The following is a 144179-nucleotide window of genomic DNA, read 5'->3' as shown; positions in this document are numbered from 1 at the left end:
CATTGCCAAAGCAAGTAAAGTGGGGAGGAAGATTTGGGGTTGGGGTGGGTGATTTGGGGTATAATAGTCTTTGGTGTCTCATCTTCTCCTTAGTTAGTGGCAAGTGGGCACATATTAAATATCTGATGCTGTTACTATGATATTACTAAATCGGTGTTGGTGTTAAAGATGTAGAAAGCCTTCAGAGTGCCAAATATAACATTTTAAGATTTGCAATTTCTGTTCAGGCCAAATAGAACTTTTGGTCATAACTGGCGAATTCCAATATAAAACAAATTTTGAAAGGCTAGCTCATCTCTAATTATTACTGGGACTTTTGGGCCTCCTTTGTTTCTTGGTATAGCCCGAATTAAAAAAAAAGTTAGGCTGTGTAAAATGTAAAGAAAAAAAGAATGCATTAGGAATTCTCATATAAACTTATTTTATTCACAGCAGAACAGAGAATACCTGTCAGAAGGTAGACATTTCAATTTCATTTGAAAAAGATTTAGGCTAAATTCACATAGCAGTGAATACTGGCTGTGTGATGTCAGTTTTTTTTAAGAGACGTCGTATTCTCATGATCGTTATTAGGTCATGTCTTATTTTTGGCTGTTTTCACGGATCGCTCCATACACTAAAATCTATAGGGGAATCGTGAAAACAGGTGCCCCTCGGTACCAGATGGTCTTGAAAAACTGATGCTTTTCACGGCTGTTTTGCACCTCAGTCATGTACATCTAGCCTTAGAATATACATCACTCAGGCTAGCAAAGGGTCTTTTCACTTCCCAGATGTTTATACACTATTGTAAAAAGAAGAGGTTATGTTGCACAATGGTACACGTGGTTATTTGAGACGTATCAGGGCTCGTTCACATCTGCGCCCGGGGTCTCTGTTATACAGGTTTCCGTTTCCATTTGAATGGGTTTGGAAAGTGCCTGGCTGTGAGCGCCCGTGAACGTTTTATGCTCTCTGCGGCGAAACAGTTTTTTGTTTTTTTTTAACCGGACACAAAGTAGGACATGCAGGACTTTTTGTAAAAAGTTTTTTGTTTAAAAAAAAAAAAAAAAACGGTTTTGCCGTGGAGATCATAAAACACTCACCAGCGCTCACGGCCGGACACAGTCTGCCAGGTTTCCATCTTCTGCCGGCAGAAGACAGAAACCTGAGAACGGAGAACGAGGCGCAGGTGTGAACCCAGCGTCACTGCCATCAATTTCTCAATTAGGTAATTTTTTCTAAAGAAATGGAGAAATGTTATACTTTAAACTTCTGACGTGTTTTATGTTCTACGGTAAAACAATATATGTTCATATGAGATCCCCAAATCAATAAACTTTTGTTTTCTTTACACGGTGTGCCAACGTATTTGGAATTGGGTTTGTATTTTCTGAAATCCATTGGGTCCTTTTCCAATAGTAATGAATGACTGCGGTAGATCTATGAGTATACAGTGATTACTGTGATACATGATGCTGTTGCCCTTGTATTTCCATCTCTCAGTACAATCACCACTATGTTCTTCCCAGTGTGACAGTAAAATTATCATTATGAATGGACTTAGAAACTCCATCGCTCTCCATACCCTTCATTGCCCTTTATGGGGACACATTTTCTGGCCCCTTGCCTCGTATCTCCTTTGGGGAAGTAGTGACTGCTGTTAAGTCTGTAGACAAGCTCAGGCTACTTAATGAAGTTGTTCTTAATGACATCTTTAAATATGTAAGGAGCTGGAGGGGTCTCCTGGGTTTGTTCTCAGCTCTATGGGAATTTAGCCTATTTATTTCCACAGACTCGATTGACAATTAAGGGTTAAAACTTGGCGCCTAGGATTGTACAGTGCTGGAAACATTCACTAAATTGGTTCCTTTGACAGTGATGGATGGGATGTCGCCTCTGCTCTGCTATATGTTTATTTGCTATGATTGTTTTTTTTCTAATGTGTAATATATTAGAATCCATTTCCATATTTGCTATTAGAAGTTTTAACTCAGTGTTGTATTCTTAGGCTGAATTTTTTAGCTGTAAATAAGTTATACTGCAATACACTATAGTTCAGCTGAGCAAAGGAGAATTTCCATTTGGTATCTGGCTGCCATTTTGCGATAAGCTCTTTGGTTCTGCTGACCATAGCAGTAATTTACTGACTTCTTAGTCTTTCCCATTTACAGTCATCTGTTCTCAGACAGCAGCTCTGGGTGTCCTGTAGCTGCGACTTTGATACAGGGTGTACAAATAAAAGCTGCATGTCAGTGATATTATGGGCAATTCCATGAGACAAGCCACCGAGAACACCAAATATAAATCAACTGTGTCATGTTTAGGTCCATCATTGTATATTGATTAACTTTGTAGGAGCTGAAGCTCTGATTTCTGACTTAAAGTAATACTGTATAATCCTACCTATATGTGGCTACCGCTAGGAGTTCACTGCAGGGAACATGGGCCATGATATGATAAGGAAAAAAAAAAAAAAAAAAAACGTTATCAAATTGATACTAATTAGAGATGAGCGAACAGTGTTCTATCGAACACATGTTCGATCGGATATCAGGGTGTTCGCCATGTTCGAATCGAATCGAACACCACGTGGTAAAGTGCGCCAAAATTCGATTCCCCTCCCACCTTCCCTGGCGCCTTTTTTGCACCAATAACAGCGCAGGGGAGGTGGGACAGGAACTACGACACCGGGGGCATTGAAAAAAATTGGAAAAAGTCATTGGCTGCCGAAATCAGGTGACCTCCATTTTAGACGAATAGTGGATTTCAAATCCGGGTCATATGAGAATGTGAACTTTGTGACTATGAGACAGGGATAGCTGTACAGGCAGGGATAGCTAGGGATAACCTTTATTTAGGGGGGAATGTTATTAAAAATAACTTTTTGGGGCTCTATCGGGTGTGTAATTGTGATTTTTGTGAGATAAACTTTTTCCCATAGGGATGCATTGGCCAGCGCTGATTGGCCGAATTCCGTACTCTGGCCAATCAGTGCTGGCCAATGCATTCTATTAGCTTGATGAAGCAGAGTGTGCACAAGGGTTCAAGCGCACCCTCGGCTCTGATGTAGCAGAGCCGAGGCTGCACAAGGGTTCAAGCGCACCCTCGGCTCTGATGTAGGAGAGCCGAGGGTGCACTTGAACCCTTGTGCACCCTCAGCTCTGCTACATCAGAGCCGAGGGTGCGCTTGAACCCTTGTGCACACTCTGCTTCATCAAGCTAATAGAATGCATTGGCCAGCACTGATTGGCCAATGTATTCTATTAGCCTGATGAAGTAGAGCTGAATGTGTGTGCTAAGCACACACATTCAGCTCTACTTCATCGGGCTAATAGAATGCATTGGCCAGCGCTGATTGGCCAGAGTACGGAACTCGACCAATCAGCGCTGGCTCTGCTGGAGGAGGCGGAGTCTAAGATCGCTCCACACCAGTCTCCATTCAGGTCCGACCTTAGACTCCGCCTCCTCCGGCAGAGCCAGCGCTGATTGGCCGAAGGCTGGCCAATGCATTCCTATGCGAATGCAGACTTAGCAGTGCTGAGTCAGTTTTGCTCAACTACACATCTGATGCACACTCGGCACTGCTACATCAGATGTAGCAATCTGATGTAGCAGAGCCGAGGGTGCACTAGAACCCCTGTGCAAACTCAGTTCACGCTAATAGAATGCATTGGCCAGCGCTGATTGGCCAATGCATTCTATTAGCCCGATGAAGTAGAGCTGAATGTGTGTGCTAAGCACACACATTCAGCACTGCTTCATCACGCCAATACAATGCATTAGCCAGTGCTGATTGGCCAGAGTACGGAATTCGGCCAATCAGCGCTGGCTCTGCTGGAGGAGGCGGAGTCTAAGGTCGGACCTGAATGGAGACTGGTGTGGAGCGATCTTAGACTCCGCCTCCTCCAGCAGAGCCAGCGCTGATTGGTCGAGTTCCGTACTCTGGCCAATCAGCGCTGGCCAATGCATTCTATTAGCCCGATGAAGTAGAGCTGAATGTGTGTGCTTAGCACACACATTCAGCTCTACTTCATCAGGCTAATAGAATACATTGGCCAATCAGCGCTGGCCAATGCATTCTATTAGCTTGATGAAGCAGAGTGTGCACAAGGGTTCAAGCGCACCCTCGGCTCTGATGTAGCAGAGCTGAGGGTGCACAAGGGTTCAAGTGCACCCTCGGCTCTCCTACATCAGAGCCGAGGGTGCGCTTGAACCCTTGTGCAGCCTCAGCTCTGCTACATCAGAGCCGAGGGTGCGCTTGAACCCTTGTGCACACTCTGCTTCATCAAGCTAATAGAATGCATTGGCCAGCGCTGATTGGCCAGAGTACGGAATTCGGCCAATCAGCGCTGGCTCTGCTGGAGGAGGCGGAGTCTAAGATCGCTCCACACCAGTCTCCATTCAGGTCCGACCTTAGACTCCGCCTCCTCCAGCAGAGCCAGCGCTGATTGGCCGAATTCCGTACTCTGGCCAATCAGCACTGGCTAATGCATTGTATTGGCGTGATGAAGCAGTGCTGAATGAGTGTGCTTAGCACACACATTCAGCTCTACTTCATCGGGCTAATAGAATGCATTGGCCAATCAGCGCTGGCCAATGCATTCTATTAGCGTGAACTGAGTTTGCACAGGGGTTCTAGTGCACCATCGGCTCTGCTACATCAGATTGCTACATCTGATGTAGCAGTGCCGAGTGTGCATCAGATGTGTAGTTGAGCAAAACTGACTCAGCACTGCTAAGTCTGCATTCGCATAGGAATGCATTGGCCAGCCTTCGGCCAATCAGCGCTGGCTCTGCCGGAGGAGGCGGAGTCTAAGGTCGGACCTGAATGGAGACTGGTGTGGAGCTATCTTAGACTCCGCCTCCTCCAGCAGAGCCAGCGCTGATTGGTCGAGTTCCGTACTCTGGCCAATCAGCACTGGCCAATGCATTTCTATGGGGAAAAGTTAGCTTGCGAAAATCGCAAACTGACAGGGATTTCCATGAAATAAAGTGACTTTTATGCCCCCAGACATGCTTCCCCTGCTGTCCCAGTGTCATTCCAGGGTGTTGGTATCATTTCCTGGGGTGTCATAGTGGACTTGGTGACCCTCCAGACACGAATTTGGGTTTCCCCCTTAACGAGTTTATGTTCCCCATAGACTATAATGGGGTTCGAAACCCATTCGAACACTCGAACAGTGAGCGGCTGTTCGAATCGAATTTCGAACCTCGAACATTTTAGTGTTCGCTCATCTCTAATACTAATACACAAATCAATCATTTATTATAATAAAATTATAGTGAAATTAAAATAAAGCCAAATCCTGAGATTAATCTTCTACTATCCGTTATGGCATACATATTGGATATATAGTGTGCGTTAGAGAGGAGGATATGGCAGGCATAGAGGGTTTTGTTTGAATCCCTTTTTCTACGTGTATACCTTTAATGTCTAGGAGTGATCTGATGAGTTCTGCCAGGGAATCCTTCAGGAGCGTATAAACAATAAGGAACAGCAAGGGGGTAACTGTCGAGCGCCACTGCTTATAATAAAGGAATGTGATGGAAACCTCCATACCAAAACTAACATTAAAGACCATTATACTGTAGGGGGGACCTAATAGTAAATCAGTGCCCCCATACAGTACAATGCCCATTATTGTACCTTCTCACAGTGTCCACCTAGGTCTCCCCCATTGTATAATCCCCATTAGTGTCACTGCACATAATTAACAGAGGTCGGGAGGGACATTCATTTCTTGCCCGCTGTCCCCAAACCCTGATACGTTACACTAAATGGCGGAAGGGATTGGCAGTCATCCATGCAGCCTGAACAAGAGACCTCAAGTATGAAGTCAGTAGGGAAGGTTACCGATCCCGGCTGCCGCTAAAGTTGTGTCTAGAATGGGGTTACTTCTGTTAGGTCCTCCCTACAGCAACTCCAATCTAGTCACCTCACTAGTGAACAGTTTAGAATGGAGTTGCTGGATGGAGGACCTGCTAAGACCTTGCCCGTATTCACATTGTAGACCTATTCTAGGTCCCTTATGAATAAGGTCTCCTTGTTGGGGCAGGTGGACTTCTAACTCTTTGCTCAAATGTGTATTATGAAGAATCTCTAATGTACCATATTTTCTGGCATATAAGATGACTTTTTAACCCCTAAATCTTTTCTGAAAAGTTGGGGGTCGTCTTATACGCCGGGTATACGGTGGGGCAGGGGGTGGAGGAGTGGGATCGCAACCTTCCTGCCGCCGCTGGCTTCCTGCAGCGGCAGGAGTGGAGCGACGCTGCGGCTCCGGCCTCCATGGCATCCGCTGGGTATAGGGCCCCTTCACACAGAGGATACGCTGGCTGATTCGGAACATGTAAATGTCCAGAATCAGCGGCATTTAAAACAGATCCCATTGCTTTCTACTGGAGCCGGCATACGTGCGCTCCCCATTGAAATGAATGGGCTGCTTTTTTCTATTCATTTCTATGGGGAGCGCACGTGTGTAGGAGCCGGGGACAGGTGAGAAACAGTAATTTTCTATGTTTTTATTCCCCCGGGTCTCCGATTATTATACTCTGGGGTCTAAAAAGACCCCAGAGTATAATAGTTGTTTATGGGTGTCCACTATGGGGTATAATACTGTGTGCAGGGGACACTATTGGAGATGATACTGTGTGCAGGGGCCAGTAAGGAACATTATATTGTGTACAGGGGCCACTATGGGGGATAATACTGTGTGCAGGGGCCAGTAAGGGACATAATCGTGTGTGCAGGGGCTACTATGGGGCATAATACTGTGTGCAGGGGCCACTAAGGGACTTAATAGGGTGCGGAGGAAGGGGGCGGTCGAGGTCTTCGACGTCGGTATCGGTTGGGGTGGGGGGCCATGTCAAAAGTTCGTCACGGGTCCCCACCATTCCTAGTTACGCCACTGGGTGAATCAACGACATGGAAGCCGCTTAGGTTAGATCCAGCTGGGGAACCCATGAGAAGCATGGATCCAAGAAGAGTACTTCTTTATCCAACAGGTTACTCCTCTGACTTAGGCCAATAGGACAAGATTAGACTTTAGGATGATCTCCCAGGCGTGGACTGGCAGGAATTCAGTAGTCAGGATGGACTGGTAGCTGGATATAGCCCATGTGAGGTTCTGACCAGCCTGGAGCAATGCTGGCATACATGTAGGCTGGTTGGAAGCCAAGCTTAGACTCCATTCTGCAGCCACCTCTTTCTGTGAACGCAGGGGCTGGACTGGGACAAGTCTCAGCTTGCCCTAGAAGCAGCTTGTGCTCCTATAGGCTGAAAGCAAAACATGTGACTGAAGTTGCAAGATGCTAAAACAAGGTGCAATGCTAGTTAACCTCTACACTGCTGCAGACAATACTCAGTGTATGCTAATAATGCAGTACAATACGATATACAGCACACAAAAAAGAATGGCTGACATCAGAAATTGCCACCTGACAATATAAGAGATAATATGGTGACAAAATGACTTTTTAAACAGAACATTAACAACTTGTTTTGGGACACTGCATAATAAATGCAGCCTAACTCCCTATAAGAAGGCACAGAGCCCTCCCCCCTGCGTGTTTTTATACAAGTAACAAGATATACAGTACAATTAGGGAGGGAATCCACCATTCCCTTACGTCCACAACAGCAGCACAACATACAGGGATTTGACAAGTAATACCCCTAGGGAGGGTCCACTCATCTAACAGCTTCTAGGCGGTGGATTCCGTACCACGAGCTGACAATCTATAATGTCGCACGAACGTCAGATGAGAAGACCAGGCAGCTTCTGCACAAATCTGTTCTTGTGGAAGGGTTCTACTCTCCGCCCAGGAGGTGGAAACGGCCCTAGTGGAATGAGTCTTTAAAAAGGAAGGAGGAGGTTCCCCTTGAATCTCGAACACTAGTTTGATGGTTTCTTTAATCCAGCGGGCAATAGATACTTTTGAGGCTTTAAGCCCCTTCTGTCTGCCTGCTGTATTTATTAGAAGATGCTCAGATCTTCTAAAAGATCTGGAACGGACCACATAAATTTGTAGACATCGTGCCACGTCCAACTTGTGCAACCTCTCCTCCTCAGGGGAGGAGGGATCCAGAAAAAAAGATGGTAAGGCCACCAATTGGGACATATTCTCCAATAGTACCTTTGGCCTGAAGGTTGGAAGATAGCGAAGCTGCACCCTATCTTCGAAAAAAGAAGTATAGGGGTATTCAGATGAAAAAGTTTGCAGCGAGCCAACCCTCTTAGCCAATGTAATGGCAAGGAGAAAAGCCGTTTTATATGTCATATGTTTTAGGTCCACTTCTTCCAATGGTTCAAATGGAGCTCCACAGAGAGATGATAGGATTGTCCCCAAGTCCCACTGTTGTGCCGGGGCAGCCACTGCAGGCCTAATTCTTGTAGCTCCTTTTAGAAATGCACTTATTACTGCGATAACCACCTCCCCAGATAGGTGGAAAGGGCGGCCACGTGCACCTTTAGGGAACCTTCACATGATGTAATGCTGCCCTCATTCTGATCGTAAAAACACGTTCAGAATGAGCGCATAAAAAGCAGCTCCCATTGGGAGCGTAATACATTGAAAGCATAGGGAAAAAAGCCTCCCATTGCTTTCAATGGGGAGCGCACGTATGTCGGCTCCCATTCAAGTCAATGGGAGCTGCTTTTTACGCGCTCATTCTGAACGTGTTTTTACGATCAGAATAAGCGTAGCGTTACATCATGTGAAATGCTCCCTTAGAGTAACATGAGATAGGCCTTTATCTAGGCCGTCCAGAAGGAAGTCCAAAATCACCGATACCAGGGGATCAATGGAACTCAAATTGTGGACTTGACACCAATCCTTGAAGATTTTGCCAATTCTCCTGTAACTTTTATTGGCATAGGCACAGGCGAGTGTCTTCAGGACAGCCTTTGACAGTCCTCTGTTCACTAATAGGTACTGTTCAACCTCCAGGCTGTCAAGGTGAATTTCCTGAGAACCTGACATTCTAGCTCTCCTAGTGTGATCAGGTTCTGGGAGGGAGGAAGCCTCCAATAATTGTCTCTGCTCATTGTCTCTGTCTCACCACATCACACACACATACACAATGACAGTTAAGGGTGGGCTCTGTTTGATTTTCCCCTTGCCTACGCCATCTATGGTTGTCATGGACAACATGATTTAAAGGGGTGCATGCTAATATTTCTTTAGCTTAAAATTTGTCTTTCTGTCCATACTAATGTAGAGGAAAGAAGGTTTCCAAGTATTTTTTCCAATTTCATAGAGGTTTTATTGAGTTTGGAAAGTGTCTAGTTGATAGGTTGTCATAGTGGGGTAATACTGGGACTTGGGCGTGTCAGATGCTCCCAGCAGCGCCGCACCTCTCATGAGGCGACCTGAAGCAACCGCTTCAGGCGGCGCTATGCCGGGGCTCCGGGGGGGACGGCATTTTTGCTGTCCTAAGCCAGTCCAGGACAAGCTGTCCTGGACTGGCTTAGTGTCACCATCACCAAGCGGTGGATTGGGGCAGCCCTGTGGACGCAGCGCTGCTCCAGCGGCCGCCCCTCACGCTTAGCAGAGAGCAGGTCCTCTCTCTGCCTGCTAACGCCGCCCGCTCCCCCCCTCCGCTCCGATCCGCCCCCTCTGCTCTGCCCCCTCCGCTCGGCTCCGCCCCTCCTCTCCGACCCCTCTCTCCGCTTTCTGATGTCTGCCTCAGGCGGTACAAAGACTAGGTTCACCCCTGGCTCCCAGGCATGCTTCTTCTGCTGTCCCAGTTCCATTCCAGAGGTGTTGGCATCATTTCCTGGGGTGTCATTGTGGACTTGGTGACTCTCCTTAGTCGAATTGTAGTTTCCGCTGAAATTAGCACTTTTTCCCCATAGACTATAATGGCATTCGATATTCGGTTGAATAGTCGAATATTGAGGGTCTACTCGAATCGAATATTTCACTACTTGCTCATCTCTAATGGCTTTCTTTTAGCTTTTCTGTATGTAAATCCCATCTTTGAAGAGTACTGTTTATCACTTGTGAAGTCAAAGCCTCAGAGACTGCAAGCAATTATAAAAGCCAGAGGTGGTGCAACAAAGTCCCAGTGATGTGTTGGAGTGTTATTTTGTTTATTTGTTTTTCATTATTCCATAATTTTTTCCTCAGAATTGAGTGATTCCATCATTTATTCCCTGTGCTTGTTCTAAAACTCTATCTGTTACTGGCTACCACAATTATTTTTCTTGATTTCTTTTAGTGTTTCTTAAAGCCAGAGAGTTGCCATTTGAAATGCCTTTAGTTTTTTTCCATGGCTGTGATCTGCTTTTTTTCTACAAAATTAACTCAAGGAACATCCTCAGGGACTGGTGATTCTGTAATTTTTGTCAGGGGTAGTACATCCATACAGCATAAGTTTGCATCAGGACCCTGTAGACTTTAGTGACATCACTGTACATTTCCCTTAGTAGTTCCCTTATAAAGGTTGGTTCACATGAAGAAATTTGACACTGAATTTGTCAGCAATTTTTGCTTCAGGAATGACAGCAAATTTTGGAAGCATATTTTGATGCTGATCCTGAAAATCTGAATTAAAAATAGCTCTAAAATCTGCTTCTTATTCATTCAAATGTGAGCGTTAGGCAGATTCTGGAACAGGATGCTACTTTTTCTGCTATCTGAACAGATCATTGAAGCAAATGGGGGGAAGATTTTAGTTGGAATTTGGAGCTGATTTTTAGGCAGAATCCTCGATGTGAACACATAACAACCCTCCGTCACATATGTTTGTGTTGCAGGTCTTCTTTTTCACAGTGCTTTTAGGCTGTTTTTATGCTGCTTTTCACAACAAAACTTTATAGTGAAATACATTTGTTTTTGTATTAAAAAAGAATGCATTTCCGTAAATTGCAAGATTTTTTTGTACACAAAAACATGTGTTTTTACATTTAAGCAAACACAGCTTAAATGGTTCTGTCTAGTCCTACCAAAAAAAGTAGACAGGGAAGCTATAACACAAATTTTATAAGTAAAGTAACATAAAAAATTATTGCAACGTTTCATTTACTTCTCAGTTCTGCAGTTCTATCAGCGAGTTGCTTCTGTCCCCTAGTGGGCATAACTGAGAACTACATGTTATTATTACTACATTTTCCACTAATAGGTGAGGCCAGTGAACTACTGTATCTGAGGCATGATAGACTAACACAATGCTACAAAACAGATTGTCCCACTACTAGTAATATACTGTCCACTGCACCAACTTCCGGCACCTGGGGGAAAGAGGCTGGGTATTGGACCCCCACCCAGTCACCTGAACATTCATTTTCACCTTGCTATATAACAATTTATATACAGGTATATGTTTATTTTTTCCAGATTACAGTTGGCATCACCATAAACACGCGCTGCTCCCCTGATTCCGGCAGAACTGACGTTTTTTCTGCACCCCCGGCTGTTCCTAAACAATAAGTCTTGTTAGTTTTGGTGCCTTATATGCTAGTTAGGCTTTCTATTGCCAGATGGACAGGAGCAGGTAAGTGAGTCTGAGTTCTGACACTGGCTGCCTCTGATTCGAGCTCTGAATCACACCGCTGTCCTGTTGCCTGACACTGCCCACCTGACAGTAGAGAGCCAAACTGAAATTGTGCTCGAATCAGAGACTGCTGAGAATGAACTTGATCAAACCAAACCTCCGCCCCCCAAGAAAACACCCCCAAAAAGGCCATGACAAGTAAATGTGGTTTAAGTGGGTTGGCCACAACTTTATTAACTGAATATTAACAAAAAAACAATACTGTCTTCCTCCGAAGCAGTCCACTGGTAGACAGCAGCACTGCTAAACTGTCCTTCGTCCCACGGAATGTGGGACACTCCCGCCTGCTGTGACAACAAATAGAGAAAAAACTACGAGAAACAAACCATACATCGCGAGGGCAAGGGTGGGCGGGCGTTTCCTCACAACCGACTGCTGGAGGGTAAGTGCCTGACCCACGTGCCCCCTAGAAATTATATAGACTCAATTTTGTTTACGATATGACATAAACACAACATGGGGCAGAAGCAGCAGGTTCAAAACATAACATGGCAACCCCCCATCACAGCAGTCAAAGCCCTTTTCCCTATGTGGTGCAAGGGCTACTAGGAGTGGAACCTATGAACAAATGCTAAGAAATGGAACTGATGAAGTTTGTGAAGGGTTCCCTTTAATGTTAGCACCTTTAAATGATGAAATTTTGCTAACCTGGAGGTTATACTGCATGCACCCCATCGGCCACCCTGCGGAGTGTTTAGGGGTGCCAATAGCTATTATTGCCAGGCCATGGTCTGATCAGTGAACCCAAGTCTGCCCGTGCCACATACCCGGTTGAACTTGCTCATATAAGAGGAAGTCCTCATAGGCTGAGTTCCTTTATATACTGCAATACACATGTATTACCTCCAGAAGTATATATTTTTTGACATCTTAATATGGTATAAAATCTGATCAAAAGTCATATGTATCCCAATACAGTACCAATAGAAAGCAAAGTTTGTCTCACAAAAAAAGCCCTCAACCAATATTGTCAACAGAAAAACAAAAATGCAAGGCCTTTTAGAAGATAGCAATGCAAAAACTATTGTAAAATTAATAACACATACATAACCAATGTAAATTAGGTATCGCTGTAATCGTACTGATCCATAGAATAAAGGTAACACATTACTTATGATGTATTCTGATTAGCAATTTTTTTTTATTTTTTTTTTTAAAGTGCAATAAGTTATAAGCACCCTAAAATGGTGTCATTAAAAAATGCATCTCATCCTGTAAAAAGAATAAGCCCTCATCAGCAGAAAAATAAAAAAATATATAGCTTGTACAATATGATGACAAAAACCCCACATCTTTAGGGAAAAACTGGATGCAGCAGGAAGGGAATGTATATACTGTGCAACCATATAGCAGAGTAAATCCCAGATTTAGAGCTTATGAGGAAAAATACTCCAAACGTGACCCTCAGTGTGACCCCTCGCCCCCCGTCCCCCAATAGACAGCTCCCTTAGTAAGAATAACTGTAGGGCAATGGTATTCACTCAATAAGGAGTGCTATGGGGGGAGCTGCCTTAACCCCTTCCCGACATCTGCCGTACTGAATTTTCTGCAGTTTCGAGTTCTTCAGTATCCGTAAAGGTCTGTGATCTGCCTGTCCCTCCTGCCTCACAGACCTCTTCCCTGCAGAGATCATATGGTTGTGGCTTGGGTAGTTCTCTGTATGTTTGGAACTGACTGGCTGTTGGCAGGTGTAGGTTTCTCCAACCTCTCAGATGCCCAAGAAGATAAGTTTTCTGTTGCTGGAACCTAGTGGAGGTACTGGCAGGTGCTCTGATCACGCTGGAGAATGACATAAGGGCATCCAGTTTCTGTACCTCTACTCTTGATGTCTGTAGTAGGTTATAACTCGACCTAAACATCTCCTTTCTGGGAGATCGTCGTGGTTGTTTGCAGTCTCTACTGGCTTTCTGATCCTCTCAGATCTTAGTCATCCAGCAGGGGCACTGGTGGTACGTCCAATGAACCAGGCGACTCCTGCAGGATCAAAAAGAGTGTCAGCAAAAGCTTCCACTTAAAATGGCTCAAAGGGCCCAAGAGAGGTGGAGGCAAAAGCCCCCAACTAGGAAATATACCAAATCTACTAAATCAATCTTTAGTGATAGCTCCAATTTCTTTTGAGCAGGGCCCTCATTCTCATTGTGTGAGTTGCTTACTACTGTGTAGTGCTTCATATTGTCTGTACTTGAATCCAACAATTTATAAAGTGCTGAGAAATATATTGGCGATATATAAATAAAATGTTTTATTATTATTATTAGCCTCCCTCCACCTGAAGTAGCGAAGGAAGCAAAACATGCTTCATTAATAGCCTCCACTTCAAATGGGAACCAAAAATGGCACTTAATGAGGACCTTTTACCAACTCCAACAATGCCAGATCTTTACATAAGTTAGCTGCTGCTCTGCTGATTCTGCGACAGTTGGAATTTTTTCTCTAGCCCTCACCATTCCCAAGCAATCAATGCTGTTAGTTCTGGTGCCTGATATGTTATTTAGGCTCTCTACTTTCAGGTGGGTGGTGTCAGACAGGAGCAGGCAAGGGGTGCGATTCTGAGCTCTGATTGGAGTTTTGAATCGCTTTCCCCCCTGCCTGACATTGCCCTTCTGACATTACTGAGCTTACATAGCACATCAGGCAACATAACTAACTGAGCTTCTTGCTCATGAACAGTGGAGGCCAGTGAGAGAATTCCAACTGTCCTGGAATCTGTGGAGTGTTACCTATTAACAGATGCTAATAACTTGAATTGGTGGAGTTGGTAAAAGATCCTCTTTAAGTGAGCATGGTTTTGGTGTTTATAGGGGTAGATCATAATTAAAGACATCATGTTTTGCTCGAGTGGCCATGTCATAATGGGTATCCTCTTTTCTCAGAACATGCTACTTACAATAATTACCTGCCCTGCATTATGACATTGCAATGGGTGATGTCATTGGTGTTCTATCCACCATGATTACAATTCTATTATAATTTTAACACTGCTGATGCCCCCACCCTGCACTATGACATCACTATTTGCAGGCGTGATGATGTCCATCTAATATTCCACTTAAAGCATAACTAAGCTCTTGGACAACTATAAATTTTCTTGTAGAAAATGTTGTACAGAGCAGCACTCTAGTCTGAAAGACTCAAAATTAATTCGGGTGCACAATCACTTGAAAACTGACCAACTCCCAAGTGGAAACCATGTATAAAAAATATGATGGCACTCCGTTTCTTTTTTCTGCAAAAAGTGTATATTCACAATGCGTTGTAAGATGCAACAGTAACGTTTCGGAATCTTATCCCTTCATCAGGCATTGGTCCAGAGACGGGTAGGCTAGTCAAGTGATGTCATACTGTAGTATGGGAAGAACTGATGGTGGGTGGTGAAATCTATGCACATCAATTGATTTTCTGAATAAAACCATGTGAACAAAATGAGACCCGGGGGGGGGATACCAACAAAAAAACACTGTTACTTACCTATACCCAACTCCGCTGCACTCCTCAGTGGGGTCGACCATCTTCAATGACGTCTGGGACGTCACATGACCCGGGAGGCAGGTTTCGGTCATGTGACATCAGGGATGCCACAGAAGTGAGTCTGGAGTCTGGAGAGGTAAGTAATAGTGTTTTTTTTATATTTCTTTACCTCTCCTGGGCTCCAATCATTATACTCGGGGGTTTGAAAAGAGCCCTGAGTATAATAATAGTGTTTGTGGGGACTGTGGCGTCACCTACCGATCCCAGCCCCTGCCAGGATAGGTAAGTAAATAGGGCCTGTTACCAGCTGGAGTAACAGCCTATTAAGATTTAAAAAATGCAGCGGTAGCGGCTGTCGCCAGGCCCCTAATGCTACCCTGGGAGTTACGCCCCTGTGTTAACACCTCTCAGTGTTTTGAACTTGCTACATTTTTCCTGAGTTCATGAATGATTTCCTTAGGTGTTTGCATATGATACGTAACCATATAGTTGTCCATGCAGTAGATAGTACGATATGCATGCATGTGTTTTTATTAATTATTTCGTTCACATGGTGTTATTCTCGGTAATAGAATTAAAAGTTTAGTTATGTTTTAAATCTCTACTATACAGGTATAGACACAAGTAAGTGGTGGTTTTGCCATTCATCACTGAAAAGCAAATTCAAAATTAACCACCAGTATGAGTGCCCTCCTGTTTTCACTGTTGCATAAATATCTGTGGCATATCTGTGACATCATATCAACAAAATTGGGTTTACCTGAAATGTTACTTTTCTTGAGTCCAAAGGTAGCACAGAAGGGTCTTTATCCCCACCTTTAATTCCTCTTAGGACCAGTCCACTTTTGTTTTACCTATTCTTCCAGCTGCAGCATAGAAGGAACCAAGCTAACTACCTAAGGGGGGAAGGGGGGAATGGGAATCATCACTTGGAAAACCATATTAAGTACCTCTATGCCAAAGGATGGACCACCAGAGTGGATGTTCAGAAAATAATGCTTGATGAAGGTAGAGGAAGAGCTCCAGGAAACAGCATTACAAATATCCAGGATAGATACTTCTACGTATTCAGCCCATGAAGTTGTTGTGAAACATGTAGAATGTGCCCTTGGTGCGATTGGTAAAGAGAGTTCTGCTAATCTGTATGCCTCCAAAATAGTAGAGTTGATCCAACTGACCAATGTGTATTTAGAGGATTTTATCCCCTTCCTAGCACCTGAAAAGAGTACAAAAACACAGTCCAATCACATTAACGTGACCATGACCACCTATCAAAATCCAGAATAACCACCCTTCGCAGAGCGGACCGCTGCGAGACATGTAGGAAGATAGGGTATGTTGTGATGATGTTCTCTGGGATCAGTGGCGTAACTAGGAATGGCGGGGCCCCGTGGCGAACTTTTCACATCCCCCCCCCCGACCGACACCGAAGACCTAGACCAACCCCCTCCTACACATTCCTGCGCGCTCTATTATGCCCCATAGTGGCCCCTTCACACAGTATTATCCCGCATAGTGGCCCCTACACACAGTATTATCCCGCATAGTGGCCCCTGCACACAGTATTATCCCCAATAGTGACCCCTGCACACAGTATTATCCCCCATAGTGGCTCCTGCACACAGTATTATGTCCCACTGTGGACACCCATAGACAATTATTATACTCTGGGGTCTTTTCAGACCCCACAGTATAATAATCAGAGACCCGGGGGAATAAAATATAAAAAACTACTGTTTCTTACCTGTCCCCCAGCTCCTACGCTGTCGGCCTCTTGCTGCCGTCCTTCTTCAATGACGTCGGACGTCACATGACCCGGGACACAGGCCGGGTTCATGTGACGTCAGAGACATTAGACAACTAGGAAGGAGGCCTGGCAGGATCGTGCAGAGGTAAGTGTTTTTTATGTTTCTTACCTCTCCCGGTCCGCCAATCATTATACTCGGGGGTCACAAAAAAATGGCTGCACAGGTGCAGTCAGCTCTGCCCGAAGCCCACTGGCAGAGCCGATTGCGTGTGCGTAGAGGATTGAAAACCAGGCCAGAAGATGACACGTAGAGGCCGGTTCCTGAAGAAGATGGAGGCGGAGCTGGAGAGTTCTCTCGCAGCACTGGGGACGCCCCCAGTGCTGTTTGAGCTCTGGGGCCCGCCCCCAGTGCTACAAGAGAACTAATTTGCATAAAGACGCAGCGCGGAGAAGACATCTAAAGGTAGGAGAAGAATAGCTTTCTTAAGGCTATTCCTACGTGTTAGTTAGAAAAAAAGGGGATTCTAATGATAGGATCCCTTTAACGTTGACGTCAAAAGTAGGCAGTGGTCACATTAATATGACTGGACTGTGTAAATTTTCCTGTTTTCTCAAATCTTTGGTTCTATCCAGATAGGTCAGAATAGCTCTTTTAACATCTCCACACAAGGTGCAGAAACATAGCTGTTATTCTGTCGTAGGGTGCATTCACACGGAGTAAAGTGCAGCATGATTTTGCGACCGCAAAATAGCGCCACGTTTACGATCCCGGCTCCCATTGAAATCAATGGGAGCGTATACGGCCCCCAAAAGCTCACGCGTCGTAGACGTGCCACATCACGCGGCACTTTACTCCGTGTGAATGCACCCTTAGGTTGAGGATAGAAAACTGGTTAGAAGGATTCTTTATTTATATTTTGAAAAGAAGGAACTTTAGGTATGAAATTTGGCAAAGTTCTCAGGAGGACTCTATTGGACAAGAATCTCAAATACGGCTTCTCAAGAATAAGGCCTGTAATCCTAGCCTTTTAGCAGATGATGACTACCAGGAAAACAACTATACAGTATAGCCATTTTAGGTCTTCCTCCTGGATTAGTTTGAACGGATGGTATGTCAGAGCCAGTGGTGCAACTAGTAACAACGGGGCCCCGTGGTGAACTTTTGACATGGGCCCCCCCAGACCGACACCGAAGACCTCGACCAACCCCCTCCTACGCATTCCTGTGCATTCTATTATGTTCCATAGTGGCCCCTGCACGCATTATTATCCCCCATAGTGGCCTCTGCACATAGTATTATCCCCCATAGTGGCCTCTGCACACAGTATTATGCCCCAATAGTGTCCCCTGCACACAGTATTGTACCCCAATATTGGCCCCTGCACACAGTATTTTACCCCAATAGTGGCCCCTGCACACAGTATTATCCCCAATAGTGGCCCCTGCACACAGTATTATCCCCAATAGTGGCCCGTGCACACAGTATTATCCCCCATAGTGGCCCCTGCACACAGTATTATCCCCCATAGTGACCCCTGCACACAGTATTATCCCTCATAGTGGACACCCATAAACAATTATTATACTCTGGGGTATAACAATCGGAGACCCGGGGGAATAAAAACATAAAAAAACACTGTTTCTTACCTGTCCCCCGGCTCCCACCCTGTCTTCTCTGCTGCCGTCCTTCTGCTATGACGTCGGACGTCATGTGACCCGGGACACAGGCCGGGTTCATGTGACGTCAGAAACGTCAGAAAGGACGACAGGAAGGAGGCCTGGCAGGATCGTGGAGAGGTAAGTAACAGTGTTTTTTATGTTCCCTTACCTCTCCCGGTCCGCCAATCATTATACTCGGGGGTCCGAAAAGACCCCCCGAGTATAATGATAGCAGTGGTAGCGGCTGTCGCCGGGCCCCTAATGTCCCGGGCCCTGTGGCAGCTGCCTCCGCTGCTATGGCGGTAGTTACGCCACTGGTCAGAGCATTGAGAACAATAGATAAGTCCCAAACAGGCACAGGAGGTTTTACTTCTGTTCTCAGATTCCTAATTACTTTGAAACATCTTGACACTACAGAATGACCAGAGAATTTACCATCAGTCATGGCATTAATGGCTGTCATATGTACTTGAAGAGTATTCATTTTTAGGCCTTTTTGAAAGCCATATTATAAGAATTGTAGAACTCTAGAGATTTCTTTAGAATGAAATTCTAAATTGATGAGCCAGGATGAGAATTTAGTCCAAATTTTTTGATAAGTAGAGTCCACTAATAAAGTATTCATTACTGATGTAGATAACCCTGTATTATTTAGTCTTCACCCTTCACAAACCAAGCTGAAAGAAGGAGTTTGCTCAACTCAGGATGGAACAGACAATTTTGGATTAACAGTGAGAGGGGGCATTCCTTACTGCCCAGTGATGGCACTGAGAGGTGAGAAACGCCTCACCTACTCCTAACAGTACTTGTCTATAGACGGGGCTTTCTTCAGCGCTCAGCGTCATTCTGCAGTTTATGTCAGCCTTTCTAGGCAGGAGCAGGGCTTAAAGGGCTTCTCCAGGAATACCTTTCCTTGATGGGTTTTTTGCTGCTGTGTGGCTGGAAGGGAGAGGTGGAGTCGGGTCATGGGTTGGGGGCAGATTTAATTTTGTAGTTTCTGTTTAGTCTGTCTATCAATTTGGCAAGATGTCTGAGGCAATCACCAAGATTGCATTAATACCAGAAGATGGTGGAGCAGCAAAACCTCTCCACTGCGCAATATTCTGGTATTAGTGCAGTCATAGTCCCTGTGTCACAAATCCTGTCAGACTAATACACAGCCTGAATAGACACCATGTCTTCAACTCCACTCAACCCTGCCACTTGATTCCACCCCCTTACCTCCAGCAACACAGAAGCAGGGGACCATCCAAGACAGGGATTCCCACAGAACACCTTTAATCCATTCCCCTGCCTACAAACACCCAAATAATCTCTGTGGGACATATTTAAAGCAACCATGTCTCCTGTGATGTTTCCTCTGGACAGTGTTGCAGAACACTAGACAGCTGCAATGAACATGGTGCACTCAATTTTGATGCCCTTCAGTAGCAAAGAACCAGCAGTGGTGGACATTTTTTTTCCACAATCATTACTCCTCCTGAGGTGAGTTGATATTTCACCCCGAATCAATGTAGTTTTCATGTTTATCTCTATGATGAAACTCCCATGTGAGGTCGTAATCATACTCATGACTCAAAGGAAAGACTTAAGGTTAAGATTCATCTAAGATCCCCTTCCATTGTGGTTTTTGGAGAGAGTTGAACCTTTAGGGCACAGATTTTACTCACATACTCATGATACATTGACTTATAATGATTAGATTCTATCTTCAGGGTTGCTCAGTCTGAGGTTCAGGTGACCATTGAGGACTTGGTGTTCTTGAATCATTCTCCAATGACCTTAACATTGTCAGATACTCAACCATATGTTTAGGTGACTTCTGGTGATTCTCTGCCTATGTGACTCAAGATGAGCTGGTAGCTGTAATACACTATGTCTAACATGGTACATGAGGACAATACCCAATTGTTGTGGCATATGGTGACGGCCATGTAATGGAGCCAAATTATGGCACACAGGCCACTCTGGCACAATAATGATCTTTTGCCTGGTCTCTTAAACACAAGTCTTCAGAATCTGCCCTGATCTGTTATGAGGACCTTTCACCATCTTCAACTCTGCATTTTTTATTAGGTTCCACTCCTCTTTAAGGTCTAGTCTAATGATCCATGACAATCTCACAACATGTAAACACAGTAGTAACAAGTACATCTTATGTAAAAATGTAGAAGGTACGGTACCTCACCCTGTGCAAAGTGTGTTCAACTGATTTACGCATGAGATATGGTCCTGTATATACACTCAGGAATACCAGAAGACACAAATGGACTCCATCCTCCAAAAGGGACACCTAACTCTTGGCTCATTTGCTTATTTCTTAGGCCCACACAGAAACAACAAAGCACCTCCAATGTTAAACAATCAGATTTACTCTGGCTTTGAGGTCTCTATTAGTGTATTGGCTTAGCCCTTTGCCCCAGAAATTATTACTCAAACATAGCACCCTATACTGAGATAGTCTGAAGAAAGAGAGGACAAAAAAGTTACACACTAAAACTTTCTTTGAAAAATGGTCCTCAATTATTTTAGGTTTATTATTAGGTTAGGAATGAATGACTCCTTTTAACCCTTTCGCTGCCAGGCACGTACACTGTACGTGCTCCCAAGGTGGCACTTCAGTAGCGGAGGACGTAGTTACTACGTCCTCCCTACTAATGCCGATATCTCTGGACTGCATCAACATATCTTGATGCTTTAAAATGCATTTTAAAGAAGAGACTCTCATCTTTAAAATGATACCAGGGACTTGATGATTTTACTTACAGTTTTGTAGTGATTCACTGTTGAAAACACTATTTGACATTGAGATCCAACTGCCGATCTCAATTCCCGACAGCGTTTCAACAGTGAATTTCTCCAAAACTGTACATCCAATCATCAATTTCTTGATATTATTTTAAAGATGAGATTCTCCTCTTTAAAATGCAATTGAAAGCATCAAGATATGTTGATGCAGTCCAAAGATATAGAGCTCCAAATTGTCCCCCCCACTCCTGTCTAAGCAAGCAATTTGCGATCTAACAAGAAAGGAAGAGGGACACGGAGCTGTGCAGCAGAGAGAGAGAGAGAGACAGAGAAACGATCTGACTCTCTGCATAACTTGTATGTGACAGCAGGAGGGTGGTGGCAGGGACTCTATTGTCCCTATTAACCCTTCTCCTGCCAATCAGAGCGTATACTATACATTTGTCTTTGATTGTCACATACAGTTATAATGTAATTCCCCCCTGAGCTTTTCTAGTGGGGTATTCTTATGTTATACCTCCTGAACATAACCAGGAAGTTTGTTGGCACTGTGACCCAGACTTTTACCATTGTCCAGGTCGCAGAGCCAAAAAAAAAAGTCGCACCAAACACTTACACAACATATACATAAAGTCGCAAATAAAGTTTACATTTCACCCAATCCCAAAGTCTTGTCTATACCTGAGCTTTCTACAGTAAAATACGCCTCTAGCGATATCCGTTACACACTAAAATAATAGTAATAACGATTATCACTAGAGATGAACGTATAGATTGCTAAAATTATTATAGGGGGATGGAAAATAACATTTTTATGTAAAGTCCTATTTAATTTGCATGCACAAAATGGGATGGTGCATTTTTGCGATTTTGGCGATTCTTTAACACCTGCCCCTGTAAATATATACATATGTGGTATTTATGAACTCCTCACATATTGCAGTTTTATGGACAGTACATTATGTTTGCAGAAAGGGATTTCTTGAGCCGCACTTTAGTGGCAAATTTGAATTTTTGCGCAATTTTTGCTAGCAATCTCTGTTTGCGGCAAAGTTGAATGAAGGTGGTTGTATATATAAACTATTAAATTGTGTTTTTATATACGGTATGCTGTGTACTCTGAAAAAAGTTAGATTTTGGTATCACAGTCACAGTTTGGTAGGTGCAGTATAGCTTTTTAACATATTAGTGAACAACAGCAAAATCCTGCTTGTCTTCTGTATTCGTGTTTTTGAGAGTCCGAGCTCTTGTTGTAGTTGATGTTTGCGGTACATATAGTATATATACACATTGTATACACCATAAGCTATTATTTTAAAAGTATTTTGTATATGAATGTGAGATTGAACATGAGTTTTAGGTGCAAATATGTGTTTTAGCGTATTTTTTCAAAAAATTATTTGTGTTGGTCGCAAAGTTGCATGAAGGTGGATGTGGCTATCGATGACCCATTAAGACATTTGTAATCTTCAGGTTGTCTACTTTCAAAAAATATATAGGGTTTAGGGGTTCACTTACTTTTCATGGTGTGTAATCCCTACATTTTATAGGATGATACTTTTTTAACATTTCCAGCTTCAAAGCAGAATTTTGTTCCTTCCAGTTCTAGCGATTTTCTGAAGACACGTGCATGCGGGTTCAGGCCATAGTGATATGTATGAACTCTGCACATGTTGAACTCTTATTTTTAGGAGGTTTGGTGCATTTAATTTTTTGTTTGGTTTCCGCTTTTAACAACTAATATACATTTATTTGCATTTTTTCATAAAACATTCACTTTAAATCAAAATTGCATGAAGGTGCCTGTTCGTATACAGTACCAAGTGGCATTCTGACAATGCTGCAGGTGTCTACTTTAAAAAAATATATAGGTATGGGGGGGTTGGATGCTTTTTTAATGTTGCAATTTAGGTTTGATTTGTCCATCTCAAAACTGTGAAAATTGCTCTGGCTACTGGAGGTGCAAAATTTCCAGAGACCCTTGGCAGCGAAAAGGTTAAACTCGCCTCCTGGTACCTTACACAAGACTTAATGGGTGACTAGGAAGACTAACCTCCCCCCAATAAAACGTGCTTTGATGATGTTTACTACACATGGGAAAGGTTGAGCGTTAAGGATACACATAGCTCGATGGTATAGGCCTTGCACTCCTGGAGTTCTTGGGGGTCCTCAGGGAGGGTACAAGGGATGTTTTTTCTTATTTTACTATGTACTATTCTCTGTTGTGAATTATGTTTATTCTATGTTTGAGTCTCCATTACACTTCTCTATACCTTAACTCCGGAAATGATGCAGTGGACCAAATTACTGCTCTACATCCACTGACTGCTTGGACTATCTGATGCTCTTTGAAATGCTTCAAATCTCCTTCTCCCACAAAATGTCACTGATAAAAAAAAGTCCTACACTAAATCCCCAAGTACTTATTTCAGAGATATATATGGTATACTTCAATGGAGAGACAGAAGAACCTACAGAGCATCCTCCAACCTGAAGTCAGGGTCCTCAAGATTAAGTGAGTTTACAAGATATTACATGACCTGAGGTTAAAATCTTGGTTCATGAGCTGGCTGCCGAAACACATCATTTTGTTTTTGTTTTTTTTTCATTAAATAGTTGCAGTGAATAAAGACAAGACATAAATCAGTTCTACAAATATGTTTAATGACTTCCTGTCAATGTATCTCCACAGTAGCCTCTCTTTGCAAGAAAAGGCACTCAACAAGACTGAAAAACCTTCTTAGTGTTTTGGGGAACCCAAAGACCGAGGCCCTCGTGGCACTAATGGGAGGTCCGGTGAATTTCTACCGAAGAACGAGAGTGGCCTGGTCTCTGGCAGGGAAGGGGTTAGCATTCCAACCTTTGGCATCTACTTATCACTGACTGTGTTGATATTATTAACATTCAATGGACTAAACATTGTAGATAGGACCTACAGTATAATATTTTATCATTTAGCCAATACAACGTATTCTTGGATCCTGAGGTTTGAGGAAAATTTGTAAAAGATATCTGAGTGATCTAATAATACTTGTCCCATTTGTGATATTCTTATTTCCCATGTTTAATCCATCTACAGGTACTGACAGGTCTACCAATTTCAGAAGGGCAAAAAAATTACCTATTTTAATGTCTGTACTACAGACACAACACCTGAACCTCACATGGGTCTAGTTAGTCACCATATGACCTCACGTTCAACTAAGTTTGGGTCAGTAGAACTGTAGAGGGGTCCAGATCCTGTAGCCATACTGCAGAACAAAAATGGGGCTGTTGTGGCCACTTGTAACTAGTTCTGTCTCCAGAATCCAGCATATCAAGCCAGCCCTGCAGATAGATAGTCTAAAGTCACCTGAACCAAAGGGGTGTTGGTGCCTCCATTGTCTAGATGACACTTTTTTGTTAATATATGCAAGAGTTGTTTGGAGCAAAGCGCATAGTGCTATTGTTCCAAAGATGTGAGCAGTTCCAAAGAGCTCATTTGCATGTTGATAAGAATGGTAATATCTTGAATTGTTGAGAATGAAGCTCCCATTTACAAAGTGAAAAACATAATGAAGATTCAGGTGAACCTAACCTATGTATCTGCAGGGATGGTGCTGGTATGTTGCGTTTTCATGACAGACTTGCTTTAAAGGAAGTTTCTAAATCAAACAAATGTTTTAATGTCACTCCCAAAATTATGAAGATCAATCCATTAAGAATAGCAAATAGCTCAAGGAAAGCATCTCTAAAAGTAGAACTTCTATATAGATATTTATGGGAAGTGTATTCCGTCTCCTAATCATAGACAATCATGCTGAAATCTTCAAGAAGTCATATAATTCAACCAAAGGCAGCCATGTAGATCCAAAAGTACGGAGTTAGAAATATTCTTCAAGAGCATTCGACCCTTTTGCGCAAAAGGAAGCTTACAACAAATCGCACAGCAATGAGCAGCTGCACCCCCTGTCTGCAAAAAGGGTCCGTTTTTTTGTTTTCTCTCACCTTTACCACTTCCCTGCCATTGAAGCTTGCAAAGAGCACTGTAGATGTTGCATGCATTTCTGGCAGCAGTAGTTTAAGGCCGTTAATTCACGATGCATAACTTAAAGGGGAGCATAGCATTGAGCCATTTCTTGTAGGCTGCAGAACATCGCAACAGGACAGCCATGCACAAGATGCAGAAAATCCAAGATGCAGGCAGTGTGGTGAAGCGGCCATGGCCCCCCAACTCCCTCTAAACCTAAAGTGGACCATATACACAGGTCTCGTGATTGGCCCAGTACACAACTGGGATTAGAAATGAAGAACAAAAAAAAGGCAATTATGTAAAAAGTATCTTTGGAGAGAACAAGTGCAACAGAAAGCCAAGGCAAAAATGCAAAGAAATCCAGGCAAAGCCAATGTGCCAATAGTTGGTTGGGGCAGCTGCAGCTGTGGTGGCTAAAGAATGCTGGGACTCCTGATACTAAAAAAGTACAATATTTTTCTCCCAGCAGCCCCCTAAAATCCAAAATACTAGAGAAACAAGTAAATATAATGCATTCTTTTGCCCAACATAACCCTTCCTGAGCTTAAATATGGAAGGCTCCCCATAGTCATCCAATGTCCTTTCTCTAAATAGAGCATTCCTCTGTCGCTGAAAGGTGCAACCACATCATAAAACTGATTTGCAAAGTTCTTTACATATGGCTACAATCAAAGCAACAAGTGTGGAAAGAAAATGGCAATTTTTTTTCTATATAAAACAGCCGTATTTACAAAAACATCAATCTTTATGCATCCTTTCAGCATTTGACCTCTTGATCAACTCAGCAGAAGCCTAAAGAAAACACGTCTTTTGTTGGGTTGATTTTATACTGTACATATGAAAGATAAAATGGTCTTTCATTAAGAAATTTACATACAAAATATTAAGATAAATTTTCACTTTAGGGAGGACTCCAACATTCTTTTGGGTTGGGTATGTCCTGTGAAGCAGGCAGTTACAACCATATGCATGAGCCCCATAGCCTCCTTATGCAGCTGATCAGCAGGGGTGCCACATGTAATGCTTAAAGGGTACCTGTGAAATAAATCCTCCTTTTTATACCCCATCAATGTATGGTTAGTAAGGGTCAAACAACAACCACTGGCCTTGATGGTTGGGTACCTCTAGGGAGAGTGAAACCTCCAACAATAAGACAGATCATATTCCCAAAGCAAACCTTTAGGAACAAATAGAGGAGGATTTCTGAAGGTTGGCATGATTGCGAGTGCTTGACAATGAGCTGAAAAAGATACACACTACTAGAATACCACTACGAAGAGCCCTCATTAGAAAGAAAAAAAAGTTTGTGTTTGAGATACTGTAGTCAGATGTGTCAAGTCAATAAAACATCATGACTCTAACAGCAAAGTGTAAGGCATTGCAACCGTATATGTGTATATATACATATACACATTTACCTTTATTAAACACATTGTGGGCTGTTGTGGTAAAATCTAGCCCTTTGCATACGGTAGGTTGTGTGGATACAAATATCCAACCTTATATATCAATCAACAGCACCAAATGAGACATCAATGTCTGTAAACTGGATGGGACTCCATATAAAACTCTATGTAGGACTCGTGGGTTGGCAGCTTTACTGGTAATGAGCTTACTCAGTGAGTTGACAAAAAAGGACACATTTTTTGCAACATGCAGAAAGATAAATGGGGAAATATGGTGAGCTGAGGCCATACAAGATGTAATAAGTGCCTATGATGTTGACATATCACTGTATACATGCATAAGAGACCAACAAAGATTATAAGTCTCTATCCATGATAATTACATTGCTACAAATATGAGAAAAAAATGTATCCACTGGATCATTGTTATACTACTGTACATCTGAAGAAAAGTATGAGGGGGTCTTAAATATTCTGTACATCTATGTACACTAGCATTGAAAACTTGAGGTCTATAAAACTCTACAATTGAAGAAGACTAGTAATGGGTGAATGTGAAAATAGATGGAATTGATTTGTAATGTTCTATATAAATACTGTACAATGAAGAAAAAGATGAGTAAGAGTAAGAAAAAACAGTCTATAAATAGCCCAGTGGGCTTACGCAGATGTCCTGACTTCCAACGTGTCAACAGTTGTGAAGAGACAATAAACCAAGATCTTCCAGTGCCAACTTACCTGCAAATTCAACAGTGACTAGAAATGGCCAATGAACCTAACACCCTAAAATCAAAACATAAGGTATCAGGGTGCCTGCCCCAAGTTACTGGACTACTCAAGCAAGTCTACACTGCAGTTATAGGTGACCTAATGCAAAATTTTGCCACCAAAAATTCTTTGCCACATTTGCTACTAATTACTTTGATGTGGTTGCACCTTCTGATGAGGATGTAGACGTGGAGACCCTTATTCTGGGCACATTACATTAATGGCTGGTTGCCAATATCTACACAAGTCCAAGAATTCCTAGGCAAAAGCTTACTTGCTAGTTGGCCATCCCATATCTCCATATGGTCCCTCACCAGTGGCTGACCTAGGGGGTGGTCCACAGGGAGTGCAGAGATCTGAATCTGTATCTGACTCTCCCTCTGCAATATAAGGACGAACTTTGTTGCTGGGACCAGGACCTGCCACTGCCCCATTGTTCAAAACATCCAGGTTTTCCTTGGACTGAGATATGCTAAAGCCACTGAAGGAACGCTCCAACTCTTCATGATCCACTGAAGGAATGGATATGGAGGTGTCACTATCTCTCAAAGCTGCTGCGTCTCTATGTTTGACAGACCCTTCTTCACCTGTGCCCACCCTGCTTCCTCCAAATGCAGAAAGTGAGCGCTCATGTGCTGGAGGTGGAGGAATTCTTACCATGGAATTAGGATCTCCCACTGGTGAAGAACCATGGCTATGTCGGTGGCAGGGCTGCTGCTGCTGCCATGATGTAGATGGAGGACAGTAAGTTGTAGTTGTTCCCTGTGCAGGGGGAGCACTAAAGTTTTTTTGGCCCATTGAGCTTGTGGATCGAATAATTTTAGTGATGCATGTGTTCCTTTCTACAGGATCACGACTATCCTCTGGACTGTGATATGGAGGAGCTGGCTCACGATCCTTGGCACCAAAGTAAGCCTCTGTTTCAGAGGGTGGAATACCCATTCTCTGCATGTAGATGTTAACTAAAAAGTCAAGTTTCTTCTCCATTGACAGAACCTAGAAAATAAATGATGGTTAATAATCACCTACACAAGGTTAAACTAATATATACTTTTCTGAGATTTCATATTTTGGATCTTAATATACAAAACTAAAGTTAACATTATAACATGTCTCGAATTCCATTAGGACTCACCTGCTTCTCCACTTTGCCCAAACGACCCATCATACTTGGGTCCTCAGGCATCTCAGGTTCAGCTGCTCCCTTTGTTCTGTCTTTCTCTGTGATGGAACCTCCTCTTCCAACAATTTGGTCCACTCTAACAGGAACACAAATATACCCCAGAATGCCCAGAGATTAGTCAAGTGTCATAGAAGACTGAAATGCTATCTTTACATTGAAGCTACTCTAGTCTATCGCGTGGTCCAGAATGAATCTAATTCTAGCATCACAGGCCAGTCTACATTACAGGCTAAAACAGCATCTAATAGCGTCAAAAAATTTTCAAAACTCACTGGAACCTAGCAACTTAAGAAAACCAATATGTGTCCCTGGTATGTATGAAGGGTGCTACAAGGGTACAATGTTCACATTTTCATGAGATTATTTTTGACTTTGTATCAAGGACGTAATGTTCTTCTACCATCAAACAAATAATTCTAATTCTATAAGTCAATATTCATTAAAATCTTCACTGAAGCTGAGCTGGAAGCATCAGTTACATAAGGAAATAATTCTATACAAGCATGAAGAATAAGTGAACAGTTGCTCTTGTATAACCCTCCAACAGCTGACACACAGGGTCCCAAACTACAGAAACGTTTCCCCTGTTCTCGTTGTACTGTTCATTATGACTGTGTTACACTTCTGAATGCTGAGTGACTCCCACCAGCCGGCATGGTATGTGATGTGAACACGTGCAGTAAATGAGAGTGGTGGGGGAAAAATGGAGAGGACACAGACAAACACAGCGACAGCAGAGAAGATGAAGGGCCAGGATACTGCAAGGCAGAAAGCAACAGCCTACATCTGCCTGGACCCCAGGCATTTTTTTTTTCTTTTGCTTTACCGGCTGGGTCAGTCCCATGAATTTGGCCTAAATGATACATGACTATGGCTCAATCTATGTAATCCAAATGAAGACTGCTGGATATTGTTAGTTACAGCTTGGTTTGCCAGTATATTGCAAAGAGTAACACTGAGGCTGAGCAGGACAAGAATGTCCTAGAGTAAGGAGAAGGTGCTAGTATTTGAGATTATTCTTGCATGAGCCACGGACATTTTATAAACTACCATCCCTTAGATAACAGAATAGGAAAGCTCTTGCTGACCTGTACTTCAATTGTATTACCATTTGTAACCATTTGTAATAGTAGTCAATGTGGCTCAAGCATTCTTAGCCAGTGTCCCTATGTTTGCTCTTTCCAACATAGGAACCATTCCAAGAAGATTTGGTCACTGCATGTCCACTTTGAATGAGTAGTGGACCTCCTTGACAAATGGAAACTGTAAATTACATGTTTTTTAATGAAGGGGCAGATTATGATAATCTTTTAATAAATATAGAGAAAGGAACAAGGACAAGGAAATCATTGTAAACATGTTGAACAGCAAAGCTTGGCCCAAAATGTAATGTCTATCCACCATGTAGATAAAAATTTAAGTGGTAAGACTTGTTTTCCCCGCATTTGCCAGTGGACCTAACAACATCTGGACAGCACTTTTGCCTTGACATACACTGGATTACTTTGGCTCCACCATTTTTGGAGATAACACTAGCATCAGAATTGAATGCTAGATATATTGGAGACTACCATTTATTCTAGAATACCATTTATTCTACTAGTGGAACCTCTGGCAGGTTTAAAAGTGATTTCAGAAGAGCAGGAGGTCTGGTTGTGCAATGTTAAAATAGGAGATATATTTTAATAATTGAAAATGTTCATGCTTGGGGGTATTCTAAAGCAATTTAGCTAATATTGATTGTTTAATTTGCACAAAACGACTGCCTTAGAAGGTCTGAGATGGTAAACAGAAAAATGTATGAAGACTGTTTGGTCAGTCTTATTATGGTCATTGAGAACAGATGTAAATCTATTTCACCCATCTTCAAAATATTGTCCTCCACTCTGAAGATATGCTTGTACAGAAATAGGAAGGGAGTTGCTGGAATTAAAGCAAATCCTAGGAAGATTACCATAGTAGTCCATGGTTCACAATAGGAAACCCATGAAGTCAAGTCATTCAGCTTCAAGAGCTGCTATGGACCCTACTACCAGAGGATGCCCTGGACAGATAAACACCCTCTACTAGATAACAACTATTGGAATGGGGTTGTCAAACCCAGTCAAGATGCCCATATTTACGTACCATCAACAGAGAAGAGATCTGCAATGCATGCATATATACTGTATATACTGTGTTCACAGTTCTATTTGAATGGTTCCTCCATTGTAAGCTCCAAAGAATAATTTGGTGGGATCTCAGGACCATTATTTTTAAGAAAAAATACATTAAAAGTAACATAAAAATGCTGCTCATTTTCAGCCACGATGCCATCTTTGTCATGCTCCATTAGACCACATGCGTGCATGCAAAAATAAGTTAGAACCCAGAGCAGAAAAGAAAGACTAGCAACAGATAAAACAAAGGAGGATGCTTGTCTTCTCAACCTCGATGCAGCTCAAAAAAAAGAGAAATACCGGCAAACCCCTTTCACCCATTTATGTGATGGACACTTACCTTTTGCATGGGTCACCTTGACAACTTGGTTTCTCCCTAACCAGTGGGTATTAAGCTTCCAGGAAATGCATGCAGAATTGGGACAGCCAGGTCTCTCTTTCATATGATATTCAATCTATAAAACCTATATCTAAAAGTAGTCCGAAACCCAAATGAGACAGTTCCTGACCAGTTGGTAGACTACATAAAAGTTAGGTTTAGCAGCCCTTTAAAAAAAGATTTACCCCCCCTAACCCTACACCAAGTTACTGCCAGTTCTAGAGATTCCTGCATAACTATGTAAATTCATATAAAGACCTGTATTCTTAGAGTGACCTATAACTATTTTTCTGTTTAATACTACAACCTATACTCTGGATCCTGAGCTTTTGTAGGGCAGTTTTTGGACCTAGCTTGTCTATGTAAGACAATAATCTTATTAGAAAGAGGTTGGTTGGACCTAAAATCCTAATAGTAATCATTTGTGTCATTGCCCAAGGTTTTCCCAGCATCTACATGCCATCACAAACCATGGACTGGAAGAGGTTCGCCTTCAAGAAAGGAAAAAAACAAAAGCAGTCCATACAAAGAGGCATTTTGGTGAATCCTAACCTAGGAGAGTACAAGGGAGATTCTTTGGTAGAATGCACTGATCCTTTGGTAGGGTACTTCTTATGCCGGGGTGTTGAAGGGGGTGGGGGACCCACAATCATATCTATCCTGGCAAAGTAAATAGAAAAACAAAACACCAGCAAAAATGCATAATGAAGCAACGTTGGGAAAAATTCAAGAGGGAAAAATTTTCAACAGACTGAAAATATATTCCATTTGGCTGAATCCAGCTATGTCAGCGTGTAGGTTGCTGCAAAACCACCAGTCAAAGTCTGGGATGGCTGGGAAGACTGGAATATATTTGCATGTATATATGTAGCAATATCCTGGTTGGAATACTGGATATAGATCAACATATATTCCTATGGTTCAAGGTGACAGGTACAGTGTGAAAGTATAAGAGAGGGTTTGTGCGTTATGATGGAGGAGTGAAAAAAATACACAATATGACACAAGACACATAACTGGTCACAGGAGTAGTCATCGTATGTATGCAAGTCAGAGTGTAATTGGTGGTGAAATCAGAATTTATTAAAGGCTAATGACGCCCATGAACCAACTAATCTGAAGCTGTCATGAACACAAGCTACCTGGGTGTATGAGTACATTACAGAATTCCAACCACTACTGCAGGAGACCAGCCTGGTGGCCCAACATCAACACCTAGAGATGAACCATCCACGCACCATTGAGCTAGAATATTAGACTCTTGGAGCAAGCCACAAAGTTGGAGGCTATTATAACCTTGTACAGGAAAAAACCTATACACATTCATTCTAATTCTCCTGGCTTAGAAGGCATAACATTCCTAGTACATAGCTTCATTGTAGACTAAAAAACAGCATTTAATTTTCACACCAACAGGACTAAAGACTCTAACAGGGTAGGTAACTTCTAACTCCAAGATTACAAAACATCTTAGGATAAAATTCACCTTTAACCTAAGAGAATCAGAATTCAAGATAAAGTGAAAGGTTATCCACTTTTCTAATAATGATGGCCTATTCTTATAATACAATACAATAATACAAAAACTTTAGATCTGCATCGGTCTGAGAGCCAGGACCCCAGCAGATCAGTTTTTCCTGGACAGCACAGATCCTGCTGGGAGCCATGCTGCTCATTCGCCATACAATGTGTAGCAGTGGGTTTAAGTAATGAAGCATTGTCCTATTCAAGCAACTTAATTATAATCATCTTGACAAAAACTGCGACCAGGTTTAGATGGGTTCATTTTACTATATCAACATCCTAAATGTACTATACCAATGAAATTATTGCTTCATCCTCTGGTTTTCAGGAAGCAACAGTCACCCCCATGTACTAATTTTATCGCAGAATGATTCTATCAATCCATGTAATCCTTTCAGTTCGCCAACCTATTCATATCCGGTTCTTTTAATAGGTACAGTTGTGTATGGGAACCTAAACTAAATATTCCAATACATTTACCCTATTAAAAGAGCAAAAAATGCTTGCCATGTTTCACCATACAGGGACACTCTGGGTTGCATGGATATACATCAGACAATATGATAACCTCAATCTGACAATGGAATTAACAATTATACATACAAATCTTGGAATCTTCTCGGTCACTGAATGAAATACATCTTATAACTGAGGGATCAACATATAGTTGTTTATTCTCTACATGGTTACCCATAGTTTAACACTAGTGACTTCAGATCTCATCAAAATTCAGGCCAGTTACAACAACATGTACTGTCATAAGTGTGTATATTACTACATGTATATGGCAGGAAGAGAAGTTGAGAAGATTCCTTGCCTGGACTGTAGATTTTTTATACGTGCAAGCATGTCAAGGTGTCCAGCTGAGTACTGCTCTATCACATCCATGACATCGTATGGACGGAGGCTTTCCTTGAATTTCCTTTTTGATACCAGAAATTTCATTATGCTTAGAAAACAACAGAAGATGAGTCAGTCAGTGGACAATGTAGCTCCTGTTTGCAGGTGTATAGATGAACACTGGGAGACTTACCACACAGCTCGAATTGAAGCCTTAAGACCTGGAGTCAGATCTTCAGCAAGAAATTCACAATTACAGCTTCGGTTATCTTCAGGAATCTCCTCTCCAGGAAGGCTGGCTGCTAGGGAGAGACAACTCCCATGAATTACATCACAATTTAAGCAATGGTGTGAACTTTTCTTAACTTATCTAATATACTTTTTGAGCTCATTATAAATGCAAGCACATAGGACATAACTAAGAGGAATTATAATAAAGTCATGATAAAAAATTCTAAAACATCAATGGCATGAATGACCTAGGCCTCCTCCACCATATTACAGCAGAATGGCACAAGAATAACAAGCACACCAAATAATTTAGAGTACAATCCCATCCTTGTTGCATTGGGGATCTACTGTACACCAAAATAATCAAAAACACCATTAGGCTGCATTCACACGGAGTAAACGCTGGCGTTTTTTGTGTGTTTTTTGCACATAGCGCCGCGTTTACGCCGCGTAGCGTCGCGTTAACGCCGCGTATACGCCGCGTTAACGCCGGGCAACGCCACCGCTAAATAGCGCGGCGTTAACGCGGCGTATACGCGGCGTTAACGCGACGCTACGCGGCGTAAACGCGGCGCTATGTGCAAAAAACACACAAAAAACGCCAGCGTTTACTCCGTGTGAATGCAGCCTTATAGTGAAGTTCAGCATAAAATGTAAGTTTCAATCAAATCTATTAAAAAGGAGAGAGTGCGCCAAACTATCAAGAGTTTGCAGCAAAACATCTGTAAATGGCAAAGAGAAAAAAAGATGGAGTTTATCTAACACAAGTAGACTGATACAGGATATGTAGCCCATAAATGTAACAGTCTAACCAGAACTTTTGTAGAGTGTGGAAGAATCAGGTGCAATAAGACAGGATCCTGCTGGACGTGACAGTATAATCCATGAAGGATTAAAGCCTCCTCAAAATTAGGTCCAGAAGATCTGATCCAGTCCTAGGGGTATCCCTCCCTAGAATCCAAGCATAGATCCCACCCTTATAAGAGCAAGCCCTGACTGAGCCTTAAACACAAAACTGGCTCGTTCCTATGTATTTCACCCCCAAGCCACTAAGACTCTTCAGGGGACCAGTCTCTGTGCCTCAAAGGGCTAATCTGCATGCCAATGTGGCATGGCTGCATGCCACTACCTTCATGGCTGTAAGAATGGTAAAAAATTGGAAATTTATAATGGTTCTGTAAGGTGATTTTTTTTTTTAGATTTTTTTTTCAATTTGGTTTTGTTTTAACCCTTGCAAAGTAGATATTAGTTACTGCACTAGCATAGACCACCAGGGAAGCATACAGTAAGCCTCCAATCACCAGGTGACCAGGCATTAAACCCTAGACTATTCTAGACTACCACGGATACATTAACCCATTTACTACTCTAGACCTCGAGGGAAGCAGGCACTAACCCCCACAATAACCTATACCATCCAGTGATACAAGAATTAACTTCATCCACTGCCCTAGATAACCAGGAATATTGGCATTACCCCTTCATTGTCCTAAATGGTAAGAAAACTTGTGTCAACCTCTTTATTACCGTATACCATCTGGATTAAAAGTTCTTCATTGTCTTAGTTTAACAGCCTAAGTGTGTCCCTTGAAGGAGTTTTCTGGGAAAAAAATATTTTTTAAAAAGGTCTGTTAGTGCTATTAATGGTAAATAAGTCCACCCATACACCTTTATCAGTGTTTTGAGTGATTTTTGGGTGTCTGTTGGAGCTTCTGGAATCCTCTGCATTTGTTTACTTGGTGTAGCTTCCTGCTGTGCAGCTTCCTGTGTACTTTTCACACTAGTTCCGTCTCACTCAGCCCCCCCTCTCCTCTCTCACTTTGTTACAACTTCTCCATAGGTAAGCTATCCTGCCCACCATTATCCCCTCCCCCTGTTTCACTAGCTAAGCTATCCCACCCACTACAAACCCCTCCCCCTCCCCTGGTCTCCCTAGCTAAGCAATCCCGTCCACTACTAGCAGAGAGGAAGAGGGGAGGAGCCATTTTCGGACACAGGATTGCTAGTAAGTATTGATGAGGATGGGGAGGGTCGTAATAGTGATGGTCCATTTTATAAGCAGTGAAGCGAAACATCACCATATTATCAGAAAGTGTCCCTGAGGCAGTCACATGGCCACCCCAGGGATATGGGTAATTATAGATTTTTTTAAATAGAAGAAAATTAGTAGTTAGGCGGGGGGAGGGGTTTTTAGTTAAGGGGATCATTTTTATGTATTAATTATATTATATATGTAACAAAACTAAAAAGTCTAAAATAATAATGATAAAATTGATGTAAAGTGCAAAGTTGTAAAGTCCAGAAGTTTACTAATATTTAACACCACAAACATACCCACCTTCAGAATTCTGCCGTGACGCTGATCCCTTGATGCGAAATGCCTGCCTAGTCCGTCCTCGATCTCCAAAGCTCCAACTCTTGGGCACCTTACTTGGGCTCTCCTCCATACTTTGGTCAGCACTGGGAGAACGACGTACGCCTTGAGACTGCGACTGAGGAGAACCTTTTCCTTTAGTGGCAACATTTCTGGGGCTGGAAAACACTCTTTCCTTCAAGCTCACTTTCTGGCTGATGGACAGAAAACAAAGGACACTGACCAATAATTCACAAAAGGCTTCTTGTAAAGAAAGATCAATAGGATGCAAAAAGTAAGAATGAGCAGTGAAAGACTTGCCAAAAGCCAAATAGACACTAGAATCAATGCAACAGAATGCCGGGCACTATAAAGGCTCGTACGATTTCTTTGAGTAATGTCTCCTGAGAGTACAACTGTAATCCCAAAATGTAAATGACGCCACAACAAAATCGATTTCACACCAAAATAAATATACAATGATTTTCCTCTGGATCTACTTATACTATTCTATGACATGTATGCAGTATGAACGCACAATAATATATCACATTTGAATTCTATATCAGATTTTGTCATCCTTGGATATAATCATAAATGTGAGGTTCTAAAATGACTATATCTGTTAGGGCTATCGCAGGTGGACAGTCAAGTTTGACTGGTCTATTTAAGACACTGTCTAAGATCAGTTATGATAAGTAAGACTGATTGTGGGTGGAGTACATAGTAGGCAAAATTACTAAAAGGTGCTGCTATCAACTTGTGGTTATCCCGACATTACACACAGGGTGGGCAGTTTTAATGCCATTTGCTGAAGACCACTGATTGAAAGTGAACTGATTATTAAGACCAGGCGTAGCAATAGAGGGTTCATCAGTAGCAGTCACTACCAGGCCCTGGAACCTGGAACATAAAATATACCACTATTCTAAATGGCACAAGGAAGGTAGGGGACCCATCATAGATTTCAAATTGGGGCCCAGGAGCTTCAAGTTACACCTCTGATTAAGGCCTTGTTCACACGACAATGAAAAAAAGCTATATTATGGCCGTTTGTTCAATGTTGTAAAAGCACTCAGAGTGAATGAGTTTATTCAAATGTCCACTTACGATCAGTTAAAAAAATGGACATGCTCTATCTTTGTCCATTTTGATGGATGCACAGACCCAATAGAAAACAATAGATGTGTTTTTAAACAAATATATGTTTTTAACATATGTAAAATAGGTTGAGGTCCGAGTCACATCAGTTAAAGATGGATCTGTGGGTTTGGTCAAAAAGGAAAGATCCGTTTTTTAACATCCCATTAAAAATTGATGCAAAATGCATGACACACAAAGCAACCCATCAAAAACTTAAAAACAGAATGGCACGGATGCATAATGGCAGTCAAAAAACTGCATTAGAGTTATCAAAAATGGCACTGCTGTATGAATAAGACCTTAGAAATACAGAGTTATGAAAAATAAAGGTCATATTCTGGAAAGTGAAAGCTAGGAAAAATGTGTCTGATGGATTCCTCCTAAAATGGAAGGATTATACAGGGAGTGTTCCAATAATTGGGGATTATTGGAACATCTGAAGTGTAACAAGGGTCATGCATTCATTGTTGCAATAATTGGAATGTATCATAGAAATATCACTGTGATGACTTCCAATATATAGCCATAATATCTCCATGAAGATTACATATACATGCAGTTAGCAATTCAGTATTTTATATACAGAAGTGCAATGAACAGTTAAGCAAGCAAAAAACGTAATACACATGGACAGTGGGAAACCAAGACAGAATAGTGAAACAAGGGAGGGAGGTGAAGCATCTTGTGTTAGAGATGAAACAATTAGCTAATGCATATGTGTGGAAAGCAGACACAATGCTGGGATCAGTCTTTGGGTTTTATGCCTATATCAGAAGATTCTCCACTCCTATAGTGTACTGAACATCTAAAGAAACTGGCATACAGGAAAAAACCTACTAGAATATTGTCATATGTACAAGAATAGAACTACTACAATACTGTACTCTATTTCCAAGAATGTCACTGCTGCAATATTTCTTGTATGTATAAGTCCAGACATGTAACACAATACTGCTCCTATTTACAACATAACTTCTTTACAGGGATTCTACCATTAAAATCACATTTTTTTTCTCACTAACACATAGGAATAGCCTTAAGAAAGGCTATTCTTCTCCTATCTTTAGATGTCTTCTCCGCACCGCCGTTCGGTAGAAATGCCAGTTTTCGTCGGTATGCAAATGGATTCTCTCGCACCACTGGGGGCAGCACTGTGAAAGCGGTCATTTTTCTTGTGGTCATGGGCATGCGCAGTCAGCTCTGCCAGAGGCCTAGAAGTTTGACCACCAGCGCCGGAAGAAGACGTGTGAAGAGACCATTCCTGAAGAAGGTGGAGGCAGCGCTGGAGAGTTCTCTCGCAGCATTGGGGACGGCCCCAGTGCTGTTTAAGTGCTGGGGACCGCCCCCAGTGCTGCAAGAGAACTCATTTGCATACCATCGAAAAGTGGCATTTCTACTGAACAGCGGCGCGGAAAAGATATCTATAGGTAGGAGAATAACCTTTGTTGAAGCTATTCATACATGTTAGTGAGAAAAAATTTGATTTTAATGGTAGAATCCCTTTAAAGGAGTCTACCGGGTCATCCAAGCATACTGAACTGTCGATACTCACACATTACATACAGGGTTGGACTGGCCCACCGGGGGATCAGGGGAATCCCCCAGTGGGCATCGAGCCTTGATTATTAGGCCTCATTATTGGGGCCTTTATGGGGCTCTACCAGACCTCCACTGCTTTGTTTTAATACCCACTTATCCCTCCTCGATCCTGGCCGGGGGCCCCCCCTGTACACAGCACATTACGTCATCACAACGTAATGCGCCGCGCACAGGGCCGAGGCTGACGCGGGAAGAGGACAGGCCGCAAGCAGGACCGGGACAGGATGCCACCAGGTTCTCCTAGGTTTTGCGATTTGGTTTTAATAACCAGATCGCAAAACCAGGGTGAAGTGGCGCCGCCAACCTAGTTCTGCCACCAGTAGAGCAGAAAGCCACAGGCTTACTGTTCTACCATTCACAGGCTTGTAGGCCACAGACTCAATGGAGCCTGTGGCCTAAAAGCTAATCCCCTATACTTACCTGACTGCTCCGGTGCCTCCTGCTTCTTCCTGTTGCAGGCGCACATTATGTCATATTAGTGCGCTCGGAGCAAGAAGAAGTGGGAACAGGGAGCAGATAGGTACGTACTGACATAATGCTGCCATGGAGGGGAGGGACCAGTGAAGGGGCTACTGTACCAGCCATACAGTAGCCCCTTCACTATTCCCTCCCTCATACATTTGCCAACTCACTTAGCCCCCATCCCCCATATAGTGGTCCCTTCACAACCCCCCTCCCCCCATACACTGGTCCCCCCATACAGTTGACCACTGTATGGAGGGGATATATTCTCCCTATACAGTGGCCAACTCACCTGCCCCACCCCCCCTACAGTGGTCCCTTCACTATTTTCCCCCATACACTGGTTTCCTTCCCCCCCATCCCCATAAAGGGTCCTCTATACTGTATGGGGACCATTGATGGGGTCATTATATTGTGGGGCAGGGAGTCAGTGATGAAGGGCAATATACTGGGGGATATTATGGGGGTTGTCCAAACAAAAATGGACAACCCTTTTAAAGTTTAAATAAGCTGGGGACAGTGAAAAAAAAACTATTTTCCCCTATCCCCGTTGCTCCGTTGTCGCGCGGCACCTCCCAGTTCATCTGCCCCCGCAGTGTCTTCCGACGTTCTGCAGAAGCTGCTGACCGCTGAGTCCAAACAGCGAAGGGACAATTCTAGGGGCCACGCTGCTCTCTTGCCATACAGGATGTAGCAGTGGGTTTAGACAGTACAGTGGTACACATCGTATGGCAGGTGAGCAGCATGGCTTCTGATATGTTATTACCTTTAGCCGCCCTGTCTCACTACAGCTCATCTACAGGGGTCCTGGCGGTGGGCCCCTAAAAATAATTCCATTGGTGGGCCCTAGACACCCCAGTCCGACCCTGATTACATAGATAAATATACTTTTGATATGTATTCCACTTTTGCATATTTTAAGAAAAACAACTTTGAAGCCTTATACAAATGAGGCAGTTAGTGAATAAGAGATGGGGCTTGGCTCCCAGGAGCACTGCTCTTGCTGCTCAGACCCTTACCACCCCCAGCCTGCCTCAGCCCTTGTAGCGCCTCCTATTGCTGTGACATCACCCAGCAGTAAGAGCCCTGCTCACAGAGCTGAATCTGACCCCAGTTCACCTACTAACTTAAAAGTGACATACATAACAAAGGTATCTTGTTTATCAATGTAACGTGCTGTATAACATGGTGGTTTCAGTTGAATATGCTTGGAGGAGGTGATAGACTCCTTTTAATACTCTAACTGTGTACAAGAATATAATTAGTACTATAATAGCTTTTCTTATGTACAAACATATCCATAGTATAACACTGCCCCTTTTAGATTACAGAATTTTATTTTATTCACTATTAACAAAAGCTTAACTGAATTTAAAGCATAGCTGTTGTTTCGTCAAACTTTTTAATATAGGCTATTGTGCATATATGAGGAATAACACTATTTATGGCTGTTAAATGAGTTAACATGCATTGTTTAGAACCTTTCCCCTGTGCAGGATCTAAGTGGATGGAGACTAGCTACATTATGCTGCTCACAGTAAGTAGAGGATAATCTGCTTCCTAACTTTCTCTGTTGCTCACCCAAACACAATCTCAGTATCATGCAGGACATGTACAGAGGAGTACTAACCTGTGTTGATGTGAATAAAGCACCTATCTGTCTTCCTCAGCTCCTGCTCTCTGCACCCCCTTCACTCTCCCTAGACTCCCATAGATATGTGTAATCTGTTACCTGTGACCTGAAGTCCATCTCAAGATGGATATAGCAGGAATTTAACAGCAAACGCTGATTTACTGGGGCAAAGGGAAGTCAGATAAAAAGAGAAAGAAGCATTGTCTCTTATAAGGTATCTTACAGTATCTTATATTTACTTATACTATTAATTTACACAAAATGTATTGAAATGACAATGAGCATTTAACTATATTCACAGGTACAGTCTCTGGGTGCACTGATTTTGATGCTATACTAAAAAACTTACTGTATATTAACCACTTAGCAACAGGGACGTACTGTTATGTCCTGACTGCCTTGTGCTTGCACCAATGGACATAATAGTACGTCCTGTGATGGCTGCTGGTCACTATTTGAGTGGACAGCATCAGGAGTAGGTTTTAGCTAAAACCCATTCCATTAACCCCTGAATGGAGATGCCCTCTGATCAAGGGTTTTAACCACTTACATGACCGCAGCATGGAGTTGCACAAAGCCCTTTTCCTATATAAAATGAATTATATAAAAAAATGTAAAAATTAATAAAAACAATACATATTTGGTATTGCTGCATCTTTAGCAATCTGTACAATGAAACTGAAACATTATTAATCCTGCGAAGTGAACGATTCATTAGAATCCAATCCACTTTGCTGTGACTGTAAAACATCACTTTTTTCCGCAGCATTTCCTCCATGGCGAACTGTGACGTTTACACCACATAGGGCCCGGAAATTATTGTCGATTTTTCACCACACTTACCTAACTTGCTTTAGTCAATAAGTCATAGGCAACGTAATATGGTGCCACTAAGGAATAAAACTCGCTTCACAAAAAGGTGGCGGCATCAAAATATTAATAGAAATATATAAATATCAAAATATTAATAGGAATATAGAAATACAATTTAAATAAACAAGCAAATAAAATTATTTATAATTGGCTATGATGAAAATAAAGAGAATAACATTCAACAAATAAATTAAATATATTTTAATAATATGTAAATAATTAAATAAACACAATATTATTCACTATAAATTAAATGGAATTTATTTCCTATAGTATTATTTACTAAATAAATTCAGACATTCTTTTATTCTAATTTATTTTTATTTTATGATTGTAATATTTTTATTTTTTGCACATAATTTCGAAGAGAACCATCTTGCCTGAAGTAGTATCTTGCTCGGTTAGCCACAGATATAATAACTAAAGATATAATATATAGAAGTCACAAAGTCCTAGTGTCTGGAGATGAGTGGATGACTTCTAAGGGATAGTATTTAGAGATGAGCGAGTAGTATGAGATCGGGTAGGTATTCGATCGAATACTACGGTATTCGAAATACTCGTACTCGATCGAGTACCACTCATTATTCGAATGGAAAAGTTTGATGCAGAACCAGCATTGATTGGCCGAATGCTGTACAGTCGGCCAATCAACGCTGGTTCTTCTCCTATCGTTAGAATTCTTCTCCGTGCAGCTTCCCGCAGCCTTCCGGCTCTTCAATCACTCTGCCAGGCATCGAGCCAGGGCAGAGCTGACTGCGCATGCCCGCTTGTAGTGCGGGCATGCGCAGTCGGCTCTGCCCAGGCCCGATGCCCGACAGAGTGAATTCAGAGCCGGAAGATACCGCGGGGATGCTGCAAGGAGAAGACTGCACGGAGGATCCAGCCCGACCTTCACTCGTGCACTTGGTAAGTGTAATTTGATCGTACGTTGCCTACCCCTGAAACGTGCATTTTCCCCCCATAGACTATAATAGGGTTCGATATTCGATTTGAGTAGTCGAATATTGAGGGGCTACTCGAAACGAATATTGAATCTCGAACATTTTACTGTTCGCTCATCTCTAATAGTATTGTGAACATGTTCTGATACCTGTGCAGGGGTTAAAGATGTGATCCAGTGTTCATTGTCTCCGGCTGTATAACAGGGCTGTTCTACTTTGTTTTGGAATCTTTACTGTGATGATAATGCTATTACTGCAAAAATGTCATTTCTAGAGAATAATAAGTGTCTTTTATTAATTTCAGTGCACAATGTAAAAAAAATTTAGATTATTTTTTAATGTAGTGACTTGGAAAATTGGAAAAAAAAAGAAAATATGTTTTAAGACAAAAACTTGACAGCTACAATAGGTCATTTTCTGGACATACATTCTGATTAAATAATATGTATAGCCTATTATTATATGTATAATTATTTCCCCTAAATTATGAATTTTTTTAATACGATGTAAAAAAAAAGGACAATGAATAATAAATAAATAGAATGAATCAATAAATACAATGAACACTGAGGTTTCACGTGGCGTAAATGCTGCGGTTTGGCAACAGCAGAAATGCTGTGGAAAAAAACGTGGTGTTTTAAAGTCCCTGCAAAGTTGAAAGGATTCTAGCAAATCCCATCAACACATTGCGGAAAAATACGCACAGCACACACGCTGTGATTTCCAAAAATGTTGTGTTTTTTCTGTGAGAAGCGCTGTGGGTAAAAACATTATGCGTTGCCGCAATGGGTTTTTCTGCAGTGCTTTTTTGCTGTGGCCCACTATGTGGGGCCTTTGCCTAAATCTATTAAAAAAATTAAAATAAAGCCATATTCCAAAATATAATTAAATATAATTGAATAAGACATAAAGAAAATAATGCCTTCAAAATAAATAAATATATTTTGAAAAAATTGAATAAGTGCATTACACATAATCACAAACTACTAATCATCAAATTGTATATTATCTAATAATGTACTAATTCATAGTATTCAAAGTTTTTTTTCTGGGACTTTAATATTGGTAGCCTATTCCTAGGATTAACCATTACAATGAGACTAGTGAGGGACCAGGTCATAACACCCCTACTTATCAGGGATGGTGTTGTGTCTATTAGGCTGGGGATGAAAACACTGCAGAAAAAATTGCAGCATTTTACAGTACAGGCAAAGTGGATGGGATTCTAATGAATCCCATGCCCACATTGAGGTAAAAAACGCTATGTGGACACGCCGCAATTTCCTAAGCCGATGCGGTTTTGGAAATCGCAGCATGTCAATTATAACTACGGAAACGCCGATGATTTCCCCATAGGTATAATTGTCACAGAAAGTCCGTAGAGGAAACTCTGCAAACTTTCTGCTTAAAGCGCTGTGAGAAGAACCGCGATGAGTTCCCGCCACGGTTTTTCCTGCAGTGCTTCATTGCTGTGTTCACTGGGGCCTTAGCCTCACACAATGAAGGGGATTGCAGTGCTGTCTGTCCCTTCAGCCAGCTGGTTGGGGGCTGTAAGGCAAACTAACCTGTGAGTCCATTAGCCATTGCTATTAATATTAATCTTCTGAAAACCTCTTTAAACCAAATGAATTGATTTTTTCCCCTTTTATGCGATCATAAAAGCTTCTAAGTAAAATTAATAATTTTGACATTGCTAGTGAACTCTAGACTGCAGTAGCAGGGCAGGCGGGCACATTTCAAGGTTAGAGGGTTGTCATGTTAGTTCAACAGGATCAAGCTGAGCAGAGTTGCCAAAAGTCACCATCTCCTGGCCAAGATAAATATTATAAACTAATACGATCAATACATTGTAATTTGTCTAAGCAGAGAAGAGATGATGTGGAGACCTAGGACTTGTGGAAACTCTACTAAGCCTTTGAGGGGTTAGAAAACCAATCACAGGGCAGGACGTGCAGCTAGGAGGGTCCTTGTGATGGTTTCTCACGGTACCTATTTTCCCCCGAGCAGCAGCTGCAGAGATTTTTGCCTTTACTGAAAATCAGGGGAAAGTGAAGAATTAGTCTCGAGGACATGCATTGCTATGGAACAAAGACAACACTCTGAGGTTCCCCAAAGATGTCTCCAGTTCTGCACTGTATAAATAAGGGTATTAGGCAAAAAAAAGGGTAAATTCAACATATCAATAGAAAGTTCCACTTTTAAACAATTTCACAGTCTGAATTTACACTTATATTGTAATGATTATGGGTGCCATCATGTCTCTAGCCTTCCAGTGCTGCATTCATAATTGCCATTTGGACTTTGTTATCCTGTACTTGCAGACACATCCCTAAGAAACTGCAGCTCGGTTAAAACTACAGGAACTATAGCTTTTGGCGTACTGACTTGAAGTTTCACGTCCTTAAGACTTTCAGCAGAATTCTGAATGCAGTTTTAGAAGAAGAAACCAAAAAAATACTCGTAGATAAGGCAAAATGTATTCACCATAAAATGGAGGTGCTGTTTAAGAGTGGAGTATTGCACTAAACATATTCATACACAAGCAGAAAGAATGCAGGTAGCAGGGAAATTCTTCATATAAGGTAGCAAATCTTGTCCACAAATATACACACTGATGTCCCCAGCTAGTCATTGATTTACTATACTGTATATACAATTTCAAGGTCTTGTTCTTCTGTTACCTACCTTATCATCTGATCCACTATTTTATTACAGATGCTATAAGAGTTTTGGTTCAGAGGTATACTGCATATTCTGCTTCATTTGAAAGTAACGTGATAGACCAATTCAGAGGATGAGACCCTTTGTGACTGATGGTCCAAACACTGGACATTAATATAACTAAAACATATCCCCACATGCCAATTGCAAGTCAATTAAGTTATAGTTAAGTCAAAATTAATAAAATTAATTATTTAAAGTAGACAGGTCACTGACCCCCATGAGAACTCACACATCTTCTGTTGTATTCAGATCATGGAGTACCTGATGACTGCATAACACTGTCCCTGCCATATACATCCCTGTCCTTACTAATATGATAAAAAGAGTGTCAAGGTTACTGCCTCGCACAAGACTGCCACTATACTTTAATGGAATATTCTTCATGGAATATTCCTTGATATTGGTAAAAAAATAATAGCATGGAAAAGTCCTATACATCATATACAGCACTCTCTTCACAAACATCATCCCATTAATGGATACGTCAGTGGCTCATCAAAGCCAACTCATCTCCCAGAGGAAGCAATTCCCTATCCAGTACAGGGTATTTTAGGAACTGAGTATGTTGGTCTTGTAAGAGGGGGTGATTTGCCCACTTGTGTGTCAACATTAATGGAGACAGGAAATATCATGATGTGAAGAGGGGAACGGAAGCAAACAGGAGGCTAAAGACCAACAGTTACATAGTGGGAGGAGAAGGAAAGCAATAGCAGCACAGAGTAGTTCAGGATCCGTGTGCTGATCTTTTTGTCAACATGTCTGCTTCAGTCATGATATTAGTGGAGGTCGGGTTGGTTGTGATCATTTAGTTGGGGTAATTTCATGCTATGACAATAACTGGGAGGTCAAATACTGACAGTAACATAGTGGAATAGGCAGGAAAATCTCACGATGAGACCCTCAGCCTTCATCTTCCACCTACTTTCACACAATGACACTGATATTCTGCCAGTTCCCACTAATACCATCACAGGTTACTCTCCCCCAAGATCAGCTCTATTCTTTCCTGAAATACTCAATACTGCTCCGGACCCAGCACTTTCCAGTATGTATCTCTCATAAAGACAAATGGTAGATGACAGACCAACACAGCCTCATGAAATGTAGCTCTTATACCAACTATTATTATTATTATGAGTAGACAGGTCAATGGTCCCCCTCCTCTTCTGCTGTCAACATACCCATGAAAACATATTTTCTAGGTTATTACCCTCATATAATGTGCCTCAATTCTTTAAGACTTTTCAAAGAAACAGATTTATGCCGCAATTGCTGGAATATGTATTCATTTGTTTCAGACTGTGAATACTGTGAAGTGTAGGCCTCTGCCATAAAACAGTCACCCAAGTATCACCTCCTTGGCATATACTATAAATCAGGAGCTATGGGTACACTTTGCTGCACCGTGGCAGTCTGCCATAATGAGATGATATACAGAGGCTCGGAGCCGCCCTCAGTCAATAAAGCTGTCAGAACATTTGGTTATTATAATGAAACACTGAAGATATAAGGATCATGATAGAGAAGCCAAATACAGTAGATCAGGAAATGTGCCATTGCCATTTAATATAGATCAATGGTTCCCAAACCTTCTGAAAGTGGGAACCTCTTTCAGCAAAGATCTTCATTTGGGACCCCTCCGCTACCATACTTAGTCCCATTAGAAAAAAAGTTAGTACTCGTTCACATCTGCGCCCGGGAGTCCGTTCTGCAGGTTTCCGTTTCCTGCACAAAACTGGGCAGGAAACGGAAACCTGCCGGCATCTTTCTAACCCATTCATTTGAATGGGTTTGAAAAGTGACCGGCCGTGAGAGCCGGGGAGCGTTTTATGCTCTCCGCGGCGAAACCGTTTTTTTTTAACCGGACACAGAGTCGGACATGCAATACTCTGTGTCCGGTTTTAAAAAAAACTGTTTCGCCGCGGAGAGCATAAAACGCTCACCGGCGCTCACAGTGTTACTTGTTACACACGCAGTTCTGTGACCTCCATGTTCTCTTCCCCAAACAGTTCTGCTCTTCCCATGTTCTCCCACACACACGGCTCTGCTGTCTCCGTGTTGCCCACCACACACAGCTCCATGTTTTCCATGCCCATAGCTGATCTTCTTCCAAGTTTTCCTCCTCCACACACATACAGAAAGTGCTGCCCCCCATGTTTTCCTTCCTGCACATGCAGCTCTGCTATTTCTGTGCCTCCCCTTACATCCACAACTCTGCTACTTTTATGTTTCCTCCTCTATACAACAACTCTGTGGGCGTCATTCCCCCTCACACACATATGCTACCGGTATAATACCCTCACAGTCACCCTGCTATATACACTCCCACAAGCATTGCTACAGCCACTTTTCCTTCTACAGTTTCTAAACTTAGCGACATCCAAATTTCCCCCATATACTCAGATCTGCTACATGCACATGCTCCACACACTCAGCCCTGCTACACTTTTCCCCACACTAATCTGTGCTACATCCACTCACGCTGTCAGAAAAGCTACATCCACATTTCCACATACACTCAATCCTGCTCCCTCTTCCCTTGCCTCCACATTTGGCACTGCTACCTCTGTGCAACCCTGCAGGTGGATGCTAGAATAGAGTTGTAAAACCAGATGCTGCCTGGTATGCTGTAGATCTAGTACATGGCACTGCCTCCTGTAACTGTAAGTATAAGGGGCCACTTGCTGTATCCATGTCAGACCAGGAGAGTTAGGGTTGCTCCCCCTGCCAGCTTGTCACAGCTTACACACCTGGAGCCGTGGAAGCGTTACCTACTGGATCCATGATACATCTGATTTAAACCACTCCATTCTAGACTCAACCCAGCCCTGCACGGCTTCTTCCATATATGGAGTTCATATATATATATATATATATATATATATATATATATATATATATATATTCCATGTGTACAAGTTCCTCCCCTTCATGAAGATCATCAAAGGGCTTCTTGTGCTTCCGGAATATACCAGCCATTAGAATTGTCGGCAGTTTGCATACCTGCAGTTTAGTGATGGGAATTGGAATCGGTCACTAAAAAGAGTCTCTGTATAGACAGTCAGGTATCCCTTCCTCTTGAACTTTTTTTTATATGTAGATTGTGAGCCCCATATAAGGATCACAATGTACATTTTTTCCCCTATCAGTATGTCTTTGTAGAATGGGAGGAAACCCACGCAAACACGGGGAGAACATACAAACTCCTTGCAAATGTTGCTCCTGGTGGGATCCGGACCCAGGACTCCAGCTCTGCAAGGCTACAGTGCTGACCACTGAGCCACCAGGTTGCCCACCCTATTCATCTTTTAATCTAATGTTATGACAAAACATCAGGTTAAAAAGAAGAGAGTGGCCTGTTTTGGGTTAACAGCGTAAGTGATGGGTTTAATTATGTGGGGGAAGGGGGTGTTAGCCAGTGTAAGGGGTGGTATTAAATAAGTAGGGGTGAAGCTAAGTGAGCCCCCATCATCCATTTAAAAGACCTGGCACAAACCTCCAGCTCATTCACAAACGACACATCACTACTGCAGTGTAGAAAAGAAATTTCTCAACTTTGCTCATGACTAGAGATGAGCGAACACTAAAATGTTCGAGGTTCGAAATTCGATTCGAACAGCCGCTCACTGTTCGAGTGTTCGAATGGGTTTCGAACCCCATTATAGTCTATGAGGAACATAAACTCGTTAAGGGGGAAACCCAAATTCGTGTCTGGAGGGTCACCAAGTCCACTATGACACCCCAGGAAATGATACCAACACCCTGGAATGACACTGGGACAGCAGGGGAAGCATGTCTGGGGGCATAAAAGTCACTTTATTTCATGGAAATCCCTGTCAGTTTGCGATTTTCGCAAGCTAACTTTTCCCCATAGAAATGCATTGGCCAGTGCTGATTGGCCAGAGTACGGAACTCGACCAATCAGCGCTGGCTCTGCTGGAGGAGGCGGAGTCTAAGATCGCTCCACACCAGTCTCCATTCAGGTCCGACCTTAGACTCCGCCTCCTCCGGCAGAGCCAGCGCTGATTGGCCGAAGGCTGGCCAATGCATTCCTATGCGAATGCAGAGACTTAGCAGTGCTGAGTCAGTTTTGCTCAACTACACATCTGATGCACACTCGGCACTGCTACATCAGATGTAGCAATCTGATGTAGCAGAGCCGAGGGTGCACTAGAACCCCTGTGCAAACTCAGTTCACGCTAATAGAATGCATTGGCCAGCGCTGATTGGCCAATGCATTCTATTAGCCCGATGAAGTAGAGCTGAATGTGTGTGTTAAGCACACACATTCAGCACTGCTTCATCACGCCAATACAATGCATTAGCCAGTGCTGATTGGCCAGAGTACGGAATTCGGCCAATCAGCGCTGGCTCTGCTGGAGGAGGCGGAGTCTAAGGTCGGACCTGAATGGAGACTGGTGTGGAGCGATCTTAGACTCCGCCTCCTCCAGCAGAGCCAGCGCTGATTGGCCGAATTCCGTACTCTGGCCAATCAGCGCTGGCCAATGCATTCTATTAGCCCGATGAAGTAGAGCTGAATGTGTGTGCTTAGCACACACATTCAGCTCTACTTCATCGGGCTAATAGAATGCATTGGCCAATCAGCGCTGGCCAATGCATTCTATTAGCTTGATGAAGCAGAGTGTGCACAAGGGTTCAAGCGCACCCTCGGCTCTGATGTAGCAGAGCCGAGGGTGCACAAGGGTTCAAGTGCGCTTGAACCCTTGTGCAGCCTCAGCTCTGCTACATCAGAGCCGAGGGTGCGCTTGAACCCTTGTGCACACTCTGCTTTATCAAGCTAATAGAATGCATTGGCCAGCACTGATTGGCCAGAGTACGGAATTCGGCCAATCAGCGCTGGCCAATGCATCCCTATGGGAAAAAGTTTATCTCACAAAAATCACAATTACACACCCGATAGAGCCCCAAAAAGTTATTTTTAATAACATTCCCCCCTAAATAAAGGTTATCCCTAGCTATCCCTGCCTGTACAGCTATCCCTGTCTCATAGTCACAAAGTTCACATTCTCATATGACCCGGATTTGAAATCCACTATTCGTCTAAAATGGATGTCACCTGATTTCGGCAGCCAATGACTTTTTCCAATTTTTTTCAATGCCCCCAGTGTCGTAGTTCCTGTCCCACCTCCCCTGCGCTGTTATTGGTGCAAAAAAGGCGCCAGGGAAGGTGGGAGGGGAATCGAATTTTGGCGCACTTTACCACGCGGTGTTCGATTCGATTCGAACATGGCGAACACCCTGATATCCGATCGAACATGTGTTCGATAGAACACTGTTCGCTCATCTCTACTCATGACCCCTTGGAGGTGTTTACAAGACACTCCAAGAGGTTGCAAACTATAAAGACTAACTCACAGACCAAACTAACATCCTTTTGGAAAGACAAATCTGACAGTACATAACAGTTATTTTCGCCAGAAGAAGCAGCCCTTTTTGTTTAACCCAATCCCACCCGTCCCCTTTTGTAGCTCTACAAAATAAAATTCTACTTCTTTGTGTAGCATACAGTAATGTTCTCCATTAGCGCTCCCATACATTTTTATTGCACCCTTTTTGTGTGCCACACAGTAAATGTCCACTCAGATAATATGCCTCCCATACAGTATGCTAGACCCCCACAGCAGAATGCCCCCCATATAGTAGGATACTACCAACTGAGAATGATGCCACCTTGGCGCTTCCCTATCCCTACCCTATCTATGCTGCAGATTCAATTAAAATCAGAAATGTTGCTGGGCAAAGGAGACATCTGGGTCTGCATTCTGCTTCTCTCTGGCTCTCTGAACTTGTTGCTATTTTAGGCCATATTACAGAACCATGATCGAGCTGTGAAACAAGGTCTGTGTGTTGGCTGTGTTTTCGGGCCAGACCACGGCTCATATTAAGGGGAATCACTGCATCATACTGAATTATAGTACTGTGAGCTTTTGAAATACTACTATTGTAGAGTACAGTATTCACGGCACCTTGTGAACACTGTACAGCAATAGCAGTTGTAGTGTGAAGGTTATAATTATGTAATGTATGAAAAACATTGTTATCCTTAAAAGCTGAATGCTAGATATAGTTGCATATGTTTTAAACTGGTATAATATTATATGATAAGATGGCGCCTCCATTCAGGATAGCTGCAAGAAAAACAAATGCCAGAAGACAGCTCCCCAAGGTGACCACACAAGACCGGGAGTAGCTGGCTATATATGGCACTGCTTAAACGTTTTCTGTCTGATTGAGATGTACTATACCAAACAGGAATGAATATGAAAACTTACGTTGTTGTTATATCACTTCCTTTCTCTGCTGCTATTTAACCCCATGTTGTTTTTAATAAAAGTGCATCAGTATTTCCTCCTTAGTTGAGAGAGGAACTAATACCAACATTGTGTGTCTGGTGTCATTTCCCTATTGCTGGCACTCAGCCTAATTAATTAGGACGACAACAGTTACCCAGAATTATTAGTCAATTAGTCATAAACACGGCTTTGACCTTATCAGTAGTTTGGAAGTCCAAAGTAGTTTGTAGCCATTGTCAGGCCCAGAAACTTGACCAACAGACAATATTTCACCGACCAATCATGGTTGTCTGAAAGCACCCCTAGGCTGAAATATTTGCCCATACCAAGTGACTATCAATGACAGAGCAAGTCAATCAGTGCTTGTTTTAATGGTTTACATTTGTATGAACGTTGTACGTTGTAGCCATCCAGAAACAGTAAGGATATGTTCAGACGTAGGAATTTGGAGATACTGCCTCGACCTCTAGTGCAATTAATAGGAGGCTGATTTTGGAGTGTTTTTTAAAGTAGATTTTGAAGTGGAATTTCATAAAAATACATCCCTGAATAAGAAGTGTGAACATACCCTGCAAGAAAAGACTTTAAAATCAACTTTTGTCTAATTTTTTTTTATAGAATTCAAGTATAGGCAATGCTGCCATCATGTGGCCAAACTGCCAATTTAAAAGGAAAAATATTACAATAAAAACACAGAACCAAATAAATTTTGGGGTACCAGATGCACCGATGTGTTTACTGTTATGAGCCTACATATGATCTATATGATTGTAATTAGCAATGTAAAGTTTTTCAAGCCAAAGGAACTTGCAACTGCTTAGTTGAGTTAAAGTAGAACGCGCTGCAATGTCGGTCAGTTCCAAATATCAGAGGAAGACACCTCGTAATAGCCAAGTACCACTGAAAACTGGGGTTACGGGAAAGATGCAGTGTTGACTGAATATACCAGGCATGTAGGTATGACATCAAGACATCCATAAATGACACAGTCACAATAATTAAACTGATAACCAAAGATGAGCTCATATACATAGAACCTGGGATCTCAGCATGGACTATTTACGTGTCTCCATAATGTGATTGAACGGTGCATGGCATATTTTGCCAGGTTTGGTTGTGATTTTTTTTTACTTTGGAATGTGAGGGAGGTGAATTAAGACTTTTCTTTCAACAAATTGTCTCCATCATTAATGAAGAAGTGAATAAAATGATTTAAAAGACAGATGTAATATAATATAATAAAGATAAATGTAACCTAACACCGTAATCATAATGACAGACTAGATGGACCATGTAGTAGAGTAAAACAGAGGGGCAAAAAGAGGCAAGAAGATGGAAAAGAAAAAGGGAGAAGAAAGATGAGAGGGAAGGAAGGAAAAAGAAGACAGAACAGACAGAAAAAAAAGAAAGGAAAGCAGAGGAAAGAAAGGATAAATGCAGAAGGAGATAGAATGATGGTGGAAGAAACAAATCAAGAGAAAGGAGAGCGAAGAAGAAATCACAACATTTGGTAGAGAGGCACAAGTAAGGGAACCTTCACAGCTGCGCCCGTGTCCGGGTTTCTGTCCTAATCCCCGGTGAAACAGGATAGCGGACAGCTTGCCAGCGGTCAGTTTTAAAACCCATTCATTTGATTGGGTTTTTAAAGCAAACTGCCAGTGCCCATATGCAGCCTCTCCGTCGGAAAACCATTTTTTTTTTGCATGGACACAAAGTTGAACATGCAGGACTTTGTGGCCGTCCACAAAAAAATAGGCGGGCGGACACGGGTGCAAGTGTGAACACCCCCTTAGAAAGAAAAAGAGGCAGAAGAGCCTGGCAAAGAAAGGGGAAGAGAGAAGAAGAAATAAGAGGCACAGCCCTTGCTTTTCCTCCATAACAGGTACTGTGTCCTACACACAGCCACCCAGAGGTTGAAATCAGCATTAGGGAAGTTTGCCTCATTCCTCTTCACTTCCCATCATGTGCACTGGCATAAAAAAAAACACTCTATGTACATTCCTACACAGGGTTGTGGAGTCGAGGCCAATTTAGGCTGAGTCAGAAAAAAGTTACCGAATCCACCTTCAAAGCAAAATGATTAATACATTTTTATTATGTTGTATAATTATTAGTTCTGTGTAATTAATTAGCTGGAAAGTTTATTTTTTATTTACTTTCATAGGAATTCAATGACTTGAGGTGGGTTCACATCAGCGCTAGGGGATTCCATTCTCCACTACACTTGAAAAATGCAAAGAGAAAAATCCTGCAAGTGGGACATTTCTCACGGAAATCTGATGCAAACCATCATAGTCTAAGGGGACCCGAAGAACGGAAACCCCAGCGCAAGTGTGAACCTAGAGTAACTTGTTCATGAATTAGAGGGGCTTTGTAGTTTCTGTTACCAATAGTATGGCTGTCAGCCATTAATGAAGGAGTCAGAGTCAAGGTGTGGAAAAATCGTCAGTGCTTTGGCCTACCAACTCAACAGCCCTGTACACAACCACCACAGCTACTGACTACCAATCCTGAAATTATAGATGACACGTAAATGTCACAATTTAACATGCATGGGTGACTAGCCTTTGTTATTATGTACATGACTGCAGCATTATGATGTAATATCTGTATTTTATAGTGATCAGAGGTTCATTTATTATGCATCTGTCACTTACAGAAAAGGTAGCCATTTTGTAGAATGACAAGATGTAGCCTATTCATTATTAAGCAATGTTGTTACTCAGGAGGCCATTTTAAGACCACAGTGGTATACTATATCATGAAGTATATTGTGTCAACCATAACATTAGGTGTCTATTCTCTTAGAAGTTGTGTCACCAGTAAAACTGCCATCTTTTGATGTCATCAGCTCCTAGGAAATAATCCTACAAAATGGCTGCCTTTACAGAAGCCTGTTTATAATATATATGGTACCATAAAGAGATGGCATGTCTACATGATATGACTACGACAAACTTTATATTAGGACTTCAGTGTAACATTAAAAAGTGCCATGGTTTTACTACTGAACCCCAACAGCAATGTATGAGCCCCAATACCATCATCCCTGAGCCAAGTATTGATGCTACGTCCATGGAGGTAGGAGAAATAAGTGGTACCTGGCAACCTCAGACACTTCCTACCCCCAGGGAGTACAAAATGATTAGAATACCTTAATATGGGTATTATTTTAATAACCTAAGTATGGGAGTCATTACACTCTTCCAAATAGTGGAGAGGGAAGTTATTATCCAGCCCCTGACTGGCAATGTCTTTCCAGTGGGCACAGATGCACCCCCTAGATCAGGTATATAAAGGTATCTATCCCTCTAAAAGGCTCCCTTTAAAAAGAAAGTCACATGAAAAGGGAACCACTGATATTAAGCCAAACATATTCCAAAAATGCATAAGCTATAGTTGTGTTGTGATGTATTTTATTATGTAGAATGTATTTTATTTTGCTTTCTTATATTTTGCCCCTTGTTGTATGTAAGTGACGGATGCAATGAGCTGTTAGTGACATTAGGGGAAGGAAACATATTATGAAATAGAATCAGCATTACAGAAGCCATGACGGGGATTGTGTAGCCACAGAAGCTGGAGGGTGGACATTAGTAAGAGTTACCATGAATGAGGAGGACACACAGTATGGTGATATGACATGTCTGGGTACCAACCTGGGTGGTGGCTCAGCCTGTTGCTCTTTCCTTAAAACAAGAAGCAATATTATGTTAGCTGTAATGCAATGATAAAATGGTGCATTCTCTGTTAATTCACAGCTATCATCTGCCCTGGAAACAAGCAAGACTTAAAGCAGGCGAGAAACATGGCTGCAGGAGGAGAGGAGGGGATGTGGAGACATAGTATAAAAATGTAAAAGATAAAGACTAATCTATCTAATAGAGATATGGCTAGGAAACAAAGCCAATGAATATAAGATGAAAAATATGATAAATACAATCAATAATAAAAGAATAACCATAACTATAATGAGAAATAAAAATAATAAATAATAATTAGTGTAAAAAATAAAATAAATCTTTATACAGCTTTCTAGTACATAAAATTAACATGAAACCAATATAAAAAAATAGAATACAATGTAAATTTTATGAATAAGTAAGAGTTAAAATTACATAATTCTTATTATATTCTTTTATTATCAATTAAAATAGGAATAATAAGATATTTTTAATTACTATATTTTAATAATTGGTGATCTTAGGTATTTTCTTACTCATAATACTATATATCCTTTTTACACTTATATCTTTCTCTTCTCAGAGTTAATGATAAGTAAATCTGTGGTGACCTCTGTCTTTTGCAAGTCTGTATCATCCCTGGAAAAGCGTAATTGAGGGATGCAAGGCCCAAGATAATGGGTAGGTGTAGACGTAGGGTCCCAACCCCAAATATATAGATAGAAGTGGAACATCACACTTAAGGATGTGCCAATAGTAATTTATTAAAGGCTCCCCGTGCGGAGGTAAGATCTGTCAACCCTGAGACGAGCTGCTCTTTCTGCCTAAAAGATTTTCCTGGTTACTTCATGTGTATACAGTGTACCATACATGGTATATCTATTGGACAATGTTCACTGCTTGGATGGGAACTTCAGTATATATACAATCAGACACCACTAAGTAGTGGTTAACCCTTACCTTACCGGATATTGTTTATATTATTTTGTATGATACTGAGCTCTTATTTATACTATTTTACTATAGTTTACAGAGCTGATCACCATTTATACCCAGGATTATCCTAATTAGGACCTTAACTTTTGAATTGAAGGTATTTAAATGGTTTGCTTTCTTATCATGTCTTTACTTTTTGTATATGGACTTATTATCCATGTAGCCTCCTTCTACCCCTGATCTTCTTCAATATTTTATTTTGTTCATGCTCATATGGCTTTTCTTTAACTTTCAATATCATCAAGGCTTCTCACCTGATTTATCCCGTTTTTGTATGAGATATCAACATATGAATTCACCCAACTTGGATATCACGCTCATGTGTACACCATTATGTTTGGCTCTTGTGTGTGTGTATAAAAGGGGACTTAAAGGGGCTCTATCATTCAGAAAACATATTTTTCATAACTTTACGTTGGAATAGTTTTTATAAAGGCTATTCTATTCCTACCTTTGTTTTCTGTTTTCAGTGTGTTTAGATGATAGGGCCCGTGGGGAACTGTATGTATGCTTTGAGGGACCCCTGGGGGCTCATTTGAAGAAGGAAGTTAAAGAAAAGATCTGGAAGATGACTATGTGGAGATCTTTTCTTTGCTTCCTTTGGCAAAGTTTAATTTGGACAAAAGTAAAAAAAGAAAATAGTAAAAAAGAAGAAGAAGAAGAGAAATGCAGGTGGCACTTGATTCCACACACTTTTGCAAACTGGCAAAGTGTTCTATATTCTTGCCAGTGTCATTGGTGAAAAAGCGCCAGATAATTGTTCGGCCTTTTTTTGCTATATAGACTCTATCAGCGAGGCATATAGGGCCTATGGCAGGCACACGTGGCTCAGGTATGATTCCAGCAAAAAGCAGTGCGGCCTAGTATTCAGTGGGATCAGAAAGATATTGGGCTGTGGCTGCGGGTTATGGCACCTTCAAGCTTTAGTCATTCCTTTCCCGGGTCAGTTGGGGGAACCAGCCAGGGTGGGAGTGGTTATGGGGCAGGAACACAGTCCCAGCAATGATACAGGCTGTGCTGGCAGTTTAATGAAGAGCAATTTAAATTTGGCCTCACCTGTAGATTTAAGCATGCCTGTTCCTTCTGTGGAGGGATATTCCACGGGTCTTCGCGATGCCTTCACAAGCAAAAGGGCAAGGCTTTGCTCAGCGGTGGACAAGGGTCGGACTCCGGTGAAGCTGCTTCCGTATATAAATAGGTACACCGATCTGGAAAGGGCGCATTTCTTGTTGGAGGGTTTTAGGGAAGAGTTTTGAATTCCATCGTGGCCACACGCCGTCCCATTTTCCACAAATAATTTTAGGTCAGCGATTAAGCATCGTGAGGTGGTGTCCAAAAAATTGCAGAAGGAGGTTGCCTTGAGTCGCATATGGCCAGCCAGTTCTCTTTTCCCTCTATGGAGGACCTCATTGTTTCTCCATTGGGGGTGGTGCCCAAGAGGGAGCCAAACCAGTTTCAGCTAATACACAGTACACCCTCAGGGCGTCCATTTGCTGGGTTGTTACTGGGATGGGCGATTTTATGTGGACCGGTGCCTTCCCATGGGTTGCTCAATTTCATGTGCGTATTTTGAGGCCTTCCGTACATTTCTGAAATCTGTAATTCGGGTGGTGTTAGGGGTTGAATCAGCGATTCATTACCTCGTTGACTTCTTGTGTATTGGTCTGGCAGATTCTAATGTGTGCTCCCCCCTGCTGGTGACTACGCGGTGGGTCACCGACAGGTTCGGGGTGCCATTATCCCCTGAGAAAATGGAGGACCCTTGCACGAATCCTTCACACTTTGTTAGACTACGTAGGGTTCAGTGGGACGATTGACGCTCTGTTGTTTATGCCTGAATGCGTGGGTGGTGGTGGTTCATGTGCCTGGGGTAAAGAATGACATTGCTGATGCTTTAACTCGTCTTCAGTGGTTGAGCTTTCAAACCCTGACTCCGAGGGCAGAGGCAGAGGGGATCCCTTGTCCGCCAGAATTATGGGATCTGGTCTGCGAGACGCAGGGCCATTGATCCAGGCATCATTGGCCCCTCGCACTTGGGATAAGTATACTAAAGCATTGGGGTATGGGAACATTGGGTGGGGGAACTGTGGCCAGTACAGTGTGATGTGGATAGGGCGGATGTTTTGCTGCTTTTGTTGAGTCGTTCGGCTGCGAACGGTTGGTCGGTTGCAAGGGTTCATAGTTTTATTGCGGAATTGTCGTTTGAAGCTGTATGGGCTTGTGGACGTGACCAAACACTTTCTGGCGCAACGCCCCTTGAAAGGCTTCCTCAGGGGCCAGAGTAGTGTGGATTTCCGGCGCCCTGCCATGTTTCAGTTCCTTGAGCGTCTGGGGTTTGAGTTGCTATGTTTTTGTTGTTCCTCCTATGACTGTGTTTTGTTTAGTTTTGACTTTGCCTTAGCATTCTTTGGGGCACTCCAGGTGGGCGAACTAGTCTCCCCAACGATGAAAAGACTGGGGGGTTGCAGTGCTGTGACGTGGAATTGATGGAGGGGGTTTGGTGGTTAAAATTTGTCATTCAAAGACTGATCAGATGGGTGATGGGTTATTTGTGCGTTTGGGGGCAGTGGAAGGATCAGATATATGTCCATTTCGCTGCTGTTTGGCGTTTAGTTTGTTTTCACCGGTGGGAATGTCGGCCCGCTCCTTCGACATGTGGATGGTTCATTCCTGTCAGGTTATCAGATCACCGCAGAGTTCAGGGGCTGTCTGGAATTGTTGGATCTTGACGGTCTGTTGTATGCTCCATACTCCTTCCACATAGGCGCGGTGACTGAGGCTGCTGGTTGGGGGCTGAGCCTGGAAATGGTTTGGCTCATTGGCAGGTGGGAATCACATAGGTATAGATCTTACATTCGACCCCAACTTGTGCAGTTGTGATTTGTTGTTAGTATGTGTGTATTCTCCCCTCCCTCCCCTCCCACAACCCTTCCTTGTTTATTTCCTTTCAGGTTCTCCAGTTTGGTTGGTATGGATATTTGGCCACTCATTTGTGTTTTGGGACGCTGAAAGGGCAGATGTGCGGCTGAATGGTCAGCAATTAAGTCTCTCCAGGGACATTGCTGTAGTACTGTGATCGGTGTTCGAGGTATGGTGTGGAAAAGAGTGCTGCCTGAGTTTCACAGGTATGCTAGGTTGGATCGAGCACCAGATATTGTGGTGATACATGCAGGTGGCAATGATCTGGGGGTTTGCCCCTTTAGAGATCTTAATAGGAACATCAAGTATGATCTTTTGCGGCTATGGTCTTTGTTTCCGGGGCTTATCACGATTTTGTCGGACATTGTTCCCAGGAAAACGTGGTGAGCAGGAGGGTGGCCCATTTGGTCATTCAGCTCAATAAAGCAAAGATCAAGGTCAACCGTGCGGTTTTGGGGTTTATTTCAAAGAATGGTGGGGTCTGTGTTTGGCATTCGGAGCTGGAGTCCCAGGAGGTAGAATTCTGGTTAGGGATGTGGTACACCTGAATGCTGTGCGCATTGATTTGTGGGCATTGGATATTCAGGAGGTTGTTGAGAGGGCCTTGGAAGTGTGGCGGGTCTCTCATTCTTAAGGTGGTAAGGCGTGTTTGCTGTGGCAGGTGAGGTCCTTGGAGTTTGTGGTCAATTTATGATAAAGGGGTGGAGTCAACGGTAGGCTCCACCTTAAACATTCAGTGTTAATTTTCTCAGTTGGTGGATGGCCTGGCGCTTGGTGATCGGTTACAGGGTCTTCACCCTGTGAGCTGGTACATGGTGACGTCAAGCCAGTGGTCGTGACTGGTGGTAAGTCTACATGTGGTTATGGTAGTGCCAGTGGTTTGGGCATCTTTGTAGTTCCAGGGACTACAGGTTTAGCACTAGTTATTTATGTTAATTTATGGTCATTTTAATAAAGTTATTTATTATGTTAATTCTATGTTGTTTGTTAATAAATACGGCTGTTGTGCTCAATTAAATCCAATTCTGGGTCTGTGTCATTGTTATAAGTGGGGTGGTGGTGATGGTTTTGAGACATGGGTGTTGGAACTGGGCAGACGGGGGGATTTAGGCCAGGGCAGCTCATTTAGTTGGTGTTATTATTATCCGTAATCTGCAATGCCAAATACCAAATATAGAGGATCCCTACTAGAAGAATTTCCCAATCTCATCATTTAACAGACCAGTCTAATATTTCTGTTGTGATACAGGACAACAGTCTGAAATGGACTGATGTCTTTTTTTTGCCTTACAAACTTTGTTACTATGTTATTACAACCTATATACAGTCTATAGTCTGCTAAGCACCTACAGGTTACATGTGTGGGATTCTAAATCTCCATGCCAAGAAGCATGTGAATTATTAGTGTGCTAGCTATGATTTTCGCTACAAGCACACTGTCCTATTATTCTGTAACAGGACAAAACTCAGAACTATACCTGTCCATTTTGCAGCCTGGCCTAAGTGAAGCAAATTACGAGGTTTATGAAGGCCTCGGCAGTACACGGACATCATCCATCTGCCATCCGTGCCTTTCAAACACAGACCTAGCTACAAACAGGGGCCACTCCATACTTTCAGCCTCAAGCACAAGGCAGAAGAAGACATATAGGATCAGATTTACTATGGCTATAATACATCTGATTATCATCCGCCATTTTCAGCACCGCCAATTGCAGCATTATATATAATAAAATAGTAAGTGATCATATATATATATATATATATGATCACTTACTATTTTATTATATATATATATATTTTATATATATATACTTCTTCAACCTCTGTCTAATAGCAACTGTGAATCCCAAGATGTATGACAGAGACAGAGAAGGGTCTTTTAATTGTGTTGTCTTCAGCCACCAGGGGGGGTTGCCGTGCCTCTCGCATCACATGCATTGGACGTAAGAGATGAGTCACAGGAGAAGGGGGGGGTTGGTATGGTAACCGCACCAGTCTGTAGTCATGGAGACCGCATACTGATCGCTTCGGAAGCTGAACACAAACTTGGATGTGCATCAAAAAAAAAAAAAAAAAAAATTAAAAAAAAACCTAGTCTGACCCCATGTTCATACAGAGGTCACTGATAAAATAATTCACAAAAATTCTCGCTATGACTGAGCCCGGACAAAGAACATCAAAGCAAATCTGGAATGATTGGTTATGAATGTTTCAGGATGAATTATAATTTATACCATGATTTTTTTATCTCTGTATTTTTTTTTACATTGTAATTCATGTCATGGCTGCAAATGGATAAGACTGAATTCGTATACAGGCTTTGTTGCAGTCCAACCACCATGGTAATTCAGTAACGTTTGTACATGTTTCCTTGCAGTGAATGCAGAAAGATGATACAGGAAAACAGCATGCAAAAATGCCTAATCCCCGAAAAAGTATGTGAACCCTTATGCTCAAGACACTTTTTTGATATTCTATATAAAATTCCTGGGTATGGATAAGTCTTCTAAAAGCCCATTCACACAGCATAATCTGCCATTGATTTTGAGGCAGATTCCACCCTAATATCAGCATCATATTCTGCCCTGATTCTGCCTCCCATTGATTCAATGAAAAAAAAAAAAAAAAACATCCTGCTTGATGTTGCTGCAGAGTCTATGGCGCCAGGGCCACTTTAATCATAGGGGCAATGGTGCATTTGCACCGGGCCCTATGGCAGCAGGGGCCACCTTTGGACAGCGGGGCAGACCTACATTTACTGTCACACTGTCCAAGGTAGTGGATCTGAGCTACCCTAACTCCTCTGGATGTCGATGAGTTGAAGACAGTGATGAACTAGGGAGCTCCCTGCTTCACCACCGGGGCGCTGTCTTTGCTCCCAGTGTCCTGGGAACAGGAGGAGTGATATAGTGATGTCACTTACATCATGCCTGTTACTCTTTAAAGACTCCACGGCCAGAGAGGAGTGACTGGGGAAACAGGGAAAGGTGAGTAATAAGGCTTGTTTTTATTTCTGATACATACAATGGGGAACATGAAACTGTGGAAGCAACCTGGGAGGGGTGGCGATGACATAAAACTACGGGGACAACCTGGGGGGACATAAAACTGAGGGGGCAACAAGGGGGTCAAGATACTGTGGGGGCAGACTGGGATGAGAACATAATACTGTGGGGGCAACCTGAAGGGGGCATGACAGTGAGGGGGGATAAGAAACTGTGGGGGCAACCTAAAGGGGGCATGTGAGTGTGGGCATGGTAGTAGGGGCCCCTCTGCCATCCCAGATTGAGTGGGACAGTCCCACATTTCGGGTGGTGTCCCGCTGTTTCAGGCAACAACCAGCATTTTCAATTCTTTCTGCCTCCTAAGAAGGCAGATAAAGTTGAATAGAATGGTTGAGCAGGAAGCTATCAGCATTGTGACCCACCATTTAGTCTTCAGCTGATGATGTCAAAAGGCGGGAGGCACGGCGATCGCTGAGACGCAGACGTCACTAAAGCCAGCCTGCATGCATGTGCATCATTTCACAATGGACTTATGTTTATGCACTGGAAATAAGGATAAGTTCACATCTGCACCACATAAACTGCTATAAATTGGCAGATAGAAAAGTCCTGCACAGTTTCAGTATAATAACAGAGAGCCCAGCGCAGAATGAATGTTAGGAAGCCGAGATCTAGGAATCGATCGATCGATCGATCGATCAATCTATGTATCTATCTATCCCATGCAAGAGACTGTGATAGCACTGGGCAGTACTGTCAGTGACCGACTGCTTCACCCCAAATGTGAGAAGGAGCTATTGGAGATCCTTCCTCCCAACTGCGGTCAGGCTGTGTAATTAACATCAGGCTAAGCAAAGATCACTCCTCACAGAGAAATAAATGATCCCAAGTCCTTCTTTTTCTTCTTAGTTGCTATGACTCCTAGTATCTTTTCTATTTGCTATTCTGAGCTTGTATGTGTTCTTTCTTGACATATATATTACTGTAATAACCATGCTGCTGTAACACACTGACTTTCCCCAAGGTGGGACTATGAAAGGATTATCTTATTTATCTATCTATCTATCTATCTATCTATCTATCTATCTATCTATTTTTTAAGCCAAACTTTTCTTCAAACCATATTTTGGAATCAAATTTTCTGATGCAGCAAAAAGTTGTGAGAACCTTGAATATTTCCCTACTTTGGCATTAGAAGTGACTATACCAGCTTTCATTACAACAGTATTTTGAGGAATGTTCAATTTAGTATGAGAAAAGATTCTATAGGATCAGCTCTACATGTTGTCTGCTACCAAATCAATTAGTTTTGGATAAGCCACATGCAGTGTAGTACAGTGATATAATCTGACAGTGGTATCTCATAATTCAAGGAGATGGCAATGCAATGCTTTGACTATGGCAACCTATAGCATGCAATGTGGCAACATTATGACTCATCCTGTAGCTATAGTATTATTTATTATAGATATATACCATAGAAACATTGCAATATAGGTACCAAAATGTGGGCACAACTAGAAGGAGATGACCGTGTGTTTAAGAGTGATTGGAATGCAGCATATCCTATAGGGAACCTTAGCAATTCAACAAGAATTGAATATTAAAACACATAAGAGATAATACACTTCATTGACCGACTCTGGAAACCCTCCCCCCTGGCACATCTGACCTGAATGTGAGTCCTGATTTGCTCTTCAGGTTCCGCAGAAGGTCCAGCTGATTCAGTGGTGGGATCAGTCTAAGGATATAGAAGACAGGATATCAGAAATGTATTGCGACCAAACCAGTATATTATTGAGGTTTTTTTTTAACTCTACTGACAGTCATTCTAAGTTTTTTGGTGGCTTGTATAGGTCAGTTTACAAGACTCTAAATAATCCAATTTATTAATATTTATATCGATATGTGTTTATGTACTGTATATCAAAATTTCCATAACGTTGGAGAGGATGAAGGTAAAATGATATTATAGGTAATTAAAGAGAGTTAATATTGATGGAGCTTGAGCCAAAGTCTGTCAAGGTTTCATTAGCTAGGAAACCATGGAGCAAGGATTTCATGTAACACAAAAGACTGGTAAAGCCTTGGCGTAAGGATTTCATGTAACGCAGCCAAGATGCGAGGCTTAATCTGCAATGAATATTGACCATTTCAAAAACGCTCACTCAATTTGGGGGAGCATGGTCTCCATCTTCCATATAGGTAACTCACTGGTACTCTATGGGGAGAAACCTCACACAAAAGGCTACATATTATTCAAATTTGTAATATATAACAGTGTGAAAGTGATATGGAAAGATGGAACAAGAAAGAAGATCAAATCCGCTACTTTCCACAGGTACCAATGCCAATATGTTACACAAATACAATGAAAAAGACATCATTATAAATCTAACCACTGAAAAAAGAACCATATTTACCTGCTGTTAGGTGAAGTTATGCTTCACTGCAGGATGCAGATAGCTCCAATATGGTGGAGATTCACAAGTGCAAAGTACTAATAAAACATTCAGTCACACAGCTACAATCTTTGAGGGTGGACGATGCCCAATATTCCAAATGAACACAGATAAAGTGCCAGTCACATGATGTACTATGCTGCTCACAGGACCTGGATAGCAAGCCTGATCTAATAGTATGGGCGTCACTAATAGACTGTAAGCTAGCGTAGTGTACCTCACATTTTCATGTGGCTAGCAACTTACAAAAGGCTTATTTGTTAGCTTTTGAAATGCTAGACATCCACTCCCCTCATGGATTATAGTTATGGGAGTGAATATTTCATCAACTTTAAGCACCTGCACAACTATATACTATTTGGGCCTGTCTGCATCCTGCTGTGAACCATTGCTTCACCTAACATTCGATAAATATGGACTCCCTTTTAGTGATATGATTTATAATGATGTCTCTTTAAATGAATTTGATTTTGGCATAGGGAAACCCAAGACATGGGCACCCTTGATGTGGGTTCTGAGCTTGGATATTTTGGTTTTCTAATACGTAATGATTAGTAACTAATTTTTTACAGGATGTAGCAAGGACCTATTATGTTGGTTGAGAGAAAATAGGACAATGGTGCTTGTGGGACTTATGGTTATAGGTGCTGGTACAATTTATTGCTTTGCTTTGTTTTACTTCTTTCATGTTAAAAAGTATCAGATGTAACAAATGACAAAAATTACCACACAATCCGAAGATATTGTATAACCAATGTACACATAACGTAACAAGAGATATACAGGAATAGAGAGGAATGCTTAGGATGGTGAACTCCCTAGATTGACAGATGTCATAGAGCTACAGGTTAGCTCAGTCCTCAATATGGCTGCCTCAGTGATATTCTGAAGGCAGAAATATTGAAGCCTGAATATACTCGTGAGATCACAAGGGAATATGACATAACCTGGTCACAGTCATGGTAGTAAAGAAGCATTTTAGACATTCCAAATGTAGACAAATGTACTCCCTCATTCCCAGACATGTTGGGTGTGAATTATGTTTTCCTTATAATATGTACACAAAAGGCCACCACAAAATGGTTACATTTCACAGTCACTGGGGGTACACAAATCACAGCTAAGATGGCAAACCAACAGCACAATACTGGGGAAAGGGTGGAAGACACTACGTTCCACATATATCTGTGCCATACCTGGAGGCGCCATACGTTTGGGAGCTGCTCGTCGAACAGCAAAGGAGGGAGAAAAGCAAAAAAGATCAAGAATTTTGTGGGTGTGCTACAACTGAGGGAGTCTATGTGGACTGAACTGAATTACATGACACTCTATTGTGGTAGTTGCGCTATATTTATATTTTATGCCTAGTATCTAGATCATATAGTAATATATGTTATAGTTAGGTCTAATGCTTAGTGTTAATAACAAGAACCTGTTTGTCTATAACTATCATTTTCAACCAATAGAAAATGGATTAATCAGTCGAAACACTGGATGATGCTTACATGTGGCAGACAACAAGAGGTTGTGTCCTTTCAACTCAGAACACAGTCATGACCATATATATTTTCTTTACTCGTGTTGCTTACTATCCTTTGGGCAAGAAAAGCGACCCTATGGCACTCATAGACCTTAATGCTAGGACTATTAATGATACACTCCGAAGCCTAAGAATTTTTCATTAGTACTATGAGATACCAGTCCCATCTTTGAAGCGTTACTCAAAAGTCATTCCATACCCACACCCCAGAACATTGTGAAGAGTTACCTAGTATCCTCTGCTGAATGAGCCGTCTTCATATGTTCATATGACACAACAAAAATCTAATGATAATGGGAGGGGCAAGGGGGTCAAATGAGAAAACAAAAAAATAAAAAACAAAAAAATTACACAAAAGTAAAGAGAACAATCAAATTAACACTCACAACAAAATGCAAAAATGTTCAAATTAAATTAAAAACAAAGTCAAAAGGCTCAAGTGATGAGATAACAGAACCTATGAGGGGAGTAGCATGAGCCTTATTTTGGGATATCATGTGACACACAACTAGATCTTCTACCTGTACATTGGCACAGCAACAGTACGTTCGTAATAATGCCACGTAGAATGCAGGTCCATACGAGACAAGTTTGTGGCATAAAATCTCCAGGACGCCTGAAAAAAAGGAAAGCCCAGTTACTCTGTCATATAGTTTTGGGTGGGTTTCCCTCTTATGTGACATGGATGCCACACAGAAGGGTCCCCTGCTCTGAACTTTCCTCAATGCGTCACAACAGCTTGTATGAGCTTCTTAAGCCATTAGATCAGATAGGACCATGCAGAAAACCTAAAACGTCTCTTTGTGTTGGGTACATCCAAAACGGGAGGCACTGACAAATGGAAGGCCCATACGGGGGAAAAGGGAATCACAAAAACCCACATTAGTACAAGAATGCTATTAACACTCCATCATACTGGGAACAGACAAACATAACAGGATACCCTCTCTTTAATTCTACTTTTGTTTAATTGTTCTTTTCATTGTTCTACTTTTAATTTTTCGTTTACTTAGACAAACCTTACATAAATAGGAAGATTTTTACTTTTGCACTGATATGTTCTCAAAAATCCCTATTGTAATCAGGGAACAAGGGTACTATGGGTACGATTATCTGCCTTACCAGGCCCTGATAGTTCCTCCATGTGAGACTGGGTGGAGTTCTTTTTGTATCAGAATACTCCATTGTTCTTGCTGTTGTATATTAGCATCAAATAAAATGTTTAATTAAAAATGGGCCATATCAGCAAGTCCTTATATAGAAGGAGCTCCTGGTGTGGCAGAACTAACCTGTCCTAGTCAGTGGTGATCCTACCCTCTCTGCTGCCTGAGGCGAATTAATTCGGACATGCCACCCCATTGGCAGATCAAAAAAATCCCCGTATTTGGCCTGCACATGGTATAACACCTTTTTTTTTTGGCCTCTTCACGATATACAGCCTCTTTTCTTTTGGCCCACCACACAATACATGACCCTCCTTTTTTTTTGGACCACAAAACGAGATATGATCCCCTTTTTCTGGACCCACACACAGTATATAACCCCCATTTTCTAGTCCACCACATAGTAAATGACCTCCTTTTTCTGGACCATAACACAGTATATGACCCTTTTACAGAATGGTTGCCATGTTTTTTCAGCGCAACAGGACGTTACTGTACGTCCTGGTGCGCCTAAAGGTTAATAAGATATATGACATATTTCTTTCTATTCGCATGCACTATTCATTTATGAAACATTGTTTTATAACTGGAGTTACACTTTAAGTACAAACTGTAACATCATAACTTTCCATTGACTGGACTCCTTAGGGGCCGTTCACACGGAGTAACGCGCCACGCATTCAGGCACGTATACACGTGTCAGAGCGCGACGCTTCAAAACAGATCCCATTCATTTCAATGTGTGCTGGCATACGTGTGATACACATTGAAATCAATGGATTACAAAGCCTCCCATTGATTTCAATGTGTATCGTGCGTAAGCAGGCACCCATTGAAATTAATGAGATCTATTTTGAAGCGCCGCGCTCTGACACGTATATACGTGCCTGAATGCGCGGCGCGTTACTCCGTGTGAACGGCCCCTTACAAATCATAGACATTAGATTTCAATGGACTTAAATGGATCTATAGACAAGGGGCTGCTGGGGTACCCCACAAATGGTTCATGATCACTGCTTGCTCTCAACAGAAGGAAATTGTCTTGTGGTTTTTCCACAATGAACATCAGCATACAGCAAACTAGGACAGAAAAAAATGTATACAAAACAGATCCAACGCAAAAGATTTTAGACTTTTTTTTGTTTCCGTGAAAAATAAGTGACAGCTGGTGTCTAGCACTTCATGACATGCTGAGATTTGTAGTTCCAGAACAGTTTCAGAGGAACAGCTTGTCCAATTATCACTCTTCCTTGGTTCCTAAGCTTTACTTTACCCAGGAGAGATTTATATGAAGACGTTTATTCTGCATTTTGTTATTCTTCACCTTTCCCTAAAAAATCCCTTGATGCCATCTGTTTCAGTGTTGGAGCCGGCTGCAGCACAGGATGACGTCTGTGCTTTGACAACAATGGACAGATTGATGAGGATGAGATTACACCTCCCACACACAGTCTAAAACAGGTCCCAGTGGTGGGACTGGGGAAATCAAGGACATTGGTTACCTGAATCAGTCCAGCCGCAGGATTCCGTCTCTTCTCAAAGTGTTTCTGTCTGTGCTGTTCTTGGACTTTTAGGGCAAATCCAGATCCAAGGATGCCCTGAAGAGATCAAAATACATTAATAATGTGTCGGGCTGAACTAAATACAGGGGCCATAGTGTTCGCTATTTCTGCATGTTCGGATTTCCAAACATTTAAAGTTTCCAAGACCCATTGACTGTAAGGCTAAGACACCAGGCTCAAGTCCTGTAGCAAAAAAGCGCTGCCGGAAAAGACGTGGCAGCAACGCACTTTGCACAGAAAGTTCCCAGAGTTTTCCTCTGTCGACTTTCTGCTTCAATTCTAAGTATAGGGAAACCAGCGGTGTTTCTGTAGATGTAATTCACATGCTACGATTTCCAAAACCATGACGGTTTAAGAAATTACTGTGTGTCCGTGCCACATGTTCTCCCGCAAAGTGGTTATGGGATTTGCTAAAATTCCATCCATTTTGCTGTGGCTTCAAAATGTCACATTTTTTTTTCTGCAGCGTTTCTGCTGTGGGTGAACCGTGGCATTTACACTGCGTAGGGCCCTGGCCTCATAGGGTTTTAGGGGAAGTACTGTACTTGGTGAGTTTTTCGGTTAGTTTTAGATTTGAATACTACGGAAACCTCTTTTATAGGACTATCAACAAGCAGTCCTATTCTGTGAAGAAATCTAGAATCACGTGCTCAATTTTCCTGCAAAGTCCCTACAGGGAAAGTTATAGGGGTTATCTACCTTTACAAAACATATGACCTAGCCTTAAAGAGGACCTTTCACCTCCTGGGACACATGTGGTGTAATACGCCATGAGAAAGCTGACTGAATTCAGCGCACTATCAGCTTCCCCATTCTGTGCCCCGGGTGAAGAGCTATTAGTGCGGGTACCATAGCTCTTCACTGTCAGAAGGGCAGTCAGTCAGGAACGCTCTTCCTCACAATAGCGTCTACAGATCTGTACTGTGAGAGCGATGAGGAATGCCTCCCTTCCCTCTTGATAGTACTCCTCCATAGACTACTACTGGGGGGGCCCCCTCTCACAGTACAGCGCTATTATTTGGTTATTGCTACAGCAGTGTCCCATGGAAACAACTGATTAGTAGGGATCCCAAAAACCAAAACCCGCAGAAATAAATTTGATGACCTATTTTCAACATAATCTGTATGTGCAATGCATTGACTATTTGGGCTTTTCAGAAAAAGGAACACTCTTTGTAGTTGATGACTGAAAACGTGAGGAAACTGGACTTTGTAACCTAAACAACTGTTTAACCCTTTCATGACGCAGACATTTTTTATTTTGTTTTCAGTTTTAACTCCCTGCATTCCAAAAGCCATAACTTTTAATTTTTCCATTTATGTAGACTTTTGAGGGTTTGATTTTTGCGTGACTAATGGTACCATTTATTATACTGTGCAATGTACTGAGAAGTGGGAAAAAAATTCAGAATGAGGTGGAATTGAAAAAAAAATGCAGTACCGCCATTTTCTTACGGGTTTTGTTTTTACAGCTTCCAATTTGTGGCGAAAACGCTATGTTAGCTTTATTCTCCAGTTCAGTATGATCATGGTGATACCAAATTTATACAGTTTTTTCATGTTGTAATAACTTTATAAAAATTCAAATTTTGAAAGAAAAACAAAATGTCTTTGAATCACCATATTTTGGTGATAAATTTTATATTTACATATTTTATATTTCAGCTCTGTATGGTGTCTTTTTTTTTGGTGTTTTGGTCACTTTTTATTCCATTTTTTAGGGGTTAAAACAATGAAAAAAACGCTTTTTTTTGCATTTCTGTTTTTCCCTACCCATATTTAAAGAGCCATAATTTTCACATTTTTCAGAGTCACATGATGGCTTAGGTAGAGTTCACACTACCGTTGGTGTCCACTCAGAAGATCTCCATTTACATATGGACACTAAAGGACAGAAACGGACATTAAAGGACACAAGATAAAATCCCATTGAAATGAATGGAAATTGCAAACAGACTAGCTAGTGTCCGCTGCTAACATCTTGTACGGACAATAGCCACGGACTCTGCTAAGTGGGCACCAAGGCAGTGTGAACGCCCCTTTATTGTTTGCGAAACAAACTGAACTTTGTAATGGCATCATTCAATAACCTGTGAAATACACTAGGAATCTGTAAAAAAAAAAAAAAATTCTGAATGAGTTTGAACTGGACCTTGAACCCTAGGAGGTCTGATTGCTCATACTATAGACTTCAATCCTAATGTATTACAGTGTATAGTAAAATCCATTGCCTTCTATATTACAAGCCACCTATGGCCTATGGTAGCGTGTAATAGAATCATAGTAATGACAAGCCTGGGAGCCTTCAATAGACACCCGACTGTCATGGCAACAGATCACCAACCTCCGATGACAGAGAGCGTAGGTTGGGAAAAGATGGAGGTGCCGATGGCCCACTGTATATGCCCTGTTATGTTTAACCACGACATGCAAAATGTTAACAGCTGCGATCTGTGTCAACACCAACCACGGCAGTTAGTGGTGGGTGCTGGCTGTATTATATTGAGCCCTCTCCATACATCCCATCACGCCTAACCATATACATGTAAGGGTGTGATCACACCAGCGCCCGGTCTCCGCTTTGCAGCTTTCTGTCTTCTGCCTGAAAAACTGGACAGGAGATGGAAACCAGCAGTCAGTTTTCAAACCCATTCACTTGAATGTGTTTGCATAGTGAGCATAATAAATCTGATGGAGCGCCCCCTGTACAAAAAAAACACACACCCTTTTTGGGAAAGTGACATGGTTGGCGCAAAGACACCTTAGATTTGTAACTTTCTTACTCCAGAAATCTCACCTAAAATTATATTAGGTCTGCCACAATGTACTTACAGCGGGGAGAGCAAAAAAGGAGACTCCAATGAGAGTGAAGGTGGCAGCGAGTAGACGCCCATTCCAGGTCTGCGGATACTTATCTCCATAGCCGATGGTGGTCAGAGTGATCTGAATAAAGACAAGCAAATTGCTACAAGTTAAGTGTCAGAATCGCTGCCTTTAACCCTTTAATGATGCAGGGTAGTTTGTAGGTTAATGCTCAGTGACTTTTTTCATATTTTTTTTACGTCCCCTGTCTTCCAAAATTCATAATTTGATATTTTTCTGTCCACATACCTATGTAAGGGCTTATTCTTTGAATGACAAGTTGTACTTTCATCTGGGGGTACATATAATGTTTTCATTAACTTTTAATTACATTTTTTAGGGTTCCATGTGAAATAACATACAATTCTGTCATTGTTTTTTGCATTTTGTTTTTACAGCATTCACTGTGCATTAAAAATGATATGGCAGTTTTGTCTGGCAGGTCATTATGATTACGGTGATATCATACTTACATTGGTTTTATTACGCTATACCAATTTTACCAATAAAACATAGTTTTTATAAAATGTAGAATTTTCCTGGGTGACCATACTTTGATGTCTTGAAAAATTTTTACGGTATTGCTGATGGAGATATATCAGAGCTTTTTATTTGTGGGACAAGTTGTACTTTTTATTGGTACCAATATTCTGTATGAATGACATTTTGATCACTTTTTATTATTTTTTGGGGAAGGCAAAGCGACTAAAATACATTAATTTGTGCATTGCGGTATATATGAAACAAAAAGTGGGGAATGCGAACTATGATAGGAAATGTAAGCCTAACTCCACCATGTTAATAGCCAAAATGGTTGCAGGATCCAAGAGTCATTACTCAGAACCTCAATATTTAATGACCTGATTAAACCACTGGATCCACCATATACTGATGACTTTAAGTGATAGATGGTATCTCTTAATTTATAATCAGGGCGGGATCCATGACAGGAGAGGCATGGCTGGTCCTCTGGTAGATAATTGCTGAACTATATTCATGGCTCCTGATGAACCCACTAGAATCCATTGGTGGGGGAAACGCGTTGAGCTTCTTAATCAGGTTTACCATAGCTTATTCACAGCTAAGATGGTGATTGCAGCACTTCTCTTGAAGCTATCTGATCATATATAGGAGTCTCCAGTGTCATCACTATACTACCATCTAAAGTATTTGTTTGAGAGGGTGTGGGATAGATGACTCTCACTCCTACATAGTGGCATCTATGCCTTGTATTTGGAACATAAAACTAGAATTGAGGAAAGTATTTGGAGACATAGTAGTAGCTACGTCATTGAACGTTTTCTTTTATCTCACACATTATTGAGGCTTCCTAGGGATAGACATGTGAGTTTGTGTGGGACTAGGTAAGGTAGTGACTGATTGGGAAAGGCTCAGAGTACAAACCATCCCGGCATAGTCCAATGTTACACACCTAAGTTTGAGATACAGACTATATAATCATTGCACCAGTGTGAGTGTATTATACCTCATAGAAGGGATCTGACATTGGCAAATAGCAGTTCATTGTTTTCCTCTTGGTGTGGAAGGTTCAATACTTGGAGACTTGACTAATAACTTTTTTTGAGTATGTAGGTCAATCAATCTTATCATTGGTGCGTGTGAGATCTGTCTGTTCTGAGGTCCGGTACACACATATTTGATGCTGATCAGCAACACTAGTTGCAACGCAGGCTCCGCAGATGTCCGTGTCCTGCCGCACTCGCCCATAGAGTTCTATGGGTGAGTCCCTGCAGTGCCGCAATTCACAGCCATTACGTTCATGCCCTATAAATTGCGGACCATGGTTGCGGCCCGGCACACCACAGATAAAATATCCAGTGGTGTAAGAGGCCACATTGAATATAATGTGTCCGCAAATGGTCCTCAATTGAAAACCCTCAATTGCGGACTTACATTACGGTCGTGTAAGACCAGCCTAAGTGTCTGAAGGGTTAAAATAAAAAAGGAACTGAACTTTCCTTTAAGGCTGATGCCCCAGACTGTAAAAAACAAAGTTGCAGAAAAAAACACAGAAACACATTGTATTTTTCTGAAGCATTTTCACGGACCCCGTGATCCACTGAGAAGTTGTAATTGTTCCCCTCCTGACTATTACTAATCGACTACCTGATAAAACAGTTCTACTTTTTATTATTACTACATCATATTATATTTGCAATGATTTTATTGGCTCTTAAATAAGACAACTTTTAGGCTAAAGTCCCACATGGGGAGCCGCAGCCAAAAAGCTTTCTGCTTCAATTATACCTATACGGAAAATGCCAGCATTTCCATAGGTATAATTGACGTACTGTAATTTACAATGACACAACGGTTTTTAAAATCATAGCATATCTGCTATTTTTTTTTCTGCATATGCAGATGGGATTAGTAAGAATCCCATCCACTTTACAGGTACTGAAAACACCATGATTTTAGCTGCGCCGTTTCCGCCGCGGCAAAGTTGCAGCATTTACTCTACTTGGGGCCCCAGCCTTAAAGGTAATTATTAAAAGAACAAGATTATTTCTCATTTTGGTTAATTGTTGGGATCCCAAGAGGTGGCAACATCCGTCATCTCTCTATGAGCTACTACTTGCATATAATTGACATGCTGCGATTTTCAAAAACACAAACCTTTTTGAAAATACAGATCTGCAGATACTGTAAAATGTAGTATTTTTTTTCCGCAGCGTTTCTGCTGTGTTTCCAATTTCGGATACTTTAGGCCTCCTGTGCAGTGTACAGTTCAGTAAAAACATTAAAGATGACACACAGATTGGTGTCCATGTGTCATTTGTTGTTTTTTTTCACTGACCCATACATTGAAAATGAATTGACAGAGCCTCAAATACGGACAGGTCTGAAACGTGCTCCATATTTTGTAGCTCTTCAATTCAGTCCGGACGCACAGCCGCACAAACTATGGCTGTGTGTATGGGCCCATTGAAATGCAAGGGTCCATACTATTACTTGCAATTGTGGACCCATATTTGTGGATAAAGTGCACGGTCGTGTGCATAAAGGCCATTCACATGGAGTTTTCTGGTCAGGAATTTGGTCAGGAAACTGACTCAAATTCCTCCTCCTAAAAATGCCTCAACGTAGGACTGTATGGTGACGAGTTTTTTTGGAGGAGGAACTTGAGTCAGTCCTGACCATAAAACTCCATGTGAACGTTCGCACAACCAAAAAAAAACGGCTCCCATTGAAATCAATGGGAACCGGTCAGTTCTTTTTTCTGGGAGCGGTTTGTTCCTTCTCCCAGAAAAAAGAAGCGACATGCTCATTCTTTCAGGTGGAATCGCCTCGCAACATTGCCTGAAGACATCTCCCTCCCGACTAGGCCCATTCATTTGGGCCTAATCCGGAGCGGAGTGCCAAGACTGGATGTTGGTGCACTCCACCGGCATCCAGTCGCGGCTACCCGTATTTTGGACCGGAATCTGAGGTGGACTCCGCGTCAAATTCCGGTCCAAAATACCCCATGTGAACCCGGCCTTATTGTGCAGATAATTGTAATTGCTCTTTAAGTCAGGATGAGTGTTTCCAATTGGATGACTGTCAAAAAATGTGTTTCCATATGGACCTTGGTTAATGTGAATACAACCTTAGATACAGTTTCTATTGGGGTCTGGATAACCACATGGGAAAAATGAACAGATAGAAGAATTTCCTACAGGCTTCTTCAGAGTGCCTTTCTCAAACATTTACTCACCAGTCCCCACCACAAGGCGTCGGCATAAGTATCAAACATTTCGCTGTTCTCTTCCTTCTCTGCCAAATATACCAGGAATGAAGCCAAAATGAGACACAGGAAGCCGATGTACCAGGCTGTTATCAGTTCCTAAAAGTGAAAAGTTAAGTCAAAAATATTCTCCTTAAAGAGACCTTGTACCTAAAGCCTATGCCATCTCTATTTACTGTACAGTTTAGTGCAATCTATTGTTCCCTGCTATCAGCCATATCTAGTGACCAAGACATCAGAAAATCTCCTGTCTCAGTGATCACTACTTTATGCCACATATTTCCTGTACGGAGATCCTTCAGATACAACATTTACAGCCATATGTATGACTGATCCATTACACCACTTTAATGCTACTATTACAAGCAGTGCACTTTGCATCCAGCAGCTCTTTAAGGTTATTCATAGTAAGATACATTATGAGTACTACCAGGATCATGCTGGAGACCTGAAAAATACACAACTGTAATGAAGTAATGATATAGCAGAGTTGAGAATTGGAAAAATAGCAGAGTAACACTTTAAAGATGTCATAGTGACAGCACCATTTAGTTAATCACCGTGGTACCGTGATTAAAGAAGTTGTCCAGCATAATTTTCGTTTTTTAATTAGTCTGTCAGAGGTCACATGACCGCTGAGGCCAATCAGCAGCCTAAGGAAAGGACCCAGGGAAATCATACGCTGGGAGATACCGAAGTGCTAAGAAAAGGTGAGTACATTTTTTTTATTTTTTTCACCACCTCCGTCCCAATTAAAGAAAAAAAAATCCTAGACAACCCCTTGAACTCATGGTCTTATCAGGTTTCATCACGTAAAACAAAGACATTTCAGGTTCAGCGTTGTTACATTAATATAGTCAACCCATACAATTATACTAGAAATTTTCAGTTACATGTAAATAAATACATGCCTTAATGGGGCATGGGAAAAATCATTATTAACTAAGCACATACTTGCGTAGCCTTTAGAGAGGCTATTCCACACCTACCTTTTGTATGTAAATCGCCTCAGTAGTTTTTGAATGAGCCTGTTTTTATTCATATGCTAATTAGCTACCAGCGAGCACAGGAAATTCTTATTATGCACCCTCTGCTATTCTCTCGTATGTGTGTGCGAGCAGGGAGATGAGTCATCAGCAGCAGCAGCCTGTGCTGTATACACACATAGCAGAGAATAACAGAGGGTGCACGATGAGACTTCCAGAGTGCATGGTGGAGGCTAATAACCATAATAATAATGGATCATGCAAAAACTAATGAGGCGATTAGCATACAAAAGGTAAGTGTGGAATAGCCTTTCTAAAGGCTATGCAAGGATGTGCTTAGTTAAAAATGATAGAGCCCCTTTAAGGTATACATATATAATATATATATATATATATATATATATATATATATATATATATACAGTCCTATGAAAAAGTTTGGGCACCCCTATTAATCTTAATCATTTTTAGTTCTAAATATTTTGGTATTTGCAACAGCCATTTCAGTTTGATATATCTAATAACTGATGGACACAGTAATATTTCAGGATTGAAATGAGGTTTATTGTACTAACAGAAAATGTGCAATATGCATTAAACCAAAATTTGACCGGTGCAAAAGTATGGGCACCTCAACAGAAAAGTGACATTAATATTTAGTAGATCCTCCTTTTGCAAAGATAACAGCCTCTAGTCGCTTCCTGTAGATTTTAATCAGTTCCTGGATCCTGGATAAAGGTATTTTGGACAAACAATTCAAGTTCAGTTAAGTTTGATGGTCGCCGAGCATGAACAGCCCGCTTCAAATCATCCCACAGATGTTCAATGATATTCAGGTCTGGGGACTGGGATGGCCATTCCAGAACATTGTAATTGTTCCTCTGCATGAATGCCTGAGGATTTGGAGCGGTGTTTTGGATCATTGTCTTGCTGAAATATCCATCCCCGGCGTAACTTCAACTTCGTCACTGATTCTTGAACATTATTCTCAAGAATCTGCTGATACTGAGTGGAATCCATGCGACCCTCAACTTTAACAAGATTCCCGATGCCGGCATTGGTCACACAGCCCCAAAGCATGATGGAACCTCCACCAAATTTTACAGTGGGTAGCATGTGTTTTTCTTGGAATGCTGTTTCTTTTTGGACGCCATGCATAACGCCTTTTTTTATAACCAAACAACTCAATTTTTGTTTCCAAAATGAAGCTGCCTTGTCCAAATGTGCTTTTTCATACCTCAGGCAACTCTATTTGTGGCGTACGTGCAGAAACGGCTTCTTTCTCATCACTCTCCCATACAGCTTCTATTTGTGCAAAGTGCGCTGTATAGTTGACCGATGCACAGTGACACCATCTGCAGCAAGATGATGCTGCAGCTCTTTGGAGGTGGTCTGTGGATTGTCCTTGACTGTTCTCACCATTCTTCTTCTCTGCCTTTCTGATATTTTTCTTGGCCTGCCACTTCTGGGCTTAACAAGAACTGTCCCTGTGGTCTTCCATTTCCTTACTATGTTCCTCACAGTGGAAACTGACAGGTTAAATCTCTGAGACAACTTTTTGTATGCTTCCCCTGAACAACTATGTTGAACAATCTTTGTTTTCAGATCATTTGAGAGTTGTTTTGAGTAGCCCATGATGCCACTCTTCAGAGGAGATTCAAATAGGAGAACAACTTGCAATTGGCCACCTTAAATACCTTTTCTTATGATTGGATACATCTGGTTATGAAGGTCAAAGCTCACTGAGGTTACAAAACCAATTTTGTGCTTCAGTAAGTCAGTAAAAAGTAGTTAGGGGAATTCAAATCAATAAAATGATAAGGGTGCCCATACTTTTGCACCGGTCAAATTTTGGTTTAATGCATATTGCACATTTTCTGTTAGTACAATAAACCTCATTTCAATCCTGAAATATTACTGTGTCCATCAGTTATTAGATATATCAAACTGAAATGGCTGTTGCAAACACCAAAATATTTAGAACAAAAAATGATTAAGATTAATGGGGGTGCCCAAACTTTTTCGTAGGACTGTATATATATATATATATATATATATATATATATATATATATATATATATAATATATATATTTATTTATTTATTTATAAATATATTTATTTATTTTTTTTATTATTATTTTTTTGGGGGGCAGAAAGTTTATCTAATCATAGATAATCCATGCAAGGAAGTGATTACCACTAGTAGTAAGATTATGCCCTGTAAGTAATACCTTGCTATGCGCATACACAACAGAGCCTAAAAGTTTCCATGTACCACCTCTCCTGTCCATACGGATCATACGCAGAATCTGCAGGAATCTCAAACTTCTGAGAGCTGAGGTGGCAAAGACATTTCCCTGTGACCCAGCAGATAGAACCGCTATGGACGCTATTAGTACCATGATATCTGCAAAGAGAAGGCAGAAAAGGAACTGATATTTTCATTTGCATTTAGATTGAAAAATATTCCCATTATGTGCAGGAAATGTAGAACACAATGGCCACAACCAACATAAGGCCCATTAAAATTTGTAAGAACACAATGGCGGAGCTGTAGAGCGCCAACAGGGGTGACACAATTTCTGGAAAAAACTGACGATTTTTTATTACTTTTGGTCAACCACATTAAAGCTGCAGTACAACAATGCTGTATAGAGGGACTCTTCTGGCATCACAGCCGACTACGGCTATTCCTATAGGTATGGCACTGTTTCAAAACAATATTGCCCTGTGCTAGTAAAACCTTTGACTAGGCTGCAACTACTGGATGGACACACATAGGCACATATAATGTCTTGATGTCTTGTGACAGATTATTCCAAAATCATGTTTTGAAAAGAATGTCATTTATTGGCACATACAGATGTAGAGTTAACCCAAACTTCTGCAATTGGTTAAACTTCTGCAACATTTTTCAATGTATTTTCATTGGCTTTTGTTGTAAAAGTTTCCGTTAACTCTGCTACATCTGTACACCGGGACAAGTCCTGCCAAAAGAAGAGGTAAGATACAGTTTAACCACCTAGGCATGGACAATTGTTCATAACAGGTTGGTTCCTGAACTGTCAGGACTCCATTGGAGTTGTTCTATAATGATGCAATGTCCACTAGATGACAGGATGCAGATCTGGTAGGTGGCACATTATAATGACATTGTACCAATATATTATTATTGATGATTATCAAGAAACTATGAATGTCACTTGCTATTTATCCTCAAAAAAAGATGGATGAACTGGCCTCACCAATGACACAGAATGGCTTGCGCGCAAATTTCAGCCGTCCTCTCCACCCTCGATAACGGCAGCAGCAGCCTGCAGCCCAGATTCGGACAAAGTATTCCACCCCAAAGACCACAATGGTGACAATTTCCTGTAGGGAAGAAAACATTGGGATATGGGAAATCCAAAAGAAAAGGCAAAAGAAGGAAAACATTTAAAAGGATATCACACTTAAAAACAAGATTCTATTACATTTAAAGTGACACTAAGCCCTACTAAAAAGTAAGAAAACCTCCCAAAGAAGACGTATGATATAGTTCATCTCTAGGTCTGTCTGCAGGATTGTACTGCTAAATTGATGCTCTAAGCAGTTTAGCAGAAATCTTACAGATATACAGTAGACATACAGCGCTTTCTAACTCCCTGCAGCTCCAATTTTGGCTACAGTTTGAGAAAGAGGGGGCTTAGCTCCTCTTCACTATAATATTGTGATAGGGTGCAGCTTCAGAGCATGAGTTACACTAGGAAGAGGTTACATGTTTTCATTTACTTTGTGCAAGTCACACAGCTTTCCCAGATTACTGAAAGGCAAAACTAGCTAGTTGTGTCAAAACTTGTAAACACAAAGAGTGGTTTATGTAGGTAGATTTTGCTTTAACAGTCCTATTTACAGCCTTGACTGATATGTTATCCATCTTTTTTGGAACCCTAAACACCAAATCTGTAAAATTAAGAAACTATTACAGAGGAAGAAGAGGAATATTTAGTATTTAGCGGTCCCTGTTACAGAATTACTTTCCATATTACCCATCTTTCCTAGGATCATGAAAAGCAAATATACCTTGGCATGACATGGATATAGAGCATGGAAGGAGGTTTATTTATGTAGATTTGGCTTAAGAGTTCTCCTTTACAGCTCACAGAGTTAGCCAGTTTTCCTGGGACTCTTAAAAATCTGAAAAGTTTTGGAAGAATTACAGAGCTAGCACGTAATTTATTTAGATATATTTGGTACTCAGCAGTCCACATTACAGTATTATCTGGCATGTTACCCAGCTTTTCTGGGACTCTTGAAGTCAAATATGGAAACAAATGGAACAGTTCTGGAAAATAAAGTGGCTCTTATTTAGACATGGTTTTCCTATTACAGCTCAACATTATATGATACCCAACTTTCCCAATCCTGAAAGGCAAATCTAGCAAGTTTTGCCATGATTTGAGATTTATTTAGGTATATTTACTATTCAGCAGTCCCTATTAAAGCATTACCTTAAAATTACATCTGACATGATATGAAAGAATAAAGTAGTAAGGGGTGGGATTTATTTAAATAAACATAGTGATCAGTATTTCCTATCACAGCCCCACATGCCATACCACCAAGCATTCCCAGAACTCTGAAAGGCAACTCTAGCAAAATTTGCATAATTTAAAGGGATCCACAAAGGGATCCAAGAAAATGGCCACTTACACCAGCCTCCTGTGTATGCGGCCATTTTCTTGTGGCCATGGGCATGTGCAGTCACCTCTGCCTGAGGTCCAATGGCAGAGCCGACTGCGCATGCCTAAAAGATTGAAACCCAGGACAGAAGACGACACAGGGAGAGGGGGTTCCAGAAGAAGATGGAGGTGGCGCTGGACAGTTCTCTTGCAACATTGGGGATGCCCCCAGTGCTGTATGAGCACTGGGGACCACCTCCAGTGTTGCAGGAGAACTCATTTGCATACCAAAGAAAACCCATATACAGAATGGCGGCGCGGAGAAGACATCTAAAGGTAGGAGAAGAATAGCCTTTCATATGGCTATTCCTACATGTAAGTCAGGAAAAAAAGGGTATCCAATGATAGGATCCTTTTAAGAGCAGGGGAATTAATTTGGTATATTTAGTATCAGCAATACCTATTACAGCATAACTGTGTATGCTACCCTGCTTTCCCAAAATCTTTAAATTAAAATCTTGGCAAGCTATGGTTTGATTATACGGTAGTACAAGGAAGTAGATTTATTTAGGTATAGTATTGAATGTTGCCACTAGCAGAAAAAAGAAGCTGCCCTTTCTTCAGGCGCATTCCGTGGCTCATTGAGCCACGGCTTCCGCCTGGCAGCAGCAATCTCTGGAGTCAGCCCATTCATTTGAGCTGACTCCGGAGGGGGAAGCCGCGACAGTCGTGGCAGTCGGGTTTTGACCGGAGAGTGACGCGGCTCCCTGCGTCACTCGGTGCCAAAATCCGCTCCACCACCCCCCGTGTGAACGAGCCCTTAGAGTAGTGCTTCCAGTGCTGAAAGCCCTCCCTCAGTGCACCAATTGAATCATTTGCATCAGACTTCAAGGCTTCTATAAAGGAGAAATACATAATAGAAGTATGCTGTTCATTGTATTGTGCTCTGTACTGTGGTGGCAGCAGTTGGTTATGCTTGGGGGAGGAGACTCTATTTAAAAAATAATAATTTACAGGAAATTAAATTTATACAATAAAAAATATAACTCATGAATACACATTGTTTGGGACATTATTACACATGTCATTTCTGCAAAGAGCTGACAATCTATTTTTTGTACATACCAATATGTAGAGAGCACCCTCTGACTTCTCCTCATACTCTCTAATAGTAGAAAAAACAGAAAGAACGAGACAGGAGAAGACAAGCAGGAACCTGAGAATGAAGAAAACAATGACTTAATATATAGCCCTCTATAATATTGCTCTGTTTGTGCAATTTAATTACCATAGTACTCCCCCATGTGCAAGAATATAACCGCTATAATACTGCCTCCTACATACTAGATCAGGGGTAGGCAACCTTCGGCACTCCAGCTGTCGTAAAACTACAACTCCCAGCATGCATACTTGCTCTGCTTTTCTTAGAACACCTATGGAAGTGAATGGAGCATGTTAGGAGTTATAGTTTCACAGCAGCTGGCGTGCTGAAGGTTGCCGACCCCTGTACTAGACTATAACCTCTATAATACTGCCCCCTATGTATAAGATTGTAACGCCTATAATACTGCTCTCTATTTGCCAGAATATAGCTACTATAATATTTCCCAATGTATATTACTATAATTACTCTAATAGTGACCCCTATCTACATTAAAGGGGTTGTCCCATTATAGACACTTACAGGATAGGAGATGAGATAAGTGTCACATTGCTGAGAGTTTGACGGCCGGGTCCCCGAGAGATCAGGAGAACAGGGGAATATCCATGTGAATGAAGCGTCATTGCGCTTGCATGATCGGCGCGCCAATCAATGCTATAGAGTTGTCGGAGACTGCAATGAATTAAGTGCTGGTCACACAACCGCACTGGTACTTCATTCACATGGAGTAGATATGGAGATCCTTATTTTTTACAATGATATCTATGTAAACAAATGGCCATTCCTTTTCATCTGCTTGCATCGGTTTTCTGCATACGTTAAACAGGTATAATACATGGATGTAAAATGTGATATTAATGGACCCCAACATTGCTCTTTAAGGTCAGTTATAAATGTAATTTCTGTGTAAGGCACGTTTTATGGACTCCCACAATCAATTGTACACTGCAGTTCTACAAAAGCATTATATACTGTATTATGTTCCTGTTCTCCTACCTCCTACGTGACATATGAGATTCTAACACCTACAGGAATTACATGGCTTTGTTAATTGCAGAGAAGGAGGGGGGAGGTTGATGGACAAGTTCCCAAGAGAGGTACCAAGGTACTTCAAAGCAAATATACAGTGATTGTTGGGGAGGGGAAGGGGGGCTCCTTTATTTCCAGTCCCTGGGGTTATCTCAGATTTAGTGAACAGAGCAATATCCAGTCAATAACTTGACTTCAGCACATCCTTGTGGTTTTACTACAGTCAGCACCTCGGCTTGATACACCCAGCATAGTCCCCTGGGCAATGCACACCCATTGTATACGCACTAGCCCTTCTATCTAGAGACAATTATATAGTAACGCATGTTTATAAAATCACAAGTATCCAGGGGATTGAAGAAATCTTGTTATCCAGCTTGTATAACTGGATAATGAGAAAGGAAATTAATCTGTGGTTTTACAGAAAAAAAAACACATTTTATAAATCTGCCTTCTATCAACAAGCGCTCAAAGCCACAAAATACTAACACTGTTATCATAGGGACCGGCTTATTTATAATCCAGGACGGGGAGAGGGGTGCTGATGTCCATGTAAATTGTGCATGGCATCATACAATATGACAAAGGGGATGACAACATTTGTGGCTCTGTCTTCACATGAGTGGTTAGGTCTATTAATAGAGATGAGCGAACAGTGTTCTATCGAACACATGTTCGATCGGATATCAGGGTGTTCGCAATGTTCGAATCGAATCGAACACCACGTGGTAAAGTGCGCCAAAATTCGATTCCCCTCCCACCTTCCCTGGCGCCTTTTTTGCACCAATAACAGCGCAGGGGAGGTGGGACAGGAACTACGACACTGGGGGCATTGAAAAAAATTGGAAAAAGTCATTGGCTGCCGAAATCAGGTGACCTCCATTTTAGACGAATAGTGGATTTCAAATCCGGGTCATATGAGAATGTGAACTTTGTGACTATGAGACAGGGATAGCTGTACAGGCAGGGATAGCTAGGGATAACCTTTATTTAGGGGGGAATGTTATTAAAAATAACTTTTTGGGGCTCTATCGGGTGTGTAATTGTGATTTTTGTGAGATAAACTTTTTCCCATAGGGATGCATTGGCCAGCGCTGATTGGCCGAATTCCGTACTCTGGCCAATCAGTGCTGGCCAATGCATTCTATTAGCTTGATGAAGCAGAGTGTGCACAAGGGTTCAAGCGCACCCTCGGCTCTGATGTAGCAGAGCCGAGGCTGCACAAGGGTTCAAGCGCACCCTCGGCTCTGATGTAGGAGAGCCGAGGGTGCACTTGAACCCTTGTGCACCCTCAGCTCTGCTACATCAGAGCCGAGGGTGCGCTTGAACCCTTGTGCACACTCTGCTTCATCAAGCTAATAGAATGCATTGGCCAGCGCTGATTGGCCAATGTATTCTATTAGCCTGATGAAGTAGAGCTGAATGTGTGTGCTAAGCACACACATTCAGCTCTACTTCATCGGGCTAATAGAATGCATTGGCCAGCGCTGATTGGCCAGAGTACGGAACTCGACCAATCAGCGCTGGCTCTGCTGGAGGAGGCGGAGTCTAAGATCGCTCCACACCAGTCTCCATTCAGGTCCGACCTTAGACTCCGCCTCCTCCGGCAGAGCCAGCGCTGATTGGCCGAAGGCTGGCCAATGCATTCCTATGCGAATGCAGAGACTTAGCAGTGCTGAGTCAGTTTTGCTCAACTACACATCTGATGCACACTCGGCACTGCTACATCAGATGTAGCAATCTGATGTAGCAGAGCCGAGGGTGCACTAGAACCCCTGTGCAAACTCAGTTCACGCTAATAGAATGCATTGGCCAGCGCTGATTGGCCAATGCATTCTATTAGCCCGATGAAGTAGAGCTGAATGTGTGTGCTAAGCACACACATTCAGCACTGCTTCATCAAGCCAATACAATGCATTAGCCAGTGCTGATTGGCCAGAGTACGGAATTCGGCCAATCAGCGCTGGCTCTGCTGGAGGAGGCGGAGTCTAAGGTCGGACCTGAATGGAGACTGGTGTGGAGCGATCTTAGACTCCGCCTCCTCCAGCAGAGCCAGCGCTGATTGGTCGAGTTCCGTACTCTGGCCAATCAGCGCTGGCCAATGCATTCTATTAGCCCGATGAAGTAGAGCTGAATGTGTGTGCTTAGCACACACATTCAGCTCTACTTCATCAGGCTAATAGAATACATTGGCCAATCAACGCTGGCCAATGCATTCTATTAGCTTGATGAAGCAGAGTGTGCACAAGGGTTCAAGCGCACCCTCGGCTCTGATGTAGCAGAGCCGAGGCTGCACAAGGGTTCAAGTGCACCCTCGGCTCTCCTACATCAGAGCCGAGGGTGCGCTTGAACCCTTGTGCAGCCTCGGCTCTGCTACATCAGAGCCGAGGGTGCGCTTGAACCCTTGTGCACACTCTGCTTCATCAAGCTAATAGAATGCATTGGCCAGCACTGATTGGCCAGAGTACGGAATTCGGCCAATCAGCGCTGGCCAATGCATTCTATTAGCCCGATGAAGTAGAGCTGAATGTGTGTGCTAAGCACACACATTCAGCACTGCTTCATCACGCCAATACAATGCATTAGCCAGTGCTGATTGGCCAGAGTACGGAATTCGGCCAATCAGCGCTGGCTCTGCTGGAGGAGGCGGAGTCTAAGATCGCTCCACACCAGTCTCCATTCAGGTCCGACCTTAGACTCCGCCTCCTCCAGCAGAGCCAGCGCTGATTGGCCGAATTCCGTACTCTGGCCAATCAGCACTGGCTAATGCATTGTATTGGCTTGATGAAGCAGTGCTGAATGTGTGTGCTTAGCACACACATTCAGCTCTACTTCATCGGGCTAATAGAATGCATTGGCCAATCAGCGCTGGCCAATGCATTCTATTAGCGTGAACTGAGTTTGCACAGGGGTTCTAGTGCACCCTCGGCTCTGCTACATCAGATTGCTACATCTGATGTAGCAGTGCCGAGTGTGCATCAGATGTGTAGTTGAGCAAAACTGACTCAGCACTGCTAAGTCTGCATTCGCATAGGAATGCATTGGCCAGCCTTCGGCCAATCAGCGCTGGCTCTGCCGGAGGAGGCGGAGTCTAAGGTCGGACCTGAATGGAGACTGGTGTGGAGCGACCTTAGACTCCGCCTCCTCCAGCAGAGCCAGCGCTGATTGGCCGAATTCCGTACTCTGGCCAATCAGCACTGGCTAATGCATTGTATTGGCTTGATGAAGCAGTGCTGAATGTGTGTGCTTAGCACACACATTCAGCTCTACTTCATCGGGCTAATAGAATGCATTGGCCAGCGCTGATTGGCCGAATTCCGTACTCTGGCCAATCAGCACTGGCTAATGCATTGTATTGGCTTGATGAAGCAGTGCTGAATGTGTGTGCTTAGCACACACATTCAGCTCTACTTCATCGGGCTAATAGAATGCATTGGCCAATCAGCGCTGGCCAATGCATTCTATTAGCGTGAACTGAGTTTGCACAGGGGTTCTAGTGCACCCTCGGCTCTGCTACATCAGATTGCTACATCTGATGTAGCAGTGCCGAGTGTGCATCAGATGTGTAGTTGAGCAAAACTGACTCAGCACTGCTAAGTCTGCATTCGCATAGGAATGCATTGGCCAGCCTTCGGCCAATCAGCGCTGGCTCTGCCGGAGGAGGCGGAGTCTAAGGTCGGACCTGAATGGAGACTGGTGTGGAGCTATCTTAGACTCCGCCTCCTCCAGCAGAGCCAGCGCTGATTGGTCGAGTTCCGTACTCTGGCCAATCAGCACTGGCCAATGCATTTCTATGGGGAAAAGTTAGCTTGCGAAAATCGCAAACTGACAGGGATTTCCATGAAATAAAGTGACTTTTATGCCCCCAGACATGCTTCCCCTGCTGTCCCAGTGTCATTCCAGGGTGTTGGTATCATTTCCTGGGGTGTCATAGTGGACTTGGTGACCCTCCAGACACGAATTTGGGTTTCCCCCTTAACGAGTTTATGTTCCCCATAGACTATAATGGGGTTCGAAACCCATTCGAACACTCGAACAGTGAGCGGCTGTTCGAATCGAATTTCGAACCTCGAACATTTTAGTGTTCGCTCATCTCTATCTATTAACAATCAGCACACTTCTCTTCTGAAAACCTCTGCTGGTGGGGCCCTCCTCCATCTGCCCCTAGTTTAATGTCCCCTTTCATCTGCCACCAACTTAATATACCTCCTTCATCTTCAACCATCTTAATGTCCCCCTACATCTACCACCAGTTTAATGTCCCCCTTTGTCTGCCACCAGGTTAATGCCCCCCTTCATATGCCCCCAGTTTAATTGCCCTTTCATCTGCCCCCCAGTTTAATTGCCCTTTCATCTTCCTCCAGTTTAATTGCCCCTTCATCTGCCTTCGGTTCAATTGCCCCCTACATCTGCCCCCAGTTCCCCCATCTCTGCCCACACAAGATTCTGCTCACATGGTCATGATGTCATCAAAGATCCTTAAGCCAACTAGGATTTAGTATCTACCATTTAGCCTTTACCCTACCCTAACAAAGTGTAACAGCAAAACACTTCAGGGGTGTAGCAGGACTTCAGGGGCATAGTGGGAAAATCCATAAGCTATCTGGGATGGTGGGACAGCAGCGTAAAATCGGGACTGTCCCACCGGAACCAGGATGGTTGGAAGCTTTGCGCTAAGAGACAATATGAGTACACACACAGTTATTGTTACTGTGTTAGGAGATGGCATGTGTAGACACACAGTTATTGTTACTGTGCTAAGTGATTGTATGGATACACATACAGTTAATGCGCTAGGAGACAGTATGGGTACACACACAGTTACTGTTATTGCGCTGGGAGACGATATGGCTACACACACAGTTACTGCACTAGAAGATAGTATGGGTATACACACAGTTATTGTTATTGCCCTAGGAGACGGTATGGGTACACATGCAGTTATTGTTACTGTGCTAGAAGACGGTATGGGTACACACACAGTTACTGCACTAGAAGATAGTATGGGTATACACACAGTTATTGTTACTGCGCTAGGAGACAGTATGGCTACACACACAGTTACTGCGCTAGGAGATAGTATGGGTATACACACAGTTATTGTTATTGCCCTAGGAGACGGTATGGATACACATGCAGTTATTGTTACTGTGCTAGAAGACGGTATGGGTACACACACAGTTACTGCACTAGAAGATAGTATGGGTATACACACAGTTATTGTTACTGCACTAGGAGATAGTATGGGTATACACACAGTTATTGTTACTGCGCTAGGAGATAGTATGGGTACACACACGGTTATTGTTACTGCGCTAGGAGATAGTATGGGTACACACACGGTTATTGTTACTGCACTAGGAGACAGTATGGGTACACATGCAGTTATTGTTACTGCGCTAGGAGATAGTATGGGTACACACACAGTTATTGTTACTGCGCTAGGAGACAGTATGGGTATACACACAGTTATTGTTACTGCGCTAGGAGATAGTATGGGTACACACACAGTTATTGTTACTGCGCTAGGAGATAGTATGGGTATACACACAGTTATTGTTACTGCGCTAGGAGACAGTATGGGTACACACACAGTTATTGTTACTGCGCTAGGAGACAGTATGGGTACACACACAGTTATTGTTACTGCGCTAGGAGATAGTATGGGTATACACACAGTTATTGTTACTGCGCTAGGAGACAGTATGGGTACACACACAGTTATTGTTACTGCGCTAGGAGATAGTATGGGTATACACACAGTTATTGTTACTGCGCTAGGAGACAGTATGGGTACACACACGGTTATTGTTACTGCACTAGGAGACAGTATGGGTACACAAGCAGTTATTGTTACTGCGCTAGGAGATAGTATGGGTACACACACAGTTATTGTTACTGCGCTAGGAGACAGTATGGGTATACACACAGTTATTGTTACAGCGCTAGGAGATAGTATGGGTACACACACAGTTATTGTTACTGCGCTAGGAGACAGTATGGGTATACACACAGTTATTGTTACTGCGCTAGGAGACAGTATGGGTACACACACAGTTATTGTTACTGCGCTAGGAGATAGTATGGGTACACACACAGTTATTGTTATTGCCCTATTAGACAGGGTGTGTACACACACAGTTTACTGTTACTGCCCTGAAAAGGGCAATTCTTATTTCCTGTCCCTCACAGTATCCAGCCTCTCTCCCTAACTCGCTGCACTGCCCTGAAAAGGACAATTAATAAATTTAGCTCAGGCTCTGACTGTCCCTATCTCCAGCTGCAGTCTCTCCCTACCTAACTATCTGGAATGGTGATGGGACCTGTGACCTACATCTTATACAGAGGGGTCACATGTCCCACCTGGCCAATCACAGCCAGGACCATACTGGGCATGTCGGTCATGTTTTGTGGGCTATGTCGGTCATGTCTTGTGGGCTGGGTGGGTTGATTGGCTGCTCAGCAATCTACACGGTATACACAGTATGCTCAGCAGTATACACAGTATACACAGTATGTTCAGCAGTCAATCAGCCAGCTTTAGGGATGAGCTGAACCTGAATTGTGTGGTTCGCTTTCGCTCATCACTAGTCATGACCTTCCACAACCTGAGTACACTCATCTGCTGAAATACTCTGTGCTGCTAGGGCACCATGTTGCTCTTGTATTAACTAGGCCACTTTGTCCTAACATAACATCACATAACTGGCCAGGTCAGGCTGTGTCTCTCACTTGATCTTTGTAAATATTCTGTGCTGCTTGAAGACTTGTTTGTTAGTCTGTAACCTCCTTCATCACCCCACCTGCTCATGACACTTTTCCTTTTCTACAAGCCTCCTTATTCTTACTTACACCGTCTTTACACTCTTGCATAAGTAATCAGGTCACTGACACAGCTGCTGTTCTGAAATATTCTGTGCTGCTGGTATGTCACACCAGGGCCGTTTTAACACATTGATGGACCCAGTTCAAATGTTTCATAAGTGCCCCCCCCCCCTACTTAGAAATATCTGACCTGCACAAATTATAATGTCCCCTCAATGGCCCCCCACATAGTATAATGCCCTTTAGTGGCTCTTACACAGTATAATGCCTCCCTACAATATAAGAGACAGGGGCCGAATGGTAAAGCAGGAAATAGACGGCTCCTTGCTTCACCATTATTGCATTCAGCTCATCTGCGTCCAGAGAAGACACGCCAGGACATGATTGACCCTATGAATTCAGAACAGGCTCTTGCTTCACCATTGCCTTCAATTCTTCGGCAGCCCTGATCTACTACTCGAAACAGTGGGACAGCAAGTGCAGGACTGTCCCACTATCCCAAGGGGGCCTCTGCTAGAATAAGACCCAGTGCAAATGCATTGTTTGCCTTTTGATCAAAGTGGCCATGGGTAATGCTCACTAGGCAATATATCATTTGTCTCTGTTCTCCAACTAATATTATACCAATACCCTTGTCACATGCAGCCCTGACCTCACTAACATTATTACATGTCAATGTGGGTCACTGTCCCACACATAGTCGGCAGGCTACTCTCCTGAAATACTCTTCGCTGATGAGGGATTTTTGCTGCCTCTATGATTTCTTTGTGACCTTCAGTCAGTCTCCATTGTACTCTTCAGATAGCATTTTACATTAAGGTCTGTTGCCATAACACCTGACTGTTCTCAACAAGAACAGTACAACTCTCATATCCTGAAATACTTGTAGCTGCTGGCGGCTCTTACATTGTAGCAAACACACATTCTGCAGCCGGCCATTTGCCTTGATTTCCTGCTTTCACATCATGACACTGCACTGCCTTGCCTTGAGTGGATACCAGGCACTACTGCCCACTTACTCATAGTCTGCATTCATGCTTTGCAAATGATTTTTATATCCATTCTTGTGCACATCCAGATGCTGAAAAATGCTACAGACATATGAATGCACATATATAAATTAAAAGAGACTTCCACTTCTATAAAGATAAATTTGTTTCAACAAATTTAACGCCCCATAACCCTAACTGGGTGGAAAAACACTTCCCCACCTCACTTCATTATTGTCCCACCAGAATGTGGACAATAGTTGAGAGAAACTCAAACTGCTGGAGAATAATTCCCATCCCATGCATGAGCCCATGATAACTCTGGGCAGTACTGTCAGTCACCGACTGCTTCACCCTAAGGGGTCATTCACATCTGCTTTTGTTTTCTGTCCGGGGAGAGTACGCATGGTGACCCCCCAAACGGAATACAAATGCAATTGCAAGCGCTGTGCTGTAAAAGCACACGGAACCCATAGACTATAATGGGGTCCGTGTGCTTGCCGTGCACTGCCCGCACAAATCATGCGGACAGGAAAATAGATGGGGAATTACTTTCCTGTCCGCACGATCCCTGCGGAGATCTGGCGGTAAGCACACAGACCCCATTATACTCTTTGGGGTCCGTGTGCTTTTCCAGCACAGCGCTTTGCACTTGCGCTTGGTATTCCATTCGGGGGGGGGGGGACCATGCAGACTCCCCAGGACGGAATCCAAACGCTAATGTGAACAGGGCATAAGTGTGAGAAGGGCTATCGGAAGTCTTTCCTCCTAGCTGCGGTTAGGCTGTACAACCAACACCGAGCTAAGTGGAGATCACTCCATACAAAGAACTGAAAGATCCATAAATTGTGATATCCCTTCTACTATTTTTTTACCTTTATCTTTTTATCTATACCAACTGTCACTGCAATGCCTCTTTTGTAGCTTTTCTATTTTGTATTATCATTGTATTATCTATACTGCTGTAATACACTGAATTTCCTCATGGTGGGACTATTAAAGGATTATCTTATTTTATCAAGTAATTAGGTTGGAGAAGTAAGGAGGGGACAGGTTGTGGATGGCTTTGTATGTCAACATTAACATCATAGGGGCCATTCACACAGAGGAAAATGGTGTGGAATATCAGTACTGAAAAAAAGCCTCCCATTGAAGCAGGGGTGAACCAACCTTTTTCGCCGCCCGAGGTGGACAACAGAAAGCCGCCCCCCGGCGGAGCGGAGGGGGCGGGACGGAGCGAGGGGGGCGTGGTGGAGCTGCGTTAGCAGGCAGAGAGCAGGCAGGGAGAGGACCTGCTCTCTGCCTGAGCGTGAGGGGAGGCCGCTGGAGCAACGCTGCGTCCACAGGGCCTCCCCAATCCACCACTCAGTGACGATGACGCTAAGCCAGTCCAGGACAGCTTGTCCTGGACTCGCTTAGGTAAGCAAAAATGCCGCCCTCCCCAGGGCCCTGGCATAGCGCCACCTGAAGCGGTTGCTTCAGGTCGCCTCATGGGAGGTGCGGCGTGATTGAAGTCAATGGGAGGCTTTTTTTTTCAACGCTGAAATTCCACACCAAATTCCTTACCATTTTCCCCCATGTGAATGGACCCTAAGGGGGCATTCACACGGAGTAACGCGGTGCTGATTCTGGCTGAATCACTGGGTTAAAAAGACTCCCATTGATTTCAATGTGTTACGCGTGTTAAACGGAACCCATTGAACTCAATAGGATTCTGTTTTGCAGGGCTGATGCTTACGCGAGTTATCAAGCCAGAATCAGCACCGCATTACTGTATGTGAATGTCCCCTAAAACTCTATTTTCTGGGCAATGAGTAACCAGTGAAGGGACTGGCCAAAGGGAGGGCTGAATAAAATGGAGGGAGAAATAGATTAAGTGAACAGCAGAGTTTAGAGGAGGGGAGCAAGGTTTGAAGGGGTTTAGGGGTTGAAAGGAGCAAGAACATTTGCTGGGAGGCAGTAGAGAAGGGTGTTACAGTAGTCTGTGCAGGAGATTATGAAGACATAGACTAGCATTTTTGAAGTTTAAGGCTAAGGCCCCACGTTGGTGAAAAGCTGCTTTATATTGTTGCAGATTTTGCTGCATTTTTCTTTAGCTAAATCTAGCAGTGGCTACAGAAGGAATGGGAAATATCTGGGAAGCATTTATACTTCTCCCATCTGCTCAATCCACTCCTGGCTTTTGCTCGAAAATGCAACACAATCTACAACAGAGAAAGCTGCTTATCCGCAATGTAGGGCCTCCGCCCAAGGGGTGAGGTAGGATCAGATTTGATGAATGTTCTTGATTTGGAGGCAATTACGAATTGACCAATTACAGGGCTCAATTGTACAGACAAATGTACAGTAGCAAAGCTAAATTTGTGAATTTTCTTTTTAGGGACACGTAACTTCAACATATAATAGTAATAATAACCTAGGTTCCCGCAGTCGTGTGTAATATCAAAAATTAGACAGCGCCATATACCAAACTCAACCTGCCTCAAATGGTGCAAATTGAGCTCTGCCGCATCCAAAACAAAGTGAGTTCTGTTACATCTGAAAGAAACTCACTTTTTTATTAGGGCCAAATGAATTTAATCTCTGCTGAATGTGATAGAAATTTGGCTTTGCATCTAACAGACACTCAGCTCTGCTTCATCAGCAAGAAACACATCTTTACTGGGTCTATGCGAAGCTCAGCACTGCTACATCCAACAGAATCTTGGCCCTGCCACGTCCAGCACAGACTCAGCTTTGATACCTTTATTTGACCAAATATCATCTCTCTACAGGAATGGTATACTATTGGGTCACTGCTTTTTCCTACACAGTGCCGTATTTCAGTCTACTGCAATGAACAGACCAATAGTCCAGGGTACACAGATGATAGCTTACATGATTGCCATGACAACTGCACATGGATAACCGTGCGGGCTGAGCTCATTTCTAGCATATCAATTCCCTAGTATAAAGTGACATCAGAGCCACAACATGTCTCATACCTCTGCAATTACACTAGTAAATTTATAAGCTGAACGCCTTGAATAGTTACATAGTTAATGGGGTGACATAATGGTGCAAGTACATCACGTTCAACAGATAACCCTATAGTGTTAATCCAGAAGAAGGCAAAAACCGCTATAAGGCTAAGGCCAGTGGTGTGATTAAAGTCTTGTGGGCCCCAATGCAATCTTTTGTCCGGGGCCCCCTACCTCGTCTCTATAGCAAATTCTTGATAGTAATGGTTAGGGTAATCTGTGGGTCTCCTTGTCTTATGGGCCCCCTAAGGCTCCTGGGCCCCGATGTGACTGCACCCTCTGCACCCCCACAAATTACGCCTCTGGCTAAGGCCCTACATTTGGCTACTGCAATAACAGAGCAGGAAAAAAACACTGTTTTATAGTACCAGAAAAATGAATGAGATTTCATTAATCTAATCCACACATTGTGCGGAAAAACTGCGTTTTAAAAAACGTGTGTTTCTGAAAAAAAGAAGAATGTTAATTTTAGCTGCAAAATTGCAAGCGATTTCCCTGTAGATTTAATATGGTAGGAAAAAAGCAGAGAGAAACGCAGCAAAAACTCAATGAAAAATGAGTTTTTTAGCTGCATTTTCGTTCCGTGGTGGCTTCAAGCAGATGCCAATTCCACCATATTGGGGGGGAAATTCCTTCTGCACTCCAAATTTGGCAATCAGAATAAATCTCTGGATTAATCTTTTACCTTTAAAAATATAGTTTCTATAATTTTTAGGTAAATTAATCATAACCCTCGACCTTATTTTTTATTAGATGCCAACCATGTCCTTTTTAAAGGCTGATAAGGTATCTGCCATTGCTTCCACTCGGGGAGGCTATTCCATTGTTTTACTACTCTAACTATACAGAACCCCTTCCTATAAAGATGCTTTTCCTCCACCCATATAGAATGTCCCTTGGTCCTTTGTACACTCCTTGGACGTAATAAACTATGTAAGTAGAAATTGTGATTGAAAATCATAGAAATCTAGTGGGTTCCCCCCTGTCAATGGCACTATTCACATGGGCATAGCCTGGATGATCATGTTGGGAGATTGCACACAATTGTGGATGCAAAACAAGCGGATAACACAAATGAGCTGCAATAAAACCGCATTTCATTTACTTAAAGCTTTTAACCGTGAAACTGGACCCGGCAGCTTCAAGAGGAGCCGGATCCAGGTCCATTTCTGCTGACATGACATTTTCCTCATCCTTGGCAAGCATACTAAATGAAGCTTTAGAATTAACCCATTCATTTATTAACCCATTCATTGCTAGAGCATAGACAATAAATCACCATACAATACGAATGATATAGATATTTACTGAGAGAATCCAAATGAGTTATCATACACATATGGGGGGGTGCACACTATAATTTCCCCAAATTTTCAATCTCTCTAACAGAGAAGGAGAAGACCCAGTAGAGAAAACCCAGTACAGATCTAATTGTACCCAGTCTAGACCAGGGGTCCTCAAAGTGCGGCCCGAGGGCCACATGCGGCCCGCCAAGCACTTCTGTCTGGCCCTGCCGACAACGCTGGCAGGCGTGCATTTATAATGAAGTTCCTGGGGAGCTCGGGCCAGGCCATGGAGCGCACTTCACTTTACCTAATGGAGGGCACCGCTCCCGATGTCTGTGCGATTTGCTCTGCCTCCGGCCCACTGTTTAAAAAGTTTGAGGACCCCTGGTCTAGACAATCCTCTGTGTGCAGTACAGAACAACAATCATCGTTACCAGTGAAGGAAAACATTCCGGTTTACATCCAGATACTGAAAACTCATTCTGACTTAGACCGGCTCACATAAGAGAAACACCACTACATTTGGCTTTAGGATGTGCCTGATATTATATATATATATATATATATATATATATATATATATATATATATATATATATATTTTTTTTTTTTTAAACCTCTCCAAAAAAAAGACCTCTCCCTTATCCAGAACACATTTCCAGATCCACCAGATATTATGTCTACTGGCCATGTTCTTCAAGAGTATCACACCTATAGAAAACCAATTTTTTATACAGTTTTTGATGGTTGTCTTCTTGTAGTCATGAATCTGGCATCTTAATCATCAAATCTATATCTCTAGTCTAGAGCTTAGAAACATGTGGAATGAGATAAAGATTGGAATACAGAAAGAATAAAAGATGCTACAAGCTGAAGAAGAATAGAGAGAGAGATAGAGTATTGAAGAAACCAAAGTGGAAGATTACTTTATCATACAGAAAACAAACATGGAACAGGATACATATTGAATGCCAACATGGGCGAAGGTGAGGACCTTAGAGCTGTAAAGGAGCCCAACATGAAATCAGAGGAAGGCGAGGCATACCTCCCAACCATCCCGGATTCAGTGAAATATTCCCGAATTCTTTGTCCTGTTCGGCTGTCTTGGTTGGTGGGAGGCATGTCCCAACTTCAACCCATTAGGTTGTTCCTAGTTCCACAACAGCAGTGGCAGGGATTGGCAATTGCCCCCTCTATCTACGCAGTTTCTGTGTAAGCAGTAGGGACAATTGCTGATCATTGCTGTTGTAAGATATCAGAGCATAGGGACAGTGGTCAGGAGATGAATGTTTCTCCAAACTGCTGTTAGTATCAGATGTTTGCGGGGATGCCTAGGAGCATTATACTGTGAGGGGGAAAAAATGGGCAATTATACTGTATAGGGCAAGACATTGGTAATTCATTATAACAGGGAGACCGCTAATAGGGAATTGTGCTTAATGGTGGGGCACTAATGTCCCAATAGTGCTCGCCTACAAAGTATAATACTTCTTAATATTCCCAGACAATATAAATATCTTATGTCATACAGAATAACTAGACGCTAGTACTCTTCACACAGTACAATGTCTCATTAGTGCCCCCATTCAGTATAATGCTCCTTAATCCATTTACTCCATCTGACCACCAGGAAAGATTAAATTCATATAAAACAGCTTTTCCTCATTTTTCTTGTCTAAGCCTAGGGTGTGTCCTATAGTCAGTCAGGTCTTAGGGTAAGTTCACACAGGGTTTTTTGGTCAGGATTTTGAGACCGTATCCGTCTCAAAATCCTGACCAAAAAGACAGCTCCCATTGAAATCAATGGGAGCTGGTCAGTTCTTTTTCAGCTGTTTGCTCCGGCTCCCAGAAAAAGAAGCAACATGCTCATTCTTTCAGGCGGGTTCGCCTCATGACATTCATTTGGGCCTAATCCAGAGCGCAATGTGCGACTGGATACCGGTGCACTGCAGCGGCATCCAGTTTCAGCTACCCGTATTTTAGTCCACCTCCGCCTCAGGTTCCGGACCAAAAAACCTGTGTGAACTTACCCTTATGATCTGAAAAAGAAGGTAAATGCTAGACATGTTCAGCTTGGACCTTCACCTGAAGGTAGACATCGGTCAATGCACCTTTACCAAAAGAAGTAGAGTACCCTTGCTCTAGAGCACTGAAGTCCAATATGGACAAGAAAATGCCTGATAACAAATAATAGCAGACCTACAACAAAATATCTCACTTCTAGGACAGTAAGGAATCCAGCCAAAGAGTGAAGGGAGATGATATTGCAGCATATGTGCCATGTGTTATAGCTGGCAATCATATTTTCTACATTAGTAATATCCAGATGCATAAGATCTGCTCATCTACAGATAACCCCATTCCACTGATCTCTGTATTGTTGGCAGAAGAATCATAGTCACCAAACTTCATCTTATAAAAGCTAAGGACCTCATGTAAAATATAAGGGCCACATATGACCATTAACTAATGGGTTAGACCTCAATGTAGGAAGACCACACTCGGGTCAGTGGGAGCAGTCACTGCTTCTATTGCTATAGAGTTTTCAATAGACTTTTTGTAAAAGTATCATTATTGCGTACAATTCAAAGAGGTCCTGCCCTAAAATCTGGAAAGTGGGCATAAATAAATAATTTATTCCTCTTCCCCAGCCTGTGAGGAGCTTTGGGCCACAGGACACCTATACAGAAAAAAACTAATGGACCAAGAGTAGAGTCTGACACATATTTATTAGTATGGAAAAATATGTTTCAACAACCCAAAAAACAATAAGCTCAAAGCAATTGCACTGTGCAGGAAAGAAACCAGAAGCACAGATATAAGAGGTACAGAGGTACTAAATGCACCCAGTCACAGGTGCATCTGGTGACTTAAAGGTGTATTCCTTAACAAGAAATTGCTGATCACTAAGGTTCAGAGGCTCGGAAGTTTCAATATATGCCTCCTACAGGAACCTATGCAGCCTGTATAGAATTACAGAGAGAACTGAGCTGTCTGCTTCCTGCTCTATTGTCTATTAGTTGCTGAGAACTGCTAATCAATGGGGAGGTGGGCGTCAGAAGTCCACAGTTTACTGACCTCTATTTAGGATAGGTCATCAATATTTCTAGTACAGAAAACTTTAAAAAGTCTTACATTTCTTTAACCTAAGAGGGCTAATCTAAGGTCTTTATTTGTTTAGAGAGCCTAGTCTGAGGTTTGCTTTAATTCAGGGGGGTATATGGTAAAATAAAATCATGCACGGCACTAAAGCTCCCTGATGTCACTTTTCCGAAGTTGTCACTTTTGGCAGCCATACCATTTGCCACCCTGGTTTCCTATGATTAGATATGACTGAATAGTGTTTGCAACTACAATATGAGTCAATGAATTATTGAAATGCCCTATAATATCTGACTATCCCACTGCATTCACATGGAGCAATAAATAGTGTCAGTAAATCCTACAATATACACAAATCCATCCCCTAATCTAATGCATCACCACTGGGACTAGAAAATCCATAGCCGTGGCCTGGAGCTCAAGTGCTCAGCTTTTAGCATAAAATATAGTAACCCTTGAGCCCTTTCACCAGCACATCACTGTCCAGATCCTGGAATTTACAAGCTGCAAACTAGTGCCCTAACCCTGCCCCTCCCTGATATCTAACCCCCAGCACAATTTCTTATTCTGCTGACGTACTTGCAGTCATAGTTACACCTCCCACAATGTAATGACAAATTATCACAGGTTTAATGCCGGCGCTTATTGAATTATGCTTGAGCAGGAGCCTGGCATTGCATTCTTCATGGCAGTGGAGTTCATTTGCTCAGTCACTGAGTAACAGGCCTTGCTTGCTATAATCTAGTTATAAAGCAGATGAGAAATCGATGGGGGGAAAATTGGGGACATCTGGCATTTAATATTGACACATTCCAGGGAAGTTCTGTGCTTGGATTCCATAATTGGTGCAGTGTGGCGAGGTGTATTTGGGGTCATGGAGGCAGTATGTCCTGTATACCACTATATTAATTCAAAATCCTAATTTCAAGAATTGAGAAATTTTCCACTATAAACATGTCTGGGATTCATCCCAACATTTAACCGTAGACATGTTTGGGTTTCATCCCAACATTTGACCGTAGACACACCCTATGCACATGACCGTAGTTGTGTGCAGGTTCAAAATAGGACATACCGCACATGGATGGTATCCAAGTGCAGTCCAAGTTTTCCACTGACTTTATCAATAGAGTAGATAAACTGAGCCAAAAAAAGAGGCAGGAATATGACCTGCTCCATATTTTTCTGCTTGTTTCTTCTGTCCCCACACTGAATCGTAAAAACTATGATGTATGAATCTGGTCATAGAAATGAATGGACCTGTATGCTTTCCATAGCTATGGATCGGTAATACCCAATAGTACATAAGTCCCACTCATGCTCAGCCTGCCAAATCCCACAGCAGAGGCAAAAATGTTGCTTTTATGCATTTTCAAATAAATTTGGCCCGTCTTGCCCTAAGAAGAGAAGAGTTTGCATAAATAGTAATAGGTTTGTTTGCAAACCAAACCCAGATGTTGGCATTTGTGCGAGTGTTGGTGAACAGGACTTAAATGTTGGTGTCCTGACCAGGGGGTCATGGGGCTTAAATTCCCAAATTTATATCAAAGAAAAAAGGCAGGAACTTTGAAAATACTTTATAGAGATGGGAACATCAGCAGAGGAATAACTTGAAGCTCTGGGGCAACAACATAAACACATCTACAACAATGAACACTGTCCACTATTTTGAGTTTCTAGACACAAAACCTCAAGGCAGAAGATCTTCATTAATGTCTTGAAAACAGACATACAAAAAGGGCCCACCTTTCATATATCCCCAGAATATAATGTCCACTCCATCTACTCCCTGTTTAATGTCACCTCTCCAGGTGCCCCCACAGTTGAAACTCCCCCTCCTGGTAAAAAACAAACATAAAAACCTAATACACACCTTGTCCTGTTCCTTACTGATCTTCTCTTCAGGTTCTGCTCCCGAAATCTTCAGGGAGCAGTTGGCGCGATGTGAATGACGTCATCACATCGCGCCTTCAGTTCCCAGAGTAGAGACAGGGGTCGAATGGTAAAGCATGGAGCTCCTCTTGCTTCACCATTCATGTATTCAACTCATCTGCGTCCAGAGAAGACACAGATGAGTTGAAACTGGGACATACCTCCCGTCGGCTGATTCTGGGACCAGTGGCGTAACTAGGAATGGCGGGGCCCCGTGGCGAACTTTTGACATGGGGCCCCCCCCGACACCAAAGATCTCGACTGAGTCCCTCCTACGCATTCCTGCGCGCTCTATTATGTCCCTTAGTGGCCCCTGCACACAGTATTATGTCCCTTAGTGGCCCCTGCACACAGTATTATGTCCCTTAGTCGCCCCTGCACACAGTATTATACCCAATAGTGGCCCCCTGCACACAGTATTATGTCCCTTAGTGGCCCCTACAGGACTAAATACTGTCACCGCTGACCGCTATACCAGGACAAATTGTGGATAAAAAAAAATCTGGTCCTGTGCATTACAATTTAGTAACTCCATGTGCCTCATATTAATAGCAGTTAACCCCATCATCTTCCTCACATTAACCCCTGTGTGCCTCACCATAAGAGTTACTGATATGTGAGAGACATGGAGGTAATAATAAAGTATCTTCATTACTATTACCCCCATATGTCTCACATATCAGTAACTCTTATGGTGAGGCAAACAGGGGTTAATGTGAGGGAGATGATGGGGTTAACTGCTATTACTATGAGGCACATGGAGTTACTAAAACACAAGTAATCCCCCCAAATGCCTGATAGTAATAAGTATAGTAACCCCAGTACGTACCTGTGTATCTTCAGTTTCATTTTCCTGGAGCAGCTTCTTCCTCTTCTCTTCTGTGCAGGAGCTCGGCAGGGATAAGCCCCGCCTCCTCCTCTCATTGGTGGGCAGAGGACAGCAGAGAAAGGGAGGGGGGAGAGAGGGGGAACGTCCTGCAGCGCTGACAGGAGCCAGACCTGCAGCTCCTGTGTCTCAGCCGTTGCTGCAGCTTCGGGGCCCCCTGTTGGTGGAAAGTATTCCACCAACAGGGGGCCCCGATCATTATACTCGGGGGTCCGAAAAGACCTCCGAGCATAATGATAGCAGCGGTAGCAGCTGTCACCGGGCCCCTAATGTCCCGGGCCCTGTGGCAGCTGCTACCGCTGCTATAGTGGTAGTTACGCCACTGTCTGGGACAATTGGGAGGTATGATAACAGCAAACAGAGAACTTGAAAATAATAAAAAAAATAATAATAATAATAGACAAATTCTCAAGATTTATTTACTTAAAGATAAAAACTTTTTAAAGTGCAAATCTCAATATAAAGATGTCACATCAACAAGGCACACAGGCATTTTGGCTCCTGCATCCTGGAATGCAGGGGGAACAAGTCTGTGACAAAGCATGATAAAAATCAAATAATTCTATAAACAATACCAGCAATAAAAATAAGGGGTAAAAGCGACTGGATTCTATATTTGATGATTCGGCTAAAAGAAGTTTCTCTAATGACCAGCAGACAACTAGTCTCCTAACTGCAGAATTCTGGCATTATCACTCCTAACCACCATGCAGCACTCATCCATTTAATAAACCATGAAGCGATGATTCCTTTCTTACTTCCTTAAAGAGAACCTTTCATGTCTTCTGATATCAAAAGTATTATATACCTCTAGAAAGCTGACGGTATGCAACCCAGTGTCAGAGATATTGGTGTTGTTATTGTCGGCACTGTCACCCTCCCCTGACAGTACTCTTACATAGCCCTTCTGACAGTGGATGGCACTTGGGCCCATACCGGTAAATCTGACAGCTTTCTAATGGTATATAATACTGCCAATGTCAAAAGAAAGGTCCTCTTTAAGCGATGGTTGCAAGGCTGACTAACTTCCAATTAAAGCCCATGTCTACCTTTGCAAACCAATATTTTTTTTCTGCTCCAATGCACTTATAACAGAAAAGGACAACTTTACAATAGTCTTAATGAAAAATCTTGTTCCGCATATACATCTATACACAGACCTATATAATGGCGTTTCTGTATGTATAATTGACTGTAACCATTTTGGAAATCACAGCATGTCCACTGCGCATATTTTTCTGCACTGTGTGGATAGGATTCGCTCAAATCCCATCCAATTTGCAGGGACTGTAGAACGTCACGTTTTTTTCCGCTGCATTTCCTCCGTGGCCAAACTACTTGGGGTCCCGACTTAGGTTACTAAAACCTTAGATGAACAAGAATATCCAACAGGTTCTGCTGTTTCACTATTTATTCAACAAAAATGACATCAAATTGAAAAGTCAGTGTGAAATACCAAGTGCACCCCATAAACCAACAGGTTGTAGAATTACCTTTTGTAGCAATAACATGAAGTCATGGCATGCTGTTTGACTTTATCAATCCCTCACATTGTTCTAGAAGAATTTTGGCCCACTCTTCTTTACAATGTTGCCTCAGTTCATTGAGGTTAGTGAGCATTCATCTATACATGGACCTCTTAAAGTCCCACCACAGTATTTCAGGTGGGATGATGTCTGGACTTTGACTGGGGCATTGCAACACCTTGATTCATTGTGTTGTAAATTTTCTGTTGTTCTTGGGATCACTATCCTGTTGCAAGACTTAGTTTCAGCTAAGCTTTAGCTGTTAGAATGGATGGCCTTACATTTGACTCTAGAATACTTTAGGATACAGAGAAGTTCAAAGTTGAAGGTACTCAGGTTCTGTGGTTGCAAACAAGCCCAAATCCTTATCTCTCCATGGAATTAACTTGGAATTGTTTGGAAATGGCCTTATAACTCTTCCCAAGTTGATGGGCAGGAACAATGGCTTCTCTAAGATCATCACTAATGTCTTTCTTCCTTGGCATTGTGTTTACACATGTCTCAATACTCCAGACCAGCAAACTGCCAAAACTTCTTCCTTTATATAGGTGATACACCTAGGTGTATATGGTTTATAAGGGAGTTGTGACTTTCACAACCCCTTAAGGTGAGCAACATCTTGTTGTTTATTTCAAGTGCATATTTGGGGTAATGCACTAGGTGTCTGCGCGGTGCTGTTCTCCTTTATAGAGGTGGTCACACTTGCAGATGATCACTGGCAGCACTGGCTGCTATTTACCCTTTAAATGCTTGCGGTAGCAGTAAGGGTGTTCTTAATTTTTCGCACACTGTTTCTACATTTTGACTTTATTTCTGTTATAAATAAATAATGACAAGGTGTAATGCGTTTGTGACTGGAAATTATCTTGCACATCCCTGGTCAGGATACATAAAATCATAGAATTTAAAGAGGGTGTACTTTGTTCTTCTCATGACTACACATTACGTTACTAAACTTATATTGATCCTGCATTAAATCCAAACCATCACTCACGACTCCGCTAGTGGAGTCACTGCGCACATACAATACATTACTTATCTTGTATTGATCCTGAGTTACAGCCTATATTAAACAATGGAGCTGCACTCAATGTTCTGCAGATGGAGTCCCTGTGGTTACAAAAAATAAAAGGCTCATATGTCATATGTTTGTGCCATTAATTTAATACTCTTTGCCACCGCCGTCATTTTTCGGTAGTCGATTTTCTACTCCCTACCTACCACAAGCAATAACTTTATTTTGTGGGACAAATTGTAATATTCCATACAATGTATTGGGAGCCTGGAAAAAAACAGAATGTGGTGGAATTAGAGAAAAAATGTCGTTGTGGCACTTTTTTTTTACAAGCTTTGTTTTTTTAGCGTTCACTACACAACCAAAATAATAGACAAGTAAAATCAATGGCTGCCTATGTGGTCCACGTCATGTGTCATGTGGCACAGAAGGAAGGGAGGGTCCACACTCTGATTGGCTTGAGATCTTGTAGGGAATGGAACAGTCTCTATAGCACTGTATATGCTAGTTGTTATACTGGTAACCTCGACTAGGGTTATTAGGCTGTAGTTTCATGTGATGATGACAATCTTCCTTCCACTACTGTCACTGAACTCTTCCTACTGGTTAGGAGATAAGCGGCATAGTGCTCACAGAGTGCTACTTGAGCAGAGTAAAAGTATTTCTTCATGAAATTTGCTCCCTCTCCAGCCTAATCGTCAATTGTCCCCTAAGCAGCAACAAATCATTCAGTGACAGTGACAAGGAGACTACTGGCAAGGAAATAAGGGGTGTCGCTTATCCTCTTATAGAGGCAAAGTGCTCAGTGACAGTGGAAAGCACACTGCCTACAAGGAGAGAAGCAGAAGCAAAGCACAGTGACAGTAATAAGCAGTGTGTCAGCATGGAGATAAGCGGCAACACTTATCCTGTTATAGAAGAAAACCACGCAGTGACAGAAACAGGTATACTGCCGGGAAAGAGTTAAGCAGCACCAGTTACCCCTTATAGAAGCAAAGCACTCAATGATATTGTGAAGCAAATAGCCAGGAAAGGAAATAAGTGGCGCCACTTATCTCCTTACCAGCTGCAAAGTGTTCATTGAGTGAAAAGCAGACTGCCTTTAGAAAATGAGACTCCAGCCTAATAATCCTAGCCCAAGCTACTAATAGAACTACCAGCGCATAAAGCACTATATAGACACCGGAGCAGATTTATGAAGACTGGCGTTATCAACCCTTGCCCTCATAACCAAGGCTCATCCTTATAGTTGGCATACATTTCCCCTGTCATTTAAACCAGAAATCTGGCATAAATAATAATAAATCTGATCTCCCTCTGCACATCCTCACCGTTCCCCCTTTTAGGGAAAGTGGCCAGGACACCACAGATATTAAAAGTCACAATTTTTTGAGCAAAAAAAAAATTGCTACTTTTTATACCATGTATGCCAGAAAACGGGCACACAATGCATAATAAAACTGGTAAACTGTTTCCACTCCAGTGGAAGCCAATATCATTGCCATTTAAAGTGTGGACAATCCCTTCCTCCCATGACATGTGTCTACTATGCCTGAAGGGATAACAACTGCCCATGAACCAGGGCCCATGAATGAGGCGAGGTGAGACAGTTGCCTCAGGTGGCACTTTCAGAGGGGGCAGCAGCAGCAGCAATTTGACTTTTCTTTTTTTACTTTTTTTTTCTAAACTAGCGCAGGACAGGGCTGCTCTGAAAACAAACCAAGCGGCCCTATCCTGGGCTGGCTTAGACCTCTCCATCCCAGCACATCCCAGACGTCTTATTGTCAGGTGAAAGGAGGATGCAGCGGCAGCAGTAGCAGCAGTGGCAAGGTAGGTAAGTAACATACTTTTTTTTTTTTTAATAGGCCGCTGCCTGCTGGAGTATCCCCAGGAGCTAGTGGCCTATTTACCTACCTCCCTGGGCCTGCTCATGGAAGCCCCCTATAGGATGCAGGGGGCGGCCATGAGCAGGCCGAGGTTGCGAACCCATTACCGCTATTATTATACTCAAGGGTCTTTTCAGACCTCCAAGTACAATAATTGGAGCCCCAGGGGAGGTGATGGAATATAATAAACAGTGTTACTCACCTCGCTTGGATCCATTGTTAATCCTAGTAGGCTTCAAGCCTGTATGGTAATGTCCCAGACGTCACATGGTCAGGGCCATTACCATACAGGGCTGAAGCCTGTACTAGCAGTAACAGCCTGTTACTGCTAGCACAGGCTTCTGATCTTTATGGTAATGTCCCATCATAGGCGCTGATCCTGAGCATCAACCATACAGATGCCTTGGTCAAAACTGTCCTTGGTACAATTTTAGTGGCAGCAGATGGGCGCCACCATTTTATAGCTAGGATTGCCATCCCCATGACAAGATTTGAGGGTGGCGTTCTGTTGCTTAGAGAGCCAGGAACCTATTCAAGGTTCCCAGGCCTGTCATGCCACTGCTAGGCAACCTGCAAAAGAAGTGTATTAATTTTGTAATACACTGCAATGCATTGGCATTACAGTATTTTGCCTTAGTGTTAAGATCCCCCAGGGGTTCAAGGCCCCTAGGAGGTCTAAAACATAAATACATTAGGTTCCCCTGTGTCCAAAAATACCCAGGTATGGGGGTGTTCACATTTGCGCCAATGTCCGCTCACTGTCTCCATCCTATTCCACCGGGAAACTGCATAGGGGATGGCTTCTCAGTGGTCAGTTTTAAAACCCATTCATTTTAATGGGTTTTTAAAACAAACCTCCAGTGTCCATATGCAGCCTCTTCAAGAGGAAACCATTTTTTGGGGGCAGACACAAATTCCTGAATGTCTGAACTGGTTTCCCCATGGAGAGGCTGCATACAGTCCCAAATGAATGGGTTTTAAAACTCACCTCCGAGAATCCGACCCCTATGCAGTTTCACGGACACGGGTGCAAGTGTGAACGCCTCTTTACAAACTTAGAAAAATATTTTTTCCATACAGCAAATGCTGTAGCAAGAAAAAAAATCAACTAACAGCAACGGTCGGTGCCCGAGCCGATCGCTGATGTTAACCGTATACAAACTGCAGTCAAACGCGACCGCAGCGTGTAAACGGTGCAGGCGGCACAGGCGCCGCCATTTTCCCGCCGATCGCCGCCCTCCTGAACGTCACAGGAGGGCGGCGATCGGTTGGTATGACAGCCGGAAGCCTATTGAAGGCTTCCAGGCTTGTCCCTGCATTAGTTCTATTAGACGATGCCAGAGGCATAGTATGAGCGATCAGACCCCCTAGGTTTCAAGGTATATAAGGGGTCTGATCATAAATGTAAAAGAAGAAAAAAAAAGTTTTTAAAAGTATTTAAAAAATGTAAAAAATATAAAAGTTCAAATCACCCCCCTTTCCTTAGATCAGATATAAAATATCCCCGTGCTCCAAAATGCCCGAACTATTAAAATATGAAAACATTTATTCCATACTGCGAACGGCGTAGCGGCAAAAAAAAATAAAAATAGCCAAATAGTGTTTTTTTCAACACTTTGCTTCCTATAAAAAATTTAATAAAAAGTGATCAAAGCATCAGATCTTTTCCCATATGGTATCAATAGAAACGTCATCTTGTCCCGCATAAAAAGACACCACAACCAGCTCCATAAATGTAAATATGAAAACAGGTGTCAGAACATGACGACACAAATTTTTTTTTATCTACCGTATTTTGGAAAAATTTTCATTTTTTAAAAAGTATCAAAACATTTCAAACACTATATAAATTTGGTATCACCGTGTTCGTACTGACACGTAGAACACAGGTAACATGTCATTTGTACCAAACAGTGAACTCTGTAAAAATTAAACCCATATGAAAATGGCGCAAATGCATTTTTTCAGCAATTGCACCTCATTCTGAATTTTTTTCCAGCTTCCCAGTACATTGCACAGCATATTGAATAGTGCCATTACAAAGTACGATTTGTCCCGAAAACAATAAGCCATCATGCAACTTTGTGAGCTGACAAATGAAAAAGTTATGGCTCTTGAAATGTGAGGAGGGAAAAATTAAAATGCGAAACCAAAAAATGGCCTGGTCCTAAAAAGCTATTAAAACATCAAACAACCCGAAATGGCATAAATAAAAAGTAGATAAAAAGTTACAGGTGTAAGAATATGTAGACTCCAGGAAAAATTCTTTTTTTTAAAAGTTTTTTTTTTTTTTTAAGATGTTAATACATAACCAAAACTATATACTGTAAATTTGATATTGTTGTAATCATACCAACCCAAGGAATATAGGTAACATGTAATTTGACTGCGCAGGGAACACTGTAAAAACAATACCCGCAAGAATAGTGCACAAATGCCGCTTCTTTGTGGAATATTAGATATGAAGTACAATTTGTCCCACAAAAAATAAGCTCTCATACTGCTCTGTGAGCAGAAAAAAGTTATGGCTTTTGAAACGAAGGGGGTAAAATACTAAATCAGAAAATATACTGAAATATATAGGAATACTAGCTGGTACCCGCGACTTCGTCTGCGGTGATTGTAGAAGTAGGTATATACAGGCGCGGGTAAGGTTTTCGTACTGTGTATAAAGTATGGGATATAAAATGTAAATGTGTATCTTGGTTTTGCTGTAATTCTGAGAGCACATGAGACTTTTGTGATGAATGTAATTTGTATTTCAGCCGCTATACGGTGTTGGTATAAACTGTACATAGTGACTTTGGGACAGAGGTATTTCAGGTTAATATACTTCGATATACGACATTGTATGATTTGTTATTTTCCGCCAGTACATGTAAGTTTTGGGCACAGGATACTCTTGAGTAAGCAACATAAAGTCTGGCCCTGTGCATGACAGTTTAGTAACTCCATGCGCCTCTTATTAATAGCAATTAACCCCATCATGTCCCTCACATTAACCCCAGTGTAAGAGTTACTGACAGAGATGAGCGAGTACTGTTGGGATCAGCCGATCCGAACAGCACGCTCGCATAGAAATGAATGGACGTAGCCAGCACGCGGGGGGTTAAGCGCGCTGGCTACGTCCAAGCGGAAGTACAGGTGCATCCACTCATTTCTATGGAGCGTGCTGTTCGGATCGGCTGATCCCCACAGTACTCGCTCATCTCTAGTTACTGATATGTGAGAGACTTGGAGGTAATAATTAAGTATCTTCATTACTGAGGTCTTTTATTAGTACCTCCATATGTCTCACATATTAGTAACCTTTATATGGGGCATACAGGGGTTAATATGAGGGACATGATGGGGTTTATTCCTATTAATGTGAGGCACATGGAGTTACTAACACTAAACTAATAACCCCATGCCTGACATTAATGAGAATAGGAAGTAAAGGAAGGGAGCTGTGTGTTTCTTACTTTCAGTTTGCTAGCAGCTTCGGCAGGAGCTATCACTATAGCAGGCAGAGACTTGAGCGACTAAGCTCCACCCCCTGGGTTTCCTGCACATCTCGCAAAGGGGAGTGTCCTTATGCCTCAGCTCTAGCAGAGACTTTATTTAACTCTTGCAGGTCCTGTGCTGCTGGCATGCCAGTGAAATATGGCAGGAGTGCCACTCTTGGCATGTGTGCCAGGGGTTGCTGACCTCTGCTGTAGAGGGTAATATGGATTTTGTGGCTTGCTATGGTCCAAAGTGTGTGAGATTGCAGAGATAGTGATGTGAGTTTGGGTTTTGTGAGGGTCCTGGGAAAAATGTATGTGTGCTATTGTGACGAAAAGTAGCCTATTGCGCAATTGAGTGTAGGGACTATGTTTGTGGAAAATTTCAGCCAAATCGGTGGAGCGGTTTTTGCGTGATTGACCGCCAAAGATCCGAACATCCAAAGGGTCCTGGGAAAAACGTATGTGCGCTATTGTGACGAAAAGTAGCCTATTGCGCAATCGAGTGTAGGGACTATGTTTGTGGAAAATTTCAGCCAAGTCGGGGTCCAAAGTGTGTGAGATTGCAGAGATAGTGATGTGAGTTTGGGGTTTGTGGGGGTCCTGGGAAAAACGTATGTGCGCTATTGTGACGAAAAGTAGCCTATTGCGCAATGGGGTGTATTAACTATGTTTGTGGAAAATTTCAGCCAAATCGGTCAAGCGGGTTTTGCGTGATTGACTAACAAACATCCGAACACACAAACCCACAAACATCCAAACTCACAAACTTTCACATTTATAATATTAATAGGATATAAGTATATAAAATTTTCTTACACAGACATGATGATGAGATGATACTGACATAATACTGTATAAACACTGTGGTAAAACTATATATACATTGACAGACATGTGGATAAGATGATGCAGTGGTAATACTGCATATACACTGACAGACATGATAATAAGATGTTGGAGTGGTAGTACTGTATTTACACTGACAGATATGATTATGAGATGATGCGGTGGTAATACTGTATATATACTTACAGACATGGTGATGAGATGATGCTGTAGTAACACTGTATATATGCTGAAAGACATGATGATGAGATGATGGCAGCTCTGCACCTGTAATGAGGCGATGTGAGGCAATAGCCTCAGGCGGCTTTATTCCAGGGGAGGGGGGGGGGCGGCATTTTGAGTAACCTAAGCCAGTCCAGGACAGGCCACTTAAAAAAAACAAACAAAACAAAACAAGATGCATGTGACTTGTCCCGGGCTGGCTTAGTGTTTTCGGCAGGGGAGGAGAGAGATGGCTTGGGGCAGCTGTGTCAAGACAGCCGGGACCGCTGTTAGGAAGGGGGGGGGGGAGGTGTGCAGCTGCTTAACCCTCTGGACACTGTAAAGCAGCAGTTACACCTACCAGTGTATAAGATCCTGTTGGTGCAGCCCGGACTTCCCCTCCTCCTCCCCCTCACAGCAGTGTCTCATCCCAAGATCGCAACGTGTGGGCACAGGAAGAAGTCTGCAGCGATGGGACAGCTTCACTCCAGACAAATGTGATTGTCAGTGAGTGAATATAATATTTAATATGTATATATGTGTACATTTGTATACACTGTCTTGTATACTGTGTGAGTACTGTATGTTTGTTATGGGTGAGTATATATTCTGTAATAATGTATATGTGTAGGTATATATGGTATACGTATGACTGAGTAGGTATATATGGTATACGTATGACTGAGTAGGTATATATGGTATGATGCATGTCGTATGTGTGCGTATATATGGTATATGGATGACTGTGTAGGTATATACAGTATGCTATAATAATGTATATGTGTGAGTATACATGTTATATGTATGACTGTGTAGGTATATATGTTATATGTATGACTGTAGGTATATATAGTATATATGTGTGTGGTATGTGTGAGTATATACAGTATACTTGTTTTGGAAATTGCTTCATGTCACTTATACCTACAGAAACGCCATTAGTTTCCAAATAGGTATAATGGAGGAAACCTACTGACTTTCTGTGATAAGTGCTGCGGAAAAAACTATGATGCGATGTCGCTGCAGTTTTTCCTGCAGGACTTTTTTTTGGCTGTGGCCGCTAGGTGAGGCTTTATCCTTATAGTGATATACAGATGATAAGGATTAAAAAAAACACTGTGGAAATAAATAGCGGTGAATCACAGTTGTTGTTTTTTTTCACAGTATTTTTTTTGAGCTTTTGATGCATTTTCCTGCACTTTCCTCCCTATTAATTATATGTGGAAATGCTGGTGATTGCGCAGCTAGAATTACCCCACCATAGTTTAAAGGGATTCTACCATTAAAACATTTTTTTTTGTTGATAAGACGTCAGAATAGCCTTTAGAAAGGCTATTCGTCTCTTACCTTTAGATGTGATCTCCGCCGCGCCGTTCCTTAGAAATAGAAATTTTTACTAGTATGTAAATGAGTTCCCCCGTAACGATGAGGGCGGGCCCCAGCACTCAAACAGCAATGAGGGCGTCCCCACCACTACCAGAGAAGGGTCTCCAAGCGCCGCCTACTTCTTCGTCCCCCGCGTCATGTTCAAAGTCTTTTTCTGGTGTAGGCTCGTAACCTAGCAGAGCAGACTGCGCAGGCGCACAGGCCACGGGAAAATGGCCACTAACAATACTGTGCAAGCGGCCATTTTCCCATGACCTATGCGCCTGTGCAGTCTGCTCTGTTCTGCTAGAAGTTACGAGCCTGTGCCGGAAGAAGCAGCGGTGGGGACACCCTCATCGCTGTTTGAGAACTGGGGCCCTCCCCCATCGCTGCCAGAGAACTCATTTGCATACCGGTAAAAACCGATATTTCTGAGGAACGACGCGGCGGAGACCACGTCTAAAGGTAAGGGACAAATAGCCTTTCTAAAGGCTATTCCGACGTCTTATCCACACAAAAAAAAAGTTTTAAAGGGGTTGTCCCATCACAAGGATCCTATCTATACTGCTTGTTAATGTGGATGTAAGACTTTTCCTAAATACATTGCTTCAGCAAAACTTTGTTTGTCCACTATCTTACTTTATTCAATTCATTGTTGACACAGCCCTTGACTTATCTGCTCAAAAGTCAAGTGATGTCGCTGCCTGCTGTCAGGGGGGAGGGAGGAGGGAGGGCTAAGTGCACGGGAGCGAGCCTGTGTTTCTAGTTATTCCTGTGTCTACACCATGTGACCTAGCTTCCTGCTCTCAGATAGGGGAGAGGAGCTGCTTTCATTTCTGAACTCGTCTTCTGTTCTCCCAGTCATCAGGCTAGCTAATTCAATTGTGTTCATTATGGCAAAGACAGGCAGTCTCTGTATGCAACACAGAATGGAGTTGCTGCTGCCTGTACTTCATAGTCCAATATGGGTGGGCAGAGCTACATGCTAATTTGGCAGGTTGCATGTGAAACCCCGCCCACCAAATGATGCAAGAAACCAGGAAGAAAGAAGATTTTACAGCAGTGAAGACTGGTGAGTATGCGACGTGGGAATACCCCTTTAATGGTAGAATCCCTTTAAGCGCACACATCTTACAATTTGCAGCATCTTACACATTTTTTTTTTATTACATTTCATTCAGTTTGCTGGTTCTGTAAAACACTTTTTTTTTCTGCAGTAGACAATAACACTGTGTTTCTGCAATGTAGGGTTCTGCCTAAAAAAAGCAACTTTTTTTTGTTGCAGATTTTGCTGAGGTTTTCTGAGCCAAAGTCAGGAGTGGATTGAGCAGGAGGTAGAGGTATAAGAAATTCCTATATATTTCCCATTTCTATTGTAAACACTCCTGGGTTTGTCTCAAACCCCCCCCCCCCCCCCCCCCAAAAAAAAAACGCACCAATATCTGCAACAGAAAAAGATGCGTTTCCGCAATGTGGAGCCTCAGCCTAGAGCGAACCTTTCATGTCCTCAGAGATGGGTGGTATTATATACCACTAGAAAGACGACAGTGCACTGAATTGCACTGCTCCTATTAACCACTTCCTGACATCCTCCGTACTAGTACGACGGATGTTGGGAAATGGATAATAGTATTTGCCGGGGGTCAAACTATGGCGGCCGCCATAGCTGCCTCTGTTCTGCTTGCGTTGGACGATCAAAAGACGACTCCCTCTCCCCCTTCAATATTCATTTCGGGGGGGGGGGCGTCTTTTGATCGGCCACCTCAGGCAGCAGAGAGGCTAGGTTCACCACTGGTTGATGGTTTAGTAATACTGAATACACTGACCAATATGATGAAATAATGCTATAGTAACACTTTATCAATGCTGACATACATGATGATGAAGCAGAGCTGATATTGTATATACACTGGAAGACATAATGATATTATGCTTTAATAATACTGTATATAAAATTGACCTATCACATAAACACATGGAAGAAGAACATTCTGCAGGCTGTACCCAAACTGCAACATAAAATTTCCATGAATCTAAAGCCAACACTAAGCCAGGTCAGTAATATTCACTAGGCCATGATATATTATAAAGAACCCAGAGGCCCTTGTTAGTCTTTTTAACATGCAGTTCCGTCAGTCCTAGTGGTCTACAGATCTCCATGATTTCCCTCATGGTTCCAACAGAAGAGCACAAAGTATAACATTTGGGTAAACTGAGGGCAAAATGTTGCTGCCATATGCTGCCACTGGATTACAGCTGCCATGTTTCTTCGCATGGCTAATTTGTTCCATTATTTGTAACACAATGGCCATTGAAAAGAATGGGCAGAATAGATAGTGTGCCAAGGTTTTCTTTAGTTACAACTACGCATAAGGATGGTCCAAAGCAGAAGATGAAGACCTGATAGCTGCTCACCATTCAGTCTAAGAGGCTGAGCCTATCTATAAACACCCAGGACTGTAATAACAGAGGCACATAGAACAAAGCCCTAGGAAAGGCAGCTGAATACTAATACTGTATGTACTGTATATATTGCTACTATATATAAATGTATTTATGCAGATACATTTTCTGATCCGTATCTCAACGCTTCAATGTCCTGCTGCTTCATGTAATTAAAAAACCTTTCTTGTGTTTCATAGTAGGCGCACAGATGTTTTCTCCATCGAAGCGCTGCTTTATTCTTGACTGAGTGGGCACTCTGCCATTTCTTGATCAGCTTAGAAAAATGTCCACTTCTATAAACTCCCATCTCTAACTTATCTGGCCCTCAGAGTTATAACTTATCACTAATGTCCTTAGGCAAAAGGAGAAAAATCTCTGACCCCATCCTTCACCTACACTGTGCTATTTCTAATACTTGTGTATTTTTCCATGTCAGAGGGTCTTTAGCGCCCCCTTAGACAACAGGTTCTAGATGTAACTGCTACCTTATTTTTTTCACCCATTGGCAGAATGGACTTCTTAGGTTCCTCTCTATCTTGTGTGCAAATAGTCAGTACTTAAGAAGGGACATAGGACCAACCTAAACTGAGCCACCAATTTTTTCACATTATATAGTATCAACAGGAGGAACTGTATTGGTATATGTATCTTTGGCTCAGTATTAATCTTTGAACAGCTTATATGTTGGTTCTATAGTTTTATTTACCTGATAAGAGTTTAGTTCATGCCAAAATTGAGACCATCTGAATTTCAGCAGGAGGTACACTTTGACCAAATATATATTTTGACTTGTCCCATATAAGCAGCATATAGACCTTTGAGATCTAAGGACTAGAGATGAGTGAACACTGTTCAGATCAGCCGTTCCGAACAGCACGCTCCCATAGAAATTAATGGAAGCACCTGGCACGGCGACCGGCCGCCGGCAAAGTGTACGTGCCAGGTGCTTCCATTCATTTCTATGGGAGCGTGCTGTTCGGAACGGCTGATCTGAACAGTGTTCGCTCATCTCTACTAAGGACCAGATTGGGGGGATTCCATTTGGTTTAGCAATCAGTGAGGGTCCCACCTTGCTTGGCCCTTACTAAAGTCACTTTTCCACTGCATAGTACCAGATCAAGTCAGTTTGGTTCATTGCAACTTGACTTGGTTCAGGTACTATGTAGCTTGCTTTTTACTGCAGAAATTACCCTCTTCATGAAAGTGACAACCAATAAGCTGAGCAGTGTCTGGACATGTGACCTCTGTTACCACTGTGACCTTCTTGGTACCTAGCCTATAGCAAGTACTTTGTGGTATTTTTTGCAGTAAAGAAACTATAAAAGTGTTCCACAGTAAGTTGAGACAATCCACTACCATGCAGTAGACAAGGGGCTTCCTGAATACTACAGAAGATATATAACAAAAGACCAAAGCAAACAGTTTAAGCCTATCCATTATATTTACAGTTTGCATCAGATTTCCATAGGCGGCAAATCTTTGTTGCAGTACCATGGCTTACAAATTATTGTCATTGGCACTTATTTTTTGGTCCCATTGACTATTTTTGCATTTTGTAGGCCCTCGGTTAAATAATAGCAATAAATCAAACATTAATCATAAAAATAACAGTATCTTTCACATCAACTGTTCTTTTCAGTCTTTACATAATAATCCCAAGCTCAGTTCGATGAGACAGGCAGGAAATCACACCTTCCTGAGTGGTTTCACACTAGCTGATGTTCTGCAATGAACTCTATTGATTATTATTTGTGGATTAGGGTCTAATGTACTGTTCTGCTCTATGAAAACCCACTTCATGAAGCTGACAATCAACTAATGTAGGGAGATCTCCCTGGAAGATCAATCTTGTGGCCATTCCAAGAGAAATACTGTAATACGCCAAGGAATGCTCTATCATGTACTGGCAAAAGGATAAAGAGATGGCTAAAGCTCCACATGACTTCCCTTGAGAACAGCAGCTATATGTATTGTCTACACTAGAAGATGTCTTCAGCTCTGTCCTCCTCATGACACAGAAGAGATCCAGCTGTGACGTTGTACATCTTTTCAATGGAAGGTTTCCCCCTTTTGTGTCTACAAATTGTGGGATGGACCAAAATCGCAGACAAATATTGCCTCCTACTCTCCTTCTATTGCTCAGGAATCTAATGAAAACATAGATTCAAGCCCGAGTCACAGCAAGAATCTACCACTGATCGAGACTTAACCATTGTTTGAGCCATTATGAAAGTAGAAACATCATGAGGCCGTCTTCATACATTGTAGGTAGAGGGATAACGGAGAAGAGAAGCTCATACTGGATCTTGTACTATACACTGTAATGATGGCCGAAGAATTGTGTTATCTAACTTGAGGAAGACATAATTGGGGTGTGGTTCTCAAGAGGCATACAGATGATTAAGGCAATGTACCGCATGGCAGAAATTATTACGAAAGGTATAAAACTATTCGTATGGAATCATATTCTACAAGAAATAGAGATAGAGGGGGTTAACTGAGAATATAATTGGTCATTCATATACCTGTAGAAAGACAGATGTCTGATGGACACCAAGACTCCTATAAAACCTCAACTTGGACAGAGTCCTCAAACTGAAGTTCTAAACCATAAGCAATTAAATAAAATTCCAGACACCCCTATATAGAGCTTATTCATCTTGTTTTGCACTAGGGTGACAACAAGTTGACATTAATGTAAAAGTGTAGTTTACCAAGGAAACTGTCTGTAGCAAGGAAAGTGGAGAAAATGCCCCCTTCCTCAAACATGTTATGTGTTCTGTGCCCCAAATAGGCATCCACTAACACAAATGGCTACTGTACTTGCTATCCTCCATGAACCAGCACAACATCTTGATACATAAGTCTTCTGTAGAATCAGATGTTCTGGACAAATTCCTATATTTCTTTGAAGATGAGGGCCCAGTAGATATCTTCAGGAGCCTATAAACATCCGGATCTGGTCATCCACTGACCCCAGTTATCAATGATCTATAGCTAACATGCATGAATTGCAGGTTTTCTATATTTCTGAACAGCACCCCTCCTGCTTCACAGTGAAGGAAAATGTAACTTTGGGGGTCATTAATGCCAACAATAAGAAACGTTTCACAATGCTCATTGCTGAACTCCATATGCCCAACTCTTTCTAGGAACATAATAGGCCACATGACTTCCACACTGTACACAAAATGTGGTAGCCATTTTTTTCTATGTCAGAGTAAGATTTTCCAAAGCCCCGAAAGCATATGAATTATGATATAACCGTGATATTTGTACAGCGATCCTTATCCTTTCATTGCAGAGATGTACAGTGTGTTCAACTATAAATCTATAAAGATGGTATTGTCCTAGTCCAGTAATAGTCCAATGCTATGGACTGACCAATCCTATGTCTGAGGACCCATATATATATATATATATATATATATATATATATATATATATATATATATATATATACACTGTTGTGCTATTTATGTATTGCCATTGGCGTTATACTCCACTGTTGTGTAAAACTCAGTTTTGTTCACATTACATTTTCTTTTCTTACAGCTTTAAAGCTACAGATACTGTGATAAACCTGTGATACTTCAGTATATTCTGGTGACCCCAAGTTGCTTTATCAGTTAAACTTATCCAAAGAACCTACCCTTTATCTGATGCTTAAGCCTCATCACCATTCCACTGCTGGATGTACCCCATTTCTAAATGCCCCTTATTATTTATTGAATACCCATTGCTGAGAGCACCACCTATGATGTACTGTAGTCTGCCACCCACTGATGGATATGTTCCAGCGCTGACTATGCCCAGTACCAGTTGGCTGTACCCCATGTACGGTGTTTTGCTGAGTGCTCCCCACTAGAGTCATGCAGCCAAATGATTCAAGGGTCCCAGTTTTGCCCAAGATGCACCCCCTGGTGTACTGTACTTCACCGCTAAATGCCCCATCACTGTCTACTCACACATAGGCATGGTATATGAAGGTCCAGCCCCGAGGTCTCTCAAGCACATTGTACAGGAAATTCTGCAGTTTGCGGTAAAAGGCATTGCGTTTCGGGGGCTTCCCAGTCCTGGGCACCGTGGAGCGACTCTTGCTGCTGAGGATGCTGCTTCTCTTGGTGTTGAGGTCGGAGCCATCAATGAGTAGAGCACCGTCCCTGCTGCATTCCGGGGCCCCTGGGTCCAGCCCTACAAAGCCCACCTTAAGCTTCTTCTCTCCGGTGGGGCCAGGGTAGACCCCCCCATTGCGGGATTTCTGTACCATTTTCAATGAATGGGACCTGGGGGGGTCTCACCGGTGCTCTATGCTGCATGTGGGGCAGACCAAGGGGGTCTCTCTAGGTGGTGGGCTCATGTCCCTGTATGGGGGGTGAGGGGATGATCAATGCAGCTGCTCAATGCACAGTGATGAAGACTGAATCTCTGCAATCCGTTCTCTGAAGCCCTGGCTCCTCCTAGACAGTCAGCCGCTCACCTCCCTGTTTAACCCTTTGTACCTACTCCAGTATTAAGACTGCACACAACAGCCAGGACATGAGAATGTATTACAGAGGGAGGGGCTGCCCAGTAATGTACACCCCACCCCCACTGCAAGACACACACTGCTAGTGCTCCAGAGCTGCTGGTGCTGCAGAACCTCTCTAGTTGCAGGATTTCAATCATCCCCTATGGCTGGAAACTGGAATTGCTGATTCAGAATCTAGCTGTAAACTATATGTCATCCCTTATAGCTGCTAGCTGTCATCCTCTATGACCCCTGGGTCCAGCCCGACAAAGCCCACCTTCAGTTTCTTCTCCTTGTCGGAGATGGAGTAGACCCCCCATTGCAGGATTTCTGCAGCATGGTCATTGAATGGGACCTGGGGGTCTCACCAGTGCTCCATACTGGATGTGGAGCAGACCAAGGGGGTCTCCCTGGGTAGGTAGCTCATGTTCCTGGATGGGGGAAAGAGATGATCAATGCAGCTGTTCTATGCACAGAGATGAAGACTCAAGCTCTGCAATCCCTCTCTGAAGCCTTGGCTCCTCCTAGACAGACAGTCACTCACCTCCCTGGTTAACCCTTTGTACCTATTTTAATATGCAATGTTTTATACTTTTATGTCAAAAAGGCAAAAGTATTGTAGGTATGATACCTTTATTGGCTAACCAGAAAAATGACATTTGCAAGTATTCAGAGCACAGAGGCTCCGTCTTCAGACATTTACCAATGTAAATTCAGATGTTTTGCCTGCTTATCTGATAGTCTGTTTTCTCATTGCTGTGCCGGATGATTCCTACAAAATAGGGTTTCAGAAAACAACAGTAGCTGCAGGTGCTGACAGTTCAGAAGTCAATATATATAAGGACTGGTAACGTGAGCACTGCGTGGCAACATTATATAAGTACTGTATGCTTTTACATCAGGACAGTATGGTGCCATTATTTTGATGTAACCTACAATTACTATTTCCAGGCATTGTAAGAAGGTACCTAAATATTCTTCATATAGGGGTCTCCATGGACTTTATACATCAGTCTCCCCAACCAGTTGTACGATATAGGATAAAAAGGAGAAGTATCCCAACTCGGCCAGGAAGAAAGAATCTAATGAAAAATATCACTTCAGTCACTGAATGTACTAACCTCTATATACATTAGGTCATTTGGAAATCATGACAAATATGATGCTCTATGAGTCTTATGTCTAGATTCTAGTCATCTGTACTGTGCTACTCTGGATTATTCATCTTGTAAAGGAGCCAATATGGCAACTGTGTAGGTTGTCAGCCAGTTCCTGGAATTATCAGAATGTACAGTGATATATGAAGATGCAGTTCTACAAATGATCTCACAAAATATTTCCTTATCATCGTTTGACAGAAATAATTCACATATGATAAGTAAATAAGCAGCGATACATCAAAGGAGAATAGTAAGGGTGAAATCACACGATGTCTTTTGGCTCATAATCTGGCACGTCTACGCCGCGGGAGCTTTTGCGGGCCGTATACGCTCCCATTGATTTCAATGGGAGCCGGGATCGTATACGCGGTGCTATTTTGTGGTCGTGAATTTGCGGCCGCAAAATAGTGCCACGTATACGATCCCGGCTCCCATTGAAATTAATGGGAGCATATACGGCCCGCCAAAGCTCCCGCGGCGTAGACATGCCAGATTATGAGCCAAAAGTCATCGTGTGAACTCACCTATAATCATACAAGATATCCCTTTATTATCTCCACCGCCATGGTCCTTTTCACTAGCAGCCTCCAATTGTCAGTGGTTCTTTTCACCTGAAGCGTCAGTGTGTCATTGACCAGTGCAATAACCATCTACCATTGTCTCTTTAACCCAATTGCCTCCTAAATATTTAAGCCGACCCCACAAATTTGCACATCAATAGGGTTGATCCTCTCAAAGAATAAAGTAACCAGAATGCAGGTTAAAATGTCTAATGGAGTCAGCATGTGCAGTCCCACCAAATAATGGTGAAAGAGCCAAAAATCATGTATTTTAGACCTCAGAATATTACACTTAACTAGGTATCGGATCAATACGTTACATAGAACCAGGACTAGACTGGGACTAATAAGACATGGTACTGTACACAACTCCCACCATCCTACACACATAACTATTGAAGGCCCAACAATGTCATACTTTCTTGGTGAATTGCACATTTCCTAATTCAAGGTGGCTCCATCATTCTTGTTCCCCAGTATGGTATCTTTCTAAATCTTGTTCTCCAGCATGGCTTTACTCTCATTGCTAGTGACCAGCATGGATCCTCTTCTCAATCCTGGTCCCAAACATGGTATCCCTTTTAAATTGTGATCCTCAGCCTGGTTCCCCTCTCATTTCTAGTTTCCGTTTATAGTATCCCTTTAATTTGTGGTCCAGAGCATAGTTTCCCTCTCTTTCCTAGTCCCCAGCATGGTATCCTTTTAAATTGTAGTCCAGAGCATGTTTTCCCTTTCATTTCTAGTCTCCAGCATGGTATCCCTATAAACAACTGTCACTGCATCATTGTTATGTCTCTTCATTGGTCAGTGTGTCATTGTTATGTCACCCATAGTGTCACCGTGTCATAATTCTGTGACCCCTATTGTTAGTGTGTAATTGTTATGTCTCCCCACTGGTCAATGTGTCATAATTTTGTCACCCCCTATTGTCAGTGTGCCAATGTTATGTCACACCAACTGTCAGTGTGTAATTGTTATATCAATACAAGTTTTATTGCTACATTGTCATGTATTATTGTTCAGTGTGTCATTGTCCTGTATGCCAGCTATCAGCGTGACTTGTTCTGTCTCCAGGTGTCATTGTGTCATCACGAAAACGGATTGTCCTTTCCGCACATGAAGGGAGGGAACCTCTCTAATCCCATCACATCCACCAATACTAGATATTTGTTTTCACTGAATTTATATAGAAATAATAATTTATCACTGATTTTTTTATGAAAACTGGAAAGCTACAATCCAGGAACCCACTGTATAAAAGCAGCCAAGCTTATATGTCGCTGTCCATTCAGCACCATGACATAATAAAGGCTGATAGGCTAGGTGATAGGCTATATTCATAACTGTGTTTCAATGTAAAATCGCCACAAACCGGGTGAAAACCCAGCTAGCCCCTTTTTAAGCAGACAGGGGTTCCATCTTTTGAATCGCTATGAAGACCAAAAGGATGGAAACCCGAACGCTAGTGTGAACCCAACGTTAGTCAGACTAGGTTTACAATAGCGTTACGTCTCTGTTGTTTAGAAGGGGGATCTAAAGAACGGAAAAGCATACCACTAAAACAGCGGTTACACACAGAGCCCAGCGGACCCCATTGATTATAATGGGTTCCATCAGGTGTCTGTTGTTTTTAAACTGAAACCGGAAGAAGAAAAAGTCCAGGTGTGAACATATCCTCAAGACTTTAGAAGAGAAGGATTTAGGGGTCTTGACCTCTGACAGCTTTAAAATGAGTTAACAGTGGGGCAGGCACCTTGCAATGCAAGTGAAATTATTGGCTGTATATCTAGAAGTGTAACCCATAGAAACAGGGCAATTATAATCCCCTTGTATCAAGCTCTAGTGAGAAACCACAATGATACTGAAAAGAAGATTGATAAAATAAAATAGGTGAAAAGTCTTAGGGAGAAAAAATATATATATTATTTTTTTATTTTAAAGAACTGAAACGCAATGGACACTTTTGCAACAAAAAAAAATAATAATATAATTAGTTTTTATTAAAAGCTTCCTTCCTTTTTATTTCTGTACCTTGCATGTTTTTTCTATACACTGTAAGTTTCTCAACTCCTTTATGGTCAAAACGCAGGTCACAAGTTGTATCTTTAATGATACCATTAATTCTTTATTAACTTTTTCTAGTAGTAAATGAAAAAATGAACATCAATTCTTTCATTGATTTTTTTTTTTTTTGCTTGTTATCATGCCTTGAACATAACTTAGTTTATTTTATATTATTTTGATCAATCTAACTAGTGCTGATTTTGATTTGCTTTTTTGTACCATTACTAGAGATGAGCGAACACTAAAATGTTCGAGGTTCGAAATTCGATTCGAACAGCCGCTCACTGTTCGAGTGTTCGAATGGGTTTCGAACCCCATTATAGTCTATGGGGAACATAAACTCATTAAGGGGGAAACCCAAATTCGTGTCTGGAGGGTCACCAAGTCCACTATGACACCCCAGGAAATGATACCAACACCCTGGAATGACACTGGGACAGCAGGGGAAGCATGTCTGGGGGCATAAAAGTCACTTTATTTCATGGAAATCCCTGTCAGTTTGCGATTTTCGCAAGCTAACTTTTCCCCATAGAAATGCATTGGCCAGTGCTGATTGGCCAGAGTACGGAACTCGACCAATCAGCGCTGGCTCTGCTGGAGGAGGCGGAGTCTAAGATCGCTCCACACCAGTCTCCATTCAGGTCCGACCTTAGACTCCGCCTCCTCCGGCAGAGCCAGCGCTGATTGGCCGAAGGCTGGCCAATGCATTCCTATGCGAATGCAGAGACTTAGCAGTGCTGAGTCAGTTTTGCTCAACTACACATCTGATGCACACTCGGCACTGCTACATCAGATGTAGCAATCTGATGTAGCAGAGCCGAGGGTGCACTAGAACCCCTGTGCAAACTCAGTTCACGCTAATAGAATGCATTGGCCAGCGCTGATTGGCCAATGCATTCTATTAGCCCGATGAAGTAGAGCTGAATGTGTGTGCTAAGCACACACATTCAGCACTGCTTCATCACGCCAATACAATGCATTAGCCAGTGTTGATTGGCCAGAGTACGGAATTCGGCCAATCAGCGCTGGCTCTGCTGGAGGAGGCGGAGTCTAAGATCGCTCCACACCAGTCTCCATTCAGGTCCGACCTTAGACTCCGCCTCCTCCGGCAGAGCCAGCGCTGATTGGCCGAATTCCGTACTCTGGCCAATCAGCACTGGCTAATGCATTGTATTGGCGTGATGAAGCAGTGCTGAATGTGTGTGCTTAGCACACACATTCAGCTCTACTTCATCGGGCTAATAGAATGCAATGGCCAGCGCTGATTGGCCGAATTCCGTACTCTGGCCAATCAGCACTGGCTAATGCATTGTATTGGCGTGATGAAGCAGTGCTGAATGTGTGTGCTTAGCACACACATTCAGCTCTACTTCATCGGGCTAATAGAATGCATTGGCCAATCAGCGCTGGCCAATGCATTCTATTAGCGTGAACTGAGTTTGCACAGGGGTTCTAGTGCACCCTCGGCTCTGCTACATCAGATTGCTACATCTGATGTAGCAGTGCCGAGTGTGCATCAGATGTGTAGTTGAGCAAAACTGACTCAGCACTGCTAAGTCTCTGCATTTGCATAGGAATGCATTGGCCAGCCTTCGGCCAATCAGCGCTGGCTCTGCCGGAGGAGGCGGAGTCTAAGGTCGGACCTGAATGGAGACTGGTGTGGAGCGATCTTAGACTCCGCCTCCTCCAGCAGAGCCAGCGCTGATTGGTCGAGGTCCGTACTCTGGCCAATCAGCGCTGGCCAATGCATTCTATTAGCCCGATGAAGTAGAGCTGAATGTGTGTGCTTAGCACACACATTCAGCTCTACTTCATCAGGCTAATAGAATACATTGGCCAATCAGCGCTGGCCAATGCATTCTATTAGCTTGATGAAGCAGAGTGTGCACAAGGGTTCAAGCGCACCCTCGGCTCTGATGTAGCAGAGCTGAGGGTGCACAAGGGTTCAAGTGCACCCTCGGCTCTCCTACATCAGAGCCGAGGGTGCGCTTGAACCCTTGTGCAGCCTCAGCTCTGCTACATCAGAGCCGAGGGTGCGCTTGAACCCTTGTGCACACTCTGCTTCATCAAGCTAATAGAATGCATTGGCCAGCACTGATTGGCCAGAGTACGGAATTCGGCCAATCAGCGCTGGCCAATGCATCCCTATGGGAAAAAGTTTATCTCACAAAAATCACAATTACACACCCGATAGAGCCCCAAAAAGTTATTTTTAATAACATTCCCCCCTAAATAAAGGTTATCTCTAGCTATCCCTGCCTGTACAGCTATCCCTGTCTCATAGTCACAAAGTTCACATTCTCATATGACCCGGATTTGAAATCCACTATTCGTCTAAAATGGAGGTCACCTGATTTCGGCAGCCAATGACTTTTTCCAATTTTTTTCAATGCCCCCAGTGTCGTAGTTCCTGTCCCACCTCCCCTGCGCTGTTATTGGTGCAAAAAAGGCGCCAGGGAAGGTGGGAGGGGAATCGAATTTTGGCGCACTTTACCACGCGGTGTTCGATTCGATTCGAACATGGCGAACACCCTGATATCCGATCGAACATGTGTTCGATAGAACACTGTTCGCTCATCTCTAACCATTACCAGTTCCCCTCTCCGCAAGCAGCTCTTTTCTCTCTGCAATTTTTTGTGTGGAAACCACTGAACCCCATTATAGTCTATAGGGTCCGCGGGTTTCTTAAGGTAACAGCTTTTTTATGCGGATTAGGTTTGCATTTGGAGGGTCCCCAAGTGGACCCCCCGAACGGAAACCAGAACGCAGATGTGAATCTAGCCTAAGATGAAAAGAAATAAAAAGGAACTATTGCAAGGGAAGACTGGAGGGAGCATGTAGTCTTTTTCTTCTATCAATCTTCTATGTTTTTATAATATATGATTTGTGGTCCACCATGATCATTTTTCAGACCAATAGCTTGTAAATAGAACAATGACCTATTTTCTTATTTATAGCATTCCGTACCCCTATCATTCATGATACTGATAGGTCACATTCAGCATCCAGTCTCTTGGGGATAGTTAATGAGGCCATTTCTTTTGTAAACATATAATACCACCACATACAACCAGACACGTGAGGGGTTTCTGCAGTTTATTGCTGGTTATTGCCTTTTCATGGCTATTTAGGTCACATTTAGTGTGATGGCTTCAGGGCAAGAGCTGAAAATCATTAAGAAACCTTCTATATTTCGTAAACATTTGTCTTACACACACATATATATATATACATATATATATATTTGTCTTATACATATATATATATATATATATATATATATATATATATATATATAATTTTTCTGGAGACTGTTCACATTTTGATATATAATATAAAAATCTACAAAAAGGACCAAATGCTATTGCTAATTGGAGTAATTTATCATTTACGCAATTTTTGCCACCTTTTTTGGCATGAGCGTTTTTTAATGGCTCGGCATTATGTTTTCCTAATATACTAAAAAGACGTAATTGTGTGTTACTAGAGATGAGCGAACAGTGTTCTATCGAACTCATGTTCGATCGGATATTAGGCTGTTCGGCATGTTCGAATCGAATCGAACACCGCGTGGTAAAGTGCGCCATTACTCGATTCCCCTCCCACCTTCCCTGGCGCCTTTTTTGCTCCAATAACAGCGCAGGGTAGGTGGGACAGGAACTACGACACCGGTGACGTTGAGAAAAGTAGGCAAAACCCATTGGCTGCCGAAAACATGTGACCTCTAATTTAAAAGAACAGCGCCGCCCAGGTTCGCGTCATTCTGAGCTTGCAATTCACCGGGGACGGAGTTTTCCGTCCAGTTAGCTAGGGGTTAGATTCTGGGTAGGCAGGGACAGGCTAGGATAGGAAGGAGAAGACAACCAACAGCTCTTATAAGAGCTAAATTCCAGGGAGAAGCTTGTCAGTGTAACGTGGCACTGACGGGCTCAATCGCCGCAACCCAGCTTTCCCAGGATCCTGAATGGAATACACTGTCAGTGTATTCCCGTATACCCGATATATACCCCCGATACCCGTTCCAACGGTGTGCCCCCCCACCTTCACCCCAGAAATACCCTGCAAGTCCCCTAGCAATAGGATTGGGGCTATATACACCCACTATTTTTGCTACTGCCATATAGTGCCATTGTCTGACTGGGAATTCAAAGAATATATTGGGCTTACATATAACTTCAATTCCAGGGAGAAGCTTGTCAGTGTAACGTGGCACTGACGGGCTCAATCGCCGCAACCCAGCTTTCCCAGGATCCTGAATGGAACACACTGACAGTGTATTCCCGTATACCCCATATATACACCCCAAATCCCCGTTCCAACGGTGTGCCCCCCCCCACCTTCACCTCAGAAATACCCTGCAAGTCCCCTAGCAATAGAATTGGGGCTATATACACCCACAATTTTTGCTACTGGTATATAGTGCCATTGTCTGACTGGGAATTCAAAGAATATATTGGGGTGACGTGCACCCACAATTTTTGCTACTGCTATACAGTGCCATTGTCTCACTGGGAATTCAAAGAATATATGGGGGTTATGTGCACCCACAATTTTTAATACTGGTATACAGTGCCATTGTCTGACTGGGAATTCAAAGAATATATGGGGGTTACGTGCACCCACAATTTTTAATACTGGTATACAGTGCCATTGTCTGACTGGGAATTCAAAGAATATATGGGGGTTACGTGCACCCACAATTTTTAATACTGGTATACAGTGCCATTGTCTGACTGGGAATTCAAAGAATATATGGGGGTTACGTGCACCCACAATTTTTAATACTGCTATACAGTTCCATTGTCTGACTGGGAATTCAAAGAATATATGGGGGTTATGTGCACCCACAATTTTTAATACTGGTATACAGTGCCATTGTCTGACTGGGAATTCAAAGAATATATGGGAGTTACGTGCACCCACAATTTTTAATACTGCTATACAGTTCCATTGTCTCACTGGGAATTCAAAGAATATATGGGGGTTATGTGCACCCACAATTTTTAATACTGGTATACAGTGCCATTGTCTGACTGGGAATTCAAAGAATATATGGGGGTTATGTGCACCCACAATTTTTAATACTGGTATACAGTGCCATTGTCTCACTGGGAATTCAAAGAATATATTGGGGTTATGTGCACCCACAATTTTTACTACTGGTATATAGTGCCATTGTCTGACTGGGAATTCAAAGAATATATGGGGGTTATGTGCACCCACAATTTTTAATACTGGTATACAGTGCCATTGTCTGACTGGGAATTCAAAGAATATATGGGGGTTATGTGCACCCACAATTTTTAATACTGGTATACAGTGCCATTGTCTGACTGGGAATTCAAAGAATATATTGGGGTTATGTGCACCCACAATTTTTACTACTGGTATACAGTGCCATTGTCTGACTGGGAATTCAAAGAATATATGGGGGTTATGTGCACCCACAATTTTTAATACTGGTATACAGTGCCATTGTCTGACTGGGAATTCAAAGAATATATTGGGGTTATGTGCACCCACAATTTTTAATACTGGTATATAGTGCCATTGTCTGACTGGGAATTCAAAGAATATATGGGGGTTATGTGCACCCACAATTTTTAATACTGGTATACAGTGCCATTGTCTGACTGGGAATTCAAAGAATATATTGGGGTTATGTGCACCCACAATTTTTACTACTGGTATACAGTGCCATTGTCTCACTGGGAATTCAAAGAATATATGGGGGTTATGTGCACCCACAATTTTTAATACTGGTATACAGTGCCATTGTCTGACTGGGAATTCAAAGAATATATGGGGGTTATGTGCACCCACAATTTTTAATACTGGTATACAGTGCCATTGTCTGACTGGGAATTCAAAGAATATATGGGGGTTATGTGCACCCACAATTTTTAATACTGGTATACAGTGCCATTGTCTCACTGGGAATTCAAAGAATATATTGGGGTTATGTGCACCCACAATTTTTACTACTGGTATATAGTGCCATTGTCTGACTGGGAATTCAAAGAATATATGGGGGTTATGTGCACCCACAATTTTTAATACTGGTATACAGTGCCATTGTCTGACTGGGAATTCAAAGAATATATGGGGGTTACGTGCACCCACAATTTTTAATACTGGTATACAGTGCCATTGTCTGACTGGGAATTCAAAGAATATATGGGGGTTATGTGCACCCACAATTTTTAATACTGGTATACAGTGCCATTGTCTCACTGGGAATTCAAAGAATATATTGGGGTTATGTGCACCCACAATTTTTACTACTGGTATATAGTGCCATTGTCTGACTGGGAATTCAAAGAATATATGGGGGTTATGTGCACCCACAATTTTTAATACTGGTATACAGTGCCATTGTCTGACTGGGAATTCAAAGAATATATGGGGGTTATGTGCACCCACAATTTTTACTACTGGTATACAGTGCCATTGTCTGACTGGGAATTCAAAGAATATATTGGGGTGACGTGCACCCACAATTTTTGCTACTGCTATACAGTGCCATTGTCTGACTGGGAATTCAAAGAATATATGGGGGTTATGTGCACCCACAATTTTTAATACTGGTATACAGTGCCATTGTCTGACTGGGAATTCAAAGAATATATTGGGGTTATGTGCACCCACAATTTTTACTACTGGTATACAGTGCCATTGTCTGACTGGGAATTCAAAGAATATATGGGGGTTATGTGCACCCACAATTTTTAATACTGGTATATAGTGCCATTGTCTGACTGGGAATTCAAAGAATATATGGGGGTTACGTGCACCCACAATTTTTGCTACTGCTATACAGTTCCATTGTCTCACTGGGAATTCAAAGAATATATGGGGGTTATGTGCACCCACAATTTTTAATACTGGTATACAGTGCCATTGTCTGACTGGGAATTCAAAGAATATATGGGGGTTACGTGCACCCACAATTTTTAATACTGGTATACAGTGCCATTGTCTGACTGGGAATTCAAAGAATATATGGGGGTTACGTGCACCCACAATTTTTAATACTGGTATACAGTGCCATTGTCTCACTGGGAATTCCACAAATAATTTGGGGATTCATTCACCCTACATCTCAGGCTCTTGCCATATTCACCCAGGTTGTCAGTGCTGCACCAGCTCGTTCCCAGACAGCTCGGCCCGAAAAACACGTTACCTATATAGAGGATTTGGACAATGAAGACAACATGTTCTAAATCTAATGTCTGCACCTTCTCCAGAATTAAAATAAAGGCAGCGTTTAACTTTCAAATAGCACTGCACAAAGGAAGAGCTTATCAGCTTGTCTCATGACATGCTACTGAAAAGTTTCATTTGTGTATCTTAATGTAAATATAGTTGTATAAGCTTTTTGGGTTTTAGGCACTGCCAAGTTATTTATTACCACCCGCTCCCTTATAATGATGATGACGCCAAAGTCACTGTGGGTGTTCAGAGCTCACAGCTTTGGGTGACATTTGTCTTGCTCTCTGTCAGTACCAGCTGTCTTTTTGGATACCGTAAAGTTATGTTGACTTTATTAACAGCTATAGAAGCTTTAGCCAGGTTGTGACGGTGTGTAACCCTAACAACACTAAGTGGGATACACATTAATAGTCAGTCTATGTACGCTAAACGTATCACTGAAGTCATTTTTTTTCCCTCTCCCCTAATATAAGAAAGGAACAGACATTAGACCTAGACCGGGGTTCGAGGCTTGAAAAAATCCAGTATTATTTGTTCTTCATGATGTGAAATATGTGTTGAAAAGCAACCCAAGATGAAGTCAGCCATGTGTGCCAGTGTGTTACTTGGCATGCCTTTGCTGGCCCCAACTGTAAGGGTCACTCTCCATTTCCTCCATTTTCCACTCCCCTTCACACCATTTGTGGTGAAGCAATGGGATGCACTGAAGTGCACCCTCTAGCCTCGTGTGGGATAGGGACATCAGATGCCACTCCAACCCCCTCGTCTTCCTCCGCCAGCCAACGGTGCGAAGATGAGAGGAGTGTGCTCTGAATGTTTTCTGCCTAGCAGAGGCTAGTTCTCACTTACGAAAATGGCCCCACTTTGACCTGTATATCAGGCACAATGGTGTAGGTTTCAAAGAAACATGGCACCAACAAGTTGGAAAACGTGGGCCATGCGTGGACCGTGTTTGAGTCTGGCAAGCTCCAGATCTGCTACCAGGTTCCAGCCATTATCACAGGCGCAAAAATGCCAGGCCCCAGGTGTAGCAGGGAAAAAAAAATGCCATCTCAGCCAGGATGGCATCCCTGACCTCGGAGGCACTGTGCTGTCTGTCCCCCAAGCTGATCAGTTTCAGCACGGCCTACTGACATCTCCCCATGCCAGTGTTACAGTGTTTTCCGCTAGTAGCTGGGGTGGAGGTTGCAGCTTCGTAGGGTTTCAGTCTACTCCTGCCATGAATTTTGGCCTGGGAGAGGAGATAGGCCACCCCAGTTTGCACCCGGGGAACAGACTCCACCACATTCACCCTGCCTGTCATTAAAGATAAGCACTGCAGCATCCCTGACCACAGGCGCTTGTCCATGTGTCGGTGGTCAAGTGGACCTTGCAGCAAAGCGCAGAGCTCTGGGCCCGACTGATGTTATGGGACACATGCAGGCGCAAGGCAGAGACAGCACACCAAGAGAAGTAGTAACGGCTAGGCCCAGCATAGGGAGGTGCCCCAGCTGCCATCTGCTGACGGAAGGCCTGGGTCTCCAGAAGCATAAACAAACACCAACATCTCCAGGGCCAGCAGTTTATCGATGAGGCTGTTACAGGCTTGGGCATGGGGGTGGGTTGTATTGTACTTCTGCCTGCAATGAAAAGCTTGGGAAATGTGGAGTGGCTGGGAAGAGGCGCATGATGGTGCAGGCCAAAAGGGCGCATGAGGGTGAACTCCCCAATGTGTCAGAGATAGGTGTGTAGGTGTCCTTGCATCATATACTTGCACCATATTTGGCTTTGGAAGTTAATTTTGTGCCAAAAAGTGGTTAAGACAGCGATCCCTCAGCTACTCCCGTTACACTGTCTATTGAAGTTACCATCTGTGGAAGTGGACCACCATTTCTAAGATCCCAAAGGAAGCAGGCAAGAGATGTGCAGTTCAGAAAAAAAGATGAGAAAATAAGTTTAGGCTGTAGAGCACAGAGGGATCGGAGAGGACAGAGCTGGTGTCGGCCAGGTATTCCCACAACATGCGCCTATACTTGTCCCTCCTGGTGACACTAGGCCCCTGAGTGGCAGTAATTTGTCCAGGGGGCCATTAACGTGTTCCAGACCTAGGAATAAGTCTTCCAACAGGGTAGAGTTTTGCATGCCTTTGCTTCTACCCACTGTTTTTGCTGCTTAGCTTCCCTCCACATCTACTCTGCTTTCACCCCTAAACATCACCCCAGTTTATGCCTTTGCTTCTACCCAGGTTTTTTGTTGATTTAGCTTCCCTCTACATCTACACTGCTTTAGCCCCTAGACATCACCCCTGTCCATGTGGGGTCGGTGGCCTCGTCATCCACCAACTCCTCTTCCAATTGCGCACTGCCCCCTTACTGCAAACCGCACATGACCACAGCTTGCCTTGATGGCAACTGTGTCTCATGATCCCCACTTAGGTCCAGACAAGTCGGTGGCGGGTCCAAAACCCCAAAATTGGAAGGAAATGGCAGATGCTGCAGTATTTCTAACACCTGTTCCTGGTGCTCGGGCCTGGTCTGTGTTGTACCCTGCACCCTGCTTAACGCATCTGCCATATCCGAAGTTGTGCTGAGCGCATGCTAATGTTTCGTGTCCAGTGCAATGGATGGGATGGGATTTCACATAAGTCTGCCACCCATGGCCACTCATGGTTGAGCAACTGAGGGAGTTGACTTTGACGAACCCGAGGGTTTTGGAGTTGGAACTACATCAAAGGTCTGTGCTGCTCACACACTCTGCTCAACACATGATATGTTTAGTGCCAGCAGTGTGGAGACGTCGCACAACAGCCGTTGTTCCAGCAGGTACAGGCGTTGTAGGAGTGCATAGAGGCTAGCAGCGGCAACTATACACTTTAAAAACTATCCGCACAAGCGCCACACTTTCACCAGTAGCTCAGGAACATTGGGGTACCTTTTTCAAAAGATTAGCAGCAATGAGTTAAAAACGTGGCCCAGGCATGGAATATGTTGCAGGCTGCCAAGCTACAGAGCCAATCCCAGGTTACGGCCATTATCACACATGACAACATGCCTGGGCCCAGGTGCAGTGGCAAAAACCACATTGCCGTCTCATCGAGGATGGCATGACTCACTTTGTAGGCAGTGTGCTGTCTGGCCCCCAAGCTGATGAGCTTCAGCACGGCCCGCTGACGTCTCCCCACACCAGTGTTGCAGCGTTTCCAGCTCGTAGCTGGGGTCAATTTAACAGCGGAGGAGGGTGGTGTTTCAGCCCTCCTCCCAGGAATGTTGTGTGGGGAGACAAGTCAGGCCACCACATTTTGCGACCCGGTCCACGCCTCAACTACATTCAACCACTGTGCCCAAATTGAAAGGTAGCGTCCCTGTCCGCATGCACTTGTCCATTCGTAACTGGTCACATGGAACTTTAGGGCTAAGCGCTGAATTTAGGGACCGCCTCATGTTTGGGGGAAAGTGCTGGTGTGGACGGCACAGTGCGGTGGCGCAGTAGACACTCTGCCCAAAAAGGGCAGAGTGTCCCCCAGCCGGGATTCCAACATCTCCTGGGCCAGATTTCTTGAGATGAGGCCGTTGAAGCCTTGGGCATGTGGGTGGGTTGCGCTGTACTTTAGCATGAAATGAAAGGCTTGGGAGATGGGGAGTTGCTGGGAAGAGGCGCATGATGGCGCGGGCAAAAGGAGAAATGGCAGGAAAAGGTGAGGATAAGGGTGAACTCCCCAAAGTGTCAGAGGCAGATGTGGAGGTGTCCTGGCTCCTGGTCTGGACTGCAGCGCCAGCCCTGTCAACAGTGGAAGAGGCAGTGGCCGCCAGGCCAAACGACGATTATCCTGCGCTTGCTCTCACCCACTGAGCCCAGGGCTTGCCTTCCAAATGATGGCACCCGCAAGAGGTGGTGAGATTCCTCTCCGCAGATCTCCAAACCATCTTGGACTTGCAAATTGCACTAAATTTGTCATGTAACTGACATGTATATGATGAGTCTATCCATTGTCTGTTCATTTTGGTGAAAGTCAGCCTGTCAGCTGACAGACAGCTGTGCTTGTCAGTGATGATGTCACCGGCTGCTTGTACCCCCAGTTTTTGCTGCTTAGCTTGCCTCCACATCCACACTGCTTTTGCCCCTACACATCACCCCTATCCATGCCTGTGCCTCTAGCCATAAGTCTGCCACCCATGGAAACTCATGGTGCAGAAAGTGAGGGAGCTGACTCTGAGGAACCCTTGGGTTTTGTAGCTGGTACTCCATCAAAGGTCTCTGCTGCTCACTCACCCTGCTGAACATACGGTATCTAGGGTTAGAGCGTGTGGTGACCTCGCACAACAGTAGGTGCTTCAGGCAGATGTAGGCCTTGCTGGAGTGTATTGCGGCTAGCTCCAGGTACTGTAGACTTGGGAAAGTGGGTGTCCAAGTGCCGCACTTTCACCCTTAGCTCAGCTAATTTGGGGTATGTTTTTAAAAATCATTGCACCACTACATTGAACATGTGGGCCAGGCATGGAACGTGTTGGAGGCTGGCAAGCTCCAGAGCCCTCCAACAAGCTAAAAAACCTGGCCCCAGGGGCAGCGGGGATAAACAAATTGCCATCTCATCCAGGATGGCATCCCTGACCTCAGAGGCAGTGTGCTGTCCGTCTCCCAAGCTGATGAGCTTCAGCCCAGCCTGCTGACGTCTCCCCACACCAGTGTTGCAGCGTTTTCAGCTTGTAGCTGAGGTAAATCTAACAGCGGAGGAGGAGGAGGGTGGTGTTTCAGCCCTCCTCCCAGGAATGTTTTGTGGGGAAACAAGTCAGGAAAATTCTTGAAACGGGAGAGTTTTGCATCTTTGCCCTTGCTGCCTATGGACATCCCTTTGCCTCTAGCCACCATTTTCCCTGCTTTGCTTGCCTCCACATCCACACTGCTTTTGCCCCTAGACATCACCCCAGTCCATGCCTTAGCTTGTACCCCCAGTTTTTCCTGCTTAGCTTGCCTCCACATCCACACTGCTTTTGCCCCTAGACATCACCCCAGTCCATGCCTTAGCTTGTACCCCCAGTTTTTCCTGCTTAGCTTGCCTCCACATCCACACTGCTTTTGCCCCTAGACATCACCCCAGTCCATGCCTTAGCTTGTACCCCCAGTGTTTCCTGCTTAGCTTGCCTCCACATCCACACTGCTTTTGCCCCTAGACATCACCCCAGTCCATGCCTTAGCTTGTATCCCCAGTTTTTCCTGCTTAGCTTGCCTCCACATCCACACTGCTTTTGCCCCTAGACATCACCCCAGTCCATGCCTTAGCTTGTACCCCCAGTTTTTCCTGCTTAGCTTGCCTCCACATCCACACTGCTTTTGCCCCTAGACATCACCCCAGTCCATGCCTTAGCTTGTACCCCCAGTTTTTCCTGCTTAGCTTGCCTCCACATCCACACTGCTTTTGCCCCTAGACATCATCCCTATCCATGCCTCTTCCCCTAGCCATAACTCTGCCACCCCTGGAAACTCATGGTGCAGAAACTTTGGTTGCTGACTTTGAGGAACCCTTGGGTTTTGTAGATGGAACTCCATCAAAGGTCTGTGCAGCTCACACACCCTGCTCAAGATATGGTATTGTAGGGTTTCAGCGTGTGTGAATGACGGACAACAGCCTGTGTTTGGACAGATGTAGGCCTTGCTAGAGTGTTTTTAGGCTAGCAGCGACTCCTGTGCACTTGCAAAAGTGGGCGCACAAGCGCCGCATTTTCAACAGTAGCTTCGGTACATTTGGGTATGTTTTTAAAAAACTTTGCACCACTAGGTTAGACGTGGGCCAAACATGGAACGTGTTGGAGGCTGGCAAGCTCCAGAGCCGCTACCAGGTTCCAGCCATTATCACAGGCGTAAAAATGCCAGGCCCCAGGTGTAGCAGGGAAAAAAAAATGCCATCTCAGCCAGGATGGCATCCCTGACCTCGGAGGCACTGTGCTGTCTGTCCCCCAAGCTGATGAGCTTCAGCACCGCCTGCTGACGTCTCCCCACACCAGTGTTTTAGCGTTTGCCGCTAGTAGCTGTGGTGGAGGTTGCAGCGTCGTAGGGTTTCAGTCTACTCCTGCCATGAATTTTGGCCTGGGAGAGGAGATAGGCCACCCCAGTTTGCACCCGGGGAACAGACTCCACCACATTCACCCTGCCTGTCATTAAAGATAAGCACTGCAGCATCCCTGACCACAGGCGCTTGTCCAAGTGTCGGTGGTCAAGTGGACCTTGCAGCAAAGCGCGGAACTAAGGGCCCACCTGATGTTGGGTGACACGTGCTGGTGCAAGGCGGGGACGCCACACCGGGAGAAGTTGAGACGGCTAGGGACGGCATAGTGAGGTGCCACAGTTGCCATCAGGTCCGGGAAGGCGGGAGTTTCAACAAGCCGGAACGCCAACCTCTCCTGGGCCAGCAGTTTAGCGATGTTGGCGTTCTAGGCTTGCGTGGGTGGGTGGTTAGCGGTGTATTTCTGCCGGCGCTCCAATGTCTGAGAGATGGTGGGTTGTTGTAAAGAAGCGCCTGATGGTGCCTTTGATGGTGCAGGAGAAGGAGATAAGACAGAAACAGGGGAGGATGAGGTAGAAGTCAACAAAGTGGCGGAGGCAGATGAAGTGATGTCCTGGCTCGTCCTCTGGAGTGCATCGCCAGCACTGTGAGCAGAGGCAGTGGCATGAACGGCGGGCGACGTTTGTCCTGCCGTTGCTGCCTGCCACTGATTCCATTGCTTGGATTCCAAATGACGGTGCATTGAAGTGGTGGACAGGTTGCTCTTCTCAGGGCCCCTACTCGATTTCGAGAGGCAAATTGTGTAGACGACACTATATCTGTCCTCGGCGCATTCCTTGAAAAAACTCTACACCTTCAAGAAACGTGCCCTCGATGGGGGAGTTTTTCTGGGCTGGGTACAAAAGGGAACATCTTCGGACATTCCGGGTCTGGCCTGGCTTCGGCAAAGCAGCTGACCTCTGCCTCTGGACATGTCTCTGCCTCTAGCTACCCTTTTTGGTGCTGCACCTGCCTCAACATCCACACTACTTTCCCAGCTTGACATCTGCCTTGTCCAGGTGGGGTCGGTGTCCTCGTCGTCCACCACCTCCTCTTCCAACTCCTGTCTCGCCTCCTCCTCCTGCACAATGCGCATGTCAACTGGCTGCCCTGACAGCAACTGCGTCTCATCGTCGTCGATGAGGGTGGGTTGCTGGTCATCCGCCACCAAATCGACCGGAGATGGAATGGAGGAGACTCTAGTGTTTGAGCATCTGGACACAGATACTCATCTGTTAGGTCCGTGGAATCGCGAAATGGAGGGGCAGGTTGCGGTACAGTCAAAGGAAGGGAGAACAGCTCTGGGGAGCAGGGACAGTTGGGGTTATTGTTCTGGGAAGATTGGGAATTTTGGGTGGAAGGAGGACAAGACTGTTGGGTAAGAGGAGGTAGAGGCTGACTGGCTGGTGGACAATGTGCTTTAAGCGTTATCCGACAGCCATTGCAAGACCTGTTCCTGGTTCTCGGGCCTACTAATCTTTGTACCATTCAGCCTAGTTAATGTGGAACTTTTGTGCAAAGCGCAGAACTTAGGGCCCACCTGATGTTAAGGGACACACGCTGGTACAAGGCTCAACTCACCCTAAGTGCCAAAAACACTGCTGGTGCAAGGCTCTACTCATGCCAAGGGCCTCAATCTCTGCTGGTAGCTCAGCTTAAGGTCATGTAACTTTGTTTGGAAGGGCTCATGTTAAGGGCTAGAAAAGTGAATTTTGGAAGGTCTTACCACATCACACACACACACACACACACACACACACACACACACACACACACACACACACACTCAAAATGACAGTTAAGGGTGAGGGCTTTTGGAATTCCCATTGCCTATTCCATTTGTGGTTGTCATGGGGAACGTGATTTAAAGGGGTGGTTGTTACTGTTTGTTGAGCTTAAATTGGGGTTTGTGTCCATCCATTTGGGGAGTAAAGAAGGTTTCCAGGTATTTTCCCACTTTGATAGAGGTTTTTTTGAATGTGGAAAGTGTGTAGTTGTTAGGCAGTGATGTTGGGGTAATAGAGGGTCTTTGGTGTGTTAGATGCCCCCAGACATGCTTCCCCTGCTGTCCCAGTGTCATTCCAGAGGTGTTGGCATCATTTCCTGGGGTGTCATAGTGGACTTGGTGACCCTCCAGACACGGATTTGGGTTTCCCCCTTAACGAGTATCTGTTCCCCATAGACTATAATGGGGTTCGAAACCCGTTCGAACACACGAACATTGAGCGGCTGTTCGAATCGAATTTCGAACCTCGAACATTTTAGTGTTCGCTCATCTCTATGTGTTACATTTTGCGCAGAAATCACCACTGCTGTCACATGTGTCCGTTCTTTATGCTGCCCATGTATTGGAGTTCATTTGCCCCTTTATTTCACCTTCATTTTGTTTTATAAAAGGGGGAGTTCATAAACTCATTGTAAAATGTTACTACAAATAAACTATACCTGCTTTCCCTGCCCAAAAAGCAAAGCGACAAGCCTTGTGTAAAGGCCTTCAAAATAGGTGCAAACGTTAGGGTGCATTCACATGGAAGAAAATGGTGAGGAATTTGGTATGGAATTTCAGCGCTGAAAAAAAGCCTCCCATTGACTTTAATGGGTTCAAGGGACCCATTGAAATCAATGCGAGACTTTTTTTCAGCGCTGAAATTCCACAACAAATTCCTCACCATTTTCCTCCATGTGAATGCACCCTTAAATCTTCCACAGACAGCATAAAGGGAGCTTTAGTAGAAAATAGGTGTAAGGGGCTTGTAAAATGTTGGCTTGCTTGGCTTTGCATATGTGACCCCGGAGCGGAACAGCATCGCTTCTGCCGCTGCTGTCTTCATGCAGGGCAGAAGCATAGCAATCTGCCTGTTCCGGCGTCTAACAGTCCCCAGCATCCGCCTATTACAGCGGATGCCGGGGAGTTAGACGCCGGCACACGTGAAGCCAGCAACATCGCTATGCTTCTGCCCTGCATGAAGCCAGCAGCGGCAGAAGCAATGCTGTTATTCCGCTCCTCCGCCCCCCCCCCCCCCCCCGCCCCGGAATAGCAGAATCGCTTCTGCCGCTGCTGTCTTCATGCAGGGCAGAAGCATAGAGATGTTGCTGGCTTCACCTTTCCCCCAAAGGGTAAACTACCCCCCCCCCTCCAGGCTCGCTCCCGTGTACTTAGCCCCTCCTCCCTCCCCCCTGAGAGCAGGCAGACACATCACTTGACTCAGGGGTCAGGGCTGTGGCCACAAAAAAATTAATAAAGTGAGATAGTGGCCAAACAAAGGAGTTTTGCTGAAGCAATGTATTTAGGAAAAGTCTTACATTCACATTTACAAGCATTATAGATAGGATTCTTGTGACGGGACAACCCCTTTAATTGTAGTAAAAAAAAAAAAAATATTAAAAATTTTAGATTTTTTTTTCTAGTAAAAATAGAGTATATCAAGTATTCATAAGTTAACAAAAGTGAGGTTGTAAGGGAATTACTAGAGGAGCATCCAACAGAGTATCCAACTTCTGTACAGCACTTCTGCAGGGGAAAATAAGTAATACATGGTTTTGGGTAATATACCTGTATACATGTGCTCAGTCCTCCAGACGCTTTGGCTATGGAGTTTCTGAACAAGGGAACCCTGTCTGTTAACTGCTACTGGAACCCTAGTAGCTGCTGGTGAACCGTGGGTGGAGGGGCATGACAAGACAGTGAGCCCTAAACTGAACCCCCTCCCCCCATCCCTTCCTGCTCTCCTATTTTATCCTAAGCAATAGGTGACAACTGGGCAGCAAAACCCTACCTAGATATAGGTGATGACACAGAACTCAGACAAGAAAAACAACAACAAAGTGAGGTCAGCTAGCCAATGGAGTTGGTAACATTCAAGCAATGCAGTACAGAAATGAGATCCAAAAGAATAGTCAAAGGTAAAGCCAGAGATCAGGAATAAGAATACAGGTAACAAAACAGCAAGAGTCAATAGCCAGCAAGCACACGGCAATAGCAAGTACCAATGTGAATGTGAGCCAAGAATAAATAGGAAGGAAGAACCCGCCCCAGACCTGATAGGAAGATAGGCTGTCAATCACATAGGCAAGGGGAAACTAAGGGTAAGTTCACACGGGGCTTTTTGGTCAGGATTTTGAGGCCATATCCGCCTCAAAATCCTGACCAAAAAGACGGCTCCCCTTTAAATCAATGGCCGGTCAGTTTTTTTTCCTGGGAGCTGTTTGTTCCGGCTGCCGGGGAAAAAAAGCGACACGCTCATTCTTTCAGGCGCCTTGCAACATCCGTCTGAAGACACTAACCTCCCGACTAGGCTCATTCATTTGGACCTAATCCAAATGCAGTTCACCGGCATCCAATCGCAGCTACCTGTATTTTGGCCTCCGCCTCAGGTTCCGGACCAAAAAACCCAGTGTGAACTTACCCTAAGGTGAAGGAGATGGGTGTGTGGTAAATCAATTACTGATATAAATGCAGAGGATATTAGTTATATAACAGTGGGAAAATGCAATACCGCATTACATTACTTTTTAATAATATGTGAATTGTTGGTCTGACCTGAATTTTTTTACTGAACATGAATAAAAGTTATATATATTTTTTTTTTTGTGCTATACCTCACTTAATAAATTGCAGTTTGTAGCAGGAAATAATCCTGCTAAAAAGTTCCTGTGTCTTAGGCCCCATTCACACATTTTGAATGTCTGCCGTAGATTTCCCCCTAATTCTGCCTCCCAATTCTTTCAATTGGAGACAGAGATCGTAGCCAGACACTAAAAAATAAACAATATTCATCTGGGCCTGATCAGTGGTGGAGAGCATGGAGCCGGGGGCCAGAAACAAAGAAGAATGCGAGGTGGATATCCATCTCAAATTTATGTATCAACCAGGGTCACTTTAACCATAGGGCAAACGGTGCACTTGTACTGGGCCATATGATAGTGGGTGCACATGGAAAGGGACTTTATACTGTGGGGGCAACTGGAGGGGGACATTATATAATATTTTGTAATAATTAATATAAAGTCTGAGGAACTACTGGGAAGGACAAGTGAATTTATCATGGGACATTATACTATATGAGGCCACCACAGGGGCATTTGACTGTGTTATGAGCCACTGAGGGGCATTATATTGTGACTACTTATATTGGGACTACTCTGGCAGCATTATACTGTGTGAACACCACTAAGGGGCATTATACTATGTTGCGTCACTGAGGGGACATTATAATTTGTATGGGTGAAGTATGTGGTGATGCGGGGAGGGCCCACTTATGAAACCTTTGCACTGGGCCCACCAACATGTTAAAGTGGCCCTAATCTGAATAGGGCCTAACAGTATGGAGCCAGGAAGCCCTAGGAATCCCTATATATCTCTATGACTGCTTCCTTAATGATCTGGTAGATTGTTTGTTAAGTTCTCTACAGATCACAAAAACAATATTTTTCATTACTTTTTGAGTAGATTTTCTATATTGAAACTATTTTTTTTGAGAATTTATTCCATTTTTTATTGTATTACATTTTTATTGAACTTGTTTTTTATTTATTTTTACAAAATATTTTTTTAAGTTTATGTTTTTAGACTTTTTGAGGGTGTTACAAGATATGGTATTTAGATTAGTGGAGTTGATTTGTTTATTTTAGAATTATTCTAATTGCTGTATTTTGAGTTAGGAACTTTTTTCCTATAAGAACAGTTTTTTACTGTTTTTTAAAGTTTATTTGGATTAACAATGATAATAATAGATAATAAGCTGGCCTGGATAGACATATGTATTTTTACCATTATAAAATATGTTACTATGTTACCATGAGACTACTAAAAAAAAAAAAATTCCCCAAATCCCAAAGTGGTCATTAATGGCTGAGATTGGTAGAGCCCTGTTTCCACCTCCCCATTGTAGTCAGGAATTCTCAGGACAGTTGAACATGGCTTTTCTTCTGTGTTTCCTTAAAGGGGTTGTCCCATAATAGAAACGTATTAGAAATCACACTCACTAAAGTTCAGCCCCATTGAAGTGAAGGAGGTGCCAGTCATTCAGGTGCGCTTGCACTTAATTTAGGCTGAGGCCCCACGTTGCGGAAACGCAGCTTCTTTTGTTGCAGATTTTTAAGCCAAAGCCAGGAATGGATTGATCAGAAGGGAGAAATATAAGAACTCCCTATATATTCCCCATTCCTTTTGTAGCCACTCTTGGCTTTGGCTCAAAAAACTGCAGCAAAATCTGTAACAAAAAAAGCTGCTTTTCCCACAAAGTGGGGCCTCAGCCTTACAGAGAGAGTGCAGGTTCTCCTGGTCGTTGTGACACATATGATACCTTTGATGAGACAACTCATTTAACTCCCATAGAAGTGATTAGGAGTTATAGACTTATTATCTCACAGCAAGTTACAATGTGTCGGTAACTCCAAAAGCCTAATGTGTTGCACTGTTTTTATAACTTCTGTTTACCTCTATGGGAGTTATAGAAATAGCATACAACAGCCAAATTCAGTTGTTTCCCTAACTCTGACCCCTTTAAATTGAGAAAGCTAAAACAAAAAGATATTAAATAGAGATGAGCGAATACTGTTCGGATCAGCCGTTCCGAACAGCACGCTCCCATAGAAATGAATGGAAGGACCTGACACGGCGACCGGCCGCCGGCAAAGTGTACGTGCCAGGTGCTTCCATTCATTTCTATGGGAGCGTGCTGTTCAGAACGGCTGATCCGAACAGTGTTCGCTCATCTCTAATATTAAACTATAGTGTAACAAAGTGGAAACCTGACAGAAATATGAATATAACCACAATATGAATCATCAGAATTTATTGTGGTTCATTTCAAAGGAGATCCACCAAAGCTCTTGTGGCTCCATTGTAAAAGAAAACCACAAACAGAGTTTGAATAAAACCTTAATAGTTTAAAGCCATACGCTGTGAGTTTGCATTAGGTTAGCTGTGGAATCGTGGGTGGGTAACCTGCTGTGAGGTAGATAACAAGTGTAGTGGATGCAGCAACAAATGCCATTCACACACTGCAGAAAAAAAAAGCAGTCCAAAATTCTTTTAGCTTTTGACACACAGCGGGTCAATTAATGTTTATGGTCGGTGGCCAATTTCAACGTTTGCAATTTAGATCCTTCAGTCAGCTGATCTGCAAAGATGCACGACTCAACTGAAGTCGTATCATAAAGTAACTTATCAATATTACAGTTCCAAAAACACCCTACGCGGTTAAGGACTAACTTTGTGGGTTTGCAATAGGATGTACGCAGAAGACAACCTGTAGCGGATTCAGTGTCAGCAAAATCATTTGCAATGCAAAGGTTGAAACCTGGGTTAGCTGCAGCGATTGCACCACTTTTTGCCAATGGTGAGTCCACTGTAGACCCACAGAGTTTAGCCTTTAAAGAGGACCTTTCACCATATCCAGGCACAGGCAGTGTTATATACTGCCGGAAAGCTGACAGTGCACTGAATTCAGCGCACTGTCGGCTTTCCCGATCTGTGCCCGGTGTGACGAGCTTACGGTCCGGTACCGTAGCTCTTCTATGGTCAGAAGGGCGTTTCTGACCATTAGCCAGAGACGTCCTTCTGCCTCGCGGCGCCTATCGCGCTGTACTGTGGAGCGGGGAGGAATGCCCCCTCCCCTCCCTGATAGTGCTCGTCTATGGACGAGCTGTGTGAGCAGAGGGAGGGGGCATTCCTCCCCGCTCCACAGTACAGCGCGATAGGCGCCGCGAGGCAGAAGGACGTCTCTGGCTAATGGTCAGAAACGCCCTTCTGACCATAGAAGAGCTACGGTACCGGACCGTAAGCTCGTCACACCGGGCACAGATCGGGAAAGCCGACAGTGCGCTGAACTCAGCGCACTGTCAGCTTTCTGGCAGTATATAACACTGCATGTGCCCAGATATGGTGAAAGGTCCTCTTTAAGGCTAAGGCCATACATAGCGGACTTGTGGCAGACTGTGCTAGAAATGCATTACGGTTTTTCCTACAGCACTTTTCACAGAAAGTCTGCAAAGGTTTTCTCTGTAGACTTTCCATTTCCATTATACGTTCAGGGAAACCGTCAGCATTTCTATAGCTATAATTGACATGCTGTGATTTCCAAACTTGCAACGTTTTTGCTGTGCATATTTTTCTGCAATTTGTGGATGGGATTTGCAGCAGAGTTTTCGCAATGTGAGGCCCCAACCGTTAGGGTTTTTCTGGAACTTTAATATTGATGACTTATCCAAAGGATAGACCCTCAATATCACATCAGTGTGGTATCCCTGCTGAGCAGCTGACTGAAGAGGCTGCAATGAGTTCCTTGTGCTTCCATGCTTATCATATACAGTAGTCTAGTAGTGGCTGTGCTCGGTATTACTGCTCACTA

At 42.9% G+C, this 144179-nt stretch overlaps 1 protein-coding gene across 4 annotated transcripts; it reads right to left on the bottom strand.

Annotated features, from left to right (window-relative positions):
* Positions 1-26563: 26563 nt before the first annotated feature.
* Positions 26564-118961, bottom strand: KCNQ2 (potassium voltage-gated channel subfamily Q member 2). 4 transcript variants are annotated; one of them, XM_075276974.1, is made up of 17 exons: positions 118272-118961; positions 82426-82516; positions 79885-80011; positions 78871-79046; positions 75622-75750; positions 71874-71984; positions 68982-69077; positions 66838-66932; positions 65973-65996; positions 63987-64055; positions 55368-55397; positions 36002-36231; positions 33626-33731; positions 33410-33541; positions 31621-31728; positions 28483-28606; positions 26564-28343 (listed from the first exon to the last, which is right to left on the bottom strand). In XM_075276974.1, the coding sequence occupies exons 1-17, from the start codon at positions 118571-118573 to the stop codon at positions 27618-27620; spliced, it is 2676 nt and encodes an 891-aa protein (XP_075133075.1). In that variant the 5' UTR covers positions 118574-118961; the 3' UTR covers positions 26564-27617. The 4 variants fall into 4 exon arrangements, 3 of the variants coding, with proteins under 3 accessions (XP_075133075.1, XP_075133073.1, XP_075133074.1); XM_075276972.1 differs by lacking the exon at positions 31621-31728; XR_012716890.1 differs by lacking the exons at positions 26564-28343; positions 28483-28606; positions 31621-31728; ... (2 more) ...; positions 36002-36231; positions 55368-55397 and adding an exon at positions 66545-66600 and having other exon boundaries at positions 63997-64055.
* Positions 118962-144179: the final 25218 nt, after the last annotated feature.

The sequence above is a fragment of the Leptodactylus fuscus genome, chromosome 6, assembly GCF_031893055.1.
Source record: "Leptodactylus fuscus isolate aLepFus1 chromosome 6, aLepFus1.hap2, whole genome shotgun sequence".
NCBI lineage: Eukaryota > Metazoa > Chordata > Amphibia > Anura > Leptodactylidae > Leptodactylus > Leptodactylus fuscus.
This window is presented reverse-complemented; position numbering and strand designations above follow the sequence as displayed.

Excerpts from the sequence above, each read along its gene's own strand:
- KCNQ2 (XM_075276974.1), bottom strand. The coding sequence starts at position 118,573 with ATGGTACAGAAATCCCGCAATGGGGGGGTCTACCCTGGCCCCACCGGA. Across the intron at positions 69,078-71,873 it reads CCTTTTTTGCTCTCCCCGCT|GGCATCCTTGGATCTGGATT; the intron begins GTAAGTACATTG and ends TGATCTCTTCAG. Across the intron at positions 65,997-66,837 it reads GTTGCTGTGCCAATGTACAG|CTCCCAAACGTATGGCGCCT; the intron begins GTAGAAGATCTA and ends TTCGACGAGCAG.